The sequence below is a fragment of the Coffea eugenioides genome, chromosome 6 (genome assembly GCF_003713205.1).
Source record: "Coffea eugenioides isolate CCC68of chromosome 6, Ceug_1.0, whole genome shotgun sequence".
NCBI classification, from domain to species: Eukaryota; Viridiplantae; Streptophyta; class Magnoliopsida; order Gentianales; family Rubiaceae; genus Coffea; species Coffea eugenioides.
The window spans coordinates 42,156,330-42,300,508 of record NC_040040.1 but is presented as its reverse complement, the minus strand read 5'-3'; the positions used below and the strand labels follow the sequence as shown (position 1 = coordinate 42,300,508).

Genomic DNA, 144,179 nt, shown 5'->3' with positions numbered 1-144,179 from the left:
CAAGCTTGAGACAAAATTTATCATGATGTTTTTCCACTTCCATTCAGGTATCTCAAGGGGTTGTAACAAATCAGAGGATTTTTTATGTTCATCTTTAACTTGTTGACATATGGACAAGTTTGCACATATTAGGCAATTTTCTTCTTCATATTATCCCATCAATATAACCTTTTTAAATCCTGATACATCTTACTACTATTCGGATGGATCGTATACTTCGACCGATGAGCTTTCTTCAAAATTTCCTTTTTCAACGTTTCATCCTTTGGTACTACCACTCGGTTCCAATATTTCAAAATTCGTTCGAGACTCAAATTGAAATCAGACAATTCCCTTTTGTTCACCTTCTCAATCCATTTTTGTACCATTGGATCTTTCTTTTGGGCCTCTTTGATTCGATCTAGTAGAGTGGATGTCACCCTAATATTTCCAAAAATCACCTTCTGACGTTCAAGACGAGAATTCCACTCATTAACCGATTCTAACATGCCCCATTTTTTAACCATTAACCCAGCCACTTGAGCCTTTCGACTTAAGGCATCGATTACGACATTAACCTTCTTAAGATGGTAGTTAATTATACAATCATAGTCCTCTAAAAATTTCATCCATCGACGCTGCCTCATTTTCAACTCCTTTTGAGAAAATAGGTATTTAAAACTTTTATGGTCAGAGTAAACCTCAAACGTTACCCCATACAAATAGTGTTTCCACTTTTTCAGGGTAAAGACAACGGCTGCTAGTTCCAAATCATGGGTTGGATAGTTTTGCTCGTGAGACTTCAACTACCTAGAGGCAAAGGCAATCACATTCTTATTTTGCATTAGCACGCACCCCAATCCTTCCCTCGAGGCATCGGTATATACAGTGAAACTATTCTTTCCGTTAGGCAAAATTAGAACTGGTGTCATGGTCAACCTTTTTTTCAATTCTTGAAAACTAGCCTCACACCTAGCGTCCCACATAAAACGGTCATTCTTCTTCGTTAAATCGGTTAAATGACCAGCAAGTTTTGAGAAGTCCTTAATGAATCGACGAAAATACCCTGCCAACCTTAAAAAGTTATGAATTTCAGTGAGATTTTCTGGCCTCTTCCATTCAGTTACTGCATCTACCTTCGCCGGATCTACGACGATACCCTCTTTTGAAATCACGTGCCCTAAGAAAGAGATTTTCTTCAACCAAAATTCATACTTACTAAATTTGGCATATAACTGGTGTTCCCTTAGGGTTTGCAAGGCGATTTCCAAATGCTGTTCATGCTCCTCTCGGATTTTTGAATAGACCAAAATGTCGTCGATTAATACAATTACAAATCGATCTAAGTAGGGTTTGAAAATCTGATGTATCAAATCCATAAATACGGCACGGGTATTGGTCAATCCAAAAGGCATGACTGCGAATTCAAAATACCCATATCTAGAATTGAATGCAATTTTTGGTATATCCTCCTTCCTAATTAGCAACTGATAGTATCCCTGTCAGAGGTCTAACTTCGAAAATACTACTGCTCCTTGCAGCTGGTCAAATAATTCATCAATATGAAACAGTGGGTATATATTCTTAATTGTCACATTGTTCAACTCCCAGTAGTTTATACATAACCTTAAACTCCCATTTTTCTTCTTAATAAATAGTACACGTGCTCCCTATGGAGACTCACTTTCTCGATTGAACCCTTATTCCAATAGGTCTTGCAATTGCAACTTCAATTCCTTAATCTCAACAGGTGTCATCCGAAAGGGAGTTTTAGAGATAGGTGATGTTCCCGGTAACAAGTCAATTTTAAATTCTTTCTCTCTTTCTAGAGGTAAGGTCACTAACTCATCAGGAAACACATCGAGATATTCCTTCACCACCGGTACATCTTTTACCTTCAACTTATCGGTGGGAGTATTTATGAGAAAAGTTAGGAATCCTTGCGCTCCTTTACTCAGTAATTTTCTAATCCGAATACCCGAAATAAGTGCAGATGAGGCTAATGTACCCCTTACATCTAGCCTTAAAGTCACCTCCCCAGGTATGCAAAATTCGACCAATTTTCTCTTACAATCTAGTTGAGTATCATATCGGGCTAACCAGTCCATATCTAATATAACATCGTACCCCTTAATGGTTAAACTTATTAGATCCCTCAATATTTTTCTCTCTCCTACCCAAATTTCGCAATTCTTATACACCATACTAGTGACTAAACGTTGGTCACCCATAGGGGTACTAACTTCTAGATCATATGGTAATCTAGTAGGTTTCACATCAATTCCACACATAAAATTGGGATTGACAAAAGAATAGGTAGCACCAGAATCTATAAAAATCTTAACTAAATGGTGGAATACAGGGATCGTACTTTCTACGACCTTAGACGAATCAGGGACTTGATGTTACTCTAGAGAGTACACCCGAGTTGGCACCTTCTGTCTAGTCCCTTCCACCTTGAACTGTCCCGGGTTGGTTTTGATTGGTTGTTGGGTCCCACTCCCTTCTCGAAGTGGGACTGGACAATTGGTGATCTGATGATTGGAGCTCCCACAGCACAAACACTTTCTTTCTTTTCTTAAACAATTTTTATTCATGTGATTCGGCCTCCCACAATACCCGCAGGGACCACGGGAAATAGAAGCCGATCTTCCCTGTGAGACACCTCTCTGTTGATTTAACCCGACTTGACCACCTTTTGGTGGGGCTCCTTTTGACATCCTCGAAAGTCTCACTCCTCCAATTACCCTTCCAGACTTGGGAGGTATACTCTTTTCCTTTTGTCCCGAACTACTTCCAGGGAATCCTCGTTTCTTCGCTTGGAAGGTTCTAATTTGTAACCTCGCATTTTCAACTCGTTGGGTTTTCTCCACAGTATCACTAAAGGTGTTGATTTGAGCTATCGCTAAATCCTTTTGAATCTCTACATTCAACCCTTGAACAAAGCATCTTATTCGCCTTTGCTCGGTCACAATCAGTTCGGGAGCAAATTTAGACAATCTAATGAATTGGCTCTCATATTCAACTACAGTTTAAGCTCCCTGGTGAAACCTAATGAACTCAACCTCTTTTTTCTCCTGAATTAGAGACGGAAAATACTTTACATTGAACTCCCTCATAAAGTTTATCTACGTGCTCGGTGTTTGATCTTTCTCCCACTTCATTCTGATCACATTCCACCAAGAACAGGTTGCTCCTTCGAACTGAAAGACAGCAAAAGTCACCTGTCTCTCCTCAGTATAATGCAAAGCAGCAAAAATATTGATCATCTTCTCCAACCACCTCTCGGCCACGTCAGGGCCTGGTCCTCCAAGGAATTGTGGTGGGAAGAATTTTTGGAATCGTTCGAGAGCTCTATCCTCACCCTCTACATGATTATCAGGGTTTTCAGGTTAATTAATAGGGTTTTGGCCCTGACGTTCCACTACATGGGCCAAAAGATGGGTCATGCATTGGATAGCAGCGGCTACCTGAGTATTAGGATCGATCCCCGGTTCAGGATTTGGTTCAGGCACTGGCTCACGATTACCCTCTTCATTCAAGAGTTGCCTAGATCCGAGCCCACGATCGTGTCCACTACGTCTACCCTCCATTTGTTTTAACCAATTTAGGATCGAAGTGCGAATATAATATTAAAAAGAGATAAATGCATGAATAAATTACAAGAAGTATACACAAATCAAAAGTCAAATATATATAACACAACTTTATCATACAAATCACACAGTAGGAGTCAGATATAAACAAAAGGAATCCCATGAAAGTAGTGGGGTCATATCCAAAATACAATATACAAACTATACCAAAAGTACAAAGCAGCTAATTAAAAGCTTTCCTAACTACCCCTCACACGGGATCAAAACATGGCTCATAGGAACTCTAACCTAGTCCCCAACTGAGCCAACAGACTCTCCCTCATGGTTAGAACTAGGTACGTCTCCCCCTCTAGGGGCTCCGTCGTCCTGAACCTCTACAAGTACATCAACGCCAATCACTCCCTAGATTAGCGCCTCACACTCCTCAATAATACCTCCGAACCGGTCCCTGACCTCCCGGACCACCCGAGTGAGACGGTCATTAACTACTTGCGACTGCTATCTATGAGCATTCGTCCTCTCTTATTCCATCGCTATGTCCTCCTGGAGCTCCCGAATCCTATTCGCTTGCATCCTTATGATGCCCCTCAACCTTACCATCTCAATGTGATCCCTAGCAGTGGCACGTCTAAACCTCCTTCTCTCGTCTAGCACTGCCAATACCACATGATCGATATAGCAGTAGTTCTGGCAATGACTACAGCGCCTAGTCCTACTAGCAGTACTCCAACGCCGGATCGATCCTCCCGGCCTCTCGTCGTAGTCGATAACTCGGAAACACCTCCGAGATGGCTCACCTCCACCCTCTCCGTGGGCTCTGTCCATAACCTACAAGAATAATCACAGTTTATAACTTAGACAGGGTTAATCATACTTAATGACACCCTAACACATTACTCGAAGTTCCTGAGAATCAAATTTCTAGTTCACCCAAGTCATTTCTAACCTAGACTTTGATACCAACTGTGACAGTCCCACCTTCCCTAGGACGTATCCCAAGGGTTAGCGAACTACCTGCCCAACTTTCGCTAGGACTACTAAGCCAAAACACACGTAAACCCTACATAACACGCGATAGAACCGCAAGAAAACGAACGATTGGAGATTGATTTCCTGAAGCCATGTCACAATCCAGCTGAGAGTTGGCCGAATAGGCGAGAGCTGGGCAGGCAGTTCGTTAACCCTTAGGGTATGCTCTAGGAGAATGTGGGGTTGTTACATAAGGTCTTCCATTTAGAGCCCTATCCAGATCCCGTTGAGAAGAGAAAGGAAACTAAAATAAGTTGGTTTTGAGCTCTGTCACATTTAGGTTCTTGGGACGTTGGGATAACCCAACACATGCTAATTGAAGTTTTTAACACTGATATAGTTGGCAACTTTGTCCCCTATAATCTTTCCTACCAAACTGAGTTTACAGTCTATAATGCTTCTATCTATATCATAGAACTTAGGTCAATGCCCTCTTTTTCTTTGCTTGAAAGGTCAAATCTTTGGAAAGCACAAAAAAGTTTTTCCACCATGAATCAGTGATATTCAAGTGGAAAACTAGTTACAATAATAATCAAACCAATGCAAGAAAACTAAATCTAGAGGAAAATAATATAAATTGAGATAAACTAAAAAGAACAGCAGATAGATAAACTACCAAACTAAAGCTAAAGACAAGTAGGTTCAGAACACAAGAAGATTAGTGAGATGAGAAAGAAGACCCTAATAATAGCTGGTTTATGCTTGCTTTATGACGAATAAGACTACTATATACATGCTGACAAATTCAAGTGGAGCTTTTGTGAATCTAATGAAGGTTCTGTCATATTTGCGATAGACTCGATGTTGTGTTGTGGAATTTAGGAAAAAATCTAGATTTTTTTGGATATCATTGGGTTAGGAGTAATAACGAAAGGTGGTTGATTTTGTGAGTTTCAATATGAAAATTTAAATATTTTGAAAGTGGTTGGCTCTTACCTAGAGGAGGGAGAATTCTACATAGAGAGAGAGAGAGACTCCCATAGAGAGAGAAATATGAAAACCCACTTGTTTTATCAAACAACTAATAAATGAAAATTATATGATTAAGATGATAGTAAGAGTGTGATTAGCAAACATGGAGTGCAAATAACATTTCTGTGGACAAAGCATTTTGGAATGGAACAATTATTTATAAAACATTTGTAATTAATCTTATTGATTTGATTAATCAATTTTCACTTTTAATTATTGTGTTTGTATGTGTGTATTTGAGAAGGTATTTTTAACTTGTTTGAGTCATAAAGCTTTCAACTCACCATTCTTTTTTTTCATTTTAAAATTTTTAATTGTTAAAATCCTTTCAGTCTTTCAATTAATTACTTTCAATGATTATGAATTAAAAATTAAGAAGTGATTTCACTAATAAAGCTTAGATTTTAGGATTAATCATGCTTACTTAGAAAATAATAGTTTCATTATTAACCCTTAAATGTATGTATTTGATCAGAAGTTTATTTATAGGAGGGTAAATAAAAAGAAAATATCACCAATCCTACTATAACTAAAAAAAAAGGAAATAATAATGTTTTACCTCTCAACTAAGAAATCCTAACCAAAAGTTCAAATAATGTTTTACCTCTCAACTAAGGAATACTAACCAAAAGGTCAAGTTGTATAGGAAACAAAAAGGAAATAATACTCATTGGTCATGAATTTAAAATATAAACAATGGTACCAATCATGAATCCTATATATTGAAATCCTAAATTTTAAAAAAGTCCTAGCAGCCCTTCAATGCTGAAATTTTTATTTAAAGTATTTATTTTTTATGGTCCTATCAGAAACAAAAAAAAAAAGCAACAATATAATTTAAGGTAAAGACATAAAAATTATGATCCTAAACTATATATACTTAATTTGTATATATCTAATCCAAATTTGATTTAGATGGATTGGAAGAAGAGCGTAAAACCCAACTACTAAAAATAGACTTGTGTGTTAATATTTTTAACTATTATACTATTTACTAGTTAATATGTTCTAGAAGTTTGTAATACTCTGACACGTGTCATTTTCTAATCTCTTTTGAATGATTTTCTTCTTTAATAAATTTGATTGATGTTATTGGTTATTAGTTAGTCTTATTCAAGTTTCTAAACCATACAATTTAGGCAGAAAAAAGTTTAATTAAATTAACTTAGCAAAAAGTCTATATATATAGAAAAATTTGCTACTTTAATGCTTCCTAAAATTTTTAAAAAAATTACCCAAAATCTTTACAATTATATACAAATAATAATCATTTAGTTGCATGTAATTGTAAAAATTTTAGATAGTTTCCTATGATAATATCAATGTTAAATATTTTGTCTTAAAATTTAGATTGTTTTTAACCATTTGTAGTTCCAGTGCATAGTACAAGAGATAAACTAGTTTTGTGTATTCTTGTTCTTTTATTTACATGTAAATATGTAACACTTTATATTTCAAATCTATTTCTATTTTTTTTTTGTAATTGTTACGGGTATTATAAGATATTTCCATTTGCATGGCGTGTTTTTTGATGTTTGTGTAAAATTTTATTATAACTTATTGTAGTAATTTTATAAATACTCAAAATATCCTCTATTTTCCTAAAAACCACCTTTCCCCCTCCACCACCACCTGCCACCCACCATCAGCAACCTCCTCCACTCACCATTGATACCCCCCTCCACCACTAGTTCCCTATTTAACATATTCTTTTTTTGGTGCTTTTCTAAACTTTGTGGGTGTTTTAGAATGTTATTGTAGATGGTGTTTTGAACAAACGGCTCTGTTTGGATTCAGACTTTTTTGAAAAATAATTTTTTTATCTACAATGCTACAATAATACACAAACAAAAATAACTCCAAAAATACCATATCCATACAATATATCAAAAACAACTCCAAGTATACAAAAAAAATACACAACTACCCATCACTCTCCACCACCTTACCGCCACCACCCCCACACTCACGACCCTCTCTCCTCCTCCTCCTCCTTTTTTCCTCCCCCTCTCTCTCCTTCTCCTTCATCCTTTGTTCTTTCCCTTTCCTCGCCCCCCAATTTCCTTCCCCTCGACTGACCGCAACCTTCCTAGTCACGATCAAATCTGATTACGACCAGAAGCCGCGACCAATACGGCCATGGTTAGAGTGGTGGCTAAAGTGGCAGTCAAAACCCGCGAGGGAAAGAGGGGTTTGGGGTTGGGGGAAAGGAGGGGGAGAAGGGAGAAGGGAGAGAAAAGAGGGAGGAGGAGGAGGAGAGGAAGAGGAAGGAGAGAGGGGGAGGAAAAGGGAGGGGATAGTGGTGGGTCGTGTAAATTTTTTAAAAAAAATTCCCAAAAAAATTGTAAATTATAAAAATACTCAAAAATATATTTTAAAAATACCTCTAAAAACAATCCAAAAAACATCTACAGTAAAAGTTTTTCATATACACAGTTATAGTAAAGTTTTTGAAAAACACTTCTAAAAACAACTAATCCAAACAGAGCCTTAGTTTTCTAAAACAAGCAAAAAATAGGCCATTTAAACATTTATCAATTTTTTGTTTGTGTTTCCAAATGCCAATACTTGTGACTATTGTGATCAATTTTTTGGTTTCATATGGTTTTAATATTATGGGAGGTAAAGTTAAGTATTTTTTTAAATATTAAACCAAATTGTAGGTTATGGGATTTTTTTCTTTAGTTTTAAATTTGATCTCTTTAATTTGGAGGTTGAATACAGATTTAACTATAAATTTTTCCTTCGAAAATTTGACGCTATTCAATTCAAATATATAAAAACAAACTAAATATAGTGCTTTTATATTTTGAAAATGCAAAGTTAAAGCTAAGTATATTTTGCAAGTGTAAAGCCATATGTAATGCCTTTACTGGGCTGACCTAATAAATTTTTGAGTTGAAATCACGGATTCAACATGCCTAACCCAAAATTACTAATCGCCCAATGGGCCCGTGAATATATTTCATTCTCTTTTCTTTCCCACTTTCGATATGGGACTTGGGGGTCTCATGTTCACCCCTTTTGGATCTTTGCATCCTCGCAAAAGCCTATAACAATCCAAACTATCTACTTAATTATGCATGGACTCTAGCGGTACATTTTCTAGAGATGGCGCTAGTCCAGCATAGCATTTAGTCCTGCAAGTTCTAAAGGTGACCACCATTGACAGTAACATCCATCGAATGTGGCACTTAGCCATTCATAGGACTTAACTCCTTGCACTTTCTTAGCGGTGGCTTGTATTGGCTCTGTAGGTCGCTCTAGTCCAATGTGAATCTTTGCATCCTTGCAAAGCCCTATCACCATGTCCACTCAATTGTGCACAGACTCTAATGGTGGCTTGTACAGGTTCCAAAGCTAGCCCTAGTCCAATATGACACTTAGTCCTGTAAGTTCTAGAAGCCCCTGTCGAATGTGGCATCCATCAAACGTGGCACTTAGCCCTTCATAGGACTTAACTCCTCACTCTTCTTTAGCAGTAGTGTATGGGTTCTAGAGGTGACTCTAGTCCAATATGACACTCAGTCGTACAAGTTCTAGAGGTGACCTCCGTCGAATGTGGTGCCAATAGAACGTGGTGCTTAGCCCATCATAGTACTTAACTTCTTGCGCTTCTTTGCATAGTTGGAAGTGTAATCCAACTTGGCCCAGGCTCAAGCTCTAGAGATGGCTCTAGTTCAACGTGACACTTAATCCTACAAGTTCTAGTGGTGCCCCCTATTGAACATGGCATTTAGCCCTTCACAGTACATGCTTGCTTGCATAGTCAAAACTTTAACACGACTTGGCCTAGGCTTGCCCCACACAGAGACTATGTGAGATTCACTCTAATACCATATGTAACGCCTCGGGTTCATTAAAAATGCCTAATAACTTATTCTCTTTAATACCATTTGCATTGCCCCCGGTTCATTGGAAATGCCTAAGAACTTTTTGATCTGAAATCACAGCCACAAAATGGTTAACCCAAAGTTACTAATAGCTTAATAGATCCAAGCATATATTTCATTCTTTTTGCTTTCCCAATTTCGATGTGGGACTTGGGGGTCTCACATGATACCCCTTAAGCAAGGACTCAAATTCGAATCTTGTTGATGGAGAAAATTATGTTGGGAGAGCCAAGGGGTATGGTAGTGATTGACTCCGAATTATTCAGGGCCCAATGTGGTTATTGAACATGGAGAAGTTTACATCAATAAAAAAAGTGTAAAACCAAATTGTTGGTTATGTGAAATTTTTAGTTTGCTTCAAATTTTTCCTCTTCTGTTTAGAGGTTGAATATGGATTCAACTATAAAATTTTTCCTTGAAAATTTGAAACCATCAAGTTCTACATTAATATGAAAAATAACTAAACTTGGTGTTTTATGCTTTTGTGTAAGCCATTTTTAAATTTCAATTTCACTTACCAAATTTATTTTATGATAGTGTAAAATTGACATGTTTATATTATGTTTTAATAAAATACTTGAGAAGTCAAGACTCTAAGACCAATAGGAATGGTGGTTATGTTGATAACAATTATTACTATTTAAAAAAGATTAACACACACACACACACACATCTATGTACGTATTATTAGGAAATTGACTTAATTTATTTTAGACACGTTTCTTATTTTGTGTCCAAATAATTAGTTTTCTAATTGGTTTTATTTACTTGAAGTGGTAGCTAAGGAATTTTCAATTTGTATGAGTTTAGGAATTAGAAATTATTTACTATTTTATATGAGAATAGGAATTAGTCTTGGTTTCCTATTGTTATTTGGTTTTTGGCCAAATAATGTTATTTATAAATAAGTAAGTTAGTATATTACAAAGGGACACACAAGGGTAACATGTAACCTTATACATGGGGTGAGAGAGCATTCTTGGGAGATAAGAGATGGTAAATAGGGTTTGAAATTGGGTTTAATATGCATTCTTGTATAAGGTTTTTCTCTCATAATAAAAAACGTGTTTCTCTCCGTAGACGTAGATTTAATGATGGAGTCAAATCACTTTAAATCTTATATGTCATTTATCTTTTATGCTTGTAGCTTGTCTGTTATTAAATTATTGTATTCTTGATATCTCAATAGTCGTTTGTTCTGTGCTTGGATCCCAACAAATGGTATCAGAGTTTTTGGTTGCGAGACTGAACTACTCATTGGTAAGTGAATTTTTCTCGGAGTTGAGCCTAGTGAAAATTCTCTTTTTGTCGGTGAACTGAAGTGCCAAGAAGTTTGACTGGTGTTGGATCAGGGTTGGTGAGGGACTGAAATCTAGTTTGGATGTTGAAAAATAATGGATTCATAACTGGAAGAGAAGGTGACCTTAAGTGTTAAGGTGGATTTTGCATTGAATATTAAAGTGAGATCGAAGAAGAGCTTGTAAACTTGAGCTTAATGTGAGGAGTTACTCATGAAGGGGGAGATTGTTAGATTCATGAGTAAAGAGTTATCTTCCACATTAGATCGAGAGATGAAAAAAGAGCAGTTAATATGTACGTAAGGGCTTGAGACCTAATAGTTTAACCTTTTGGATCAGAGTTGAGTTCCTGACTTACATATTGGGTTCTTTAATAGGCTCTTTCGAGGTTTTTCTCTCCAACAAGTGGTATTAGAACTTGGCTGCGAGACTGGACTGCTCACGGATAATTGAATCCCAGCAAACTAGTATCAGAGCAGGGTTCATGGTTAGATTTTAGTTGATTATTGAAATCAAGTGGGTTGGTGGCTGTTACTAATTGAACAACTTAATAGTTGATATCCTTATTTCATTGGCTTGGCAAGAAGCATTGAAAGTGAAGAATGAGAAGTCGGAAAGTATGGAGATATTTGATAGTGTGAATCTAGGTAGGTGATTCAAGAGTCAAGAAAAAGGTGAAGTCTAATATTGATTTTAGACATGAATCGATAGAGACTTTTTCACAGCTCCATCGGTTGATAATTTATCCCAATTGGTTGTTGGATTCGGATTATGTTCTTTAGGTGGTGTGACATGTGTCCTAAAAAAATAAGAAATCTAGTTTTCAAACACCAGAAGACTCTGATAGCTAAGAGTTTTAAGTTGCAGGTGGGGTTTTGAAAACCACACATGGTAAGACAGTCCTGAGAATTGAAAAAAAAAGTATGGTGATTTTATCACTTAGTTGCCTCAATGGTTAGAAATAGAGCTCATAGAAGGGGGTCCTAAGTTACAATTAGTAGTGAAAAGAAATCCTGCGAGGGAAGAAGGTGAACTGAGGTGCTTTCTTGCAAGTCAGCAGGAAGTTGGACTCAGTGTAACTACATATATTCATTTACGATTGAATCAATTTGATGTCAGAACTGTATTGATTCGAATGTGTAGTTTGGTACCACATTATTTGATAGTTGAAAGTAAATGGTTGTTAAAAGAAATATTCGTCAAAGTGGAGATTTGTTAGGAATTAGCTTAATTTCTTTTAGACATGTTTCTTATTTTATGTGGAAATAACTAGTTTTCTAATTGGTTTTAGTGACTTGAAGTAATAGCAAAAAAATTTTCTATTTGTATGAGTGTAGGAATTATAAATTATTTACTATTCTGTATGAGAATAGGAATTAGTCTTGATTTCCTGTTGTTATTTGGTTCTTAGTCAAATAATGTTCTCTATAAATAGGTAGGTTGACCAACTACAAAGAGGCATATAAGGGTGACATGTAGCCTTATACATGTGATAAAAAAGGGATCTTGGGAGATGAGAGATAGTATACAAGAACTGAGATTGGGTTCAATATGTATTCTTGTATATGATTTTCCTCTCATAATAAACGTTAGATTTCTCTTCGTGGACGTAGACTCAATAATGGAGTTGAATCATGTTAAATCTTGTATGTTATTCATCTTTTATGCTTGTGGCTTGCTTGTCATTAAATTGTTGTATTCTTGATGTTTTAATAGTCGTTGGTTTCACGTTTGGATCCCAACACATATGTATGTACGTAATTCTTGTGAGCATATAAGAGCAAACTGCAGACGTTTGATATTATAATATATTTTACATAAAAATTTGTGATAGTACTTTATTCTAGTTGGTGGGGACAATAGAAAGAGGGAGAACAAGGAGAAAGGGCAATGGAGGAGGGCGTGAGGGATAGAGGTAGGGAGCTAACTAAGAGTTTAGAAGAATAGGAAGGGGAAATTGGGTGGCAAAGAGAGGAAGATAGGAGTGGAGGAATGGGGAGGAAGGAAAGTTGGGGAGAGGTGGGAAGGGTAAAAGAGGGAAGGTGCGCTATAAAGATTAGTAGGGAGAAGGGGAAAAAGAGAAGGAGTTTGTAAGAATGATTGGGAGAGTGGTCCTATGGTAGGAGGATGGAAGCTGATAGGAAGCAATGGTTGGCTAGCTAGCAGGAAAAGAGAGAAAGGATGTTGGTTTTGAATAACTCTTAAAACTCTAAAAAAACATCATGCAAAGATGTTTTTAAAAAATGAAATCTAAATTAAAGTTTTTCTAAACCACCTAATCCAAATACACTCAATGAGATATAACACGATGGAAGAAAGAAGTTTAAAAAAAATCAAGAGAATTGAAGACAAGCAAACTATGTACTTGTATTAGTGAATTCGAATTTCAGTTGAAAAAAAAATTATTAGGCTACAATTTTGTCAATTTTGTATTGTGGCATGTAGTTTAAGGTTTTAGCGGAAGACTCTCTCATAACCTTCAATTAATTAATTTTACTATGTTGAACCTTCTTTTGCAGCTGCAGCAATTACTTTTCATGGAGAACAAAACCTATATGATAGCCGTTAATAATTTCATATAATAGGAGAGAACTTTTATTTGCAATCGTGCATTTTTTTTAAGCACTTCACTACTTAGGTTTTCATTTTGTACAAATAATTTTGTAATAAAACTAAGCAAATGTTATTTGGATTCCCATTTTGTGTTAATCACATTCTCACTATCATTGTAATCATATAGTTTTCATTTATTATACTATATGATAAAATAAATGATGGGAGTGCAAATAACAAAAAATTGAGTGCAAATAACATATAGAAATTTGCTAGCATTTAGGGTCTACAGTTCCTTTTTTTTTTTTTTTTCCCTTTTTCATTTCTTGTCTAGTTTTGACAATGTTTTTGGGGGCCTTTAACGAGAAGAAATATCACCATTAAAAAAGAAACAATAGGTTGACAATTGACGAGAACCAATGAGTTTTAAAATTATGTGGAGTTTGTGATTGTAAGAAATCTCAAGAAAATTAAATACCATTGCCCATCAAGTCAATCACACGAGTGGGAATTAGGGACGGAGGTAAGGGAAGGGGAAAGAAAAGAAAACTAAAAAGAGGAGAAAAATATTCAACAAGTTTTTCATTAATTAACATAAATATCACGCAATTTTAAGCATAAAAAGTATAGAGTTTTGAAAACATACTATATAAATAGCTCAATGTTGTTTAGATGATTTGTGCTAAAAATAAATTGTATACTGATTTATTTATTCCTTCAATGCATAGTTATTAAACCCAATTCGGCTCGATCCGGCCCAGTGATCTAGTCATTAGACCGAACCGAATCTCTAGTTTGACTGGATAAGAAATTGACCCGATCAAATCCGGACAAACTCGATTGACCCAATGGTTCAATCAGAAACCTGTCCGATTTTTCAATTGACCTATTTTAACTTTTTTTTTTTTAAATTGTGGGTCTTTGTTTTTTAAACAAAATGTATATATGCTTTTGATAAGATTTGTATATTGGATCTTCATTTAAATATATACAGACTTTACCACTTATTTAATTTTTATTTGATAATTAAATTTTTTTAATAAACTTGTTTATTTTTTTATTACACAATTAATGTTTTAACTTTTAAACTGACAATATTTAATTAGTTAGAAAATTGCTTTGTTTTTAAATAATAAAAAAAAAATAATGCTATATTTTTTAAAACAAGCGATATAAATTTTGTTTTATACTTGACTATATTATTTATTTATTTAAAAGTATGAGAAAATAAAATTAAATCTTCTATTAATATCTATATATTTATTATATATCTTTCTAAGTATAATAATTAGTGTCGAAAAGCACTTTATTATATATTTTATGTGTATTAAAATTACTATTTATATTTATAAATATTAAATTAATACTCACCGGTTCAATCAGCGCGTCACTAATTGAACCAGTGATCTAATCCCTTTGCTAGATTCCTTATCGGATCAAGTTTAATAACTTCCATGACACTGGTTATTAATAAGTCTCAAGTGAGTTGCGATATCGAAGCAGCAACGCGTACACAAGGAATTCATCACAGCTTAACTTGATTCTACGGTGCAAATGCAAACACAATATCAGAATAACCATATATGTACAAGAAAATGAGAGCGCGTAGATGTAACTACACAAGTAATAATAATATCTGACCATCCCAAGCCAGGTTCATTCTGCCGCCTAGAATTCGACACTAGTGACCACTGACTAGTCCCAAGACATACGTTACTTGAAACTTCATCGCTGCAAAGCATTTGAACGAAGAAAGATTTATCTTTGAAAGTTGAAGCTAACAAATTCAGCATTGATCTCCTTTAGCCAAATGTTGAAATGAGGAAACCCTTGTAAATGCTCATGAACTTGGCCACAAATGCTGCAACGTGAATAAGAAAACCAATGAGAATGGTACTCATTCAAACGCCTAACGCAGTACAAAACATGCAAACGACCTACATCACAGATGTCTTACTAGCTTGCACTTGATAACATAACAAGCATAACTGGATCAGTTATGTACGCACAACAAATGGAAAACCAGTAAATTTACTTTCCAAGAAACACAAGCATAATCTCTATAACGCAGCTCTTTACGGGAAATTAGTAGCAAAAGCAAGGAGCTTTAGTTTCTGAGCCCTTTAAAAGAAAATTTTTAAAACCCTGCATAAATTTATGCTGAGAAATTAAGCTGATGCAAACAGCATGTGCATTTTGAACAATACAAGGAAGAAAACTCAAAACTTTTTCCAGTAGTAGGAAAAAGGAGAGTTCATGATTTTCTAAATAAGAATTGCTGGTCATCTTATGCCTTTAGGATGGTTTTAGTAGACAAGGCTTGGACATGAACAACAGCAAAACACCTTAAAGAGTTCCTACTGATTAACAGAAAAGACAACCACTGAGAAACCTGCTAACAACAGATAATTCTATGTTAACTCGATATGTGATAGTTAAGAAAAAGTAATTAAGCCAGAATTTCAAACTTACCAGCATGTAAAAAAGTCTCTTAGCCAAACAAAAAGGCCACAGCATGGATAGTCCACTAAATACTGATAATGTGTCTTTTAAGTCACTTAATCATAGTGACAATTTAACATACATGCAACAGGCCAACAAAACTAATCAGACAAATTAACTCATTTCCCTAGAGTGCGCATTTCAGAAAACAGGAAGTAGGACTCAATTGCATTCCAAGCAGCAAAAACAAGTATATATAAATAAATTTTTATAATGAGGCATTCCAGAGTATGTGGACTAGTGTTTTCTTATACATGCAGATGAATAGACAGATTCTGGCAAGTATTGTACCTTCAAGATGAAATATTGCCTTCTGTCCAAGGCACATCCGATGCTCCTGCCCAAAAAGAACAAAAATGAATAAATAAATCACGATAATGACAAATAAAATAAATTTGCAGAGTTTTTGAGCAAACTACAAAAGTTTCCTGAGTTTCTTTGTGAAGAACTTGTTCAATCCTTTCTAAAGCACTTCTCATTAGTCCTCTCGAGTTGTAAAATATTCTCAGCAAACAAGCACTCCTGTTAGCCTCACATAGATTGGATGTTTTTTCTAAATAAAAAGCTTGGCGAATAATAACTGGTATCAGTTCATAAATAAAAAATAGTGTTGGCTAACCAAAATTTCTAATTAGCACAAGAACATGGTGCACACAATGGCACAAGGTCATGCTGTGAAAATACTAACTTTTAACTCCCGAGGCTGGAGACCATAGAGTAATGACCAAACAGCAAAACACAGAAAGAAACAGAAAAGAAAAACTTTGTTCACTAAGAATGATAAATGTAATACATGAATAGATGTATGTACATACATAAATGTATGTGTTACATGTGTATAATAGACACAAGTGCATATACAGAAAGGGAGATAAGTTCCACATCAAGTCGGTTGGCAAATGCAAACATCTGGCGTAGACCCTACTCAAATGATTCAACAGCATTTGTCAACAAAAAATTAAAGGGAAAAAAAAACAATTTTCGACAATAAAATGCACTTACATAGTATGCCGCCCAGTACGAGACTTCATGCTTCAGTTCAGAATCTAGTTTCTTCAAGAGTTCATAAAGCAGTCTCTGAAATCAAAAACATATTAACACATTCGGTAAAAATTACTAACCAGTAAGAGGGAAATTTAGAGCATCAGGGAAAATGAGGAAGACCTTTAATATGATCTCAGGGGGGATGCAATTGGTCAGAAGCTCATACAACTTTCCTCGAACCTGGAACAATCTAGAGACAAGTGATGTCCCATTAACACAAAAGTTTCTGAACACATAGTGGCAAACAAAATCAAACCAATCTCAACAATAAACATTTCATAATCATCATGCCAGCTATAAATCCCTTTACCCTACTACCTGCAGTGGAGAAAAAGCAATGGATTTTATCCAACAGATTAGAGACTCCAAAGTTGAAGCTTTAAAGAAAGAAAATCATAAGTAGGCATAAAAGCATTCCTCATCCTTTGGTGAAAACGCATGCACTCCAAAGATCCAACAGAAGCAGGATGCTCACTTTTAGACAATTTTTTGATAGTATTTCTAATCTTTTGGTGATATTGCATGCTATTTAAAGATCCATTAGGAGCAGGATGTTCACATTGAAACATTTTTCATACTCCAAGATTTAGGAGAAGTCATCCATAGAAGCATCTCAAAGTCATGGGCACCTCAAACCCTTGTACTTTGCCTGACTGCACATTACAGCTGAAGTTCCAATATAGCAACTAGCATATATAAATGTTAAGTTGATTTTTTTGTTCATTTTTCATTTTTCATTTTTTTCAACCAAATTTAGGATCATCAATGCTAATACATAGTTCTCTTTTAGAAGCTACAAGATATACTTTTCTATTTTAAACCACAAGGAAAGAGTAATCAGAAGTCAAGTAAGTATCTAAGACATAAAAGTGTAATGCTCCAATATCCTTAGAACAGATTATGCAGTCCATAAATGGTTCTAGAGAAGTGAATACATACCACATATTAGTAATTTGGTTCAACTTCAAGCAAGTACCATGAAGACAGTTATAAATTGCTTTCTACCCCCAATTAGGATATAACTAGTCAATACTTCTAGCTGAAATCTGTTTCTATGTGTTGATTTCACAGTTGTAAAACATACATGCTTTTCAATTGTCAGGAGATCTGGAACTCCAGAAAATCAGTAAAGGGAATGGAAACATGTTTAATCTGGTTCAGATTCTAGGCAGCTGTGTTAGATGAACTCAGGTACAGATGTCCATACAGGTATGTGTCTATGGCAATGCCACAAAAGAGTCAGACGTGTGCGGTGGTGTCTTATTTTGCACACTTGCAAGTAAGGACTAACATATTTAGAAAACACAGACACCTTAATTTATTGCTCATGTTCAATAGAGAGTTATTTCTGTATGTGAAAGGACAAAGCATGAATAAGATCTTCAGTTTGATGTAGTCATTCTTTTCCCTTACAACTAATCACCTGTATTACATTTTTAGGAACAAATAGAATTAATGGTTAAGACATATATTTTATTAGGCTTCTGATCAATTTTAAAGCAAACAAAAGTGTTTATTCAATCTCCAAAACGAATTAAATGTATTGACTTTTAAAGTCAAAGTTGAAGTCAAACTTAGAAAAGACAACCTTTGACTTTTTTTTTAGTAATTCATAACCAAACAAAAAAGGTTTTCTTCTGTGCTTCAACACAAGGAGTTGCAGTCTCTCTTTCTTCTACGCTTCTGCTCATGGAAACAAATTTAAAAGTCCTTTTTATCATCTCTTGGACTTGAAAAACATGCAATTGGCCACAAGATAACCATGGACTTGCAATTAAAATCATGTTCTTTGAGGCTGAAAGGGCACATTTCAGTTCTTGGAGGCAGAAAGGGCACATTATATATGTACTCCAGTAAACAGAAAAGGAGCAGTTTGGCATAATTAGGATGAGGCACAGACTTCCAGGTCCTTTTGACCGTCTCTTTAACATGAAAAGATGGAGGACCAGAGAGGAGTTTTCAGCTCTCTTGTGTGAGCAGGTCAAGAAGGAGGAACATCTGAAGCATGTCGCAGCAAAGCGGAGAAGAAAATCACTTGGGCCTGTGGTTATATTTTTCATTATTATTTTCCTAATTACTAGAGAATTTGATAACTACAACCTTGACTTCAGTTCCCAAATGTTACAATTCAAACTTGGTCACACTATTAAAGCAATGTCGAATTTTGTATATTCAACTCTGATGACGATGATAGCAAAGTTTGACTTCCATTGAAAGCCAAATAAAAGCGGCAATAATTTTAAAAGTTTATTAAAAACTTAATATGGAGATAGTAACCCAGATACTGCCATTATAATCACAATGATTCCCCATTTACTCCTTGTGGGTAAAAGTCTAGGTAACCGTTACGCTGTAGAAAACTAAGCCTCTGGTCTACTATTATACAACTGATGCTTCATGATCTCCCCTCCTCTTGCAATTCGTGTCGTTTACCCCTTCTTCAGTTTCTGTTAAACTCTCCCCTGTTCTCTTGGTTCACCTTGTTTATCTCCATTCTCCATCAAGATCTTTAATCCTCTATGTTCCACTTTTATCTTCCATATTATCCGAAGAGATCTAAAACATATTGTTGTACCACCCAAAAATCTGAACCTCTTTTCCACCAATTTTACCTCTTCTCCACCTATTTTACCTCTTCCAATTCCAATAAATAAATGAAAATCTCTTTTCTACTCATAGGCTTACTTTTCCCTGATGTTCTTATTTCTTATTCCAACAAGATGAAAAAAATCACAACGTTCCCGCAAACAATTAATCAATCCCAGCAAAGGGAATTTAAATAAACCACACTCCAAAAAATTCAAAGAAAAAAATTCAAATAAAACATAGGCAACAATCAGGAATTTCAGCACACCTTTTAGGGCTCTGCTCCTTCATTATGTCTGATGCAATTTCTGAAACGTACTCTTCCCAATCCATGGGTGGTATTGCCTGGTTGTTTGTGAAAGGATACCTAAAGAAACAAACCACCAGAAATGACAATTGGTACAAATCCAAATCATAAGAATACATTATATATCAAAATGCTTGGTACGAATTGTAATGAATTTTCAGTATATTTTCCACAGGTGTTTGATGCAATATTTCATGAAGTTTCTTCACATTATCCAGATGTTTTTGGAGCTTAACTGTTGAACACGGCAAGTCTCAAATAACAATATTGCTCTCCTCAAACTCCTGTTTGATTTTTCAGCTATGCGTGCAGCAAATCCTGGAGGTAGTTGCAAACCTTCTTTCTTTCCAATAAATTCTAACACCCTGACCATCTGCATCCAATAAACAGTGGGTGTAAGAATTGAAATAAGAAATTCTAAAAATCACATGCATGTAACCAGATTCCAGATAAATACTATTGTACTCATAGTAGCATTCTACAGGATTAAGCCACAAAGAAAAAAATGATTGACAAATAAGATGGTTCAAGCCAGCAAGCAATGCAAGTCAATGAAAATATTACAACCTCCAGACTTAGCAATATAAAAACATCATGCTTACATGTGATATGCCATTGAAATTAGGTAAATATTCAACAAAACTTGCAGAAAATAACACAAGGCTAAAAGTAGGAATTAGTTCTTCCAATTATAATGAGCAGGCCATAGATGTAGTTTTTTTCTTTAAATATCCCAAATAATCTTGAAGATCATTTATCTCTTTGAATTATCCTGGAAGATAATTTTTTGCCAACTGGGAAAAGGGAAACTAAGTTTCTAACACGCAATCATACTTTTATAAAATTTACACCCAAAAAAAGAATGAAAGCAACAAACGGCCATTATGATTGTGCACAGAAGTGATTCATCATTCAGTTTCAAAGCTAGCTGTATTTGATTTCATTGGATATTATGATAATTGATGCACAATTATCACTATACTATTTCCACTGACAATGATTTAACCAACACAGAGTCACAAAATCAATAGTTCACGAATGCTAGGAGCAGTTCTAATTGCTTCAGCTAAAGCTGCTTGAAGATGAATGATATTTAAAAAGCTGCTTAGCATAATGAAAGCTTTACTTTGTTTCAAACTTTCTGAAAAACCAAAAACCATTTTAGGTATTAACTTGACAACCATTTATCAATGGCCAAAAATAGCATACTTGACTCTCAACTAAAGCTGTGGCCCAAAATTGCTTATAGAATACTAGCTTGTACCCTTGGCCTTTACAGTCCTTAATCTATTCTCTACTCATATCAAGCTTCTATATAAAATTTTACTTTTATGGTATCATATCATTGCTAGTACAATAAGCTGTCCTGTTTACAGCAAGGATGAAAACCAAGTTGCTTTAATATGTTAATTGCAATTTATGTATGAACAATCAGTATGAATTTATTTTTTCACAATTCTTTACATCCATCTCCCTTTGTAAAAATCACAAATCAATATGTTAAGCCAAGCCAGGGACAAAAAAACTATGATAATTTCCCAGCCAGGCCATAAATCCACTTTGACTCAGATTTATATTTTATGGGTTCTCAAAAGCAGCTTACACTTTAGAACATCTATAACTGCATACTTAAGCTATGAAACGGGCAAGCCTAGTTAATAAACAATCTACCAAAAGTAGTATGGTACAGGTATTATTTATTCACAGGGATGAACTGAAAAAAACAGAGCTGAATGGTCCAAAATTTCTACTTTACTTTCTTCAGTACACACAACCCCCCCACCACCCCGCCCCCCAACCAAAGGCCCAAAAAGAAGAAGGAAAACAGCAGTGTCACAAAAAAAGCTGTTCTGATTAAAATAGAGCAATTCATCACTAACCTCGTCTTCAGTAGGTGCACTTATTCGAACATTCAGGCAGCGAGAGCGAACTGCTTCAGAAACCTTTGAAGAACTATTACAGCACAATATCAGACGGCACGATGAACTATACTTCTCCATTGTCCTTCTAAGGGAGTGCTGGGCTTCTCTAGAAAGTCTGTCAACCTCATTAAGCACCAATACTGGAGAACAACCAAAAAAAAAGGAGAAAAGCAAAAGTTAATGTTCAGTGCTAGCAACATTACATAGAATGATCTGTGAAGCACCAAGCTATCTACCCATGTGTTTATATGTTTGACCAATACATGTCACACTCCCCAAGCTGTTTTTAAAGTGTGAAAGCAAGAGGCTAAGCATTACTTTAGAACCAGCAATACAGAGTCAGCTCCTGTGAAACTTCGCAAGAGTAATTGGACACATATAGATTCTCAATGGTCATCCACGAAAAAGTGCCCGAGCAATAATAATAGCTGACTGTGATGATAACAGATAACAGGATAACAATAAGATGATGATGATGATGATAAACAATGCAAATTTTCATTACAAGATTTTAGCTTGAGAAGATGGAAGAAAAATAAGGGACAATAAGAGAGCACACCAATGAACCAGTAACAAGAGTTGCACAAGAATTCTAGATCACCAAGGCCAAAGGTTCAGAGCCAAGATTTAGAAGTTAGTTCTTTATTCTAGCATGTGACTGGAGCAACTGAAAAAGCAAAAAAAAAAAAAAAAAAAAAAAAAAAAAAGGAGAAGAAAAAAGCTGTGAACATTGTGCTTGTTCACAGCTTGTATTTATTCTGATGGTGGTTTAATGTCAATTAGCATTTTATTTGTTGAATAACTTTAGTTGATCAAATCCCAGTAAAAGGGACAACAAAATATGCTTATACATCCTGAAATAAGAATTTGAGATATTCATATTCTACAAACAATTCAGAAACTGTTACATCACTGCCTCCTATTAGGTTTGGCTATGCCTCAAAGCGAAAGGCATGCGCCAATAACCTTTTCGATTTATTCAAGAAGGTGAGGTATGCATACTGAGAATGCACCAAGAATGCCTAAAACAGTTTTCCAATAAATTGAAAAAAAAAAACTGGAGAAAGGTAAACATTTTAAAAGAAGCTGAAGCAACGTAACATCTAAGCCACACATAAACTTAAACAATATATCCAGTCATTGCAGAAAATAAAAAGCCTGCGAAACTAATAATACAGTTCATATATATTATAATCAGTCACTGCAAAAGAAAAGAGCCTATGAAACTAATAGCAAGGTCGGCACCCCCAATCCTAATGATGATGAGCATAAAGAGATAAAAAGCCTGCGAAACTAATAATACAGTTCATATATATTATAATCAGTCACTGCAAAAGAAAAGAGCCAATGAAACTAATAGCAAGGTCGGCACCCCCAATCCTAATGATGATGAGCATAAAGAGATAAAAAGCTCATATAATCTTTCAAAGAAGAAACAGAAAGGCAGAAATTTGATTTGTTAACTATCATTAGCACATAAGATGAATTTTATGGTTTCTTTTTTCAAGCTTGGATTCATGAAAAAAGACTTGCAGACACACTCACACACAACTATCCGTGTTTCTAGGCATCACTTTCCGATTGACTGGTGTTCCTTATTTGGTCATTCTGTAAGCATACAACAAATTTATTTAGATGCCTTGGATGACCAAGCACTTCAGTATTCAGAATGCATTTACTTCCATTCTTCTTTTACATTCCTCAAATCTGTCTTCCATTAAGTTTCCTTTGTCTGGATTTTTGGTTCATAAATTATCATTATGCTATCAACTGGTCCAATATCACAAATGGGAAAAGGTTCATCACAAAATTAGTAAGTCAATCATCCGGGCTTCATAGTATTTCCTCAACATTTTAGCAACAAAAATAGTCAACGGATCAGCATGACTTCTAAACTAATTCTGAGAACTGTCCATGGATTAACGAACTTTAAAAGCCCAAACAACTATTTTACCTTTGAAACCCTTCTTTCCTTTAGCATCAAGTGGCCTATTTTTTGCCATTTCTTTGATGATTTCCTGAACAACATATCTGTCCCGAAATCCTGCATCAGCAGGATTCATTTCCACATGATGGGTGCTCAACATTGTTGTAAGCTCTATATCAAGTGTACGAGTCCCTGCCTGAAAATGTGAACCATCAAAAAGAAAACAAATGAGAACAGCTAATGCATCAAGCCACAAAATCTAAATGCCTACACAAATGTATCATCAATGGCCACTTAAGTTTGCAAGGAGTAAAATTCCACTCAACAATTCTACATGAGCCAATAAAACTCAAATGGAGTTATATTCATTGGAAGTTTTCTCATCAATCAGACAAATGCAATATTAAAAGCAAACACAAGCAACAGTAAAACTCGACTAAAACCTTCTCCTGCCAAACCAGATAATCGTATAAAATGCAAGTCTTTCTATCAAGTACCTCATCTGCCATCTTATTTTTGCTTACCTAATTCTCATCTATAATACAATCAGCTTGAGTACTGTATTCTGTTTAGTAAGAAAAACTAAAAAGCAAGTAAATTTATCACTACATAGATCTTCATTCGCTATATTAAACTAAAATGCCAAAAGTTCTGATCTTACCTATAACCTTGAACATGCCAAGAACCTAAATTTTCTAAGCTATTAAGTTTTGCTTCCCAAAAATACTAAAGAAAATATTAAAAGGCATAAGCTTTTTTTTTTATCAAACGTATATATGCAGGTGGAGAGATTTAGCAGAGAACACAAGGAAAGAAAAATGAAAAAGCAAAGCACTAAAATCTTACCTCTACTTTCCATGTCTTATTTTCTACTTTCACCTGCACTCACATTAGTCAATTAACCAATTAAAATTAGCAGAAATTAACATCTAAAAGTTTTAAAAGAAAATCTAAAAGCCCAAAAAATCACCTTATCGGTGCTAGGTCCAAACATTTGGCGGAGGAGGGCCATAATTAGGGTTTTTTTGCCTGACCCAGATGGCCCATAGAAGAGTAAATGCGGACAATCTTGCTCTGTAACCTAGAAGTATACAATAACAGTAAAACAATCCAATTTAAGAAGAAAAAACCACAGATTAATTGCCAAAAATGCTTAATCGGACAAACAAATTACCAGCTTTTTGAGATTCTCAGCGACTTCCTTATGAACTAGAACTTTGTCTAGGGTTTTTGGGCGGTACTTGTCAACCCACAACATTTTTCCTCTGGGTTTTGCAGAGAAGAGTAGATGGAGGTGACGATATTATATTTTGGGCTTTGTGCTGTTTGGTGCGTGTTATGGGTGGTTTGGGGCGCCGGGGGGGGGGGTTGTGAAAGTGGCGGGAACGGGGGATTTGGCTATGGTGGGTAAAAGTTCGGAATCCCACGTTGGTAAATTGCAAAAGAGGTCCTCACAAACAGAAGTCCTCGAAGTATGGCTCAATAATTGCGGATGTAGTGAAAATTGGCCCAGGAAAGAGTAAAAAACTTAAACAAATAGGTTCGACTATGTAAAAGTAGTTTGTAAAGTATGAAGAATCAAAGCAGTGTAGTGGTTTTATATGAACTAGTGATACGCTTCAAAGATCACAATTAGTTCTTAACATCCTTAGCATTTTACTGAGCAAGTAAATGATAAAGTTTCAATACAAAAGATCAGAATTAGTTCTTAATATCATTAGCATTTTACTTGGCAAGATAATGGCAAAATTTGAGTATGTAAAAAGATCCGGAAAAGTTGAGAATTTTGGAACATAACATCACTTTTATGAATTTATGTAGGATATTTAAACCAAATCCTTTTATTTTAGTTTATTTTATTTAGAAAACTACTTATTTCATTGTTTAGTTGTGGTTTTGATTATTAGTACGATTTGGTATGTTTAGTCCTAATAGGATTTGTTAGTTGATAGTCTATATAAAATCGCTCCTCCTTGGTTCATTGATGTAAGAGAGAAAATATAAGATTGTTAATAAAAAGCCTCCGAATTTCCATCTCTAATTTTTTTCCTATGTTTCTTTGTTTTTCTGGCCTTGGGAATTTTTTTTTGTCTTTTGGGTTTCATTCATTCACAGAATCAAGAAAGCCTTGCACCTTATTTTGTGTAGGGATGCGAACGACCTAAGTAGTTTGCGAATTGCTCGCGAGCTGATTGGTCAAACGATCAACTTGACTTGGCGTTGACCGAGTTTGAGTCGATCTCAAGTGGTTCCTTTAGCCAAACGAGTCGAGTATTAATCATTTTTACTTAAACAAGTATTAAGTTCTTGTAAATTTTCAAAATACCTCCTTTTCTAATTGAACTCGAGTTCAAGCTCGATTAGGCTTGAGGTTGGTCGAACCCAAATGCGTCAAACATGAGAAGATGCTCAAGTTTGACGCATCAAACTTGATCTCAAGCTTGATCTCAAGCTCGAGCATAGTACTGCTTGAAATGACTCGACTCATTTACACCCCTAGTCGACTCATAGCATTATTTGTGAGCTATTTGATTAATGAGCATCTCAGAAATCTTAACAAATCAAACTTGATTTGTAAAAATTTCAAGCTCGATCGAATTGAACTTGATTTCAAATAGCGCTATATCAAGTCTGTGACGCCCCCATTTCTCCCTAAGGTGAACCAAAGGGTATCCGCGGAACATCTGCCCAACTCTCGCCAGGACTCAAGACAAATCCCGTTCAATCTTAATGAAATACCAGCTATCACGATGGTATAAGTGAGAAAGGGAGGTCACTCCCATAAATAACATTCAAACTTACATCACGGATTTCAAAATACATCAAGTATCCAATCCTTACATCAAGTTCTCAAAAGTTACATCAAATTCCAAAATATACAATAATCAAGAGTCTAACCCAGTACATTGAAAACCCTAATACCAAAGTACATTCAAAAGGGATTTCTCCGAGATTCACTTCAGATCCTTTCCTGTTAAGGAAAATAAATCTACAGGGTGAGCGAAACGCTCGTGAGGCCAAGAACACACATGCAGGCACGTTGTTCAAGTAACAATCTCAATTTAACAAGTAAAGCAATAATATTGCAATAAATAATAATTTGAGCGAGAAAAGTAAACAGAAACAATTCAAGGATATTGTAGCTCTCAGGAACTAATTTTCACTTCTTTGCAAATTTCATTCGAATATCTTCCCGTGAGAACTCTCCGTCAACCGGGTCGATATTTCCAATCCGTAGAACTCCACTTACTTCTCATGTCCGTCCACCTTACAAACCCCCACCGGGCCCGAACAACGATAAAGGCGCCACTGCATGAGTAGGCCAAGCAAGATCTCTTCAATAGATCAAACTTATCATATTATTCTCATGGCTTATCGAGATTGTGAGAACCCTGAAAATAGATATATAAGCCAGTGCATATTTCATTTGCATTTCTTTTATTCCTTAATAATTTCTAGCATTACTTTTACTTGTTCGCAATTAAGTACGTAAAAATAGGTTTATGTGAAAATTAATATAATTTTCCTAAGTTATGAAATTTTGATAATTATAGTCTTATCCTTCTTTGTTTTCACAATAAGTGCGTAAAAAAAAAATAATTTTTATGTGCAAACTGACACACTTGTATTAAATTATTATTTCATTTGACTTTATATTACTAAATTGATAAATTTCGAGTTAGACTAACTCTATCTCTTGAGAATAAATAATTGGAAATTCTGATAACTAATTTAATCGCTAAATAATGTTAGGAATTACTAGGAACCTTAATATTAAATTGTTAATCGATAAATATTCGATAAAAAAAAAATGGTTTAAGTATACTAGTGTATAATTAGGCGTTCAAATCACACTTGAGGATAATTTTTGGTTTTAAGATTAGAATGGAGAATTTAAGTAGAGGTTAGGAAGCAAAGTGAAAAGACTAAAATGCCTTACAACCACAACATTTCCATGCAAAACCAAACAATCCCTCTGACAGCATTTCAATCACCGCCCCAATCGGCCAATCACATTTTCACCAATTCTATACGCAACCATTTCCTACACTCAAACCCTTCTCCAAAACCGCGGCACCATATCTCTACCTCTTCGTTCCTATATCACAAACCACCATTCCATTTCCTCTGCACAAAATTCCCTCAGACCACAACACTTTCTCTCCACAACCACATTTCCTCTTTGTCTTGTTATCATCGACAAAGAGGAACCGAGGGAAGAAGCCATGAGCTGCAAAATTTTCTGGTTCTGCCGTGAGCTGGAGTGAAACCAGGGAGAAAATCGTGAGTGAGCTTCACCATCCTGCACCTCCATCTCCACCAGCTGCAACCAGTTCTCAGCCGCAACCACTGCAACCGCAACCAACCCTCCAAGCCGTGCGTGAGAGCCGAGAGGAAGAAAGAAATTCCAGACTTCTTGTGCGTAGGCTTAGCTTGTATCTGAGGTAATTGCTGGGCTAAATTAGGTTAATTACTAATAGATAAAGACATATCAGAGCCTGCATGTGTTGCTTGTGCAATCGGTTGATGAATTCAAGACACTAAAAAATTCTGTTTTGATGAAAATGTTTTTGCCGAGGAACTGGTTTGGAAATGTAGCTTTATTTTGCTTCCCTGTGACAATCTGAACTTAAAGATGTGTCTCCCTAACTTAAGACAAGATGAATAAGTTAGTTCCAGCTTTGCATGTTGATTTTAAACCATCGGATGAGACATTAGAAAAAGAAAAAATCTGACTGGATGGCTAAATGGTTCAGCCGAGAGATTAACAAGGTAATGCAGTTTCTAATCTGTCCAATTTTGATAACCTGAGGTTGAGATTATGATTAGTTAACTAAAAAGTGAAAGATTAAGTTGATTAGGGTGTTGCATGTGGAATCTAGACTCGGATGATGATGTTAAGGCATAAGAAAATTCTGTTTTGAAAAGAAAATGGTTGACCGAGAATTGATTAAGAATTTCATGATGTAATCTGCTTTGTTGTGATGATCAAAACCTGAGATTATGATTAGTTAACTTAAACTTGGATGATTAATACGATTAAGGCTTTGCATGTTGAATTTGAGTTCCTAAAATGCTGTTTTAGCCAAGGAAAAAGCTAGATTAAGAACATACAATTTCTGGATTTTTGGGATGTTTGAAGCTGTTATTCGAATTCGATTTTGAACCAGACATGTTAATTAGCTAGCCAAAGGTTCACATGACGAATTTGAGAATCTAAAACCATGTTTTAGCCAAGGAAAAGTTGGATATATTGAAAGATTGAACCAAAAATGTTGGCATATAAATGCTGGAATTTCTTTTGTGATAGCCGAAGGTTGAGTTGGAACCTCAGCTTGGTTTTGAAATTTTTCTTTGAAACATAATGGTTGGATGTGATTGATGGTCGTCAAGGGCTAATGATTGATGAAGCCCTTGGCCATTTGAATGATTTTATAAGTATTAAAGGGTGATGAAATTTAATTGCTGGAATTTCTTGGAGGCCTTACCTTCATTTTTATTTAGTTAAGATGTGAGATGAGCTTGCCAAAACCAAGTGCTAATGATTGACGAAGCCTTGGTCATTCATTTTATTCTTGATCAGAAATGCATCTATTGAAATCTAGGGCTAATGATTGAAGAAGCCCTAGTGATTTGCTATGTGATTTTGCCATGTCGACAAATTTGATCCACAATATGATTTCAAAATGGAATCGAAACTATGAAAGTCGTTTCGACCTTGCAAACTCGAGTAATTTTGATCAAGCTAAAAAAAAAATATATATATATATATATATATATATTTTTCCGCTAGTATTAGATGATAAAACTCAGTATTTAGTGTTTTGCCTAAATTTTTCCAACCCGACAATTTTCCTTTAGCTTAAACTAGCCTTAATAGTTATAGAAAATAATTTCTCTAGCTTTTGAAAACCCTAAGTCTTATTTTGATTCCTTTTCTTTCTTTAAGATTTACCCTTGGATAGTTGTCGGTAGGAAAAGTTCCAAAATAAGAGTTTTAATAACTTTAATTAAAAACGTAGAAACTTGCTCGACAAGAAACTTTATTTTAGGTAAAATAGTTTTTAGTGATAACTTTTGCAAGAACCGTAGCTTTAAAGAAATTTTCAAAGTATCTTTCTAACTTTGATATTAAGTGGTTTGTCGACTTATTTCAAGAAAATAATACTAGTTATCCTTTTATAAGGATAAGTATCTCAAGGAAAACTATAAGAAACGTTTCTACTACTTTTGTCAAGTTTCAACCTAAGTAGACTCTTGAAATTACTATGGGAAGGTAAACTAGTAATATATTAGATAAACCTCGATGTGCATAAGCTTAAAAACTGAATAGAAACTTATAGTTTCAAAATTTGGTATTCTAGGATATTGCGAGGACGCGGAATTCGATTCCCAATTTGACATCTGAACTTCACTCTTGGTGAGTGTCCCTGCTTGTTCTATGCCTACTTGAATAAAGTGCTTCCTTGACTTGATATGTGGTAATTGCAAAAATGGTTTCTGATCCATCGAAGCGAGCAGTGTGTACTTTATCACACTAGCCGTTCGAGTGGTGATTTGCGTGAAATGTTTTAGTGAATCCATGTGTTGTGACGTCGCTGGGTGAATCTCTCGACCAAAGTTCTGAGGGTATACGCAAGTATACTGCTCCTAATTTCCTGAGGGTATATCTCGAGTATACTACTCCCTTAGTTGATGTGCGGGCCCGGGACAGGGGTATGAACGGTGACGGGTTAGGAAACAAAATGAGATACTCTACATGGATCATAAGTAGTGAGAGTTGACGGAGGGTCAACTACGGTGGTTTCAGATCAAGCGAGGAATTTGGCTCCTGAGAGCCCTGTATCCTACTTTGTGCTGTTATACGCTTTCTTAATTATTGAATTTCATACTCGTTACTTGCTTTATGTGATTGCATGCTTTGGGGCACCACTGAGCTTTAGCTCACCCCACGTTTATTTGTTTTTCTTGACAGGTTCTGGATATTGAAAGCTTTGAAACTTATCCATGTTCCGTTTTGGGATGTGTTTGAATATTATGATTACTTGTATGAGCTGTAATGTGTTTAATTTGGATAATGTACTTTTTATTTTGGTTTGCCACTTGAAGCTGGAAAATGTGTAAATCCTAATTCGAGCGTTTGGCTTGTCAGTTTGTATTAGTGATGTATCTAATTATCTATCCGGTTTCGTACGATTTTATGCCTTGGTATGTAGCACGTGGGACTTTTAAGAGCTTCGATTGGCTATTTTAAATCACCGCTATCTCTGAATTTAATGTGGTTTTAGTGACGGTCTTCTTCTGAAAAATTGTTTTGTAATAGATTAGGTTATTTTTTCGAAAGGATGTGGGTTAGAATGCTTGCGTGAGTCCTGGCGAGAGTTGGGCAGGCGGCCCGCCAACCCTTTGGTTCGCCTTAGGGGGAAGTGGGGTCGCCACAGAGATTCCCGACCAAACACATACCGGTTCGAGTTTCAAGGTTGGCCTATGAGTTTGGGTGTCTCCCATGTACATTTGAGAGTCGAAGAGATTCGCTCCAACGACGTATGCAGCCATAGCACACAATTTCATTTCATTCAAGCATTTAATCATTTCATTCCATTCAATCAAGTTATTAATAATTCATTCATTTCATGTCAATCATGAGTCATTCTTTTCAAATAAGAACGAGTGCGGTAAAGTACACACTCGCCTTCATTTTCAAAATCTCCAATCAATTATAACAATTAAGCATGTATCAAGTATTCATACACTTGACACTCACCAAGTAAACAAGGAAGAAATGTCACTTGAAATTCAGGCGTTCACCGTGGGATCCTCTTGAATGTCCTCGTGCGAGCCTGAGCAATTAATAGTGAACTATCATTTATAAACCCCAATTATCACGAATGATTGTACACTTGTACAATCTAAGAAAATTTCACGAAAGTGAGACTAAATTACTCGCGAATCAAGGCTCAAAAGTGGGGTTTTTAAAGCACAAAAGAAATCGAGTTTTCATCTTTGAAATCAAGTGTAAAACGTTCAAGTGATATCGAGGGGAAAAGGAGAATTCGAAAAACTCAATTTCCTTAAGTTTCGAAAATTTCAGCTTTGATACGAGATTTTTGAAAAATCGTATCTCACTCATTACAAGTCTAAAATTAGAAAACTTGGTACCGTTGGAAACTTCTTCTAAAGTACTAAAAGTTTTTAGAATATACTTTCCCATGATTCCCAACGGAAGGCATTCAAAATTGGCTCAAAGTTACTGTTTTAGGCTTGCGAGACAGTTTTGAGATTGGTTTTTCGCCAACTTTGGAAATTCGGCAAAATTCACAGAATTTGAACTAACCTCTTAGATTTGAAATTCAACTAGAGTTACAATCAATGTTTAAAACAAAATAAGTGGAACAAGAATCAGAGTTTTGAGCACCAAGATATAGTGGCTCAAAGTTGCTGAAAAATTGAGATGGTTAGGCAAATTTTCAGGTTCAATTTACAAACTTTGGGACTTTGTTTGAGTATCGAAATGAACTCCGAATGGAACCAAATTTGGTAGTATCATACTACCATTTGAAAGCTATTCCTCTATCAATTCCCATGGAAAAATGCGCACTGAAAGTTGGTTAACCAGATCACCAAAGTTTCCAAATTCCCAAGGCAAATCTGCCATGTACATGAGTTTTCCATTTTCAAAACGTTTGGCCAGCAAAAATGTCTCAAACATGGTCCCTTTGTGTAGGTAATGTCTTCCAAGATGCATTTGGTAGGTGATTAATATCAAGAATTTCAAAACAACAAGTCCCAATCAAGATTTAGACATTTACTTGCCAAAAAGTGGGTTTCAAATCATTGAGTCAGTTTCGGATTTCGGCCACAACTCACTCAATTCAACTTGGAATCGAGTGTGGTCAATGGCGTTAAAAACTAGATTCATAAAGCTACAATTTCTTAGAAAAAATTATTTTCAAAATCTGTCCACAGCTATCTCATATTTGAGCATCAATTCGCTGCTCAAAACAAAGCTCCGAGTGTAGATGTGAAATAGGACAATCATGTTCAAATGATTGGTATGGACTACTCAGGTGGAATTAGAATGTTCATTTTATACTGTTGGAAAGCTGGGAATGTCTAGTTTCCAGTGCCACAAACGGCACTCGATTTCAACATCGGAGCAAAAAGTTATAGCCATTTGAAAAACACTGCCAGAGCAGTTTCTGGAAAATTCCAGTTTTACTAGACTTTCGAAAACTGAACATCTACCCATCCAAATCCCGAAATTTGTTGATGAAACTTTCTACACAACCCGTAAAACATGTATACATCATAAACAAGTCATTAGAACCACAAAAATTTACTCTAAGGGCCACGGCATGTACAAGGGTAGAAATGGAAAAATTCCCTCATCACTTCCTTTGAGTTTTCCTTCAACAATACAACCTATTTCCACTAGATTAAATACTAATCCAACATTATTAACATCAAAACACAACAAATCAGTCTATCAAGCCATAGTGGGAGTTCATAGAACCCACACACCAACTTTCCAACATAAATAAAGCTACCCACATGATTATATAAACTTATAAGTGCAAGATAGTCTTCATAAACTAAGATTCTTGTAGTTGATCGTGGTTTACCTCTCTTGATGAACAAAGCAGAAATTTTCGGCCTCTTGAAACTCAACAAAACCGTGGAAAGCAAGCTCTCTTCCTAACTTGAGGTGGTCTCCAAGTGGTTAGCTAAGTATAGGTGAAATTTGAGATGAAATGGTGAAGATTTGATGAAGGAAAAGTTGAAGAACTTGGCTATTTTCTTCTTGAGGGTGGCTGGCCAGAAGAGAGCAAGAGAGAGAGAGGTTTTGGTCTGAAATGAAGCTTCCAAAAGAAGCTTTAATGTGTGGCTACGATTCGTTCAAAAGTCAACCCTCTCCCCGAGCGCGCACGCGCGCGTTTTGTGCTCGATTCCTCTCTAACTTGTTTCACTTGTGCATTATACCTCTAATGCACTTATTTTCATACTATTATTATTCACTCTCAATGGTTTAAAAATAATGGTCTTATATCCCTCAATTAATCACGCGCGTAAAAACGCGTACTTCCGATTTATGCGCAATAAAGTGAAATTTTCAAGAAATTCTTATAACGATAGTATAACTAACTAACACTTGAACATTTAAACATAAAAATACCTATTTTAAGTCTAATGTACAAGTCTCCAATTTTCCAAATTTATTGTATTCTCGAATCGATTATTGACTCCAATCGCGTATTCACTATTTTCACTTAACGAGTTTTCAAAAATTAAATTTGGAAACAAGTCACTTTAAAAATATAACTAAGCTATAGATCCATATAATTATGTCTAAAAAGGTTAGAAAATAATATTCGGGGCAATTGGCCAAATAAATAATTAAATGACCTAGAATTAGGAGTTTAAAATAGATAAATTTTGTGAGTCTTCACATACTCTTCCCCTTAAGAAAATTTCGTCCTCGAAATTTACCTTGATTTGGGAACAGGTCTGGAAACTTTTCTCGAATTGCTTTTTCAACTTCCTAGGTCGCTTCCTCTAACCCGTGGTTCTTCCAAAAAACTTTTGCCAAAGGTATCCGTTTATTTCTCAATTCTTTCACCTTCCTATCCAGAAGTTTTACCGGTTTCTCCTCATAGGTCAAAGTCTCATCAATCTCTATACTTTCCGGTTGTAAAATATGTGAAGGGTCTGGATGATACTTTTTAAGCATGGACACGTGGAAAACATTATAAATTTGAGACAGACTCAGTGGCAATTCCAAATTATACGCTACCTTTCCCACGCGTTGGATAACCTTATAAGTTCTTACAAATCTCGGTTGTAACTTCTTTCCCTTCCCTGATATTTAACTTGCTTTCAGAGATGTAATTTTAAGAAATACTATATCTCCAACCGCAAATTCTAAGTCCTTCCTCCGATTATCTGCATAACTCTTTTGACGACTTTGAGCGGTTTGAATCCTCTGGCGTACCAACTTTACTTTCTCATTAGCCTCCTCGATCCAAAGCACTGTAGTTGGGTCTAAAATCTTTCATTCACCTATTTCATCCCAACAAATCGGAGACCTACACTTCCGACCATAAAGTGCTTCATACGGAGCCATTTGAATAGAAGAGTGGAAGCTATTGTTATAGACAAATTCCGCCAATGTCAAAAACTTACTCCAACTTTTCCCAAAATTCAGAATACAAGTTCTTAACATGTCCTCAAGGGTTTGAATTGTCCTTTCAGATTGCCCATCGGTTTGAAGATGATAAGTGGTACTAAAATTCAGTTTAGTCCCCAACACCTCTTGCATCTTTTACCAGAACCTTAAAACAAATCTTGGATCTCTATCGGACACAATACTTACAGATATTCCATGTAACCTGATAATCTCATCCAAGTACATTTTGCTAACTTCTCCAATGGATATTTCATATTAATCGGCAGAAAATGAGCCGATTTGATCAATCTATCCACTATCACCCAAATAACATCATGGTCTCTTTGTGCCCTGGGTAGTTCTGATACAAAATCCATAGTGATGTTCTCCCATTTCCACTCAGGTATCTCCAAAGGTTGTAAAAGTCTCGATGATTTCTGATGTTCGGCTTTTACTTGTTGACAAGTCAAACAAGTCTGGACAAATTGAGCAATTTTCTTCTTCATGCTTTCCCACCAATACAGACTCTTCAAGTTTTGGTACATTTTATTCCCTCCAGGGTGTACCGTAAACTTCGATCGATGTGCCTCTTCTAAGATTTTCTTCTTAAGTCCCTCATCTTTTGACACCACTATCTGATTTTGAAACTTCAAAATACCATTTGATCCTAAGATAAAATCCAACTTTTCTCCCTTTTTGACTTTCTCCACCCACTTTTGCACTTCGGGGTTCTTTTCCTGAGTTTCTTTAATACGTTTCAACAAAGTGGAATTCACTACAATATTTTCAAGAATTACTTTTCTCGGCTCAAGTCTAGGGTTCCAATAACTAACTTACTCTAACAAGTGCAATTCCTTGATCATCAATCCGGCCACTTGTACTTGGCGACTTAGAGCATCGGCCACTACATTGGCCTTCCCTGGATGGTACTTTATCGTGCAATCGTAATCTTCCAAAAATTTCATCAATCTATGTTGCCTCAAATTCAGCTCTTTTTGAGAAAACAAATATTTAAGACTTTTGTTGTCAGTAAAAATCTCGAATGTCACTCCATACAGATAATGTCTCCACTTCTTTAAAGCAAACACTACCGCCGCTAACTCCAAATCATGAGTTGGGTAGTTTCTTTCATGAGATTTCAATTTTCTAGAGGCATATGCTATCACTTGTCATTTTGCATTAAAATACATCCCAATCCTTCCTTAGAAGCATCTGTGTAGACCACAAAACTGTCTTTCCCATTTGGTAGAGTTAGTACAGGCGCTTGTGTCAAGCGTCTCTTCAATTTTTGAAAACTCTCTTCACACTTGAAACTCCAAATAAACTTTCCATTTTTCTTGGTCAACTCAGTCATGAATCCAGTAATTCTAGAAAAATTTTGGATAAATCTCCGGTAATACCCTATTAACCCTATAAAACTTCGAACCTTAGTAGGATTTTCCGGTCGTTTCCACTTTGAAACAGTTTCAACTCTATTTGGATCTACTTTAATCCCATCCTTAGAAATTATGTGTCCCAAAAAAGTCACTTCTTTTAACCAAAACTCACACTTGCTAAACTTAGCATACAATTGGTGTTCCCTCAAAGTTTGCAAAATAATTTTCAATTGTTTCTCGTGATCCTCCACATTCTTAGAGTACACCAGAATATCATCAATAAACACCACCACAAATTGGTCCAGATAAGGTTTAAAGACTCTGTGCATCAAATCCATAAAAGCAGCGGTGTATTGGTCAATTCAAATGGCATTACTGCAAACTCAAAGTGTCCATACCTTGAGTTAAAAACAGTTTTGGGTGTATCTTTTTCCAAAATCCTCAATTGATAGTAACTCTGTCTCAAATCCAATTTCGAGAATACTACCGCCCCTTGCAATTAGTCAAACAATTCATCAATGTGGGGCAACGGGTATTTATTTTTAATAGTAACATCATTCAAGTCTCGGTAATCTATACATAGTCTCAAACTCCCATCCTTCTTCTTAACAAACAAAATCGGGGCTCCCCACGGAGACTCACTCTCTTTTATAAAGCTCCGTTCCAACAAATCCTGTAGTTGCAATTTCAATTCCTTCAATTCGGCTGGAGCTATCCGATATGGCGTCTTAGAGATAGACGCTACTCTCAGAGTCACATCAATCTTAAAACTTATGTCCTTTTTCGGGGGTAAGAACTCTAACTCTTCGGAAAAAACATCCGAATAATCTTTCATTACAGGCATATCCTCCAATCTCACTTTATCACTAGGAGTGTTGATTAGAAAAGTCAAATATCCCTGAACTCCTTACTTAATATTTTCCTAACTCGGATTCCTGAGATAAATGCAGATGAGGCTAATCTACCCCTTACATCCAATTTCAGGGTTATCTCTCCCGGAATACACAATTCTACTATTTTTGTCTTACAATTCAACTGAGCATTGAAACGGGCTAACCAATCCATTTCTAAGATCACATCATACCCTTTAATTATTAAACCTATCAAATCGGCCAGTAATTTACGTTCTCTAACTCAGATCTCACAATTTCTATATACCAAATTAGCGATTGAACTTTGGTCCCAAGTAGGCGTTCTAACCTCCAAGTCATAAGGTAACTTAATTGGTTTCAAGTCTATTCCACTCATGAAATTAGGGTTTACAAAAGAATGTGTCGTACCCGAATCAATTAAAATCTTAGCTAAACGGTGGAAGACAGGAACCGTACCTTCAACACCTCAGTCGCATCAGGTATCTGTTGATGATCCAGTGCATAAATCCTAGCAGGTACTTTTGATCGGCTTCCTCCAACACTAATCTGTTTAGAGGTTGACTTTTTGGTTCTTTGAGTGCTACCTCCCACCTTCAGCTTATTTGGACAAGTCGCGAGTTGGTGCTCAGTACTGCGACAAACCAAATACTTCCCAGACTTTCTCCAACAATCGTTCTCAAAGTGGTTGGGTTTTTCGCAATACCCACAAGTGACTTGAGGGATCACAGCCGAACCAGTAGAAGGCACTCCCCTCGCTCGAACAGGTCCATTACGTCCTCCTCTGGATAAAGCTCCCCTAGAAACTCCAGCAGTCCTTATTCCTCCCATACCTCTTCCAATTTTGGAAGACTGTGAACTCTTACTAGTCTGTCCAAAAGTACGACTAGAAAAATTTCCCTTCCTATTCTGAAAGTCCTTAACTTGCATTCTCGCACTTTCGACTCGTTGCACTTTCTCTAAAGTCTCAATAATTGTAGAGATTTGGGCTGCAGCCAAACCCTCATGGATTTCCACATTAAGCCCCTGTACAAACCGTCTGATTTTCCTTCGTTCATTGATCACTAATTCAGGAGCGTACTTGGAAAGCTTGGTAAACTTTCCCTCATACTCCGCTACACTAAAGTTTTCTTGTTTCAACTTGATAAATTCATCCTCCCTCTTTTCTTGGATTAAGGGGGGAAGAAACTTTTCATTAAACTCCCTCGAAAAATTCTCCCAAATTCAAAGAGTTTGGTCTCTCTCCCATTTTTCCTTTATCACATCCCACCAGACACGCGCCACTCCCTCAAATTGGAATGCAGCGAAATTCACTCGCCTATCTTCAGAATAGTTTAAAGCGACAAATATATTGGTCATTCTCTCCAACCAATTCTCCGCTACTTCAGAGTCGAGTTCACCAGTAAACTTAGGCGGGTTGAACTTTAAGAACCTTTCTAAGATTCTATCCTCTCTTCTATCCTGTCCCCCAAGTTGGTTAAGCGGTCCAGAACCTTACCTATCAACTAAGCGTTCTAGAATGTCAGTCATCCTATTGATGGCAGTAGTCACTTGATTTTTCTCTACATTTTTCTGTCCCTGGGTCGGTCCAGTTGCTGATCCCTGGTTATCCCCATGGGGTTGGACCTGTCTAGTCTCTCGCCCACGGCTTCGGCCATTTCTTAGTCCTTTAATTATTTTAGACGTGCCTAGTGCAAGAAATAAATTAATTATGCAAGAAAAGTCGAAAACAAGAACCAATCAAGAAAATATTAGAAATACAATGATTTACATTCATTAGCATATCAAGATCCATACAATTAGCAAGTCATGGAGAAATCACAAAAATATAGCACACAGGTGCCACAAGAGTACTTTTAGCCACAGAAAACTAAAGTAAAAGCAAGTGCCTCAAAAGAAGACTACACAGTCATGCAAAATACAATGACCTCAGCACTCACGTCACCCCAACTAATTGTAATTGTACCAGTCAAAAGGGTCAAAAGAGTCAAAACAGGGTCAATCACTAAGGGCCTAGTCCACAGTAGGACTACCCGGGGGATCTCCTCCTCAGGATCCTCTTCCTGATCGGGGCTCTGGACTATATCCATCACCTCATCTACCAGCCTAGTAGCATCAGCCAGAATCCCGGAAGCTCGATCACTGATCTCCTCTCCTAATCTAGTAAGTCGAGCCCTAGTACTCTGGAGCTCCTCACGAACAACTGCAACTGTAGCCACATCGCCCCCTACTACCTCCTCAAGCTCAGCGATCCTCTCGCCCTGAGCACTAACCATCTGTCTCAACTCATCTACCTCTGCCTGTAAATTTTGATTAAAATTCACCAACTGACGACGCTCGTCGTCCAAGGCAAGTACTAGGTGGTTCGGGTGGGTAAAGGTCAACCTACACGGACACCGAATATACCTATTAGCAAGCGAGTAGCGTACACGAGTTCCCTCACCTAGAGCTCGATAGTAAATAGGTTTAGGAGACTCTACATGACCATTAGCGTGGCCATTCCCATTCGCCGCGGGGGTCCTATCTCCATTTTCCATCCCTACAAAACAATTACACTTTTCGGGTTAGAAACTTAATCGCTAACTCGCACGGATGTCTCTTACGGCATGCCTAACTTAGTCACTAACTTGCCCAAGTATCACTTAAAGTATGACTTAGTCATTCTATCTCAAATGCTAAAAATAAGGTTTCTAGTATAACTCCCATATAGATCTCGAACCTAGCGCTCTGATACCAATTGTGACACCCCCACTTCTCCCTAAGGCGAACCAAAGGGTATCCGCGGAACGCCTGTCCAACTCTTGCCAGGACTCAAGATAAATCCCGTTCAACCTTAATGAAATATCAGCTATAACGATGGTATAAGTAAGAAAGGGAGGTCACTCCCATAAATAACATTCAAACTTACATCACGGATTCCAAAATACGTCAAGTATCCAATCCTTACATCAAATTCTCAAAAGTTACATCAAATCCCAAAATATACAATAATCAAGAGTCTAACCCAGTATATTGAAAACCCTAATACCAAAGTATATTCAAAAGGGGTTTCTCCGAAATTCACTCTAGATCCTTCCCTGTTAAGGAAAACAAATCTACAGGGTGAGCGAAACGCTCGTGAGACCAAGAACACACATGCAGGCACGTTGTTCAAGTAACAATCCTAATTTAACAAGTAGAGCAATAATATTGCAATAAATAATAATTCGATCGAAAAAAGTAAACAGAAACAATTCAAGAATATTGTAACTCTCAGGAGCTAATTTTCACTTGCTTTGCAAATTTCATTTGTATATCTTTCCGTGAGAACTCTCCGTCAACCGGGTCGATATTTTCAATCCGTAGAACTCCACTTACTTCTCATGTCCGTCCACATTACAAACCCCCACCGGGCCCAAACAACGATAAAGGCGCCACTGCACGAGTAGGCCAAGCAAGATCTCTTCAATAGATCAAACTTATCATGTTATTCTCATGGCTTATCGAGATTCCCGACCAAACCCATACCGGTCGAAGAGATTCGCTCCAACGACGTATGCAGCCATAGCACACAATTTCATTTCATTCAAACATTTAATCATTTCATTCCATTTAATCAAGTCATTAATAATTCATTCATTTCATGTCAATCATGAGTCATTCTTTTCAAATAAGAACGAGTGCGGTAAAGTACATACTCGCCTTCATTTTCAAAATTTTCAATCAATTATAACAATTAAGCATGTATCAAGTATTCATATACTTGACATTCATCAAGTAAACAAGGAAGAAATGTCACTTAAAATTCAGGCGTTCACCGTGGGATCCTCTTGAAGGTCTTCGTGCAAGCCCGAACAATTAATATTGAACTATCATGTATAAACCCCAATTATCACGAATGATTGTACACTTGTACAATCTAAGAAAATTTCATGAAAGCGAGTCTAAATTACTCGCGAATGAAGGTTCAAAAGTTTTTAAAGCACAAGAGAAATCGAGTTCTCATCTTTGAAATCAAGTGTAAAACGTTCAAGTGATATCGAGGGAAAAAGGAGTATTCGAAAATATCCATTTCCTTAAGTTTCGAAAATTTCAGTTTTGATACGAGATTTTTGAAAAATCGTATCTCAGTCATTACAAGTCCAAAATTGGAAAACTTGGTACCGTTGGAAACTTGTTCCAAAGTACTAAAAGTTCCTAGAATACACTTTCCCATTATTCCCAACGGAAGGCATTCAAAAATTGGCTCAAAGTTACTATTTTAGACTTGCGAGACAGTTTTTAGGTTGGTTTTTTGCCAACTTTGGAAATTCGGCAAAATTCACAAAATTTGAACTAGCCTCTCAGATTTGAAACTCAATTAGAGTTACAATCAAAGTTTAGAACAAAATAAGCGAAACAAGAATCGGAGTTTTGAGCACCAAGATATAGTGGTTCAAAGTTGCTGAAAAATTGAGACGGTTAGGCAAATTTCCAGGTTCAATTTACAAATTTTGGGACTTTGTTTGAGCATCGAAATGAACTCCGAATGGCACCAAATTTGGCAGTATTATACTACCATATGAGGGCTATTGCTCTATCAATTTTCATGGAACAATACGGACGGAAAGTTGGTTAACCAGATCACCAAAGTTTCCAAATTTCCAAGGCAAATCTGCCATGTACATGAGTTTTCCGTTTTCAAAACGTTTGGCCAATAAAAATGTCTCAAACACGGTCCCTTTATATAGTTAATGTCTAAGAAACATCCAAGATGCATTTGGTAGGTGATTAACACCAAGAATTTAAAAACAATAAGTCCCAATCAAGATTTAGACATTTACTAGCCAAAAAGAGGGTTTCAAATCATTGAATCAGTTTCAAATTTTGGCCACAACTCACTCAATTCAACTTGGAATTGAGCATGGTTAGTGGCGTTGAAAACTAGATTCATAAAGCTACAATTTATTAGAAGAAATTATTTTCAAAATCTGTCCACAGCTAACTCATATTTGAGCATCAATTCGCTGCTTAAAACAGAGTTCCCAGTGTAGACGCCAAACAGGACAGTCATGTTCAAACAATTTGTATGGACTACTCAAGTAGAATTAGAATGTACATTTTATACCTTTGGAAAGCTGGGAATGTCTAGTTTCCAGTGCCACAAACGGCACTCAATTTCAACATCGGACCAAAATGTTATAGCCGTTTGAAAAACACTGCCAGAGCAATTTCGGGAAAATTCCAGTTTTACTAGACTTTCAAAAACTCAACATCTACCCATCCAAATCCCGAAAATTTTTTATGAAACTTTCTACACAACCCACACAACATGTATACATCATAAACAAGTCATTAGAACCACAAAAATTTGCTCTAAGGGCCATGGCATGTACAGGGGCAGAAATGAAAAAATTCCCTCATCACTTCCTTTGAGTTTTCCTTCAACAATACAACCTATTTTCACTAGATTAAACACTAATCCAACATTATTAACATCAAAACACAACAAATCAGTCTATCAAGCCATAGTATGAGTTCATAGAGCCCACACACCAACTTTCCAACATAAATAAAGCTACCCGCATGATTATATAAACTTATAAGTGCAAGATAGTCTTCATAAACTAAGATTCTTGTAGTTGATCATGGTTTACCTCTCTTGATGAACAAAGCAGAAATTTTTGGCCTCTTGAAGCTCAACAAAATCGTGGAAAGCAGGCTCTCTTCCTAGCTTGAGATGGTCTCCAAGTGGTTAGCTAAGTGTAGGTGAAATTTGAGATGAAATGGTGAAGATTTGATGAAGGAAAAGTTGAAGAACTTGGTTGTTTTCTTCTTGAGGGTGGCCGGCCAGAGGAGAGCAAGAGAGAGAGAGGTTTTGGTCTGAAATGAAGCTTCCAAGAGAAGCTTTAATGTGTGGCTACGATTCGTTCAAAAGTCAACCCTCTCCCTGCGCGCGCACGCACGCGTTTCGTGCTCGATTCCTCTCGAGTTTGTTTCACTTGTGCACTATACCTCTAATGCACTTATTTTCGTACTATTATTATTCACTTTCAATGATCTAAAAATAATGATCTTAAGTATCTCAATTAATCACGCGCGTAAAAATGCGTACTTCTGATTTGTGCGCGATAAAGTGAAATTTTCAAGAAATTCTTATAACGATAGTATAACTAACTAACACTTGAACACTTAAACATAAAAATACCTATTTTAAGGCTAATGTACAAGTCTCCAATTTTCCAAGTTTATTGTATCCTCGAATCGATTATTGACTCCAATCGCGTATTCACTATTTTCACTTAACGAGCTTTCAAAAATTAAATTTTGAAACAAGTCACTTTAAAAATATAACTAATCTATAGATCCATATAATTAGGTCTAAAAAGGTTAGCAAATAATATTCGGGGCAATTGACCAAATGAATAATTAAATGAGCTAGAATTAGGAGTTTAAAATAGAAAAATTTTGTGAGTCTTCACAAAGTTGATTTCAAGCGCGAGTATAGCACTGCTTGAAATGACTCGACTCATTTACACCCCTAGTCGACTCATAGCACTATTTGTGAGTTATTCGATTAAATATTATTTTGAGGGCTCACATCTTGGTATCAGAGAAAGAAAAGATGGAAAGAGGATTACAAGTGGAGACAAATAAATCCAAAGAGAAAGGTGATATTTCGAATTAGCGGAACTAAAATTTCAGAGAAAGAGGATAAGGTCCTGGTAGAGGCAATATTTGCTAGTAGAGAGGTAACAATAATTCCAATAGTGAGCTAGAAAATAATAATAATTCTCGCAAACGTAATATTCAGTATCATAATTGTAAAAAAAATGGTCACTATAAAATTGAGTATTGATGCAATTCCGACAATAAAGTGGGCATGCTAATATAATAGAGAATAATAGTAAAAAAAGAAGAGGCTATTTTATTATTGGATTATGGCTGCAGTAACCAGATACGTCGTGATAAAAATATGTTTGCTGATTTGAATGAGTCTTTTAGATCTTTCATTAAATTTGGTAATAATGAAAGGATGCATGTGCTTGGAAAAGGAAAAATTGGTATTACTTTGAAGAATGGTAAATCTAATTTTATCTCTAATGTGTTTTATGTGTCGAACCTTTATCATAATTTGCTGAGTTTTGGGCAGCAATCTGAGAAAAGATATAATTTGCGATTTAAGTATGGCATTGGTACTATTACTAATGATCGTCTAGAACTAATAGTAAAGGTATATATGAACCTAGTCATTTATGGCCTATATTACTTAATTGTCATGATTTGCCTTGTTTTAATTCTATTGTATTTAATGATACTTGGTTGTGACACATGGCATTTTGGCCACTTGAATTTTGAGAGTTTGAGTTATCTTGCTAGGAAAAATATGGTGTATGGGTTGCCTTCAATTGATTTTCTACTAAACACCACGAGTCTTGTATTTTGAGGGGATTCTTTTTCTAAAGGCAAGGTTTGGATGGCTAGTTAACCGTTGGAGTTAATACATTCTGACTTATGCTCTGTTGAGATACCTTTCAATGGTAGTAGTAAATATTTTATTACCTCCATTAATGATTTTAGCAGGAAGACTTGGGCATATTTTTTGAAAAACAAATATGATACTTGTGATATTTTTAAGAGTATCAAAGTGTATATTGAGGAGTAAAATGGCCATTTTATTAAAATTTTGAGAACTGATGGTGGAATTGAATTTACTATCTGTGATGATTTTTTTGGACAAATATGAGATTAAGCACCAGTTGATAGCCAGATACACTCCTCAACAGAATGAAGTGGCAAAGAGAAAAAATCAAACTCTAATGGACATAATGAGGTTGATGATACATGTCAAGAATATACCTAAAGCGTTTTAGGTAGAAGCTATTGGTTGTGCTATATATGTTTCTAATAGATCTCCTATACAATGCAATTTTGGGAAGACACCACAGGAATTATGGACTGGTAAAAAATCAAATATTTCTCATTTGCAAGTATTTGATTGTCTTGCCTATTCCAATATCACAAATGTTATCAAAAAGTTGGATGATAAGGTAGAAAGTGTATCTTCTTGGCTATAGTCATGAAACCAAAGGGTATAGGTTGTTCAATTCAGACATAAGAGAGGTGATTAGTAGCAAGGATGTCATATTTGACGAGCAAGGAGCTTGAGATTGGTATAAGAAAATGTCAAATTCTACACCAAAATATCCATCAATATTATCATATTTGGAGGAAGAGAATTCATTTGATAAACTAGTAGAGTAGTTTAGACAACGTATTGATGATTCTTCATCTTCTAGAGTGTAATCAAATTCTATACAATTATTCAGTCATCCATAATGAGAACGTCACATGCCAACTCGTTTGAATGAGTATGTTGTTAGTGATGATAATTATTTATCTGATGAAAATATTATAAACTTTGTTTTATTTGCAGATTGTGATCCAGTTAGGCTTGATGAGACTATCAAAGATGATCATTGGAATCAAGCAATGGACGAAAAGATGCACGCAAATAAGAAAAACAAAATTTGTGAGCTAACTTCTCTAACACTTAGGAAAAAGCCAATTGATATCAAATGGGACTACACGACCAAGTATAAGCCAACTGAAGAAGTGGATCATTCCAGAACGAGATTAGTTGTTAAGGATACAATGAAAAGGTAGGCATTGATTACTTTGAAATTTTTGCTCCTATTCTCAAACTTAATACTGTTCGTATGATTATATCTATTGTTACCAATAATTCTTGGAAGATTTGTTAAATAGATGTGAAGTTTGCTTTCTTAAATGGTATTCTTAAGAAATAAATATATGTTAAGCAATATGCAAGCTATATGAGGAAAGGCCAAAAAAATAAAGTTTACAAGTTAAAGACAATTTTATATGATTTGAAGCAAACACCTTAAGTTTGGTATATTCGTATCGACTCTTATCTTGTTGGGAATGGATTTCATACTTTGTATATCAAATTCAATTTTGATGGTGATATTCTTATTGTACGTTTATATTTGGATAATCTAATTTTTACTGACAATAATCCCAAGGTGATTTCAGAGTTCAAGGAGGCTATGATTAATCACTTTGAGATGACTGATTTAGGATTAATATTGTATTTTCTTGACATTAAAGTTTCTCAAACAAATGATAGCATATTTATTACACAGACGAAGTATGTATGTGACATATTGAAAAAGTTTAAAATAAAAATATTGCCAAGCCTATATTGACTCCAGTTGAAAAGAAGTTGAAGTTGGTGAAACATTACCGTAGTGATAAATTTTGTTGACGTCACTAATTTTAGGAGATTGGTAGGAAGTCTTAGATATTTGATTTCAACAAGACTTGACATTACTTTTGGTGTTGGGTTAATTAGCAGGTTTATGGAGTTTCATGCCAATCACATTGACAAGAAGTCAAGAGGATTTTGAGATATATTAGAGATACACAATCTGATGATAGCTTTTATCCATGTGCTGATAATTTTAGTTTTATTAACTTTACATATAGTGATTGGGTTGGTGACATAATTCAAAGGATAAGTAATTCAGATTATGCCTTGTTATTTAGGTAGGGGTATATTTTCATAATTTTCAAAGAAACAACAAGTGGTGACATTATCCATAGTCTAAGCGAAATATATGACAATTTTACATAGTGCTATTCAAGCATTATGGTTGAGAAAAATGCTTAGTATAGTGAAATTTGAATACATTGGTTTGAGGCAATCTTATTAGTACAAAAAATCACGCAACTGAAGTATTTATGCAATGTATGAAAATTTGGGTAAATAACCACTCAAAAAATATATTTGATACGAATATACTAAGCCACAAGACTCTAATTGGTCACTCAAAAGATAAAGGGACACTGTATCACCTAGAAGGCAAAGCAACAACGTAAAATATTAAGTGGACAAGACTCTTAGATGAAAAGAACAATAAAAACAATACTCAAGGAATAAGATAGTTTGGAGGGACTAAGAATTTTATTTCACGGATGACTTCCTCAACCTACAAACGTAGATTTCAAGTCCTTAAATAGAAAAATAAAATTATGAAACCTATTCTAATTGTAATACTAAAACATCACTTGACTGCATTTCCTAAACCAATTTTGATACCAATTCTAATCTAGTTATCAAATAACAAATCAATTTCTAAAATTATTAAAATTCTAAATAGCTTGATTAAATTTTTTTGTCAACATTGCTTCCCTTAAACCAAACTCCGTATAATCCAATATCATCTCTAACTTGAATCATCATTTCAAGTTTCGCCATAGTGTAGACAATGAGAAATTGTTCCCCATTTTTATTTTTACACATGGGAGTAGATTAAACTTGTACTTTGTACACAAATGTGTTGCTAATTCTGCCTTGTCAAAGAATTCCTCCATATTGACCTATTCACCAATGAAACTACCACGATTTCTCAAATGATCATTATTGACACAATGGTAAAAAAAAATAACAAATCATATCTTTTCTTTTAATAATTGTCTTTGACAAAATCCCTATCCATGACAACTCACAAACAAACTTACGTAATTTCACAAAATTTAAATGTCTTCCTTGCTTGAATTTCTTGGTTTTCTTAATTTTGTTATTATGTGATTAATATATTATTGTTAGTATCATTTCTTTTCTCCCACACATATTCTTATGTATGTAAAATTGCCTCCCCAAATATATTATTTTTATGAAATTTATCTCCTATATCTTTTTAATGAATTTTTTGAGTTCTATAATTTAAGAATTGTTGTGGTTAACCTGTTTGCTCAACTTTTTTAGGAGAGGAACATTCATTAATTAGTTCACTTGGCAATAAAATGAGAAAAATTTGAATATGCAAAAAGAAAAGAAAATTGAGAACTAGAAGTAATTTTTTATTTAAAAAGTTGTCAGTTACATTAAAAAAATGCCATTAAGTACAATATTTATTGAATTCTAATATAAAATAATGAAACTATTTCTACATAAATACATAAAATTCATAATTGTTCTCAATGAGTGCTTATGTTTTGAAAACGCTGAATTATATCTTCATTGTCAATACTATTGAAAATATCTCTCTCAATGTATGTCATCAAGTAGTCATTCATCCAACAATCTCCCATTCGATTATGCCACCAACTCTTTACAATCTTCATTGTTGAAAATGTTCTTTCTACAGTAGCAGTAGTAGCAGTAGCAACAGGTAAAATCAATGCCAATTTTATAAGTAAATAAACCATTGGATGAACAATGTTTCTTTCTGTCTCAACTAATTTCTTAGCTAGACTTCCAATCTCTTTTAAGTTTGTAAAATCCTTTCTTAACCATAAATGTACAGCTGGTTATCCAACGCCATTAAATCCATTAGAGAAAACTCCAAGGGATAAAATTGAGAAAAATGCATCACCTTTTCCTTGTTAAAATATGAGAAACAATTATCACGATTAAGGCATTCCATGCTAAGAAGCAATTCAGTAGTTGTCTCTGAAAATCAATCACTAACCTCCAAAAGTTGCATATCTACAACACTGTTGAATAAATCAACTTTGTAGACATGTAAATTTATGACTTGGAATTTTACGCCGTGACCTCTCTTTAAGAACATGAATATCACCTATATTCAGAATTTCAATCTTGTAGTTATTTCAAAATAGTCTAACTTGCTTCAATAAATCATTCTAACCACTGATGAATTGTAGGCCCTATTTGTAAGTATGCTCTTCCAACTTTATTTCTATCATTTGGATCATAATTCACAATTTTGACACGTAACCTAGGATCTGATGGAAAATCATATAAATTTATCTCAACTCGATGTTTTGTAGAGCTTTGCCCTAAATCACTGGATCTATTTTTTTCATCAACTTGTTTGTCTTCAACTGATTTTCTTGCATAATATTTTTCCATCACCTATTTAAAAGAATAAATCATGACAAAAGTTAAAATTATGCAAATATTAGGCATACTACAATTAATTACATATACTAAGAACTCAATTATGAGCAGTTAAAATATATTTTCTCTATGTTAGATAAAAATAAATCGATAGATAAAATTAACGCTATAAGGATAAAATTATAAGTGTTATACAACAAGGAATAATAGTAGTTATAATATCAAAAAATCAAATAAATATGAAGAGATATGTTGAGTTATTCAACTGACCTGTGTGAATTGTGAAAAAATTTTTGCAAGAAATAATTCTTGTTAATTTTGTAAGACTTAACTACACTGTTTAGAGAATTATTGTTTTGATGAAATGTTTTAGGAGATTTTCTTCTTCTAGATGTAAAGACGTGGTAGAAGATGTTTTAACAACATTTGATTTTGTGAAATTTGTTCCTAAAGTTGAAAGTCAATTTAGTTACTTTTAACTTTTTTTGCTATAAATTAGAAACAAATTCACGATACCTTTATTTCGTATCTAGACTATTTAGTTGTTTCTTTAATTTTTACTAAAAATGAAATAGGAATTCATGTATAATAGACATTAATTGTTTAGTTATTCTATAATTTTTTCCCTAAAAATTAGGAATAGATTGATCATTGAAAACTTCCCATGTATGGAAACTTGAGAGATATAGTTAATATATGTGGAATTTTTCTAATAGGTACCCTTAGGGAACTTATTAACACAAATGGTATTCACCTAACCTATCATATATATATATATATATATATACACACACACACACACATACTAACAATTATTATTCTTTCTTGTATTTATATACTTTTCCTATTTAATCTTACCTACCTTCCCTTGTATTTATTTACTTTCCTTGATTAATCTTATATGTCCAAAAATATAACACTTGAAATATATCTTAACGATATATGTGTTTTATTTTAAAAAATATAACACTTAAAATATATCTTATATTTTCCTAATTAATTTTATATTTCCAAAAATATAGGGCATTCGTTAGACAAACCGATACATGTGTTTATTGTTTACCTATTCCATAAATGTCTCCTCGTTTTAAGGGAATAAATGTCTCCTAATTTTTGAGAATGAATTTAGTCAAGAATCCACTATATACAAGTACAAAATATGGTTCCTACATTATCTCTCTCATAATAAATAATGGTGGGCCATCATACTTTTGCTTCACAACTTTGCCCCTCATTCCTTTTATTTTAGGGGGAGGGGCAAATAATGAAACTTACGTGAAATTTTACCTTATATCAAGAATATTTTTTTAAAGTTGAGGAGGGAGCAATTGCCCACCCTTAACACTAAATAGCTCCGTCCCTGTTGAGATTATAATTTACTTATATCAATTCAATAGATTCAGCAAAGGATTTTAAATTGCCTTGACGATTTTGATTGAATCATCTCATGCTAGGGATACTATATGCTAACTATTGCCTTTTGAATTGTTCTATTTAATTTTTATGTGTTATAGTTTCCTCCTATTAATTTGTTCCCTATTCATATTCTGGTGCATGTGTCAAATACTCACAGCTAGTCACAATACAAATACTTGAGTTGATTAGTAGAGGAGAACGTGATTATTGGATTGAAATAGTTATTTTGTAAGCAGTGTTTGAGCAGCAGTGGAACACTTGTAGTGAGGGTAAACTTGAAATATAAAAAGTGATAGGAAAATTTATATGATTCAAAACTACATACAATAGCTTTATTATTGTAGAGATAATGCAAGTGAATCCCTAATTTTTAGGGTATCTGAACTATGCTTTATTCAATGCGGTCTAACAAGAGAAATGGTGTATGATATATAGAGAAATACACTTTTCATCTCTAATGTGTGGGTTGTTGATCAATTTCATCTCTGAAATTGCACCGAAAACATATTTCATCCTCAAAGTTTTTCAGTTTTAGTCAATTGAGGATAATTGGCAGAAACACAAACAATTTGGTTAAAAATGTATCACGTGAGAAGTATGCCTTATTAGTGGATAGTTCAACATAAGACGTGGGCACATCTTCTGGAGCAAAGTCTTTTAGATGAAAGTTAAGGCTGGTTATGTCATTTCAAAATAAAGCACGCCTGTAATTTAAAGAATATTGTGATTGAGTCGTGGGATTATATGTCATTAATCATTTTTCTTGTTCTTTCTTTTTCGCTAATAAATCTTGTTATTTGTAAAAGGCAAAACCTAGGTTATTTTCAGGCATTTTCTATTCAACCTTAACAAAATATTGTTGGTTACTCCAATATTTGAGAGATTTCCTAGAATCTCTAATTCTAATCAGGACTTGTTCGTGTAACTTTTTCATTTGATTTATACTTTCGTGTCACAAGGACCCTTTAATACAAAATTGGGACGAGATATTTGAGAACAATAATAATGTAAAATTGAGACTACTTTCTTATAAATAAAACATGCCCATTTCTTCATAAAAAATATATACCTCATACATTTTCAATCATAAATTCTACTTTCTACATCAATTTTGTAGACTTGATTTAGACATTTTTAGAAACAAAAAAGTCCATTTTTCTGCAATTTTTCTCTCACAAAATGCAATTTCCATTTGATAATAAAATAAGGACACTTTCAAATTTTCTTTTGCAAATTTAGCAAAGCATCATTCTAGATTTTATAGTAACTTGCTTCTCTTTCCCTTTTCTCCTCCAACTCAGAATCAACAAGACAACTAACACTATAATTATATGATAATAAAAAAAATTTCTATGTCTTCTACATTTTTTCAATATTTTCTTCGATCTTATTCACCTTTTTTCAGTAAATCAGGTATAAGAATTCTTCCTATTGGGCATTTTGGCTCATCAACCCAATCAAAATACTTGCACTTGTTGGACTGGTGGGATGAGTTGGACCAACGCATGGAGCTGCTTGACAAGGATGCATTGTGTGAGGAGCTGTGAGAGGACATGCAAGGGCCACTCAACAAGGCCATTGATCAGCTTTTCAAGGAGGATGATGTCATTAGACTTTTAGTCGAGCCTCTCTATGATGAAGTTGTCCAACTCAAGAATGAGCTCGAGATGCGTAGAGCCCAACTAGCAAAGGTAGCTAGTGTGTCCACAGAGGAGCCGTCATTCGTTCAGGAGGAGGTTGCAAATTTGATGGTCGACGTTGATGTGATAAGGACACAAGAGGCATGTGGTGCTGCGGTGGCTGCATTAAGTGTCGAGGTTCCACATCCAGAGGCGTATGTTGGGGTAAGGAAAGTGCATGACATAGAGAATTTTCTCTTTGGTTTGGAAAGTTATTTTGATATGCTTGGCATTCTTGGGGATGATGCTAGGCTCCATACCGTTTTACTATATCTCAAGAATTCTGCATTGATATGGCAGAGGAGAAGCTGTGATAATGGACGTAGTTGAGAAAATGCCATTACCATGTGGGGCATATTCAAAGTAGAGTTAAAGGTGAAGTGTGAACCAATTAACGCTAAATGAAGTTAGGGCCAAGTTCTGCCGTCTCAAGCATAAGGACTACTGTATGAAAGAGTACGTGGATGAGTTCTCCAACTTGTTGCTGAAGATTCCTAACATGTTTTCCAAAAATGCGCTCTTTACATTCTTTTATGGCTTAAAGCCATGGGCAAGGCAGCGGGTTAAGGATAAGGATCCGCCTCCCAAGCAATGAGAGCTGCTCAAAAGTTGCTCAAGTTCTAGAAGGACTCAACCTAGGACAAAAGCAAGAAGCCGCCTAGTAATGGAAAGAGTGGAGAAGACAAATCTAAACAAATCACGCGATCAGGTGACATCCATGAGAGCAAGACGGCAAAGGACAAGAATAGTCAAAACGAAAAGTCAGACAAAAATTTTGATGTGTGCATCCTATGCAAAAGCAAGGAGTATTAAGCGCAAGATTGCCTACAACATGGCTATTTGGACGCAATCACTCAAAAGTCTAGCCCAGTTGGGGAACGAAGGTTAGCATGCACACAACTCATCAAGCCCATCCAATCCGTGGTAGTCGGGCAAGATTGAGGCTGCATGTATTGAGGCTGCATGTATTGAGGCTGCATGTATGTTAATGTAACTATCGATAAGCACCAAGTCATGACCTTAGTGGTTATCAAAACGGCTGACTTGTCCTTTTTGCCTTTGCCATGAGCAGCCCTCTTCAACTATCTTGTAGCGTGCTCCTCTTAAGCATCCTTAGTTGAGATCCTTATTAACACAATGCATATGCAGCACTAGCAAGATTCAAGGCTTAAACTATGAATAGTTGCTTATTCAACCTAACTTTCAAATGCGGAATTATTCAGAAGCGAAGGAAGTAAACAAAAAGAGAAAGGTTAGAGGGTAAGAAAAGCTCTTGTATTGCACTCACAGGATTAGTGTGAGAACCCTCATTTTTAAAATACAATTTCCCCAAACTACATGCCTTGCACCGAGATTTAAACCACCTCTTATATGCCCTAGCATTATATTTCACAATGTGTTACAACAAATCCCTTGTATTGACCCTCACTTTAAAACACAATTTTCTTACTTACATGCCTTATTATAAAATCTAGACCATTTAATATATGCCCTTACAAATTATTTTCTATGTGTTATAATAATTTCCATGCATTTCATTTCAATTCATTTTACTTGAAGTAAAATATTTCCTTGAGCTAGGTTGTAAATAATTCACCACTTGTAATTGTCCAAGTGTTCTTTATTAGTGGTAGAGACATTATGTGAGAGATTAGAGGTGTTGAATAATTATTGGTGCATTTGGAAAGGTAAGAATGGCATTAGTCAAAGGTTAAGAAAGGTTAGGACAATAATGGAGCCATGTGGCAAAACCCTAGCCATGTATCTTGTTTGACCAAAGGATTAGAGGAATTTTAAACCAACTTTGCTTCATTTTCCTCCAAAATTTCATCCACCTTAAGGGCTTCCAAGGGAAGGAAGAAAACTCCATCTTCTTGCTATGACAACCTTAGTTTGATCTTGAACAAAAACCGAAAAGAGAAAGATCTAGAGTTTGTGAGAAAATTTCCTTCAATCTTTGAGGTTGTTTCAAGCCTAAAGCTTCTATTGTGGTGGTTTGTTTGGTGACCAAAGCAACTTGTAAGTAAGGTATGTAATCTTTAAAATTTGGGTTTATGATGTTATATCATCTACTTGAGGTTGAAATGGTAAAAACAACTTGTTATGGTTGAATTTGGGGTTAGTTTCTTGAGTTAATCAAGTAATGGTTAGGTTTACTAATATGCATACCAAGTGTTTGATGAAATGTCTAACCCTTATTCATGTGTGTTTATGAAGTATTGATATGTTTTAAACCCCTATTTAGTTGGATCTAATACTTGTTATGTGCAAGGAATGAAAATAACAAGAAGAGTAGAAGTTAGAAATTTTTAAAGTGTGCTGACCGAAACTTTTTAAGCTTGCTGCCCGGTTTTTCCATGATATTTTCATGCACATTTTGGCTACAAATGTGAGTGTTATATGTTGGGTTATGTGTGTGGAGGTTGTCTACAAAAAAATAGCCAATTTGGTTGAATAAATTTTGAGTTATAAACAAAGGAGGAAAACTGGACTAGGTCCAGAAATTTTCTGTCCAGCAATCTTGTTAAGGTCATAACGTGTTACTCACTGATCGGAATTGAGTGCCGTTTGTGGCAATTGAAAGTAGACTCTTAGAGCTTTAAAACGGTACAAAGTTCATTTTCTGGTTCATCCCGAGCGATCTGTGGCGAGTCTGGAAACTTGGCTGTCCGGGCGGTACTGTTCATCCGAGACAGTCCAGAAAGTTCATTTGGTTTCTTAATTTTGAGCCACTTATGTTGGGATTTTGGAAATGGTTTCTTCTAGACAAATTTAACCTTATGAACCTAGTTTCCAATGCAACTGACGGAACCTAATTCCGACTTTCCCACAATGAGCAATGATCTTTTTCTCGAGGCTGGCCGGGCGAGACAGTTTAACCCGTAATGAAGCCTTTGAGCTTTAGTGAAACTTTTCTTTTGCCAAACTTTCATGTACATACTAGACTTGTTTTCCATGAACTTTCACCATGGTTTAGACCCTATTTGAATGCCGGATTAAGTAGTTTAAGCTACTCACTTGGCCTCTTAATGAACCTATACTTTAGTAGGGAACGAATCCAATTATTAATGTTTTCACTCGTTGACCTAGGTTTGGGCAACGACGGTGATCGTAACTGAGACGTTTGACGTCGATTATTACTTTTGCTTGACAGGTGAGTGTTCCACTACCTGCTACTTGTTATGTGAAATATTTGTGTACTTGAAAGTATTGAATTGTTATTGTTTGAGCCAAACACTGTTTTAATTAAAATTGAGGCGAGTGTGTACTATATCGCACTCGACCTTCCTTATTTTTTCTTTTCACTGAGGCTCTACTTACTGAATGAATTAACATGAAATGAGATATTACTATACATGACTGTGCTTAAGTTGCGTGGATGACATTCCACCAACTACTATTACTGTTTGGGTACCCAACCTCATAGGTGAGTCGATTGTATCGAGCCAGCAAGGGCTTGGTCGAGAAGGCCGATAAACCTTGAGGACTGTTTACTGTTCACTGGAAATTGAATCTTGCTTGGAGGTCCCTGGTGAAGCATAGCCGTTGTGCTTGCTTGTTGTGTTGTCCAGCACCACCAGTGATAAAATCCTCGGCTTGATACTGTTTCATTGGAATCCTTGAGCATTGGAAACTCGGATTCCTGGTATACTCGAATATTACCAAACTACTGTTTATGGAGTGCGGGCCCGGTGGGGGGTTGTTTGGTGGACGGAGACTGGTGAAAGTGGTGTTCTACGGACCTATATACTGTTACAAGTGTTGACGGAGTGTCAACAGGAGGCAATTATGATCAAGCTCAAGTGGACCTTTGGCTTTTGAAAGCCACTCGTATCCTTGAATTGAACTGTGATTAAACTGTTATTTTACTGTACGGTGTTTAGTTGGCTATTTTGTGATTTTATGTGGCTATGTGTTTACTTGTTTACCTGGAACCTCACTGGGCTTTAGCTCACCCCATTCCCTTTGTTTTTCTTAACAGATCGGGAAGGGATTTGATCGAGGGCTTTCTTAGCTTTATTTTGCCGTTCTTGCGTTTGGAGGTTGTAACTTTCGTTTAAGCAGACTTGTAAGTTTAAATTCTTAAGGGTGATTTATATTATGTAATTTTGAGTGAAGCGTGGTAAGTTGGCATGCGATGATATATGTACTAAGCTGAATTGTTGAATTAGTGATTATGTTTGAGTTAGTGTTTCAATCCCCTGCATTGTCAAATGTTACATTCGTTTCATTGATGATATTAGTACTTTGAACGACTGAGTCCTGGCGAGAGCTGGGCAGGCAGTCCGTTGATACCCTAGGGTTTGCCCTAGGGAGAGGTGGGGCTGTCACAGTTGGTATCAGAGCTTAGGTTTTCGATCTCTGTAGTGTATCCTAGGTTTCAAGTTTAGGATGCCGGACTGTGGGATTGGTTTGAAAGTTGAGTGACCGCTGGTAGGGATAAAAATTAGAGCCTTGGTTTGAATTGGCTTGAGTGAATTAGAAATTTTTGACTTGAGGATTATATTTGACTATTTTCCTTTAAGAGTGCTTAAGTTACCTCTACGTCTTGTGTATGATGGACGGATCTAGTGGCCCTAGCAATAGACCAGTTGGTGAGTTGTTCCATGGGGATTTACAGATGATTAAGTATCAAATCAGGCTCGAAAACGATAGAGGCTATTAAAGCCGATCTAACCGCTACAGGCATTTCGAGTGCCATTATACTTATACCTACCCTAATGAAGTAGTTCTGGCCATAGTGAAGGAGTGGAAGGTCCTAGCGAGGGATAATACTAGGCTTGGATTTGAAATGAGTTACCTGAAGAAAACTATTGAAATGCAAGCGGAGCGGATTAAGGAACTTGAGTATGATGTGGTTAAGAGCCAGGAAAGTGAGGATTAGAGCAGAGTCCATTCGGAATATTTGTGATGATCTGCTGGGAGAAGTGAGTGACGAGGTTTCTTACATAGGAGGCGAGATTAGAGACGAACCCGCCCAGTTTGGGAGAGGGTCAACTAGTCCTACAACGGATTAAGCCTCTACTCCTAGGCTACTACCTTGGATGATTTTGACTATTGCACATAGAAAGGATAGGAGAGGTTGTGGCTCGGTGGTTGTACAGTTTTCTTTTGACACTTGTGCTAGGTTTTGTTTGATATGACTGTACGACTATATCTGTACTCTTGAGGCTCGTACTTGCTACTTTTGGTCATGTTATTTTATAAATGACTGTTAGGAGCCTTTATGTACAGTGTTTTGACTGTTAACTTGGATCTTTGACTTTTGACTTTGACCTTATTTCGGCATTGGCCTTTAACTGCTTTTCAATTTCACTCGTTTATCGTGACTCCGATTCCATTTCTTATATGACCTTTAAATATGAATAAGCATATTGTATACCCCTATTTGCTTACCTTGTCAGTTATAATACTTGGGCCTCAGACTAGTGAGTAATCATGGAGACTAGACGATAATATGGTTGGGGCCATGGGTGTGGATCTAGGTAGGTCCAAGACTAAGAGGAGGAATAAAGGTCTGTAGTCAATTAGAACCAAGGACCCGAATGTGGAGAAGGAGACCAGGTAGCTACAGCTATCAATCGTATGACTGATCTATTGTTTACTGGCCTGTTTGGTTGACCATCGAGGTCAAGTACCGGGTAACAAGTAAAGGAACCTTGAAATAAGTGAAGATAGGGCCCTAAAATGGTTCCAAAGTTCACTCCCCCTAAATTTCTTAGAGGACCAGATCCCAAAGCCGCCGAGAACTGGTTTGAAAGAATGGAAGATATTTTTGCTGCTTCGCGTGGTCCCTACGCGGAGTGAGTTTGGGGTCAAGTGGTGTTATTGTCCGATTATGTGGGTAAGTGGTAAGGACTAGGTGCTCTTCTGGGGTGTAAGTAATGAATCATGACTGTTATAAGCATAAACCCTTTATCAGGATACTTGGGAGGAATAGATATGTACGTCGGGTAGGAATCTGTAATATGGGTGATTTACTCTTAGGACCGGCCAGCTCGAGTTGTGAATTACCTTATTGTGGATTCTTGTACTTGAGTACCAAAAAGAGGAGAGCACTAGAATAAGGGTCTGTATCTTGATGGTACTTGAGATAAGTTTTAATGGCAAAAGTCAAGGCGCGGAAGATTCTAACACTTGACCTAGTTGTTGGACTGATTGAGGGGATATATCTCGGAAGTTATCATGGATTAATCTTGAAATAGTTTGTTAGCGTTTCTGTAGACGGTGGCTAGACTGTAGTGTACGTTGAGAAATTTGCACTGAAGACCTATTTCCTTCTCCTACGACTGTGAAGATTTGATAAGTGTTTATTTCGAATGTGAGGCGGTTTGATTACAACTACATTGATAATTCTACTCCCCTTGTGACATTCTTTCCTATACTCCCTTGACACCTATCCACTAATATCAAAGTATGGGTTTGTTTTGATTATTATAGTGTTGAGATCAAGAGTTTTGGAATTTTGTATGGGGATTGGAGAAAAGAATTGGGTTCTATACCTGTACGCAAAAGCTTGAGATAAGGTGTGGAACTTTAGATATATAAAATACGCTTTAGCGTTTCACTATGTACATAAGTGGCAATGGTGCTTCTTGTGTTAAGACACCATACTAGAAATAAGTGTCATAGTATCTTGAAGTATTGCCCCACTTGTGTCCTGCTTTCTCGTCTATCTCAATTGAGAATAGCTAAGTTTAATTTCTCGTGGTCGGATTGGAAATGAATGAACTTAAAAGTTATATGACTAGACCTTCTACGAAGCCAATCATAATTAGAGTTGCCTGGCAAGCTACTATCGATAAGTGAATCGGTGAGATGACAAAGGTGATTGATCTGCATGAGAAAATAGAGACTGTTCAAAAAGAAATAGAGTTTCAAAAGAGATGAACTGAGTACTGGGAAAGATGATGGGAACCAAAATACCTAGAGAACATTGAATTATCGTATCAGGACATACAATTGAAAGGAAATATGAAGGGGATTCCAGAAGAGGTACAGAATAAGTTTGCATCAGTACATTTGCCTAGTTGAATAGCCATTAATGAGGTTTTGCCCGGATAAGTTATAATCATTGGACTATGTATAGTGACATTTTTTTTTATATAGCAAGATGTATTCCCTTAGGAACAGTGGACTTGGTACCTACTGTTTTAATAAGTACTATGAAATATTGGTGGTTGTGCAGTATTGGATCCTTAACCCCGAGTTTATTGCCTTACTTTGGTCTTTGAGTTAAAAATTTATTGTTTGTCGCTCGAAGGGAAGAAATGATTTAATATACAGTGCATGGATTAAAGAGCCAGTAAGAATAGTAACCATGTTGTAACTCTTCTTTTATCGAGATTAAGGTTTGCGTCACATTTTTCACCTTGACTAAATCAACAATTTGACTGAATTGTCTTCATCTTCCCTCTTACTTGGCCGAACCAAAAGAGAAGAGAAACCAAAGAGAGACCTCCAACTCCAACCTCAATTTTGTACTTAAATCTGAAGTTACTCCATGGAAATATTAACTAAGAAAGATTTCAAGGTATTGGTGGAGCGATTTTTGAGGAAGAAGCCCTGGATTTCCATCTTTCTTGAGGTTACAAGGTAACTTTAGCTAGCAATTTTCCTCTACTACCAATATAGGTAAACTAGTGGATTAAGGTAGTACTTTTGGCAGCTTTATGAAAAATTTCATGGGTTGAACTAGTTTTGTGGTAATTTATAGTTTTATGGTGAATTTTCTACCACACGTCATGCTTAAGTAATGACCATGGTCTTATAGTTTTGTTATGACTTGTCTAAAGAAAATTCTAGCTTGTGATTAAGAATTTCAGCTTCGAGTTTCATTTTGCTAAACTTGAGTAGAGACGGTTATATGCTTGATGTAGTGATTTGTGGGCTTGATATTTATATGCTTGAGTTGAAGCTATTTCATGGGAAGAATGAAGCCTTGAATGGGCTAGGAAAAGTTAGTAAACACAAGGATGTGCCGCTGAAAATTTTTTCGCAGGGAACCTTGGAAGGTTTTACAGAATTTGTTATATCTTGATGTAGAAAAGTCAAAATTGAGTTTCATTTATTATGTTTGAAACTAGGTTCAGAGTATCAGTATTGTTCTCAATTCCCATGAATATTTATGATTTTTCAATGTTGACTGAAACTGTATACCTGTTCTGTCTGTTACTGGGTGAAGCAGCAACTTTAGGTTGGAATTTTGACCGACTCGTGGATTGGATCTTACAATGGTACCTTCTAGAAAGTTGTAACAATTTGAATCCATATTCCGACGGTATAAAGTTTTTAAGTTTTGGACATAAGAAGCTCGAGATAAGATTTTCAAATGAGATCATGCAAAACTAAAAAAAATTTCTATTTTTCCTAGGATTATTCCTACTTACATTCCCAACTTTAGGATTGGAGTTGGTAAACTATTTTGAGGTTGGTTTATGAGTGGAAATGAGACTCAAATGAAAGGAAAATGAGTTCTTCAAACCACCTTAGGTCGGACAGTTTACAACTTTGCATTTTGAACGTCTTTTCTACTTTCTCTAAACATTTGGCTATAAGTGATACTTTTCTGCTCTAAATGACTTTTGCAACATTGATTAGTAAGGACATAAGGATTATTTTTCGATGGGAACAAGCTAGTATTATATTTCGATAGGTTATACAACTATGAAACTTGTAAATTGATACACGTTCTAAAGAAAGATTTGTAGCTTCAATTCCAACATAATATGGCTTTGCATTGCTGGTCTTACTAAAGCATGCGCTCACAGGACTTGAGAGAGTTAAAAAGGATATTCATCGAAAATATTTTGAACTACTCAGTAATCAAGCTGAGAATTTCGAGGGCGAAATTCTTTAAGGGGGAGAGAGTGTGAGAACCCTCATTTTTAAAATACAATTTCCCCAAACTACATGCCTTGCACCGAGATTTAAATCACCTCTTATATGCCCTAGCATTATATTTCACAATGTGTTACAACAAATCCCTTGTATTGACTCTCACTTTAAAACACAATTTTCTTACTTACATGCCTTATTATAAAATCTAGACCATTTAATATATGCCCTTACAAATTATTTTCTATGTGTTATAATAATTTCCATGCATTTCATTTCAATTCATTTTACTTGAAGTAAAATATTTCCTTGAGCTAGGTTGTAAATAATTCACCACTTGTAATTGTCCAAGTGTTCTTTATTAGTGGTAGAGACTTTATGTGAGAGATTAGAGGTGTTGAATAATTATTGGTGCATTTGGAAAGGTAAGAATGGCATTAGTCAAAGGTTAAGAAAAGGTTAGGACAATAATGGAGCCATGTGGCAAAACCCTAGCCATGTATCTTGTTTGACCAAAGGATTAGAGGAATTTTAAACCAACTTTGCTTCATTTTCCTCCAAAATTTCATCCACCTTAAGGGCTTCCAAGAGAAGGAAGAAAACTCCATCTTCTTGCTATGACAACCTTAGTTTGATCTTGAACAAAAACCAAAAAGAGAAAGATCTAAAGTTTGTGAGAAAATTTCCTTCAATCTTTGAGGTTGTTTCAAGCCTAAAGCTTCTATTGTGGTGGTTTGTTTGGTGACCAAAGCAACTTGTAAGTAAGGTATGTAATCTTTAAAATTTGGGTTTATGATGTTATATCATCTACTTGAGGTTGAAATGGTGAAAACAACTTGTTATGGTTGAATTTGGGGTTAGTTTCTTGAGTTAATCAAGTAATGGTTAGGTTTACTAATATGCATACCAAGTGTTTGATGAAATGTCTAACCCTTATTCATGTGTGTTTATGAAGTATTGATATGTTTTAAACCCCTATTTAGTTGGATCTAATACTTGTTATGTGCAAGGAATGAAAATAACAAGAAGAGTAGAAGTTAGAAATTTTTAAAGTGTGCTGACCGAAACTTTTTAAGCTTGCTGCCCGGTTTTTCCATGATATTTTCATGCACATTTTGGCTACAAATGTGAGTGTTATATGTTGGGTTATGTGTGTGGAGGTTGTCTACAAAAAATTAGCCAATTTGGTTGAATAAATTTTGAGTTATAAACAAAGGAGGAAAACTGGACTAGGTCCAGAAATTTTCTGTCCAGCAATCTTGTTAAGGTCATAACGTGTTACTCACTGATCGGAATTGAGTGCCGTTTGTGGCAATTGAAAGTAGACTCTTAGAGCTTTAAAACGGTACAAAGTTCATTTTCTGGTTCATCCCGAGCGATCTGTGGCGAGTCTGGAAACTTGGCTGTCCGGGCGGTACTGTTCATCCGAGACAGTCCAGAAAGTTCATTTGGTTTCTTAATTTTGAGCCACTTATGTTGGGATTTTGGAAATGGTTTCTTCTAGACAAATTTAACCTTATGAACCTAGTTTCCAATGCAACTGACGGAACCTAATTCCGACTTTCCCACAATGAGCAATGATCTTTTTCTCGAGGCTGGCCGGGCGAGACAGTTTAACCCGTAATGAAGCCTTTGAGCTTTAGTGAAACTTTTCTTTTGCCAAACTTTCATGTACATACTAGACTTGTTTTCCATGAACTTTCACCATGGTTTAGACCCTATTTGAATGCCGGATTAAGTAGTTTAAGCTACTCACTTGGCCTCTTAATGAACCTATACTTTAGTAGGGAACGAATCCAATTATTAATGTTTTCACTCGTTGACCTAGGTTTGGGCAACGACGGTGATCGTAACTGAGACGTTTGACGTCGATTATTACTTTTGCTTGACAGGTGAGTGTTTCACTACCTGCTACTTGTTATGTGAAATATTTGTGTATTTGAAAGTATTGAATTGTTATTGTTTGAACCAAACACTGTTTTAATTAAAATTGAGGCGAGTGTGTACTATATCGCACTCGACCTTCCTTATTTTTTCTTTTCACTGAGGCTCTACTTACTGAATGAATTAACATGAAATGAGATATTACTATACATGACTGTGCTTAAGTTGCATGGATGATATTCCACCAACTACTGTTACTGTTTGGGTACCCAACCTCATAGGTGAGTCGATTGTATCGAGCCAGCAAGGGCTTGGTCAAGAAGCCGATAAATCTTGAGGACTGTTTACTGTTCCCTGGAAATTGAATCTTGCTTGGAGGTCCCTGGTGAAACATAGCCATTGTGCTTGCTTGTTTTGTTGTCCAGCACCACCAGTGATAAAATCCCCGGCTTGATACTGTTTCATTGGAATCCTTGAGCATTGGAAACTCGGATTCCTGGTATACTCGAGTATTACCAAACTACTGTTTATGGAGTGCGGGCCCGGTGGAGGGTTGTTTGGTGGACGGAGACCGGTGAAAGTGGTGTTCTACGGACCTATATACTGTTACAAGTGTTGACGGAGTGTTAACAAGAGGCAATTATGATCAAGCTCAAGTGGACCTTTGGCTTTTGAAAGCCACCCGTATCCTTGAATTGAACTGTGATTAAACTGTTATTTTACTGTACGGTGTTTAGTTGGCTATTTTATGATTTTATGTGGCTATGTGTTTACTTGTTTACCTGGAACCTCACTGGGCTTTAGCTCACCCCATTCCCTTTGTTTTTCTTAACAGATCGGGAAGGGATTTGATCGAGGGCTTTCTTAGCTTTATTTTGCCGTTCTTGCGTTTGAAGGTTGTAACTTTCGTTTAAGCAGACTTGTAAGCTTAAATTCTTAAGGGTGATTTATATTATGTAATTTTGAGTGAAGCGTGGTAAGTTGGCATGCGATGATATATGTACTAAGCTGAATTGTTGAATTAGTGATTATGTTTGAGTTAGTGTTTCAATCCCCTGCATTGTCAAATGTTACATTCGTTTCATTGATGATATTAGTACTTTGAACGACTGAGTCCTGGCGAGAGTTGGGCAGGCAGTCCGCTGATACCCTAGGGTTTGCCCTAGGGAGAGGTGGGGCTGTCACAGTTACGCCATGTGTTTACAAATGAAGGGGTTCGACCTATTCATAGGCAAGTCAAGAAGTCTTTACAATAATCTAGAAACTTCCACACACTAGTTCTTTACACTTAGTTTCTAGATTGTTCTATATAAGGCAAGACTCTTATATACAAGTTCTAGACTATTGCCCAAGACTCTTAAACAGTCTAAAACACTCCAAAATATTACTAAAACGTTTCAAGAAACATCTAAGTATTGGCCCTAACCTCCATGGCTTTCCATTTATTCATTGAATTAGACTATGCATCTACTTCAATGAACAAATGGGAAGCCATAGAGGTTAGGGCCAATGCTTAGATGCTTCTTGAAATATTTTAGTAATATTTCAGAGTGTTCTAAGCCTTTCAAGAGTCTTGAGGAATAACCAAGAACTTGCACATAAGAATCTTGCCTTATACAGAACATTCTAAAGACTAATTTTATAGGGCAATTGTGTAGAAGTTTCAAGAGTATTGTAAAAATTTCTTGGCTTGCCTATAAATAGGCCAAACCCTTTCATTTGTAAACACATGGTGTAATTTTTTGAATGCAATACAATAGCTTTCCTTAGCCTTCAACCTTTCTTTTCTTTCTTTGCTTCCCTTGCATCTGCACAACTGTGCATTTCAGAGTTAGGTTGAACTAGCAAACATTAATAGTTTAAGCCTTGAAACCTGCTAGTGCCGCATGGGTATTGCATTAATAGGGATTTTAACCACCCCGTAATAGGAAGAACCTCATTCTAAAGAAAAACTTGATAGTCATCTATTGGGGCAAGAGAGAAATTAACTGTATCTATCCATGAATCCATGTGAACTAGCACCTCCTTGGCCTCTCCCATGAGCAGCCTCCACTTGCCATTCATGCCCTTGTATCCCCTAGTAGCTGACACCCATGTAACTGTCATCCTTCGTGCGGTGTCTTCGCTCATATAGTTCACGTCGGCTTTAGTATCCACCAAGATCATAATTTGGTGCGCGTTGATAGTTGTGTCAGTCTCGATTTTGTTTGACTATCTCGGATTGGAAGGGCTTGAGGAGTCATGTGCATGCCACCCTTCATTCTCCTTGCTGTTTTTCGTTGTGGCTGTTCTTCCCTTTGCTGTCTTACTCCCGCTGGCATCACCCAATCAAGTGATTTGGTTGGACTTGTCTCCCCTACTCTTGTCCCTGGTTAAGTCTTTTTTCTGGAACTGGAGCAACTTCTAGGCAGCCTTTATTACTTGGGAGACATTTTGCCGATTCTTATCCTCAGCATGCTACCTTGCCCACAGCTTCAAGCCATCAAGAAATTAATCGGGTAGTATTTAGTTTTAAAAATTAAAATGCGTTCAACACATGAATTTACTCATCATATCCTAAATAGTTAAGTTACATCCTAACAAATCATAGGAAATGACAATTAAAGTCAAATATAGTACAAGTAGTTCAAACATACATAACAGTAAGTAGTTCAATAGTACAGTGCAATTAACATAACAAACATGCCAGGTAGCTCTACCATTAGTTGTTAAGTTCAATTTAAAATTCCATTAGTCTAATCCAAAATAGTCCCAGCCGATCTCACATTTTCTTCTAGTTTTGCTTGCTCGGGTTCCTTCTTCTCTGGATCCTCCTCAAAATCTTTCTCTATTTCATTCTCGAGTACCTCTCCTGCAGATTGCTCTTGATCTAGGTGCACGTCTCCATGTAGAGTCTCCTTGACTACAATCTCCCTTAACACCTTGCACCCTACCAAGAATTTCTCAATTCGATCTCTAACCTGCCTTAGCATTTAGGTGAGGCGCCTGTTTATTTCCTACAATTGCTATCTCATTGTATTAGTTCGGTAATGTTCATCTATAACCTCAGTCTCCAACTCCCGAATTTGAGCACCTTGGGCCCTCATAGTATCCCTTATTCCCTGCATTAGTTCATAGGCCTGGGTGTTTTCCCTTACTAGCCTTTGGTGCTGATCAACCACTGCTAAGACCACATAATCAGGATGAGAATACCTCCTCCAGCAGTCACACCGACTAGTCATTCACCATGTTGGGACATATCGGCGAAAGGGCTATCTAGTCCTTCCTAGAACATTATAGTTCTACATGGCCTCTAAGGACTCTCGTTTCCACCATTTCCTTTCATACAAGTTTCGATTAAGGTTAAAGTCTTATTAAATATCACATAAAGTTTTACTCTTGACGTTACACTCTATTAGTCTTAAATCTTTATAGTTACCTATTTCTTTCATTTTCCCCCCAGTTCATTTCAAACATTGACTCTAACACCACCTGTGATAACCCACCTCCCCCTAAGGTGTACTCTAAGGGTTAGCGGACCGCTTGCCTGACTATCATTTGAATTTACTCACTCACATTAATTAGAGACTCACATTTTTCATTAAACATCAACATTCATTCTTAAGTACATCACCAACTAGATTAAAAATAAATTTGTCCATTAAAAGAAACAAAATACAAGTTTTTAACATTGAGATACAAATTGGACCTCCCAAAACCATCTATCTCTACGCAATGCTTCTTCCAACCTCAACTCCTGTAAGGAAAACAAAACTAAAGGGTTAAGTTAGAGCTCAGTAAGGTTCAAAAGGGACAAGTGACCAATTACCAATATAAAACATTCACTAAACGTAGCAATTCAAGATATCAATTTCATTAAGGGTATGTTTGGTTCCCTATGGAATTGGGGTTTAGAATTGGAATTGGGGCCCCAATTCCAAATCTGTTGTTTGGATACTACTTCACTCAAAGAATTAGAATTGAATCTGAATTCCATGGGGGTCCAATTCCATGAGTTAATTCTTTACTGGACCAAAAGAATTCTAGTTCCAATTCCACAACTAAATCCTGAGAAACGGGTCTACACGCGGATCTTGTGGGTAAAAAATTAAAATTGGGTCAACTATGTAAGCAGCTCTCTCTCCCGATCTAATTAATCATTTTTCCTCAACCGCAAGTGCTTCTGCTCTCGCCCTAACATTTGCCTCTTCCACCACCGTCTCCCGCATCTCTTTTTGCTTCTCCAGCCATCCCTCTACCCTTTGCCACTCTTGCCACTCCTGCCACGCATCTACCCATCACCTCACCAATTGCAAGACTGCTTTGAGTGCTCTCTACTTACCCGTGCCTAATTTTCTCGAACAGGGTTCTTCCGTCCGGAAGGTAACAACTAAAGGCTCACTCTTTTTTTTCTTCCTTGCCTTCGATTTTTAACTTTGCAGCATTGAATATTGAATTCTGAATTTCTTTGACTGGCAAAATCTTTGTACAAGAGAGTGATTTGATGTCTTTCTTCAAGAGAGTTTGGTTAATTAATAGGCTCTAGTGCTTAATTACAAACCATTGGTTGAAACTGTCTTGACTCTCCACAAACGGTAGGCCTCATCGTACTTAACTAATTGCACACACTCATTGAATTGAGGGTTGATATCAAAGTGGGTGGCATATGATTCTAGGTAGTCAATGAACTGTTTCTTGGTGGTGTACTCAGGGTAATGATCAGGGAAGGGGAACTTATTAGTTGTCCCCAGCAGCAAGACAGAAACGAAACCATATCCATTTTATCTTTCATATCCATTTCTGTTCAGGTGGACTTGTTCAAGTTTTGTTTGGCCCATTTCTTATCTTGTTCATCAGATGTCTAATGACAAAAGAAGTTCCTTTGCACCTGTTTCTCTGGCTCAGTATATCTGATGTTGTCTTCCATACAAACAAAAACTTGGTCCTTAAATTAATCCATCAATCGAATCTTCCCTTATACTACTATTATATATCATTTGTCTGAATTATACTATTACTTCATATGGATTGCTGGTGGTAGTATTTTAACTTCACTCTGATGGATTTTCTGAAAAAGTTATTACTACTGCTAAAAGAGGTTGCACTTTTTCTCTTTACATGCAACAGATGGAAATGCTTTTTGCACTTTTTTAAAACAGTGTTCAAAAACAAATATCATTAAAGTAGAGTAATTTTTCACTAAATGTTGGATAATACGAATGTGAGATGATTTTAAAATGAATTGGTTACGTTCTTTTTGAATCATTTATTTTCTTGGGAAGACTACATATCTATCCAGATTCATGGTTAAACTTTTGCTTTTCCATTACTAATACCACTTCAAATTAATAGCAATAATGAAGTTTTAAGTGCTGATATTACAATTTTGAAGTTTTGAAGTTGTACTAATGTCTGTTTCTGAAGAACATGTCATATGATGATGTTGGGGTTTTCATTTAGGTTGCGATTGGCTGTTTGATATCCTACTCTGATGTAGGTTGCATTCTAAAATCCTCTTACTTGGGTCCTGAGACCTCTTCTCTCCAAACCTGCGGTTGATACCTTGCCTTTCATGAAGACTATTAGTCTAGATAGATTCTTACTAGAAGTCCTTTGAATTGATAATGGGTACATGGCTACCATGACATCATTGTCATGATTTTGAATTGCAGAATTTGGATATTGACATGGATAAAGAAGAAGACGAGCAAAATCCAAAAAAGAGAAAAGTGGTAGTTGCAAATTATATGGTAACAGTAGCCACATTAGTAGTCTGATGGCATGAGAAACACATAGTAAAGGAGCCTTATTTTGACTTTAAAGTAGCACGTGAAATATATCTAAGGCGTCTTTACTATGGAAACAACAGAGTTTGTGTAGAGCAACTTCGACTCAATAAACATTGTTTTACTGTTTTATGTACAAATTTAAGAGAGCATTGTTGGTTGAGGGATACTATAAATATTACTGAGATGCAAATAGCCCCGATTTCTCCATATAAGGGAGTTAGATATCATCTTAGTGAGTGGTCTGCTACTGGGAACAAGCCTCAAAATTTTAAAGAGTTATTGAACCTTCGACATTCAATTGCTCGAAATGTGATTGAAAGGACATTTGGTTTGTTCAAGAAGCGATGGGCCATTTTGAGAGATGCATATTTTTTTGATGTTAAGACTCATGTCATGACAATTAATGCATGTGCCATCCTTCATAATCTTATTCGAGTAGAACAACCAAATGATCCTTACTTGGATGAAGTTGATGCTGAGATGCAAAGAGTACAACATGAGGTTGATGATGAAGATGAAATGGAAGATGAAGATGAGGAAGATGGAATGGAAGGTGATGGTCCAAATAATGATGGCGGCATAAATGCTATTAATGAGAATCAAATTTGAACAATACAACCAACCAGGGAGTGGACACAATTTAGGAATGCTTTAGCACGAGCAATGTTTATTGACTATCAAATTAGACAAGGCCATCATGGAAGTCGAAATTTGATAGGAACTTATTCGGACTTAATTTAATATTAGAATGGCCATTTATTGAAGAATTAGCTTTGTATAATTGTGCTTTTCTTTCTCTCTCTCTCTCTCTCTCTCTCTCTTTTTGTTGCTAAAATCACTTTGTTTGCATATTCATCTATTGGAATTTCTTGTAAGATACAAAACTCAAACATTTATAATAGGCACAAGCTATGACTTTCCTCCCCAATTCATATCATAGAGTAGGCTTTTGATTTTCAAAAATTTAAAGTTCTTAACTTTAAAAAAATATCAAGGTTTTAACTTGATAAATATTAACTACTTTTTAAGTTAGAATATACAGTTATTTTTTATTTAATATAATTTAATTAAGAAAAAAAGAAACAAGAATAATATTTTTTTGTAGAAAAAGTAACTAATTTTTTTCTTTAAAGCTTTAGTAACAATTAGTTAAATGCAAGAAAAAATAAATTATTTAAGGCACTAATTGCTTTTTTCCTTAAAGCTTTAGTAACAATCAGCTAAATATTAAAAAATTATTATATAGTAAAAAAAAAGAAAATTTTTATGTCAGCAAATGTTAGTTGGAAACAATTCTAATTTTTAATGAATTCTTCTCCCATCCAAACAAAGAATTTGGAATTCCAAATGAATTCTGTATCAATTCTATGCATTTTCCAAACAAAAGAATTTCAATGTTTTGGAATTCCAATTCATGGAATTCTAATTCTATAGAATTCCAATTCCAATTCAATTCCAATTCTGTTGAACCAAACGCACCCTAAAAGTAATCAATCAATTTAAAGGATACATATTCTGCTCACTCTGCCATTCCTTCCCCTTATAACCTTTAAAATAATAAACAATCTCCAACATTAATTAAACAGTTCAATAATCTCCAAACTTTAGGGTAAAACACAAGTTTACCATAAAATTGCCCAAGGTGGCTGATCTAATCGACCAAGTCCACTATTGGCTTAGTTAGGTCAACTTGCTAAGGGCTTAGGGCCCAATTCGACCAATATGATAAAGTACACAACGGCCTACAGTCAGTCATGCACATTCCATTCAATAATCACAGTGGTAAGTAACTATTTTAGTTCCATAAGGCAAGCGGCGATAAAGTACACCCTAACATTTTAACAGTAATTTCAATATCAAAACAATAACCTTATCTCTCTTTCATTCATATCATTCACCAATATGCAAACAAACCAGTAAAACCAAACAACCAAATAAACAAGTATTAGTAACTTAAGAATACTCACTCAAATCAAGTGGGTTACACCTCAGTTTCGAGGTTGCTTTCACACCCACTAGTAGTTCCTGAGACAAATTACAAGCACTATAGTTATGGTATAATTCTAAAAATAATTAGTAATGCAATTACTTCCATTTCCCAAACCCGATTCTAAATTGATTATACCAAATTCGACAAAATTCTTGGCAAGAAAATCAAAAATTTCCAGCTTTAGTGTTTCCTCCCAAAATCAATCTTCTCTAACTTTTAACTCAACACGTACTACATGCATGTCTAGTTTTAGATGTTAAGAGGTATATGAAGCAAAGATATATTTATTAATAACTAAAGTTATGGAGTTAAAGTTGAAAATTTCCAGCTCTCTCTTTTCTTGGCCCTCATCAAAATTTCCAGCAATTTCCTTAAGTTTTCTCTTAAAACAACCAACTTTTCACTAGAACCAAAAGTGAAACACATGATACGACGACATTTATACAATAAAGAGTAAGCACATAACAGGAATTCTCCTAGCCAGACTCCTAAAAATTTGAATATAAGTTTGGGAAACCAAACTCCCTTTCCTCTCAGCCAAAGCTAGAAAATTTCAGCAAGTAAACAGTTTGAAAATAAATTTTCTCGAATAAAACTCTTTATTTTACACGCAAATCCAACATACATGTTAAGATTTATGTGGTATAAGGTGTATTGAACCACAATATAAAAGTTTGTAGCCACAATTCATAGAGGAAAACTGGAAAAATTCTTCCTCTCTCTCTCGGCCATCTCAACAGAATTCCAGCAAGGTCCTTCAACATTTTCAGCTAAGTTCACCAAATTTTCACTAATTTCAAAGATGAATATCATATAAGATGAGATAAAACATATATCAATCATTCATAGTGAAATTTCTTCCAAAATTTCGAATGAAAAGCTGTGAGGCTCAAGCTTTCTTCCTCTCGACCAACATAGAAAATTTCCAGCAAGTAATCAGTTTTTAAGCAGAGTTTTCCTTGCTCAAACTTTCTTCCTCTCGACCAACATAGAAATTTTCCAGCAAGTAATCAGTTTTTAAGCAGAGTTTTCCTTCAAGTTTTACACTGATCCTTCTTTGCTTCAAGTGAAATTCTGCATGCATAACAAGATAGAAGAGGCAGGGTGTGTGTGTGTTGCATACAAATACAACTTAACAGATTTTTGAGTGAAACAACCACAACTTTGCAAACGGACAACATGCAATAGGTTTAGCAGAATATTTCTAGCTTTGAGGCATTTTTCCTTAGTTAAGTTTCTCTTTTCTTGATGGCAGTTCAAGTTAAGACATTATAGAACCAAAGTAGAAAGGAAATAAGGGAAATTTATCAGTTTTACCTCTTGTTTCCTCACAAATTAAAGCTGGAAAAATTGGAAACTCTTTTGCCTTTCTTCTCCCTCGGTTTCTCAAAGACAAATGTTCCAATTTTCTCCCTCAATGCGGCTGGTTTGGATATCAAGAAGCTGCAATCTCTTCCTCACTCTCAACTCTCTTTCTTGTGTTGGAGTAATAAAAGGAAAATGGTTTAACTCTCTCCCTTACTCTCTCGGTTGCAGGTTGGAAAAATATGGAACTAGAAATATGTTTGGATTTGTTTGGATTATAAGTATTCTAATGAATAATTTTTTGTTATTCGGTCAAATGTATTAACCATTTTAGAATAACTCATCTCGTATGGATAGTCAATTCTGTGAGAATACAATATAGGATTCACATTTGGATAGTGTATTCTATACTTCCAAGTATTAATTTATTTATTTGACCACCATAATTTAGTTATATCACCTTTTCATAGAATAGCAACCTCATGCAACCTAATCTACACTTAAGTGCATTTAAAGTTGCATATACTTTTTTTAGTTATTCATAAAAATAGGGGAATTCATTAAGGTAGACTAGACTACATTCAATACAAAAATGTGGTCACACACTTATAGAGCAAGCATGGACCAATTAGGCACATCCACACATGACAGAAACAAGCAAATTGGTTCAATTTAAAATGAAACTTCACTGAATACATTAACCTTATTCGCATCACACTAGTATTAAAAACAACAGTCATAAATTTCTTCCCCATCACCTTCGTCTCACACTCTGATACGCATTCCACATCCCATTTGGCAGTTCATCTTTCATTTCATGCCATTCATTGACCTCTTCTTGTGAGGCAGTTAGAGGTTGAATTTCTGGCATTAATGGGACCCTACATTCTCACTCAACGTCCATCTCTTGATCATGATCATTGAATATGTCATCCCCCGGCAATTCATCCAATATGAAATTATGTAGAGTGTTGCAAGTTATGACCACATTTATGTATATACTCATATAAAAATTAGGTACAGAACTACATAAGATGGTGAATCTCCTTTTAAGCACCCCAAAGCATCTCTCAATTAGGTTTTAAGTGATAAATGCCGAGTATTGAACAGTTGCTATGGGGAGGGAAACCCACATTGACCCTGTGCAGAGTTGTCGAGTTGTTCCACGATAAGATGCAAGAAATCCAGGAATATTTCTGTATGCTAAGTTCCTTAGAAACACAAGAATTGCCGGAATAAAATTAAGAAAAAACACACAATTTCTTTAGACCTCACTTACTTACATACTACATTTGCACAGAAAAATTATTTAGAAAAAAATCGAGTGCACTTGATGGGGGCATTGGAAAATGTATAGGTCCTGTTAGTGTTCCATCTAAGACACATGCATCATGGGCACTTCCTTTCCAACCAGTATAAATATATGAAAATTGCATATCAAAATCACAAATCGATAGTACATTTTGAGTTGCTTGGTTATGCCTATTCATGTACGTCACTTGCTCTCCAAGTGGAGGATGTATTGGAACATGTGTACCATCCATTGCACCTACAGCATTCTATAGATTTGAAATACGAGTTAATTGCTAAGTGCATAAGTGTATACATGTGATTGTTTCTACCTAAAATATATTCTTACTTTATCCAATAGTAATATTGTATATTACTATTATAAATGAATATAAAATTAAACTACCATAAACCATTGGGTGAATCTCCGATCCGTGTAAATCTTTGGATGAATCTCGTTCTGACGTCTTGGACAAATGAGATTTTTCCCCAACTCACAAAGCCCCCATAAAACCTCATGAATGTTCCTACATATGGTCTCCGGAAAATGCTGGAATCACTAAGCAAGACAACGCATTTGATGATTGTGGCTTAACATAATTAAGGTCATGCACACTACGTCGTCTATGAGAACTCTTTTCTGGGGATTTTGTGGGACATATTCCCTGCTCACAAGAATGTCATATAAGTGCATGAAAGAATCTATAGTGAGTTCTCAAGAACTCTTGCTGGATGGCCATGAATATGTGACGACCCCACCTCCTCTTAGGGCATACTTAAGGGTTTGGCGGATCGCCTGTCCAACTCTTGTCAGAATTCACTCATTCATTTCAATCAACTCTCAAGATTTAACCATTCAAGCCTCCAAAAATAAAATTTAAAATCTACAATTCAAACAAAATTCAAACTTATTTATAACTCAAAAGCTAAATGTAAGATATAACATCTAATGTCAAAATACATTCTATCTACCAAAAGTATAGTACAAGAGGGTTGTACACACTAGTTCCCACTTAATTGCTCTGAACCTGCACTCCTGTAAGAAAAATAAAACTAAAAGAATGAACTTAAAATCCAGTGAGATTCCCAAACAAGCATTCAGGTAGATAAAACATAGAAGTATCACATTTAACAATTTACACACTTTGCACAGTAATAAGCAGTCATTCAAGAAACAAACATTTAATCATTGGAAGGATACGTGCTCACTTGGAACCATTTATTCAGTCATTCAGTCGCCGACCATTTCCTTTATTCCTCCGACATGTGAAAATATTTAGAAGTAAAAACTCCTTCAGTATTCATTTCGTTCATTCATTCATTCAAATCATTGCATCGCGTTCACTGGCCAGTACTCCACCAGACTTCGAGGTCATATTCGAGTATACCAAATATTGTCCCAGGGTCACCAACTGCCTGACCGAATCCGCTTTTGGCTCAAGTCAACTGGCAACGAAGGCCAAGGGCCCAGTTCAGCCAAACGCTTACATTCATGCAGAAGTAATATTCCATCATTTGATTCTTGAAAATTCACATTCATGTAGATCGAATGTGATAAAGTACACACTCGCCCATTGAAAATCCATCAAGCAATCATTGAAAATGTTTAATATTCAAACAAACATTCACAACATTCTTCATAGTCATTGGAAGCACAACATGCAAGGAACACTCACCAATCAATAGTAATATTTCACTTCAACCCTAGTTCGTCCGCCTGAACTCTCGCGAGTCCTGTGGTCATATACTACATTAAAAGATTAGCAATACAAAACCAAATTATATGAAGAAATTGAGGTTTTAAAACTTCTTGCTCAAATCGAGGAGAAAACCTCATGTGCATACTAAATCAATGTTGCAAAAGTCATTTGGAGCATAAGAGCATCAATTATAGTCAAACGTTTGAAGAAATAAGGTTAAGACTTTCAAAGTGCAAAGTTGGAAGTTGTCCGACTTGAAAATGATTTAAAGAAACTCATTTCCTTTCCTTTAAACCTTTTGTCTTGACTCAAAACTAACACACATGCAAAGAAATAGATTGTAACAAATGTTTTGAGTAAAATCATATGCAAGAGGAAAACAAAAATGCTCTAAATGTACACATCAATCCTCGCTTGTTAATATCAAAGGAAGATCATGTAAATAGAACTTATATAAATAAATCTCATGGTTTAATAACCCTATGCAAGATACATGCACGCTCCTCTTTGTTTTTTGGGAAGAAAACGAGTAGACTATTTTAAGTTTAAAACTTGACATATGCAACTAACCATCATGTGTAAAATAGTCATCACGTTCGCCATGCACAATGTATGAATGTTAGCAAAATTTCAACTCATATACAGCTGCTAGAGTAGACTCAAGCATCCCTAAGTAACAGAAGTCCAAATTATCAAAAATCACATTCCCACTATCACTTTCACTCACTTATACTACAAGAAAATAAACGGACAGCATCTCCCCCGTTTTCCCCTACATTTTCCTTCAATTTCAAGCTATAATCTCATAGCAAAATAGCCCCAAACAAGTTCACAAATTATAAGTTACAAAGGGTCCTTATTTCAGCTACAAAACTAGCTATATTAGGCCATTACCTAGCATATATTCGACATATATCTAAGTTGGAAATTTAAACCCTAACCTGGATTTTAACACCAAAAGCTAGAAATCCTTCAAGTGAAGCCAAAAATACATGTACAAGTTGGAAAATTCTCATGACAGCCCAAAGTTTCATAGCAAGCTGGAAAATAATAATTCATGGCCGGAAAATTTCGAATGAAAGTTGGAAATTAACATTAAAACTGGAAATTCGAATATAGAATCTAGAAAACCTCATCTCAAAGCTTAAAAGTTCATCCAACCTCATATCAAAACTAAACCATTCATATCAAGGCTAACCAACACATTCCAAAGCTGAAAATTTCAACCTACTAAGAAAAATCATGAATCTTCTATGAAATCCATCACAATCAAGTCATATGTTACCTAAATGGCAAAGTAAGAAGAAAAAAGAGAAGTTCTTAGTATAATATCTCAAACCCCCAAAATAAGTTGCAAGACAAGAACTTTCTTCCTCCCAAAAACTCCACCACGCTCCCCTCCAAGCTTAGCTCAAGATTAATCAGTGTGGATTAGGGTTGGTGTTTGGATTTCTTATGGATTGAACAAGAAATCAAGGCTAGAAGTTGGTTTCTTTTCTCTCCCATTCTCCCTTAATATTTCGGCCAGCCAAACCAAGAATGAAGAGAAATAATAGTGAAATAGAAGCTTAATGGTGAAAGAAAGTTGTCTTGGTCTTGGTCAAAATTCCATGGATAATTGACACTTGGAAAGGTAAGGATTAATATCTAGTTAATGACTTAAATATCTCTCTTTGCTTTCTTCAAAAATTTCGACCAAGACAAGCAAGAAAAGAAGGAAAAATGGTGATGGAATGATAGTTTGGTTGGATAGGAAGGAAACTTGGTCTTGGTCAAGGTGCTCTAGAGAATTGACAAGTGGCATCACATGCTTCAAGCCTATCTCTTTGTCTCTCTTGTTTGTCTCTAATCTCCAAGACAACTAGGGTTTCTCTAATACACTTTTAACATTTCTAATCACATAATCCCTCTAGTACCACACTCGTTCTTGTCCATCAAATATAATAAATACATCTCACTAGTCGGTCAAACTATCTTAGTACTCTATAAAAATTAACATGCTTTAAAATATAAAAAAAAAGAAAAATTTTAACTTAACCTTTAAAATCACTATCAAATTAAGACTAGCAAAGTAAAATAAAATAAAATTAAAATTAAAATTTTCAAAGTAAGAGAAAATATAAAATAAATTTTTTCGGGTCCTCACAGAATCACTTCTTGTACATAATCTTTGCTAGTTAGCATGCTATTTTTGCACAGTAGAGGCAATATATATCCAGCTGCTCATTCAGCCATAGGATTAAATAGAAAAAGCGTTGCCCATTAGATGAGTTGGCAGTCTTCGTCGTCATCATCATGATAATTTGAAGATGATTCCCAAGTATTCCAATTGTCATCCATACTTCTATTTTTTTTTTTTATATGGAACCTACTATATAATTTATTGAAGCCTATTTAGCTAATTTCTTCCACAATGACTCCACAATTTTTTAAAATCAAATACTTAGTCTGCACCAAGATTATATATGTGAATCTAACATGTATTACCAAGTATAACCCATCAAAAAAAAAGAAGAAGATTAACAACTACAACATACCCAACAGCCATACAAAAGGAGTAGAAGATATACCCAATATGTTAACCAATAGGGCTACTGTATCTTTATATATATATATATATATATATATTTGATGTTTGTAACCCTCAAACAATAAAGAATTACAACTACACTTATATTTGTCCCATCCAACTTATAGGATGCCTATAAGCGCACAAGGAGTCTCAGCCTAAGATTTACAATCCTTAAACAAAGAAGTACCGCATGTGGTAGATCATTGATTTAACCAATTATGCCAACATGCCAGCTATTTTCATGTTACAGATTACGTATCTCCAAGTAATTCTCTAGAGTTTAATATTATTTATTAGGCTATGTACATAAAAGAAGAGTGGACTAAAAGCATGTAAATTTGGGATCCATGTCAATGTTTATTGATTTTCGTGACCATACGTGAGTTAACAAGAAGTATTTGATGCAATTCAGAATTTTTTGATTATTGTTAACATTTTATTATTGGGATGAATTATAATTATGATACATGTCCAGTAATAGTCATGTTTTAGCATTCATGTGCAGCATTTTCCTTTTTCTGTTTATTGTTGCCTAAAATTAGAAATTTGTTTACTAGTATCCAAATGAGTTAATGGTGAAGAATCTAATTTAAAACTGAGCTAAAATTACGCAAATACCTGTCTCCTTTTAACTGCATTAGTAGGTCAAAACCTCATTTGAGTTTTTTCCAATTCTTTAAATTAATTTGTTTATATCTTTTTTTAGAATGTTTTTACAGAGGAATTTAAGGTAGAGAATTTTTAAAACCCCTCATTAAGTGAGTATTTTTCAGAAAACCACAAAATTGGTCCTTAAACTATAAATTGCTAAAAAATTACTACTATGCGTGAGAATTTTCCTACGTATATTACTGATAAAAAGGATATACTCAAAATAATAAATAACATCAAGGAAACAAAAAGTTGGGCGTTGTAAAAGCTTGGGCATTTACAACGATTTAAAGAATGTTCAAAATTTCTGTTAAAAAAATGATTTTGGAGAAATACGACAAAAATTAGTACAACAATATTTATCAAATTATTTACCTGCGCTAGGATATGGAAGTAGCCACGGAGAGGCCTGCTGCCTGCTGACGATGCAAATTCCTATAGTTTCAACTTTGCCTAGGTTTGTTTAGGTAAGAGCATATAAAAAAAACTACCTACACTTCTTAAAAATTATGATTTTACAGTAACATTTGTGGAACTTGTTTTATAAGAATTTCATGCTACCGACACTGTGCATAGGCTCCCACTTTGAATGACCACAACAGGCTGTCTAACAAAGAGTTATTTGCCTAAATAACTCCCTTCACAAAAAATATTCCTAAAATGATTCAATTTCATACTTTATTCCCATAACAACTTTTTCTGTTATCCATCTGATCAAATTCAAATGGAAATGAGAAAAAGGGTAAAACCCTTCATGAGCCATTAATATAGTCCAAAAATCCCCTACATGATTATAATATTCTATTCTGAATCTATCTTTTCCTTTTTGACTATAATACTATACTCTGATTTTACTTGTCACTTTACTGTCCAAAAAAGTCTTGAATACTTAACATAAATCTAACGATATTTCTATACATGAGAGCAAAAGTCTCGAATATTTAAATAAACCTGACAATATTTTCAAAAATGAGAGCAAAATTTAAAATTTGACCATTCATCTTCGGTCCAGTTACAGTATTTTTTTCTTTGTGATGCTTTCCTGCTTATTAAAAAAAAATAAAAAATGAAAGAAAAACTCACTACAAATCTAGGGAAACTGGAATTATCACTAAACATGAAAGCAAAATCTAGAATTTTGATTGTTCACCTCCATTTTAGTTGCAGTAATTTTCTGTTTCTGATGCTCTCTTTCCTATTAAAAATAAAAAAGAAAAAAAGGAAAAACTCACTACAAATCTAGCAAAATTGGAATTATTTGTTTGGATTGCAAGATTTTCAAATAAAAATTTCAGATTTTGTTTTGCTTGCATCATACACACAATTTTCAACCATTTTTTTTTATCTCACATACATCAAATCACAAAAAGTGCTACAGTAATTATTTCAAATAAATATTTCAAATAACTTCCTATCCAAACAAATGTCATGTTTATACAAAATTTTCCGTCACTTGTTAATTCAAAATTTTCCGTCACTCTCTCCATTCAATCAATTGTACAAAAATTAGTTTTGATTTTGTCATACTACATTGAACGGGAACTCATTGTGCATGTGGCTATATGGGAGGAATGGCATGTGGGGCTGAGGAAAACAGTCTTATGCTTTTATTTGGAATGGATACTCGTCAGTCTGGAACCTCCTATGTTAATAATGGTGGTAACGAGAATTTGATTGAGTTTGAAGAATTTGATTTAGAAAGCATGGAGGAGGCTGCTCCTTATTAGCGGATAAGGTCAGAAGATTAGATTAGTAATAAAATTCGGAGTTGAATCATTGTAGGGATATTTTTTGAAAAAAAAAAGGTTATTTTGGCAAAAAACTCATCTAACAAAAGTTGTTGCCAAATAGCACATTGCGTGTCGGTAGCCTAATACTGATTGACAGATGAATGTTGCTCGGACAAATTTGCCAACCCAAGCAGCAGTGAAATAAAAGTTAGGAGGCCTCACAAAAGGCTTATCTGTGTTCAATTCCTCATCCAGAGACTTATGTGTATTTCCTGCATTACTATTATGCCAACTATTACTAGTACACTTGAATCTCGAAGGTGCAACAGAATCTACCTTATTTTTTAAAGTCACATGCAAACTTGTTTATGAAAACCATATTCATATTCACGAAGTTGAGTAGCCACCGCTAGTAGTAATATATCAACCAATAGCAAAAGCTTATGCGAAGCGTCCTTGGGTTCCAACTAGTAAGAGTAGTTATAGAGCAAAGCATGCCCAAAAGTGTACATATATTTATATATATATATATATATTCACAAGTTTACATATAAATATATTTATATATATGTATGTAATACATGTACTACACCTAGAAATTGAATTTAATATTTGTATATTCAAATACATATACAACTACAACATATGCCAATTTATATATATTTTGAAACAAAATTATGTATATATATGTAAGTGTATATATATATATACACATACTACATTATATATAATATAGTTAATATGATATATGCACAATATTGAATTATATATATGTATACCTGTTACATATATATACAAATCCAATTATGCTAATGATGGTGTTATAAAATTGAAAAGAAAATTGTCCTCAACCTTTAATTGTAGCACAACGACGGGAGTACTCAGCAGCTAATCGATAAATTAATTGCTACTACTATCAAATTCATAAGAGGAAGAGATTAAAAGTTGTTCCAGACACAGGAAAAGTCTATCTGAAATGCCACACTAATTAGAAATAACAGCTGGAGGAATGTGAAAGCTTTTTGTTGAGACTAACAATCCAAAATTGGTCACCAAAAGTCTGAGGTAAGTTCATCTACCTTTGCCTTCCTCTTGAGTCTTGATGCAGAAGCGGTGGTCTTTTCAGCAGACCACAAAGAGTGGTGGACATCACTCTGAGTAGATGATTGGGCATGTTTTCTTGTGGTTGTTCAACCCTCAAGAATGTCTGTCAATTCATAGAAGCAACCGCAGTTGTAGCCTTCTTTGAACCTTGCATAGTGCTTGTTTTCCTGCAAGCCATGTGAAATGTCGGCTAATTCAAAACGACAAGAAGATACTGCCAAAGGTACAAGCAAAGAAATGTACTTACGAACTATAACTTGCACTCACAAAAGTAGAACCAACCTAATGCAGTAATGTCAATGATAAACAGGGCAACAATATTTAAATAAATATTGAGGGCAGCAAAGCATAATAGCAATTTGAGTAACAATTTTAATTGACCTACAATGACAATCTGTTCCCTATATAGTTAAACTCAGAAGCACTACTTCATATTATTAAACTCAAAAGTAGTACTCATAAGCGATACCGCATATAGTGAAACGTCAGCAAAGCAAAAATTGTGGTTCTTAGTTTTACCATCTCTGTGGCTCTACTAAAATTATGCAATTGCACTAAAATTTCAACATACTGGTCAATTGTTCTAGGGAAAAATGGAGATGAAGAAGAAGTTTACCTACTTAAGAGCGCTCCATTTTTTCTTTGTAGCGTGCAAGCACAGAAGTTCCGAGTTAAACCCAACTCCCGTCTCTGCTGTTGACGGAGACATCCCATTTAGGCAAACAAAACACTTCCACTCAACTTCCAGCCTATAGAATTTAGAGTGATATTGCTCCCATCTCAAATTGACGTGGCACTTGTCATTCATGTATAGGCTCAGGTGATGCCAGTTTAACCTGTGCTTTTGGTGGCTTGTCCCAAGCACCATTCATGTGCCACTCTATAAGTGTCGCAACGAAGAATGCCTCAAACGTTGGGTGATTTTTCCAATCTGCCACTTCGGAATCATCATTCATCTAATGCAATAAATGTATATTATTGACAAATCATAGGCAGATTGTAAAAGGAAAGCCACAGTCGTAAGTAGGTGCCGATACTTCAAAGATGGAGCCATTTCAAACCTTACGAAGTAATTTCTTGCACAAGCACCCAAATCGTTTGAACTGGTCTAGCAATGTGCTTGCTGGACTGCATCGAAATGAATTACAAACAACAGGACACAAGTTAGGGGCTGAGTAAGACCTCTGAACCATTCGTATGTGTCATAATTCATCAGATTTTTTGTGTCAAAATAGTTACACAATTACGGAGTGCACAAGTAATATAAACTAGTAGCAATGCAACCAGAAATTTATTAGGACGAGGGTCTCACCGATGCTTTTACAGACTCGACAGCGCTTATGTGGCAGATAAACGTGGGTAAAACAAAGATTGGAGGAACCTTACAGTTCCGTACTCAGTGGCTACAAAAAAATTAAGCAAAAAACGAGTGCAATAGGACGTTGGAATGGTAAGTAGTAAAGCCTTTTCCCCCAAACCTATCTCCCTTGCCTTTAATTGGATAGAGACACCATGTGCAAGTGTGAGAACCCGTAAATTTTCTCATTTTCTAGGTTTTATTCTATTTAATGGCATGTTTTTCTTCATTTTCTTTATTAGGAAAATTTTTCGGATAATTTTTATGAGTAAATATAGTTTTTAGATGATTTTTCTAGTATCGGTTAGTTTTTGAGAAATTAAGAACGTATATCGGACGTGGGACCCGCTAGTGCAGAAAGTTCGGTAAAATTCGATCAATTGGGTTAAGTTTTGTATACAGGGTTTATTTTACTAGGTGCTAAGAGATAATTAGAGGATACCATATGGATGAGAGTTGAGGAAACAAAGGGATATGCATGCATTAAATAGGGTGACAAGTGTCACCATATGATTAAATCTTGCATTTTTTACCACTATTCATTACTTTACCAAATTAATACCAAAATTGACCAAAAATTCACCATTTTCTTCCTCTTCTTGGCCGGCTCTCTCCAAGCAAAAAAGAAAAGAAAACTCTCTACCATCTTGCCCAATCTCTCAATTAAACCGTTTAATCTTCAAATTTCTCCATAAAACCTCTTAGTTTAGTGAAGTTAAGCTTGGTTGTGGAGTTGTTTGGAAGGCTAAGGTGGTTAGTTGCTTCCTTTCTTGCATTTTAAGGTGAGTATCTAAGGAACTCCTCTTTTGTTCTTGATGATGTTTAATTAATAGCTTGTGATAGCCTAAGAGGTGTTTTGTGGGTTATTTCATGATTTTAGTTAGATTGATGACACTTTTCTATTTATTCATGATTTTTCTGTTTTAAGATGATTACTATTGTGTGGCCATGTATGATGGTTGGAAATGATCTAGAATGAAGCTAGAATGCGTAAATTGTGGTTGTTTGCGGAAAATTTCCGCATTGAACGGAAAAATTCGGAATTAGGGTTGCAATTGAACCCATTCTGTCCGGTACTGTTTCACCTAGTTAGAGGCTAAATTAGCCTTGGGTTAAAACATAAAAGTTTTAGGGAATAATATTTTATAGTTGCCTACAAAATTTCAGGCCAATCGGAGCAACGTAGCCTGTGAAAAGACTGAAATACCCCTGCTGCCCTGTTTCTGTCCGAACTTGGTAATCAGCTTTGGTAATTGGTTAATTTGATTGGGAATACAATTGATTTGGTTGTTGATGTCTTCTTAAGAAATATATCCTGGTATCTTAGCTTTCGGATGGCTTTGGAATCACTTGAATTGGACTTAGGTAGCCTGACTTATGATGATTTAACCAGAATGCGGTTTATTAACCTATTTATGCGGTTCTGGTTTGGTATATTGATCTTTTGACCTAGTTGCACTACAAACTGGACTGAGTGGCCTTCTTCAACATTGTAGCCCTATCTTTTAGCTTCGAAACGGTGTATAGTGTACATCCATCCGATACTCGTAGTGCCAGTTGTGTCCAATACGCTTAATGGCGTCAAAACTGTTTTTAGGTCTTAGAGCTTAACTTTCATTTCCGGACTTTCCTTAGCTTACTTTAGTACTTATACGTGCTAATGAAGCCTTATTTTTGGTAGTATGTGGAAATTGGTTTATAACTTGTAATCGAGTCTTATTGTGCCTATTTGAATATTTTAGGGCGTGACGGTGATTAAAGACGCTCGTGGGGCGGAAGTTTATGAAATTTCACTTGCTTACTTGGTGAGTGTACTACTCACTTGTTTGTTACTATGTGGCTTTGTTACACTTGAAATCGATGATTTGATGGCTTAATTGCATTGTTGACCTTGATTGAGGTGAGAGGGTACTTGGTCACTCTACCCTTTTATCTTATATGACTGTTTACTGTATAATTGAGTGACACATGTAAATACTTGATTTGGTGTCGTTGGACGAGTTTCCAACGGCCATTACTGTTACTGCTGAACTCAACCCCATTGGTAGTCGATTGAATCGAGCCGGCGAGGGCTTGGTCGTGAAAATTGACGAGCCATGGGGATTGTTATATGGAATCGTGTAGTATGAGACTTTCGATTCCGGTATACTCGAGTATTACCAAATTTATACTGTTTGGAGTTCGGGCCCGGTAGGGGTATGTTGGGTGGAAGGAATGGAAGTAAAGTGGAGCCTACGGTTGGTTACTTTGTAAACATTGACGGAGGGTCAATGAAATCCGATCAAGTATACAAGCGAGGAAAGGGGCTCTTGAGAGCCGTCCGTATCCTTTTAACCATGTTGTGAATGTGTGATCTTGGTTTACTTCTTTATTGAACGTTTTATGCCTATATGAACTTGGTTGCTTGAGTGATAGTATCTCACTGGGCGTAAGCTCACTCTATTCCTTTTGTTTTCCTTATAGGAATATAAACACTTTTGGAATGGCTTTTGATAGTTGGATGCCGAGTTGAGCTTGTTGTAACTATCTTTTGAATAGCTCCTTTTGGGCAAAATCCTAAGTGCATTTTGATCCAACCAAGTCGTTGAGTTGTAATTTGCAAACCGTACATGTACAAACTTGTTGGATAACTTTTGTATGCTACTTTGGATTGTAAATGCTTAATTTCAAGGTGTATATGTTTGATGGATGTTTGGTGAGATTCCGGCCGGATTCTGACGTGTCAGTTACTATTCATGTCGGCTCCGATTTTCGTTTTTTTTATTTTGTGATTTTGACTTGTTTAAGCGCGCTTGTATGTTCCGGAACGTTTAGACCGTATTGAATTGTCCCGTTAGTCCTGGCGAGAGTTGGGCAAGCAGTCTGCTAACCCCTTTGGTTCGCCTTAGGGGAAGGTGGGGCTGTCACAACAAGTGTATAACCGTGGCAATTTAATGCACAAATTTTAGGTATAAACACACATATGGAATTTTTAGAAGACATAACTAAGGTTTTTCACCCTCAACTACACTAATAATTTGAGTAAACTAATATTACAGGAATCAAAGTATTAAAAAATGTAAAGTAATAGGACACACATAGCTAATTTTGCAATCTAGCCAAATATGCAAACAGGGAACAAAAAAAATGAAGTCAGCATCATCTTAACGCTTGAATTCTTGCAACTAAAGCAGAAGCAGAAGCATCAGCGTTCCCTCCCTCAACCATCACTATTTTCTTTCATCGCACCTCTTCTTCCTTCTCTAACCACCACCCTCCCCTAAACTGACTGTGCCATGCAATGTCTTCCTTGCGGCCACCGACAACCCCAGCTCTTCTTACCTATTTCCTCTCTGCCTACAAGGAACCTAACATACCCCCATTCAAATACCCTATTCCCAAAAGCACACCATCACAGACTACGCACCCTAATAATCATTCAGATACTAACCAAATGAAATGCAATCATTTAATCATTTAGATGGATATTACAAGAATGAGGCCTGCTGCAATTGAAAACATTAGGTGCTATTTCCATTTACGAAGCACATCTTAATTACATCAACAGCCATACACAATATCCATTGTAACCATAACAACCAACTCCAGAAACAATAGAAAAACATAAGAAGCCACAGTCGAGAAAGCGAATACCTACAATATAGTCAGTTACGAACTAAAGAACAATTGAATCATTGGCAATAGGTTTGAATTGGTGAAAATAGGGGAATTGCAATTTGGTGCAGTGGGTTAGTCAAAACATCCTAAACACAGCATTTACATTTTTGCTAGTGTAAACAATGTTGGTTCCATATTAGAGATGTGTGCAAGTCATTCAAACTGAGTGCATTTATTTTTATCAAAATCGCAAATAGCCCAAATAAAAAATGAGCTTACTACTAGACCATGAAGCAAATTGGATCACTACAAGTGCTAATTAAAATGCAACGATCATGCATTTGTTTCAGGGAGACAAATTTTATAGAATAATTACCGAACCCTAATTTTGAACAACAGCAGCACTTGGGCACTATACAATACATATGTTTTTTAGCATAAAGACGAAGCTTCGTGAATTCCAGCCAAGGAAACATACCTAATTTAGAAACATGTGGCACGTAGAGCCAAGGAAACGAGGTTGACAAAGAAGGTCGGCAGCGGAAAAAGGCGTTGAGCTAACAAAGATGGTGAACCTTGATCGAAGTCAAACTTGATGGAAACTATTAGATCCATGTAATCGTAAGTTGTTGGTTTTTCCAAAAAATTGCTGGTTGCTTCATTTTTTTACAAAACAGCAGCTTCATTTTTTACAAAACAACATATGTCATCTAAGATAATGCTATGACATTTGGAGGTTAGGGATGATGAAGAGGGGGAGTAAGAGGAAGAAAGAAAAAGACTTCAGCTACGGTTATGTTGGTTTGTGAAACTCAGTACAATGATCAGAAAATTGTATTGTCTTTTTATTGTTTTTGAAGCAAAAGTTGGGGATGAATTATTTGGGTCAAGAAAAGAAGTTGGTCAAATATTTTTATTATTCCGAAATTACAAGAATGAAATACTTATAATCCAAACAAAGCCTTTGCTTTCTTGGTCAAAATTGCTTTTGTATGTCAAGAAACAAATGAGCTGGCGTAGACTTGGTTTAGTGGTTTGACAAGTGTCAAACTCACGCCAAGTGTCTAATGCATGGACAAATAAAAATTTAGACCTTGCACTTTCATTCCATCTCACTATTACCCTACTAGTTTCTTGTTAAATTCGTATTAAATTTCCATGAATGTGAATCATGCATGAATTTAAAATATTCTAATACACTTTAAGTATAAGGCAATCAATTAAACACTCCCAGTAATCGATAATCCAACAAGATTGCACGATCAAAATTTCGAATGGTAGTGTATGCAATTAGACTTAAAATTTCGAGCTCTTACATTTTAGTTCATTCATAATGATAAAACGACAAAAGCAAATAAGCATGCTAATTAGGAGCAATGAAAAGCAATTGGCATGTGGTTCACATAAACTTCATAAATTGTCAAAAGAAAATTTGGGATAGAAGGAAGAAAGACCTTTACAATACTATTTTGATGATGGTTCAGCATGTGTGGATGATTTTAGTGGCGATAGAGGCATCGGCAACTCTTACACTTCCACTTTCTTCTTTCCTCTTTTACTTATTTTATTTTTGATTTTTTTCTAGTTTTTCTTTTCTTGATATTTTCTTTTTGAATTTGGATGAAATTTAAGAGGTTAAAGTTGAGATTTGGAGGACTTTTGGAGGTTGGTTTTAGAGAAAAGTTGAAAAGATGAAAATGGGCAATGGATTTTTGTGACTAAAATTTAAGGGACGATGCAAAATGGAAGTTGAGGTTTGTGGTTAGAGTGATTAAGGCTTTTGATGATGAAGTTATATGATGATGATTCTTAAGGATAAGGGAAAATAAGATAGTGGTTGGATTTTTGGTAAAGAATTGGTGGTTTTCTTGTTCTTGATGCTTGGATGATGATTAATGTGAAAGTTGAATGAATATCTCCTGTGCAAACAAACCCTTGCTTGTCCCCGGTGGTGCTGTTTTAAGTTGATGAAAGGGTTACAAGTATACGTTTTACTTAGTCTGAGGGCTAAATTATTCAACTAATAATTGTAGGGCTAAAAGTTAAAAATTGTAATAGTTTGAGAGCTATTTGGGCATTTTACCTAAACAAATAAATTGGATATATAATAATTAGGGATAATTTCATGAACCTCCCCTGAGGTTTCTCACAATTGCAAAAAGCACAAATCTCAGGTTTTAAAAATTACATATATTTCCCCTACTTTTACTATTTAGTAATAATATAGGTCCAAGAATTTAGATTTTCTTTCAAAAATCCTAAATTGTTCTTTTGTACAAAACTAAGAAAGAAAAATATAATATACTCAATCATTTTCTTCCACACTTTACATAAATCAACAAGCCAAATCCCTAATAACTATCCAAGCATAAGTTTTAAAATCAAGTAACTATTCAAAAGATCCCAAATTGCATATACAATATCAATACTTGCCACGATAAAAAAAATACACAAAACCCCATTGACAACCGATTTTGTACCCTCAAATTAAATATCAATACTTAAATAACTTTTCAATATAAGTTAATTTGACCTAGAACCACTATTACAATTCTCCTATGACCTTAAAAATATTAATATCTCAAAAGTTGAGAATAAATTCTACCTCCACAATAAAATCATAATAAAAAATTTCTAATCTAATGAAAGAAATCATTATGTAATTATTGGCATTTTATAAAAGTTTTTCTTAACAATAAACAAAATATGACAAATTCCACATCTTTAGTTCTTTTTCTTATTCAATCATTAATTTCATTATTTATTTCTCTATCACTGCGAGTCTCTTCATTTCGTTCTAATTTGACACATAATCTATTCCCTTTGTAGATTTTGTAATTTCAATTTGCTAATATCCGCAAAATTGAAGATAATAAAAAGAGGTTATATTAACTAGAAAATAGACAAGAAATAGAAAAATAGATTTTTTTTAGGTTTTGTAAATTTATTGCCTTAAATTTAAAATTTTCTTCTCAGTGAAGGGTATTATAGGTTTTTACTATGTCAAGGGAGGTAAGTGTAATTTCTTAAACCTGAGAGGAGCCGAGTGCAATTGTCAGAAAACCTCAAGGGAGGTTTCTGAAATTATCCCAAATAATTACCCGCCAAATTCCCATCATAGTGGGCGATGAGCCCGCTCCTTCAGTAGAGCCTCCTGTTCCAACGCCGCCAAAAAGGAAAAAAAAAATATTGCTCAGGAAAAAAGAGTTGATGTTTTCGTATCAGATCTCAAGAAAGACTCTTGTTCTCCCTTTGTATTTATAGAAAGCACCAACAGAAATAATGGAATAAAATTGCGGGTTTGTTTTTTTCTTTATTTAGATGTCTTTTATGGTTCATCTGTTTTTGTCTTGTAATCTTCTTGAATCTAATTAAACCCCCGTTTTCTTGGCTCCCATTTCATCCTATTCCTTTTGGGATCTTGTTGTTTCCTTCCTATTTTAACCCATCTATCTTTCATACATATGTATCTATTGACAAATGTAGGTAGGATTTAATATCGATTATTATTAGGTTTCTCTTTTGTCTTATTCCTCTGTTTGTTATGGTTTCCTTGATTCTACATTATTGTTCTCAGTATTCTGCATTCCTTCTGTCCCATTTCAGTATTCTACATTATTGTTCTCAGTATTCTGCATTCCTTCTGTCCCATTTCTTCTGTCCCATTTGATATATTTTTTCCATCATAACGTTCAAGATTAAACCTTTAGCCCATGTTCGTTCTTTTAAATGAGAAAAGGGTTGTTCTTGGAATAGGAAATGGGATTAATTTAGGCAAGTTTTAGTGATTCTTTGGGAGTTGTGGCTTGTAAATGGCAGAAGAGAGAAGTAGTATTAGTAGTCTGCAGCAGAAAGTGTTGTTAGCTGTATTCTTGAATTGAAATGGGGCTAATATCTCAGAAATCATTTTTTTGTTTGTTCTTGATAACTTCTGTGCTGTTCATATTATCTTGGTTCTCTGTCTTGCGCTTGAGTGGACGGACTCATTCTTTAGACCTTAGTATATGGCAAAGCCCCAGTGATCTTGCTGTGCCAGATGATAATGACGAGAATTCGGAATCCCGATATGGTGATAATTTTGAAGAAGTCAGCAGTTCTAACAAGGATGTCATAAAATGCAGTTCTAACAGGGAAGAAGTCTTGAAGGTTTTTATGTATGATTTACCTTCGGAGTTTCATTTTGACCTTTTGGGTTGGAAAGATAAAGGCAACAAAAGTGTTTGGCCAGATATTAGGATTAATATACCTGAATACCCTGGAGGATTGAACTTGCAACATAGTATAGAGTATTGGTTGACATTAGATCTTTTATATTCTGAATTTGTAAGCAAAGATTTGAGTGGCAGAAGTGCAGTAAGAGTCAGAAATTCTAGTGAAGCTGATGTTGTGTTTGTTCCATTTTTTTCATCTATCTGCTACAACCGGTTTTCAAGGTTGAAACCACATGAAAAGAAGACTCGCAATACCTTGCTTCAGCAAAAATTGGTTACCTATGTAACGTCTCAGAAGGAATGGCAAAAATCTGGGGGTATTGACCATATAGTTGTTGCACACCATCCTAATAGCCTTTTGGACGCCAGATCACAGCTTTGGCCAGCAATGTTCATCCTTTCAGATTTCGGAAGGTATCCACCAACCATTGCAAATGTTGACAAAGATGTAATTGCACCTTACAAACATGTAATTAGAAGTTTTGTCAATGACTCATCTGAATTTGATACCCGTCCAACTTTGCTCTACTTCCAGGGAGCTATATACAGAAAAGATGTAAGTTACTTTTACTCCATCATTATTGTGATGACTTAACTATCTGTTATTACTTAAAATTTTCAACTTTTACTGCTGGATTAATCATTTGAAAGTTGACCACTGTCATCTGGCAATTAGATTAGTGTTGTTAGCTGTTAGTTTTTTCATCATTTTGTACCTGTGTTTGTTCATTTGCTACTCCTGTTTAGAATTCAGGCCACCACAAATGTTAGTTTAGTACTTGTGCTGTAACACTACTACTTAGTTCATCCATAAAAATGCACAATGAAGTTTGCATCAACATAAAATGCTACTGAGAAGGATAGATTCCATGTCCGAATTACATTAACTTCCTCTTGTGACTTTCAGCTGCATGAGTTTTATTTGAAGAGAAGAAATATCTAGAAATGTGTGTCTCTCTCTCTTTCTCTCTCTCTCTCTCCATGTTTTGTCCAGCAGATATACACTATTTGCATTTTATTGAATATATATCGAAATATTAGTATCTTTTTGAAGGCAAACAAAAGAAAGAGGGGAGGGACTGGTGAATAAATTCTTCGAATTTTCATGTGAATTTTGCGAGCATGCAATGAAGTTCAGTCATTTATTATCTTTGTTGCCAATCAAGATTGTAGCTGATATGTATGGTTCAATTTGATCTCCCTGAAATGAAAGCTGATAGGCAGTAAGTACGGCTTAAGCCTTGCCATTTTGCTGTAGAAGGCCATTTGGTAAATCTGACTGTAAAAGATAGTCTAGAATGGTAGGATTGTTGTACTATGCATCCAAGGAAGGACAGATTGGTAAGGGAAGCAAGTGGACAAGGATCCTAGTGTAGAAAAAAGTAACGACTACATGAAAGTTGCATTAACCATGAGGGAAGTTTGTGGAGGAAAAGCAACAATAATGATTTGAAATCATTTAACTTCTTAAGGTTTTGTATCAGATGAAGTAGAGATTGAAATTTTAGCTTTACAGGGGCTTGTTGTACTTAGCTGTCTTATCTTTCGACTCAAAACGAGTAGTAGAAAGGGGAAGAATTAGATGGTTCTGCCAAAAAAAAAAGGAGACGAAGAAGAGTTAGATGGTTATTTTCTGTTATAAAGTTCCTCACGTTTTCAATTTCAGTCCCCGCCGGGGGGGGGGGGGGGGGGGGGGGGGGGCTGGTGAAGTTGCGTCCTGAACCATTTAAAATTGTGAAAGTCTAATTTGTTAACTTGTTAACTTCATGTAACTGGTCAACCAAGATTCTTTGCTTTGGTTCCATGCAATTTACTATTCATCTTGATGCTTCACTTTGGTTCCAACTATCAGCCACATCACTCTCAGTTCCCCTCACTTTTGCTCCATCAAATGGTACTTTAAAGCTACACTTTCTCAGTGTGAAGTTCACAATGACATACCCACAAATTTGGTAGACAGTGACTGCGGCTTCTAAGATAAGCAGACATTTTGAGTTGTGATACTCGCTCAGCCAGATATTCAACTTTGACTTTGCCTTCCCTCGAATAAAAAGTTTCACCAGTATGACCAGTAGATTACTTTGTTACTTTACTGCCAAAATTAAGGCTTGCATATTTTGAAACAAGGTTCACTGTTATGAGTAATAAAAAATAAAAAACTCTTAGCCTGTACTAAAAGAAACATAGTTCTTTTTACGTGCTTGAAATGAAATGTGGATTACAGTTCCTAGTTGTCTGACAAATACTTTCACACTTTGATCTACATTAAATTAATTTTTACAGGCATGTCTGCTAACTGGCCAATGATTTTTTTGGTAATATTGGTTTTCCATGTTTCAGGGTGGAATTGTTCGTCAAGAGTTATTTTACATGCTGAAAGATGAGAAAGATGTGCATTTCTCATTTGGAAGTGTCCAGAAAGATGGTATCAAGAGTGCTACCCAGGGTATGCACTCCTCTAAATTCTGCCTCAATATAGCAGGTGACACTCCCTCATCAAACCGTCTCTTTGATGCTATTGCTAGTCACTGTGTTCCAGTGATCATTAGTGATGATATAGAGCTTCCTTATGAAGACGTTTTGGACTATTCAGAGTTCTCTATCTTCATTCGGACATCAGATGCTCTCAAGGAAAAATTTGTTATAAATCTTACAAGGAGCATCAGAAAAGATGAGTGGACCAGAATGTGGAAAAGGCTTAAAGAGGTTGAGAGTTTCTTTGAGTATCAGTTCCCATCTAGGGCGAATGATGCAGTCCAAATGATATGGCAGGCCATTGCAAGAAAGGTTCCTGCTATCAAGATGAAGTTGCACAAAGGCAAAAGATATTCTCGAACTCATGCACCTCGAGAAGGATGGCTTAATTCAATAAATTTACCAAATAATTTTTGGTGAGGATTCACTGTTTCAAATTTGCTGTATGGCCTCGCTTGCTGCAAAAAGCATATTTGGGATTGGAAGCGCATCAATGTTGCAAATTTCAAGATAGAAGGCCTTTTGTGGGCGATAGTGTAGCATAGCAATGGGATTGTTCTTGGGGGATAACACACACACACACACACACAGAGGATAACCATATTAAAAATTATCATAGATTAGACAGACCTTGTGAATTAGTTCATTATGTATTATTTGTTTGGATCCTGAGAGAATTGCAATTCTTGTTCTGAATCTTCATTTAAAGAAATACCAATAGAAAAGGAGTAAATGAAGATTCTCTCAACTTAAATGTGTTCCTATTTGCTTTGACCAACCGAGCATGTCACTCTCAATGTACAACAGAACAGCCAGACCAGGTAAAATCATCTGAGAAGAATATTACAATATTTTGAAAAGGAAAATTGACAGAACAAATTTAGTAATAAAGGCTTTCATATTATAGAAACCTTCTTATCCAGGAAAACTCGCCAAGGTCGAATTTGGTCCATCAGTACATCTCTAGTCTGCAAATTTATCGTTCAATAGATCTTTTCAATGATATGGAGGGACTAAAGTTTCTGGTGTGAAATCTAAAAGGAGTTGAAACTTGTTAAATCTAATTGGAAACTTACAACTAAGAATGCAATACTGGCCAACCCCGATCTTCTCTATGAATAACTTTTGTTCTACAGGTTCTAGCAAAACTTCAGTGTCAACTCAGATATCAGGAGCAGCATAAAAAAAAATGAACTATCCCCATAAAATAAGCAGGAGTTTCTTTAGATTCATATTCTCCTTCCAGTGGATAAATTTGTAGTGTGTGTGGTTCATGAGAAATTTGCAAGCATACGAAGACATGATATTTTTTCTTCTCTTTCATGCTGACGGAAGGATGTAGCATGATTTATTTTTTGCAGCAAAAATTGAAAGTATCATACAGTAACTTTTTCTCATTTCCCCTTCTCTAAAAGCAGCTTTATCACCAAATTTGGCAGTTCTGAAAATGAAAAAAATTAGAAGTCACGCTGCTGCAAAAGAATATGCAAGTCTATGCTGTTAAACCAGTGCCAAACCTAATAAACATTTTCAGTAAAAGATGTAAAACAATAGCATTGTTGAATTGCATCATGACTTTGAAAAATTAAATTATGTTTAAAGGCTTTATAGTTGCAATTGTTAACGATGAGCAATGATCAAGACTTACTATGCTTAAATACTTGAAAATTTGTGCTGTATATTGAGGAACTGGCAGTTTAAGAATCGATTATAATATCAGCATGCTTGCTCCCAGCAAGTAGTCCCAAAGCATTCCTGTGAGTTTGCCTTTCCTTCTTGTACCAATTGTGTCAACACAAGTAAATCAAGAAGCCAACCACTTTTACCACGAAGGTAATTTCTTCCGGGATCTGTTTGATAACTTAATTCAGCACTTAAATTTAATAGATTCAGATCTTAACGTATTCAGATACGTTTGATAATTAAAATTAGAACATCTGAATTTATGAAGTGGTACCGAATTTTTCAAGTAAAAATTAATCCCAAAAATAAGTGATAAGTTATTCACTTATCATTTAATGTGATATACATTCAAATATATCAAATTTAATACTTAACAATTCACTAATTTAATAGATTCCAATTTTATATTTTATATTTCAATTTTATCAAATGCGCCTTGAGTCTCCGAGACTCACCTTAGCTATAGCAGTTGTTGGAGCTAACTAATGGAGTAGTTGTTGGACGTGTAGAAATTGTCGGTGGAAAAGTATTAGGTGACGTCGATGGTGGAGAATTTGCTAGTGGATTTGTCATAGGATTATTTGTTAGGGGCATAGTTAGTTGGTGAAAAAGCTGTTGAGGGACTAGTGGTTGCAGGGGTAACTGTACGAGGGATGAAATTGTTATGAAATTTTTGCTTACTTGCATGGCATGGTAATAAAAGACACTAATATAAAATTTAGGATACATAACTATAAACTTGTAGCAAAATGAAAAATTAATTTTAAGTAGAGATGAAGTAGAAAGAATTTAACTTTTGCAACATATGCCAAATTGTGACAGCAATTGGAAATGTACAATAGGTTAATGTTAATCAAATTGCAGAAAACAAGGAAAAATACCTGGAAAAAGTAAAAAATATTCTAAGATTTGATGAGATTGTAGTAGCTGATGCCATGAACAAAACAGGTGGTATGGCTCTTCTATGGAAAGAGGAAGTGACAATAAAAGAGATTTTGATATCTGCCTTTACTATCGAGGCACATGTGGAGGACCAAGAAGCTAATCTAGATTGGTGGTTCATCGGTATTTATGCGAGCTGTGACAATCAGGTGAGAGGACAGCAATGGAAAGTGATTCAGAAAAGGAAAAGATTGTGGGGGGAAAGGTGGATAATAGCAGGGGACTTTAATGACATAGTTTCTAATGATGAAAAGTGGGGAGGAAACTGGAGGGAGGATAGAAGCTTTAAGGACTTTAAAGAGTTCATCAATGGAAATCAGATGATGGATATTGGATTCGAGGGACACCCGTGGACATGGTGTAATAATTGGGAATCTGGAGGTGAAATTAAACAAAGACTGGACAGGGGGCTATGCAGCTACTCATGGTACCAGATTTTCGACCAAGTCAAGTGTAGACATCTGGATACTTATGCTTCTGACCACAGCATGATCATGATCGACACAAGACCAAGGTCAGATAGGAGGAAGAAGCGATTCTATTTTGAAAAGAGATGGTTAAGAAGAGAGGACATAGGAGAGGTTATCAAGACTGCTTGGGAGCTGGACACGGAGGATCAAGGATGTTTCAAGTGGTAAAAAAGATCAAGAATTGCAGAATTGCTCTACTAAAATGGAAAAATACTTTCCAAGCGAACTCTAGAGGGAAGATAGATCGGATCAAAAGACAAATGAGTGAGCTAAAGGAAATGGACACAAGCAATAGGAATGGTAGTATGAACATTCTGAAGGGGAAACTTAAGGATGCATACAAGGAAGAAGAATTGTATTGGGCACAGAAATCAAGGCTTCAATGGCTCAGGGTGGGAGATAAAAACACAAAATTCTTCCATGCAACTGTGAAAGGAAGGAGGAGGAGAAATCGAATGAACAAGTTGCAAAGAGAAGATGGATCATGGACTGAAAGTGAGGAGGAGCTAAGTTCGGAGATTGTTGAATACTATAGGAAACTCCTTACTAGCAGTGGAGATGGGGACTTAACTGAGGTACTAGAGGGTATTCCAAACAATATCACCGTGGAAATGAATGAAAACCTCATAAAACCTGTGGAGGAAATGGAGATTAAATCTGCTTTATTCTCCATGAGTCCTGATAAGGCCCCTGGGGCTGATGGAATGTCGCCAATTTTCTTCCAAAAATTCTGGAACATTATTAAGAATGATATGGTAAAGGCAGTCCAATCTTTTTTTCATAGTGGCCATCTCCTTAAAAATGTCAATCACACAGTGATCACCCTCATTCCTAAGGTTCTAAATCCCACATCTCTGAAACTCTATAGGCCTATAAGTCTTTGTAACACTATGTACAAAATCATTGCTAAGATCTTAGCGAATAGGCTTAAAAGTGTCTTGCATTGCTGCATTTGCAAAAATCAATCCGCATTCATCCCTGGTAGGCAAATTTTGGATAACATCATGCTTTCTCATGAATAGTTGCACTATCTCAAAAACAAAAGGCAAGGTAAGGAGGGGTTCATGGCCGTGAAGCTGGACATGTCCAAAGCATACGACAGAGTTGAATGGAGCTTCTTGGATGCAATGATGGCAAAACTGGGATTCCACTATAAATGGAGAAACTGGATCATGGAATGCTTAAGAACAGTAACATACTCTTTCTCTATAAATGGAGAAGTTAAAGAATATGTCACTCCAGGAAGAGGCATTAGACAAGGGGATCCCCTATCCCCCTATCCATTCCTCCTCTGTTCAGAAGGGTTCTCAAATCTCCTCAGACGAGCTGCAGAAAGCAAGAAGATTTCAGGGATGAGAATTTGCAGACGGGGACCAAGCATTACGCACTTATTCTTTGCAGATGATTCACTAATCTTCTGCAAAGCAAACCAGCAACAAGCAACAGAGCTTATGAGGGTGCTGCAAGTGTATGCCACTGGATCAGGTCAACTGATAAATCTCGACAAGTCCTCCATCCTGTTCAGCAAAAATGTGAGTCCAGTAGAGAAGCAAGAGATCTGCCAGATCATGGGGAACATGCAACATGTCAGTCAAGGCAAGTACCTGGGCCTGCCAATGGTGGTCACAAGAACAAAGGAACAGATTTTTGGCTTCATACGAACTAACATACAACAAAGGCTCCTCAAGTGGCAGAACAGACTTCTTAGTGCAGCTGGAAAGGAGATAATGCTCAAGTCGGTGTCCATGGCTATGCCCACATATACCATGTCGTGCTTCAAAGTACCAAAAAGATTGTGCAAAGATATCAGCACCATTATGTCTAACTACTGGAGAAGTAAATGGTAAGAATAAGGTTCACTGGTGCTCTTGGAAGAAGCTCACTCAAGTCAAGGAAAAGGGCGGCTTGGGATTCAAGGAGCTGGAAGCTTTCAATACTGCATTGCTAGGCAAACAGGTGTGGAGGATACTTACACAACCAAATCTCCTAGTCAGTCAAGTACTAAAGGCCAAATATTTCCCCATGAGCTCCATATTCAAGTGCAAAGTTCCAAACAATGCATCTTGGATGTGGAGGGGTCTGATGGAAGCAAGGGAATTAGTGGAACAAGGAGTTAGAAGGAGAATAGGCAATGGAAGGAGTACACAAATTTGGAATGACAAATGGATTCCAGACGCAACCAATGGGAGGGTGACAACCAAGAGACAATTGGATAGCAGTCCTCACAAGGTGGACGAACTGATAATTCAGAAAAGATGGAATAGGATCTTGGTATTCCAGCTTTTTAATGAAGTGGATGCAGAATGAATCCTGAGCATTCCAATTAGTTTATCAGGAAGAGAGGACAGTTACTTCTGGATGCATGGTGCTGATGGTAAGTACGCAGTCACTTCTGGGTACAAGGCATTGATATCCAGTAGAGAAAGGTCACAAAAAGATATTCAGGAGGAGGTGTCCACGAGCTGGGAGCAACAAAATAATAAGATGTGGAAAGTAATGTGGAGACTCAAAATCAAACACAAGCTAAAGATATTCCTGTGGAAATGCTTGAATAATGCACTGCCAGTGAGAGAGATCATCCATGGAAGAACCAAAGTAGGTGATCCCTTTTGCAGAAGGTGTGGGGAAGGAAGGGAGACAGTAGAGCATACGCTACTGAATTGCAGAGAAGCTAAACAAATTTGGCAGTTTGCACCTATCCAATGGGAAGGCACGCAAGAATATCATGGATGTTTCAAAAGATGGTGGACAGCAATCACCGAGGCAAGGTATAGAGCATTAGGATCACAACATCTGGCCCTAACTGTCAACATTCTGTGGCAGATATGGAAGGCCAGAAATGATTGGGAATTCAAGGGGGAATATCATCAGCCGTGGAGGACAATTAAGAAGGCTCAGGAGGAATGGCTAGAATTTGAAGAAGCAACAAACAAGGAAACTAGGATGAGCACAGGAGAAACATCACTTGACAACCATGATGACCAGCAATTAGAGCCGGAAGGAGGAACAGTGATCATGAGAGTTGCGGCAACAAGTTACACAGACAAACCTGTCTTAGGCATTGGAATCACTTTAGCTGAGGGGAACCAAGAGCCAAAGATAGGATGGGCATTAAGAGAAAGAAGTTCAGGGGTGCAGCTAGTGGACGAAGCAGTAGCACTTAAGCTGGCTATGTGCAAAGCAACCACCTTGCAACAAAGGAAGGTACAATTCCAGGTTCTGAACAAGCAACTCCTCAATCACATACGATCTCAAAAGGCAAGTGATATTAGAATAGCTACTCTGGTGGAGGATATTGTACAATTGAAAGGGCTGTTTCATATGTGCTCCTTTTGTCTAGTTAATAGTGGTAACAATCATCTAAGTTCTAGGATTAGTCTATATGCCTTAGGCATCACAATCGATGAGGAACTTTTGTTTCCTCAGTGTTAAACACACTGATTGTAAAGTTATCTCGAGCCTTTGCTCGCACTTGTACATGTTTTGGAAGTAATATAATCAAATATCGTTTCGAAAAAAAAAAAAATCAAATTGCAGAAACAGGTGTTTTATTGAGAATTTAGCAATACAAAAAAGAAAAATAAAAAACGCTAATGGGTGGAGTGAAAACGTGACCAAGTGAAGGTAAAGTTGCCGTTGTAGTAATATTACTGTTATTAAGACCCATACTAGCAACGTTTTATAGGCCTTCATACACTAGTTCGAGTTTAGCATCTAAAACGGTTTAAAACCCCGTACAGCATGAAAAGGAAGGTTTCAGATTAGATGGATGTTGATGCAAGTAGTACAAATGCACTTTTAAGAGTGCAGAAAATTCTCTTACAAAGTTACTAAAGAAGTAGGAGGAATTTAATAAGTTCTTGAGACGTGATTAAACACTATTCTTAAGATGTTTATTGCCCCACTACATTCAATGGTTTGCTATCAGGCTAAGGATAGAACAAAAAGAAAGAACCATTGTTAGTAAAAACAGGAGTTCTATACTAAGAAATGATCAAATAACAAAATTAGTTTAATTTTTTGAGACTTGTTTATTTTTATAAGAAAATGGTGTTTTCACTTGTTTCTAACATTCAAAAACAATGTAAGTGTCTTCCAAAAACAACCTTTGGTACCAAATATAACCACCATTTGAAATGAAAATATGCCTAAAAACTTCTGACCGTTACCATAATCTGGCTTCGAATTGCTATTTATCTAGACTAGACTCATGGCCAGATTCTAGATAGAAAATTATAAACTATTTAAACAGAATCCAAGCGAGGAATCCATGGCAGGATTCGAGATCCGCGAGTGGATCCACTTGGACTGGTGATCCGTCTGCTGATCCTTGGTTCTGAATTTTCACAAGTCACATTTCGTTTCATTTTGATAAACTAATCCTACAATCCCCACTTAATTTGTAAAACGAAATAACAAACTAACACATATAATACCATGCATAAAAAAGAGTATCATTTGATTTAAACTTTTCTTTTAGTGTTGATATATCAATAAAACTAATCAAATCTAGGTTGCTTATAGCATTAAACTGAGATCTGTAATTTAGTCAAGAAATAGTACACATATAGCATTAAGTATATTGATCAATTCACAAAGAATTTAACACTGTTACTAGCCATGTGCTCCATCCTAGTTTCGTGATCAGTGACAAAAGTAAACCAAACTTTTGCTAGAAGCAGTACCACTTCCATGATCATATAAGTGAAAACACTCTCAAACTTTATATAACAAAGTACTTAGAGAACAATTATTTTTCATTGAAAATATAATTTATCATATATTCAACCTCCCATTTTTATGCAATAGTGGAGTAACTTCATATAGAAAATTCTATGCTCACAACTAATTAGATAAAGAGTTTCAACCCCATAATCAATGACGTCGCATTCACTAAATCCCTTGGCAAGGATGTAGTCAACAGATCCACTAAATTATTGTATGTTCTTATAAATACAATCTCCACGATGTGATCTTGTAACATTTGTCTAAGATACTTATGTCTTAAACTAATACGTCTAGATTTATCATTTTACACCTTATTTAAGACTTTAGACATAGTGGCTTCACTACCACAATATAAAGAGATCAGAAGCATAGATTGTGGCCGCAACTTGGTATCAAGTGACAAGTCCCTAAACCAGTCTGCCTCTTTACACGTAGCAGCCAAATCTATAAATTCAGCTTCCATTGTGGAATGAGGGCAATCATGGTTTACTTCTTAAAAGCCCATGAGATTGCACCACCATCCAAATTAAATATCTACCTAGTTGTGGAATTCTTATTACTCACATTAGTGAACCAACTAGCATATGAGAAACCTTCAAGTAGTGCTGAAAATTTATTATTAAAGAGTTCTAGACTCTTGGTTCTTTTAAGATAACCAAAAATTCTTTCAATAGACTTCCAATGATCTATACCTGGATTATTAATATATCTAGCAAGCTTACAAACTGCATATGATATATTCAGTCTTATGCAATTCGTTGCATACACCATGCTTCCAATTGCACTAGTATATTCAAGTTGAGCAATAGAATTTTAGAATTCTCATAACACTTCAAGTTAGGATCAAAGGGAGTACTCACTTCTTTGATTTTAAGATACTAAAACTTGTTCAATATCTTCTTGTCAATATAGTGAAATTAACATAGAACATAACCCCCACTATATTGTTTCCTAACTTTAATACCTAAGATGGTATCCACCTGGCCAAGGTCTTTCATTTTGAACCTTGAAAAAAGATACTTCTTAGTGTTTTCAACACATTTCATGGTATTACTAACAATTATTGTGTCATCTATATAGAGACAAATTATCACACTATACTCTTGAGTGAGTTTAGAATAAACACACTTGTTAGTATTATTGTACCTAAATTCACCTGAAAGTAATACATATTCAAATTTTTTTATACCATTATTTAGGTGCTTGTTTCAAGCCACATAATGACTTAACTGTAGGAACAAATGCTTAACAATGCTAACACTAGTAACTAAATGAGGAACACGAACACGCTTGAGTTGTGCTAAATAGTACTGTTCTAAGAACTATTTTAGGGATACTGAAATATTTCTCCAGGATTAAACAAGCCATCTTCTTAAATCAAGAAGGAACAAGAACAGCAAGTTGCACTATATCCAACAGAGAGTAGGAGAAGTAAAATAAAGACCAGAGAGCAAGAGAAAGAGAGAATGACTTTTGGAAAGTTTGGTGATGTACTTGGAGAAACAAGAATGCCTAGTATTTATAGGTCTAGAAAAAGTAACGTGCAAAGGGATCAAAAGTCACGTTTGTTGACTGTTAAGAGAATCATGGATTTTATCCATGTGATGCAAATGTTTAGGAACCAACAGAACTGTTGTGGTCAAAGCTATTAGATTGTAGGTAAAGTTTTATCCTTTAGAGTGCACATGCTAAAGTTTTGAAATAGTTGTGCAGATAAAACTTTGAAAGGGTCAAACTTTTATCCAAGATAACTTCCTCTAGTTTACAACATGGGCCAAGAATCTTTTGAAATACATTTATTTACAACAATCTCCTTCCTATTTCAAAAGATTTTGGTCAAAAGATAAGAAAATAATCCGCTGGATTTATTTGGGTGAAATGTAATTAGTGTGGTGTCTTTTGGACTATGAACCAAACTTAAATTGACAAAACATGACCTACAGAATTATTGGTGAAATATAAATTTCTATGAACCAATAACTCTTGATGTATGATAGAGATTTTATCAATCACATTGCAACCCATAATTTGCTGTTAACGCGGTTTTGCGCTATTAGGCCATGCGCCTATCTGGTTATTCATGAGAGCTATAAAGATTCGGCCAATAAATCTTATAGGAGCGGCCCCACTCCACTCTCATATAGGTGAATTCATCGAGTGTATATTACTTTAAATACACCTCCCTAAAGAGATATGAATTTATTAAGAATTTTAAACTCATCCTCACAATTACTAGCAATCAAAGCACTTATCTCCGGAGAGACTTAGATTTGAAGTATTTTACGGTCAATATTGACTTGTTATTATCCATATAAACCTATTTCATGGGATCACCAATCACATAGGTTAGGTTACTATCTCTATTGACAATTTGTTGGCCTCAATCCCATTTCCCTTGTAGTTTGAAGAATTAATTTTCTTCCTACAGGTTTAGTCAGAGGATCGGCCAAGTTCAACTCTGACTTCAAAAAATCAATGGAAATAATTCCATCTCTAAGCAGCTACTTTACGACATCATGTCTTAGTTTCATATGTCGACTTTTACAATTATATGATTTATTTTTTGCAATAGCAATTGCCGCTTGACAATCACAATGTATGAATATAGGAGGCAACAGATCCTTAGTCGGAGGAATATTGGCTAAGAAGTTTCTTAACCAATCAGCCTCAGAACCAGTCAACTCTAGAACTACAAACTTTGATTCCATAGTTAACCTAATAATGATTGTCTGCCTAGCTGACTTCCGTACTACTGCACCACTACCAAGGGTAACTACATAACCACTAGTGGATTTTGTCTCATTTGAATCCGAAATCCAATTAGAATCACTGTACCCTTCTAATACAGTGAAAAATCCACAATATAAGATACCATAATTTATGGTACCTCTCAAATATTTCATTAGTCTGATTAATGCAAACCAATGCTCACTTTTAGAATTGTGAGTATATCTACTCAGTCTACACATAGCATAAGCTATGTCAGATCTTGTGAAATTCATCATATGCATCAGACTCTCAATAATCTGAGCATATTTAGACTGAGCAATTAGGTCATCATTATTTTTCTTTAATTGAATGTTAGCATCATAAGGAGTACTTATAGGTGTCACATCATAATTTTCAAACTTGCTAAGAAGTCTTTCTATATAATGTTCTTATGACAAAATTATACCATCATTTTCCTTATGATTTTAACACCCAATATCATTTTAGTTTCACCCAAATCTTTCATATCAAAATTAGAAGAAAAGAAATATTTAGTACTATTAACAATATCTATACTTGTACCAAATATAAACATGTCATCCACATATAGGTTAATTATCACATATTGATTATTCACAAATTTAGTATATACACATTTATCCATTTCTACAAACGAAAATCCGTCTTTTATCAATACTTGATCAAATTTCTCATGCCACTACTTAGGAGCTTGTTTTAGGCCATAAAGAGATTTAATTAATTTACATACTTTATTTTCTTGTCCAGATACAACACATCCTTCAGATTGAAACATACAAAATTTCTTCTTCTAAATCACCATTTAAAAAAACTGTTTTGACATCTATTTGATAAACAACAAGTTTATGGATAGAAACTAAGACAAATGATACACGAATAGAAGAAATTCTTATTACTGGTGCAAATGTGTCAAAATAGTCAATATTTTGTTTCTGAGAAAATCCTTTTCCTACTAAACGAGTTTTGTATTTTTCTATAGAACCATCAGAATTATATTTTCTTTTAAAAATTCATTTGCAACCAATAGATTTTGCACCAGGGGGTAAATCTACCAAAGTCCACTTTTTATTTTTCAAAATAGAATCAATTTCAGATTTAATTGCTTCTTTCCAAAACTTGCAATCAGAAGAAGAAATTGCATCAGAATAAGTTAAAGGATCATTGTCAATAAGAAATGTTTGAAAATCATTTCTATAGGAAAATTCTTTTCTCGGTCTTTTACTTCTTCTCAATTCCTCAGTAGAGGTTATTTCTTTATTTCTTTCAACAGGTACATGAGAAATTCTATTGGACAATGGAAAAATATGTTCAAAAAACTCAGCATTCTTTGTCTCAATAATTGTATTACAATCAAGTAAATCGCTTCTTAAAACAAGAAACCTATATGCAGCACTATGTTCAGCATATCCAATAAACATACAATCAGAAGTTTTAGAACTTAATTTTCTTTTCTTAGGTTCAGGTAATAACACTTTAATAAGACACCCCCATACTTTTAAATATTTTAAATTTGGTTTATAATTTTTTCATAACTCATAAGGTGTTTTGCCAATTTTTTATGTGAAATTCTATTTTGCAGATGACATGCAGATAATATAGCTTTTCCCAATAAGTTATCTGGAGTATGAGAACTAATTAACATAGAGTTCATCATTTCTTTTAGTGTTCTATTTTTTCTTTCTGCTACTCCATTAGATTCTGGTGAGTAAGAAGGTGTTAGTTCATGTATTATACCTTCATGTTCACAAAACTTATCTAAAACTGAATATTCACCTCCTCTATCTGATCTAGTTCTTTTTATCTTCTTATTAAGTTGATTTTCTACCTCAGACTTATAAGATAAAAAAGCATTATGAGTATCATTTTTATTTCTAAGTAAATAAACTATTATATCTAGAATAATCATTTATAAAAGTAACATAATATCTTTTTTCGTCTCTAATCATAGTTTGTTTTAAATCACCTAAATCTGTGTAAATTAAATTTAATAATTCAATTTCTCTTTGAACAGTTATACAACTTTTCTTAGTTATTTTAGTTTATGCACATAATTCAAATTTGTCCATGTCATTATTATTAACACTAGAAAGTAATCCAAGTGATTGCATTTTCTTTATGTACTTAACATTAGCATGTCCTAATCTAGTATACCATAAGAAATTGAATCAGCAATATAAACAGAAGAAGATGTATTTCCATTGATCACATTTAAAATGTTGAGTACAAAGAATCCCTAATTACAGTAGCCCTTACCCACAAATACATTATTTTTTGTCATTACAATCTTGTCAGATTCAAATGACACTTCACCCCAACTTTTCCTAACAATACTATAGAAACCAGATTTTCCTGAATATTTGGCACATGCAGCACATCATTGAGGGCCAAAGTTTTTCCAGATGTAAGTTTCAGGAGATTTTGCCCTTACCCAGAACTTTAGCAGTTCGTGAGTCTCCAAAGTAGATCACCTCTTCATCATCCCCTATTGGAGTATAGGAGGAAAATGCTTCTCGATTTGCACATGTCGCGCCTCATTTTTAAATGAAAAATAAATTGTTTATAGAAAATGGATTTTTGATTTATTTTGAATAAAAATGAGTTTTGGATTTTAGAAAGTAAATAAATAAAATGGGCCTAAATGGGGTTTAAAAGTACGACGATTTTTGGCCCAAAATATAGTTTAAAAAGGATTTTTAATAAAAAATAAAAGTCGCCACTTAGTAATCCATAAACAAAAGTTGGAAAAGTTTATTGTGGAATGGACAACAAGCTGCTGTTTTACTGCTTTAATTGCAAAATTTGTTTTATTTTTTTAAGTATGGTTATTTCTTGACAATTGACATTGCATGTTGAAGACATTCACTTGAATGTTGACACTTTGTCTTTGTTTTTTCTATTTGTGTGACTTGGTGGATGTTGGTTGTTTGACCTATCTCTGAATTTGGATGCTAATTTTGATGTTAAAATATGGATGGATGAATTTGGATATTGGTTGGCATAACGATTGCAAAATTTTTTACAGTTTGATGCTTTGGACTTTAAATTGTTACTTAAAACTGGCTTGTCTCATACTCTCAATCATATGGATGAATTTGGATTTTGAAATTTTTTATTTTGTAGATTTCTGTGGGAATTCTTGAATTTTCAAATGCAAATGGCAGATAAAAGACTGAATGAAAGAGCAAATTCTGCTTACTAAGAATAGTAGACTGTTTGGTTCAATAGGCTTTTTAAACGAGCACAATATTTAATGGCTCGAGCTTGAACTCGAGTTCGAACGCAATTCGAGCAATTTTGAACATGAGCTCGAAGCTCACGATTTTCTTACAAATCGAATTCGAGCATGTAAAACTAATATTTGTCGATCTCGAGCCTTAAACACTTTGTCAAACTCGAACTTGATCAAACTAGTATTCGAGCTCGATTCGATTCATTGACACCCCTAACTGTCAATTTTTGGCATCGTTCTCGGGGCCTGGTGCCTGATTAGTTTGTTTCTTTTTGAATTCATCTTGTTTTTGTTTTTATTTTTTTCTTCTTTTTTACTAGTTAATGGCTGCTAATATTCCGTATTTTGGTGATAAACTGGATTTTATTTCTAGAAGGGGTAATGAGGCTCGTGTTTTTCTAATGGTCAATTGGCTGTTGCAACTTTTAGAACTTATTATGTCTGAAATCATTCAACGAACATATGCCCCATATTTCAAAATGATCTGAGTGCTCCAATCAATACTTTTGGAGATTTTTCACCCTAATCTCAAACGTGATATGACCCTTATTCAAACGAGTGTGATCAAGAATGGTGGGACAACTTCAACTTTGATTATGCAACAGAGCCAATAGATTTTCAACAACAGCCATCACCCACGTCAGGTATATCTCTTGAAAAAATGATAAAATCACTAGTCGTTAACACATATCGATTTCAACAGGAAACAGAAATGAACATTCGTAACATAAGGAATCAACTGTGTTTGATGGCATCTAGAGTGATGCAATTGGCTTCTCAAATGTGTGAAGAATTGCCCTCACAGACCATCATCGACTTTAACGAAGATGAGAATACAATTATCCTGACAAGTGACATGGACTTGTAAAAGTCTCAAGAAAAAAGATCTAAAGATGCAAATGAAAAGGGAATTTGTGACGCTCCACTTCTCCCAAGGGCGAATCCAAGGGTATCGGCGGAACGCCTGCCCAACTCTCGCCAGAACTCGATACTAATTCAATTTACACTCAATAATAACCAATCGATACTAAAAATCGAAGAGATAAAGGAAGGTCAATACCTCCATAACCGTTCAAGTCTTACATCATAATCTAACCAATTACTTTACATTCCCAAAATATATATCTTCCAAAATCAAATTCTAAACAAATACATTCACAATTCTAATCAAGTGAAGTATCAATTAAGCTTCTCCAAAATTCCTCCCATTTCAGCTCCTGTTAAGAAAAAACAAATCTAACGGGGTGAGCGGATGTTCGTGAGACCAAGAAAACATGCAAGACAAGTAATTCAATAGCAATAGCACTTGAACAATAGTGAAAACTATAACATTCAAGAAATTCACAAATTTATAATAAACCCTCTTGAGTAGGGTGTAGGAGCTCTCAGGAGCTAAATCTTTGTTTACTTTGCTCCAAGTTCAATTCAATACATTCTCGTGACGACACCCCGTCACCCGGGTAAATAATTAAATTCATAGCACTTTACATATTTCATTTATGTTTCTGAGACGACTCGAGAGGTACCTCCCACCCAAATCGGTGTGGTACTTACTATCGTTCAGTTTATAGTTCTGAGACGATTCGAGAGGTACCTCCCACCCGGATCGGTGTGGTGCTTACTATCGTCCAGAGGTCGATGAGACATCGCTCCAATCGACTTAGAATGTTTTAGGGTTCTGAGACGATTTGAGAGGTACCTCCCACCCGAATCAGTGTGGTACTTGCTATCGTTCAGAGGTCTAGGGTACTGAGACGATTCGAGAGGTACCTCTCACATGAATTGGTGTGGTACTTACAATCGTTCAATTAATAGGTTTGAGACGATTCGAGAGGTACCTCCCACCAAATCAGTGTGATACTTGCTATCGTTCAGAGGTCAATGAGACATCGCTCCAATCGACTTATGCAGCCGTAGCATATTTTTCAAGTCAAGTCACGTCAGGTCAAGCAAGTCAAGTCAGGTCAAGTATGAGTCTTTTATTTCAAATGAGAACGAGTGTGATAAAGTACACACTCGACTTGGCAAGTTTACGCATCATGTATAACACTTGTACAACTAATATCTCAATCACATAAGCATTTAACACATACTTGACACTCACCAAGTAAACAAGGAAGAAATATCACTTGAAGGTCAGGCGTTCACCGTGGGATCCTCTTGAAGGTTCTCGTGCGAGTCTGAGCAATTAATAGTGAACTATCATGTATAAATCCCAATTATCACGAATGATTGTACACTTGTACAATCTAAGAAAATTTCACGAAAGCGAGCCTAAATTACTCGCGAATCAAGGCTCAAAAGTGGGGTTTTTAAAGCACAAGAGAAATCTAGTTTTCATCTTCGAAATCAAGTATACAACGTTCAAGTAATATCGAAGGAATAAGAAGAATTCGAAAACTCCATTTCCTTATGATTTGGAAATTTCAGTTTTGATATGAGATCTTTGAAAAATCGTAACTCACTCTTTACAAGTCCAAAATTGGAAAACTTGGTACCGTTGGAAACCTCTTAGAAAGTACTAAAAGTTCTTAGAAGAAAATTTTCCCTGATTCCAAATGCAAGGTATCCAAAAATTAGCTCAAAGTTGCTGTTCTGGGGCATTGAAGACAGGTTTAGGTTGGTTTTTGGCCAATTTTGAAAATTCGGTAAAATTCACTTGATCCGAACTAACCTCTGAAATTTGGAACTTTATTAGAGTTACAATCTAAGTTTAAAACAAAACAAACAGAATGAGATTTGGAGTTTTGAGCACCAAGATATGGTAGCTCAAAGTTACTAAGATTTCCTTGTTAATCAAGGGTTTTCCAAACTCAAATCATGAACTTTGGTAGTTTAGTTGAGCAGCAAAATGGACTCGAAATGGTACCAAATTTAGTAGTATAATACTACCATATAGGGACTATTTTTCTGTAAAATTTCGTAGAAAAATATGTACGGAAAGATGGTTAACAAAACCACTAAAGTTCCAAGGAGTTCCAAGACAAATCTGCCTTGGACTTCCGTTTTGCCATTTCCAAACATTTGGTCAAGGGACATCTCAAACATGGTTCATTCCAGTAGGAAATGTCCAAAATGTGTTCAAGGTACATTTGATAGATGATTTACACTAAGAAGCTTCAGATAACAAGTCCCAAACCATAGTTAGTTTCAAATCAGTCCAAAACACTGTTTTCGTTCACAAAGTCAGTTTTGAATTTCGATCATAAATCACTCAATTCAACTCGGAATTGAGCATGGTTTATGGCATTAGAAAATAGACTCATAAGGCTATATTTTCTTAGAAGAAACCATTTTCAAAATCTGTCCATAACCAGCTCATACATGAGCATCAAATCGCAGTTCATAATCTGCCTCCCAGTGACAAACGAAACAGGACAGCAATTTTTAAACAAATGGTTTGGCTCACTCGAGAGGAACCAGAATGTGCATTTTATACCAAATGAAATCTGGGAATGTCTAGTTTCCAGTGCCGCAAACGGCACTCAATTCTGACATCGGAGCGATGAATTATAGCCGAAACAAGATGACTGTCTGGGTAGTGACGGGAATCATTTTCCAGTTTTCTAAACTTTGGAAATCACTTCATTTAACCAACCAAATCATATTATTTTTCCATGAAACTTTTTACACAATCAATATAACATGTAAACAACATAAACAAGCCATTAGAACCTCAAAATTTTGCACAAAAGTGGTCGAACAAACCAGGGGCAAAATGGTCACTTTTTCCCATTGCACCTCATTTGAGTTTTTACTCATAGCATCACTCATTTCTAGTATAATAAGCACTAAACCAACATTATTTTCATCATCAATCACCAAATCAGTCCTTCCATCAAAGGTGGGAGTTCATAGAGCCTACCAAACAAAAATCCATCATAAACAAGACTACCCACATGCATGCAAGAGTTTATACGCGTAATTCTACTTCCATAAACCAAAATTTGATGGTCGGATTGTTACCTACTTGTGTGATGAACAAAGGCAGAATTTTCGGTCCCCTCTTGGCCAAGAAAAACCGTGAAAAGCAGCCCCCTTTTGTAGCTTAATGTGGTCTCCAAGTGATTAACTAAGTGTGGTGTGAATTTGAGTTGATTTGTGTAAGAAATGAAGCAAGATTTGATGAAGAAAATGGAAGTGTTTCTTGGTTCCTTTTTGTTCTTGATGGCCGGCTGTTTTGGAGCAGGAAAAGAAGAGCTAATGCTGATAGTAAGCTTCCGTGAGAAGCTTTAGAATTTGACCAAAAGTTATTTCAAAAGTCAACTAGGAATAGTGCGCGTACGCGTGCGTTTTGTGCTCGATTCCTCTCGGGTTTGTTTCACTTGTGCACTAAACCTCTAATGCACTTATATTTATACTATTATTATTCACTCTTAATGGTCAAAAAAATAAAGGCCTTAAGTCCCTTAATTGATCGCGCGCGTAAAAACGCGTACTTCCGATTTAAGCGCGATAAAGTGAATTTTTCAAGAAATTCTTATAACGATAGTATAACTAACTATCACTTGAGCACTTAAACATAAAAATACCTATTTCAAGGCTAATGTACAAGTCTCCAATTTTTCAAGCTTATTGTACTCTCAAATCGGTCATTATCTCCAAACGCATATTCACTATTCTTACTTAACGAGCTTTCAAAAATTAAATTTTGAAACGAATCATTTTAAAAATACATGTAAGTCACAGATCCATGTAATTAGGTCTAAAAAGATTGAAATAAAATATTCGGAGCAAACGGCAATTAAATATTTTAAATAAGCTAGCAATAGGAATTGAAAATAAGGAGAATTTCATTCACCTTTAATTCCTCAATTAACTTTTCTTAATCTACTATTGATCATTCTTAATTTTCCCAAGATAATTACACTCTCAAATAGAATATCACCTCGAAACACATGTACTCATTATTTCTCACTTAAACGAACCTTCGAAAATTAAATTTACTAACGGAATGTTTTAAAAACATAAGGAAGACATTGTTCCATATGAATGGACTTAAAATGGTTGAAATAAATTATTTGGAGAAAACGGGTGGATAAATAATTAATTAAGCCATTAAAATAAGATTAAAATAAGTAAAAATTCGGGTCCTCACAGAATTCAAGTGCAAGAAATGAGACTCCAACACCAAATCGTTCAAGTGAATGAATCCAGCGAACAATCTCCAAATGTGGTGACACCTCCTCTATTCCTTAATCAACATTCTCCTGACTATTATTCTTTAATTTCTATTAGCGATATTGACATTATTATACCAGAAAATTTTGAGTTTCATAACAATAATAAGTTAAGAGTGGCGATGGCAAAATATCTTGAACCAATAAGTGCGTGTGATGGAGGAGTGGTTGAAAAATTAAGATTATTGTTGACTTGTTTGGCGCCATCTACTAGTCCATGGAAGACCATAGCTCATGTGCTTAAGGATTACTTTATTTACGAGAGCTATCAGGATTATATAGAGGATGAAGAGCTGAAACGAGTCACAAGATTTTATCCTCCCTGAACAAACAGAGTAATATCTAGCCAAAGACATTAAAAAAATGCACTTATTGGAAGGCAACCCAATTCAATTTTTTGTTTATTTTTATTAGTTTATATTTATCTTAGATTTTTCATATTTGGTGTATTTCATTTTCATTTTTGATGTTTCAATGGTCAGAAAACTTCCTCTTGACATGACGTGCCTGCGCCTTGAGGGCACGTGATAATGCACAAATAGTTTACTCCACCATCAGAAGCGCTTCCACTAACATGACACACTCACGTCTTGAGGGCGCGTGGTAATGCGCAAATTCTCAAGTTCTTCGTCAGAAGCGTTTGGACCATTATAACATGCCCACGCCAACTCGCATATTCAACGAGTCATTGTCAGAAGGGTTCATACCATCATGACGTGCCCACGTTGTGTCCTAGGGAAGGGTAACAAGAAAAAATTTCACCGAAACTCTTTCCTATTTCTGCTTTTCTTTTTCCTTTTTCTTTCTTTCTTTTTCTTTTCTTTTTCTTCTTTTTCTTCTTTCTTTCTTTCTTTTCTTTCCTTTCTTTGTTTCTTTCTTCTTTTCCTTTTCTTTCTTCTCCCCAAACTGCAGCCCACATATCGCGCCGCCGTCTCTCTCTCTCCGCTCGTCCACTACCACCGCACACCGTCCATCTCTCTCTTTCTCATCGCGCAAGCTGTCATCCTGCAAGAAGAAAACAAAACTCGCTGTTCTACCATTTGCCTCAACTTCGATTAACTTTTGAAGGATTTATGTTGCTGATTAGATGGATTGAAGTTATCTCGGTTAGACTAAATTGCTATTGCTGATTGCTTGTTGGGTAAGATCACTTTGCCTTTTGCCTGCCATTGGAAGTTCGCTGTGCTATTTTTCAACGGGTTTCTGTCTCACAACATCGACAGGGAGCTACTCTGTCTTGGCACTTTGCTTTGCTGTAGCCAAAACAATCCCAAATACTGCGTGTAAATGGCTAAGACAAAGGCACCCCCATGTCTAAGACTACTACATGGGCTGCCGAGTTGAAACATCTGCATGAGCGAGTTCACTAAATAAATAGTTGGTTGGCCAACGTCGAGCTCCACATGTCATTTGCCTCTCACCCGTAGCTATCCACGATCCCCCCAGTTATCAGGGAAGTTTCGTTATCCCCATTAATTTTATTTTATTTTTTATTTTACATTGGGGACAATGTAATATTTAGGTGTGGGGGGGGGAGAGTAGTATATTGGCAGTATATTAAAAAAATGCAAGTATAGGCATTTTTGTTGGAATTTTTTGTTCGCCTTTGTTGAATTTTATCCAATTTTTGTCACTTTTTGTATATTTCTGTGGTTATTCTTGATCAACGATGGCTAAATTTTTAAATTTGACTATTGCTAAGGTTTTATATTGAGACAGCCCCACCTCCTCCTAAGGCGAATCAAAGGGTTCGGCGGACCGCCTGCCCAGCTCTCGCCGGGACTCACTCACTCACTACAGTCCTCAAATATAATACAATGTAAATCTCAAATATACATCAATTCCTCCATGAATATACATATCAAAACAAAGCAAATACTAGTTCCAAGCGTGGAACGTACACATACATCCGTTCAATTCCAAACATTCATACAATCCCAACTATTACACAAGATGAATTCCAAATTCAAACTATACACGAGATAATCCATCCAGCCACACGAAGAACTTAATACAAGCGCTTCCTTTGCCTCGAGCCCTGTGGGGAGAAAAATATTTTTGGGGTGAGTTAGAAGCTCAGCGAGTGTCCAGTAAAGTCATTAAGCAAATAAGCGTCACAATAATGCATTTAAATGATATCATGAATCAATGATCAAATGTACGTATATTGCTCTTGTGAACCAGTGAAATTATTGTACTTAAACATCCAACGCTCAAATAGATCAATTAACAATCCAACAGTAATAGAGAGCCATTGTGCTCCAGGTAAACAGTAATGGAGACGTTGGTTTTAAGCACAAGACTTCCTAAGAACTCATTGGAGCCAAAATTTCATGGCACACACACAAGCACGCATGATATGCAATCGAGTATGTAATGCAATAAATAGTTCGAAAAGTAACTTTGCAAATAGTTGTGGAATCACTCACCAACCACAGCTCATGAATCTCATCCACCATAACTCATTGCCTTGCTCAAGTCCAAACCCTAGATCACAAATATCATGTCAAACAAAAGGAATTCTAAAAGCATCAAGTTCCTATCACCTTTTGGCATTTTAATCACAATTGAAGCTACACTTATCGGATTGAAACAAATCTTAAGGCGTTTCGAAGCCAAGACATAAACCAACATTTCTTATGAAGACCTCCAAAGCCAAATCATACATTTTCATGGTCAAAAAATCGAAATCTTAGAGAAAAATGGAAACTGTCCGCGAAACAGGGTTTAAGGGCAGTCAAGGGTAATTTGGTCATTTCACAAGCTACAGTACTCCAATCGATCTGAAAGTTTTCAGGTAGATAGCTAACTCATATATCTACAACTTTCATGTTTTGTCCAAAAGCTGGTTCGGTCTAAAACATGGAGAATTGTGCAGTCCAAGTTGAGGCCAGAAACAAGGCAAAAACTGAAATTACTCTTCTAAACTAACCTTTGCATATAACCACAATTACACATACGAATCATAAGATATACCACACATCTAATTAGGCCATAATACCCCTTCAATTTGAGCCAATTGATAGCTCCAAAACCAATCACATTTAAGCCCCAAATTCGAAACCCTAGAACTAAAATTGATGCACAAAAGCTGGAATCTCTTTAGGCAAAATATACTAGCCTATCAACCTTCAATATTTCTCATAATAAAACTATCAAAACATGGACAATCCTCAAAACATCACATGAGAGCAAAAATTTCATCATAAAACTGAAATTCACCATAGAACTACTTCAACCCCTGAAATATTCTCATAAAGCTACCTATTTACAACTCTAAATCACAAATATGCTAGTATTACTAGTAGAGAAGGATTTCTAGCAAAGATTACCTTGAAACCTCAAGAAAATGGTAGCTTAGAGGTTGCCTTTCCAAAATCACTCCACCAACTCCTTCCAACTTCCTTAGACAACAACTGCTATGGAGTATTTTGCAAGACCATCGGTGAAATCTCAAGATTTGAAGCAAGAATGGAGAATGAAGTTGAAGCTTACTTTCTCTCTTTTCCCCTCAAGGAGTTCGGCCAAGCCAAGGAAAGAAATGAAGGAAATATCAGCCAAGAAACAAGATAAGAACGTTGGAAAACAGCCGATCAAACCTGGCTGCTGAGGTGCCACGTCACAATCCGGCCGGATTTGGGGCAGTGGCGAAATCCATTTTTTTCAAAACCCCAAGCCAATCCGGCCAAGAACTGGCCGGATTTTCGGCCGGATTCTCACTGTTCATCAGAAATTTCCTTTTCTTCTTCTTTCGGGCGTCACATATATGCTAATGGATCAAGCATGACAAGATTAAGTTTAAGGGTATCTCTTTGGTAAATATTTGAGATTTTGTGACTTTTGCACTTTTTGGTTAACTTCTCTAAGTATTGTAAATATTTGTCTAGCATTTTTTGTGCAAATTGGTTCAACTATTAATTTTAATTCTCCATGTTTAAGAAATGAAGCGGGTTTGTGTGATTTTTAATTTTAATTTGGTGCTTATTTATGAATAGTATTCAGTTATACTCCACTAGTATCGTTACCTAGTAATCGGAGGTTTTCACCACAAGTGTCGACTTTCGCGTCAAAAAGTGACGATAATTATAAGTATGTAGTCTTTTAGCAATAAAAATAGAGTAACCGGGTTTCTTCATTTGGTAGATGATAGAGTTCGTGTCAAAAGGTTTGAATGGCTAAGGACTAAGCCTTTTTTCTTTAAAAAAGAAAAAGAAAAATGAGAGATCAAATATGGAGATATTTAAAAAGGGGGAGGGATGAGCTAGTAGTGAAAAATGTGCAAGTGTGTGAATAATTGTGTTAGCCTGCTGATTCATGAAGATTAATGTTGGGATTTTGCTTAACAGTTGAACCGTTTGCTGAAAAATGCTGGTTGAATATTTTATATTTTTAGATTAGTTAGTTAAGAATTGGAAAAGTCTTTTGATTTTAAAAACCAATTGGAGAGATATTTCTAGGGGACTAGCCACTAATACTTGACATGTGTTTTAATTGTATATTGACAATAGATGATTTGAATAATAGCCATTATTTGAACTTGATTGTTTGATTTGTTGTTTCTCATGTTTGAGGACAAGCATGATTTAGGTGTGAGAAAAATTGATAGGTTGTAATTTTTTGCTAAATTTATAATTATTTTTTCCTTGATTTTAGCCAAATATTGTATTAATTGATAGATTTTACTTATATTTGGTTAATGGTACTAATTGTAGGGAAGTGAAACAAAAAGTGGTTAAAAGGGCGATTTCTCAGAAAATTATAGACTAGTTTGACATGGATGCGGTCGAGATATGCTATCAAGTCCGAAAACATAGGATTCCAAATGACAAAGAAAGTTTCCTATCCGAATCCAACTTCTAATTGGGCAATTAGTTGAGATTGGCAGAGTCCAATCATTATTAGTACCGATATTTAGTTAGGAAAGTATTATATACTTTTCCTAAAGTGAGTAGGACTCAATTTCTTTGGAAGAGATTTATAACTAGCAACAAAAAAGGAGAGAAAAGGCGGGAATTCCGCTTGATTAATACTTCGGCCAGGAGTACGATTGATGGACTCTTTGCTTTGCAAAGAGGAAGGACGGCTGCTTAGCTAGTCTCTTCATTTTCTTTCTTTCATTATTTCCTATTGTCAAATACTCGTGCGAATTGTTTCAAGAGAATTCATGGTTTATTCTCAATGATGAGTAGCTAAATCTCTTTTTTAGTCAAAGGTAGGGGTGAGCAAATTCGGTTCTTACCGAATTCATAACCGATTTCAAATTCAATTCGGTAATTTGAAATCGGGTATTTGGTAATTTGGTACAAATTCGGTACATGCCGAATTCACCGAATTCTAATATGGTATGAAATAGGTAATGAGATTATGAATTTGGTAATAATCGATTTCGCATTCAAATTCGGTAATTGAAATCGGGTACCGCATTACCACATTCGAATTACCAAATTGATATATAAAATTATATAATATATAGATAAATGCTATTTAGTATTAGTATATACTACTAATACTTTATTATATTATATAAGTAAATGCTATTAATAATAATTAGTATATGGTATTATTATCATATCATGTACTTATAATAATAATAATAATATATAATAATGTACAATATATTCTTTTAGTATTTGTTAATTGTTATATGACTATAATAATACAAATATATAGTAATACATAACAATATAAGATAACTATAATACTTATTATTTTATACATGAGTAACATGACTAGAATTAGATAATAATTAATACATATATGTATAATACTAAATATTAAACAATAAACATAATTCATAATTAGAATTTAGATATTGGTAATTTGATATATCATTCATGTTTGAATTATTAAATATTTGAATGCGTAATCTATAACTTGCAAGTATTAGTGTACTCTACATATTTAACATAAAAATTCATATTATCTATTCACTAATCTTAATTCTTAAGGCTTTAGCGTTTAAGTATAGATAAGACAACTAAGCAGTTAGCAGTGTAAGTGAATGCATATGAATTGCAAATCAATGTATTAGTGTATTGACTTTCACAATAACATATGTAAGTAAATAAGTTTTATTTTGATTTGAAATAAATTATAAGTTTGTAACTAATATAACTTATCACTAATCATTGTAATTTGTAAGTTTGTAACTAATATTACTTATTATTAATCATTGTAAATTATGAATTCATAAATTATCACTAATCATTGTGTTCCTTAAATCATAGACTAAGGATTCTAGGTATAAGTTATCAAATAAGTTAAAATTCATATTATCTATTTACTAATCTCAAGATTTTAAGTATAGACAAGACAACTAAGCAGTGTAAGTGAATGCATGTGAATTGCAAATCAATGTATTAGTGTATTGACTTTCACAATAACATGTGTAAGTAAATAAGTTTTTTATTTTGATTTGAAATAAATTTTAAGTTTGTAACTTATATAACTTATCACTAATTATTGTAATTTGTAAGTTTGTAACTAATATTATTTATTATTAATCACTGTAAATTATAAATTCATTGTAACTACTAACTAATATTACTTATTAGTAATCATTGTAAATTATAAATTCATAAATTATCACCAATCATTGTATAGTCTAAGGTTTATTCTTGTTTAAATTAATAGATAAATTATTACTTTTTTTTAATAGATGAATTCGGTTTAACCAAATTCATTACCGTTTTCGAATTTGAAATCGGTTGCGGTATGAATTCGGTTATGGCTAATTCGGAATTGAAAACGGTTTAGATTTCTATAGGTAGAATAACTGAATTCACCGAATGCAGTGCACCGAATTACTGATTTTGCACCGAATGCACACCCCTAGTCAAAGGTCAACTTGAAGACGCAGTGCCAAATATTTGTGAGATCGAATTATTTTACTTATTTCTTTTATTTATTAGTATTTGTACATTTCTGGTTTAACTTCTTATGATTGTTGTGTTATTTGAATATCGCGGGCCCGATATTTAAAGTAACCTAATAATCTACTATTAAATTAACCGGTTAAATCCGTAATTATTTGATTGGTTAATACCAGTGGCGACTAGCATGATTGGTCCCATGTTAGGGACACATATGATCTAATTTAAACAAATCCTTGTAACGTGTTTGTTGGTTAGGGTTGGGTTTTTCTAATTCTTAATGCAATTCAGGAATTGAATCTTACGATCGTACCTAGTGTTATTTTTTAGTTAGGAAAATAGTTAACGGTCATACCTTGGCTATCGAAAAAGTAAGAAAAAGTTGGTTGTTTATCCTGTGTATGACAACTATAACCAATCTATTAATGAGTAATTGAATTATCTTTGTATCGATGATCAGTTGAATGGACCGTGTCTGAAAAGTTGCACCTTCGGCAATAGTCATATCTATTGTTGATTAATTCCTATTTATTTTCGTGAGTTGCTTTTATTTAATTAATTAGTTATTTTTATAGACCCCCCCATCTGTGGACTCTAAAAGAAATAAATTATTTCCAGTCCCTGAAGATTCGACCCTACTCATCGCTATATATAAAATTTATATTTTTCTTGAGTAAGTAATTATTATTGCACAGGCTCAACTCCTATCATTTGTGTACAATTCACTTTCAACTAAACCGTTGATCTTTTCACAAAGAAACGGAAGAAAGCCTTCAGTACGATATACCCTTTTCCCAAGAAAATATGAAAAATTTTCGTAACAAATGAGCTAAATCAAAGATATACTCAATGCATATCTATCATCATTGAAACGGAATATACTACATAACAATGGGCCGATGCTATAATGAAAAGGGGGTAATACACAGATTGTTCACTTTGGAAATGGGACATGTACATGTGACAAGTGAATAGAATTTCGATTCCCATGTTTGCATGTTATTGCGTCTTGTTATCGATCGGGAACAAATTCATACTATCTAATTGATTCCACACACACATTTTCAGTATGGTAGGCATCTCTGTAAGGGTAATTTTTTTCTTTGTGGGACACAATTTACTAGATCACTACGGAGTTATAGTTTAATTACAATTCTATCAAGGTTAAGCAAAAGCAACCGGGCTCTAAGGCCATAGGCAGAATACATAACCAAATGGATCGTCAATGATCGGATACATCTCATCGCTGCAGCCATTGTTCATAGACGAGACACAACGCCTGCAATTGCCCTTACTCGAGCCATTTAATAAGTAGTTGAGAATTTATAGATCATTTATAATGTTATTATTGTGGTTATCTATTTATTGTAATGTTATTTGTTTTACATCAAGCGATAAAAAATATTTGGATTGTATTTTACTTCTATCTGTGCATTGAATTTACCAACATTTTTTTTACAAATGTAATTAATTATAAGCTTATATTGTAATTTTTTATTATTTACAGACTTTTGTAGACATGGATCATTGGTCCAGGAGTACGATCGACTCCATCTAGGGCCCACACAATAAGCGCTGTGATTAGGCCATGATCAAGGTCAAAATGACCTGCCTGTACTCTACCCAAAAATCTGACTGTCTTAGATAATGTGCTATTTGTAAATTTAGGTCATTGTGTACTAGATCCGAAAAAAAATTGTTGACTTGTTTAATATCGAACTGTACATCGTGGTCGAAAAAAATACTATGTATGGATTGCAAGGCAATGGAGGCAGAAGATCCACACTTTTCATCTTTCTATCGATGAAACTACTATCACTTTACATGATATGGAGGTATTATGGGGTCTATGTGTAGATGAATTATCATTCACACTTGTCGATCAAAATTAGTCTGTTGTTTAGAAAAAATACTTGATCGAAGAACTTTTAGGACTTGATCGCCACTTTAAGGATGGTAGGTTGAAATTTATACCAATAATAGAGTTTTTATATGAGTCTCTTTCAGATAATGCATTTGAAGAATTAGTTCATCAATATGTTCGGCATAGTTATTAAACCCGGCTCGGGAAGGAACTCCGTGGAAGAAGTGGGTCAATAGGTCACTGGTTCAACCAATGGATGAGTGGTTGAACTGGTGGGTCACTAAATATATTTAAATATTATGTTTGCATAATTTTTGATATAAGATATATGATATAAATTGTAATAAATAATACCATAGCAAATGTTCATTTAATTTAATTCACTATAGAATAATTAATTCATATAAGAATCAATAAAATATAAATTTATTTAGTAATCAACTAAACTTTAAGTGTAAAATTTTATCTATATTTAGTATAATTATCTAGCTTATTTACGAATTTTAAGTGCAAAAAATTATTAAAAACAATATATTGTCTTTAAAATAATTTATGTAATATGTTATTTTTGAAATCCATTTTATAACTTATAGAGTTTGGGGGTCATATGTTTTTATTAAAATATTCCAAATAAATTTGTTTTAGAGAAATAAAAAAATAAAGATAGAATTGATAAAACATTCATATATTATAAGAAAGTTACTTTACTAACATCTTATAAGTGGCTTGGTGGTAACGATGCTCTGGTGATATGCTTTAGTCCAAGTTTGAATCCTACCTAAAGCAATCTAAAATTTTTTCTCCAAAACCTAGTTTGTGGACAAAATCGAAAAAATCGGCCGGATTTCCAGTTTAATCCGGTTGAACTGTCGGATCATTGACCAGTCAACAGTTCTTATGCTTAAATGATCTAAATGAAAACCCGGCCTGGTCCAATGACCGGTTCACCAGGTTGACCGGTCCGACCGCCGGGCCAGGCCGAGTTTAATAACTATGATGTTCGGTGCTACATTTTGATTTTATTTAGGGGATAGTTGTTTGCTGACACATGCGGCAACCTTGTCAACTGTCATTGGTTAGATTTTATTTTAGACATTAAGGGTATGAGCGATATAGTTGGGACAGTGCAACGCTTGCATTTTTACATTTTCGTATGTGCAAAGTATCTCAGGCAGTAATGAGCTGTACTGCTGGATCGTACATATTTCTACAAGTGAGCATATATACACCATTTGAATGTGTGAGTATATTTATTTCACTACTTTCTGTAAATATTATAATTTGGCAAAATTTTTCATTATTACTAGTTATGGGTATGGAAGAGGATTCCCAAGATTCGACCAACCGTGTTGGATCCTACCGCACAACAAAATGACTTTTCGAGAGGCGGTTAATGTGCTAGGAGCCGTACAACCAAGTACGTGCCCTCGCATGTTGTATCTGCATTTCGTGATCAGCTTACAGTTATGGACGTCGACGAGGTGTTGCAAATGGTAACTGTTTCTATTCTTGACTATGTTTGTAATTACTATCGCGACTAACTATACATTTTTAAATGGTAATAGGTCATTTGGGAGTCTTGTCCTGACGAGTTTATTCCACATCTTTCCGTCTATTGCTCGGCTAGACAATATATATGGCTTCAGTCATTCTGCTGATACATTGAGAAGTAATTGAATTTCACCTTTCAAATTAGGCACTAAAATAGTTTGGGATGCATTTGCCCATATCAGTTAGAGTTGACACAAATGGTGATAAAAAATTGCATTCTCTATGTTGATCAGAACAGGTCAGAAAGGATTGAACTCGGTAGCCTAGTCATTGGATTGAATATTGGGAGTGTCGTGCTAAAGCATATGTTCGAGGCTATCATCCTGATCCCAACAAATTTATGGATGGCTACATGACATAGTACCATAATTGGACAATCCGCTACATATCACTTCCTATTTTGCAATTGCCCCAACGTGATGGTCATCAAGGAGATAGGAGACGATTCGATTACTTGGTAAATAATTACCTTTTTAGCTTTACTTCTTAGCACGTATTTATTTTTTCTTAAATAACATATGTAATAACTACAATAAACAATTTCTACTTTCAACAGATTGATACCATATTTCAAATCGGATCCATTTGCAATAGATACTTTGCTCCGATAAACCCTGCCCAGTGTGCTCATCCCAGGCTCTCTTTGATACGGGAAGAGACATTCGGAAAGTTACAATAATTGAATCAGGGAATTCGGATTGCATTGGATCCTTTGATCATCAGGATGTTGGTCTATCGATCTCTCAAGTTGCACCTTTCGAGATGCCTGTTGAGCATCCACCTAGCCTGGTGCATGGTAAGAATCAGGGAGGCAGGTTTTGTTGGAGGGTCACCTCATTACGTGATGATGATGTTCCTGTTAGACAACATCCTCATGCTTCATCACATGTCAGATACAACTTTATAGTTATCATTTAATTTTTCTATTCTAGAGCATTCTCCACACCTCCATGTGTTCCTGATATAATTCTCAATATGCCAAGGTGAATCAAGAATGTGAACCACAAGTTTGGACCTAGATTAAGGATCAACGTTTGGGGATGGATGTTTATGATCGATCTTGGACCGCTTAAGAAAGGCCAAAATGGTAAAACAAAACTACAATTAAGGTGAATACTTAATTGATATGTTGACGCATCATCTTAGACCTATTCTAAGATGTTTAATGGCGGCTTTCACAAGTCAAAAGAAACTCTCTCACACAAGGAAGACTTTTTGAAAATTTTCTCAAATTTATTCAACGTATGACAAACGTAAAACTAAGGCTTTTTATAACTTTTACAAGACTTAATACACCTAACCATACTAGAATTCACTTAACGAATCCTTAACTACCTAGAAGTAACTAATCCTTACTATGGTCAACATGACCTTAGTCTTTTATTCTTCTAAAAGTAACGACTCAATTAAATATGAAACCAACTAACATTACTCGACCAATCTCAACCAATTGGCTAGAAAATTGGATAAAATAAACAACTTCTACATCTAATAACTCAATCATCCACTAAAATACAACTTGATGACCATTCTTGAAGCAAACAACTTTGATAAGTTTCAAAGCTAACAAGATTTTGTATCATTCCCCTCCTATTGAAAGTGATTAGACTACAAATCGATGCATAAAGAGACACAAGAAGAGTTACATGCCGTCGAGATGATGAAGACAATTAAGAATTGCATCCAACACAAGGACCACCATGTGCAATGGTAAAAATGATCGATTGCATCACCTTGAAGCTCACGGATCGGCTTCAATGCTTGTGTATCAATAAGATATGGATTTTCAAATTGGTACGTAGCATCTTCTATGAAACTGGCCCTTCCACCTCATTGAAGCTGGCAAAGTGCAAAATCTGATTTGGTGATGTTGAAACTTCACTTGGACTATCTACAAGTAGAAAATAGTAGTTGTAATGCTCATTGAGGAACACACTCTTTAAACGAATTCTTGGTACACAATTAGCCCCAATGTCTACGAAAATGAGATAACAAAGGTTAGTAGACAGCTCACAAAAATGAGACAAATGTGTAAAAGAAATATAGACATGTTAGAAAGTTAGTTTAATTTCTTTTAGGTAGGTTTCTTGTTTTGTGTGGAAATAACTAGTTTCCTAATTAGTTTTAATTATTTGAAATAGTAGCTAAGGAATTTTCTATTTTATTTAGAATTAGAAGTTATTTCCTATTCTGTACAAGTACAGGAATTAGAATTGATTTCCTGTTGTTATTTGGGTTACTGGCCAAATAATATTCTCATAGGTGGGTTAGCATACTACAAACAAACACACAATGGCACACAAGAGTGACATGTAGCCTTATACATGGAGTAGTGAAAGAGACTCATTGGGAGATGAGAGATGGTATACAAGGGTTGGATTTGGATTAAGTTATATTCTTGTATAGGGTTTTTTTCTCATAGTAAAGAACGAATTTTTTCTCTGTGGATGTAAACTCAATGGTGGAGCCGAATCACGTTAAATATTGTGTGTTGTTTATCTTTCATGCTCTGTCATTAAATTATTGTGTATTTGATATCTCAATAGTTGTGTGTTTCGCGCTTGAATCCTAATAAGTGGTATCAGAACTTGGTTGTGAGATTGGGCTGCTCACAAGCATTTGGATCCCAACAAATTGAATGGTTGGATCAATAGTTTGGTTGTTCATGGTTGGATCTTGGTTAACTATTGAGATCAAGTAGGTTGGTGGTTGTTACCAATTGAACAATTTAATGAGTGGAATCCCTGTTTCAATGGCTTGGCAAACAGCATTGATGGTGAAGGATGGGAAGCCGAAAAACATAAAGATATTTGATGGTGAATTTAGGCAGAAGATTCAAGAGTCAAGAAAAAAGTGGAGTCCAATGTTGATTTTGGACGTGAATCGGTGGAGACTTTCTCACACCTCTAACAGTTGATATTTTATCCCGGTGACTTTTAGATTTCAATTATATTTTTTGAGTGGTGTGGCATATGTCCCAAAGAAACAAAGAGATATAAATTTCATACACCAGAAGACTCTGATAGTTACGAGTTTTTCGTTTTAGGTGGAGTCTTAGAAACCACACATGGCGAGATAGTCCTGAAGATGAAAAGAACTATGGTGATTTTACCACTTGGTTGCCTCAATGTTTAGGGTTAGAGTTCACAGAAAGGGATCTCAAGTTGCAAGTGATTGTGAGAAGAAATCCTGCAAAGGGAGACGATGAATTGATGCACCTTCTCATGAGTCAACTGGAGGTTGGACTCGGGGTAATTACACATATTCATTTGTCGATTGAATCAATTTGGTGTCAGGACTGTGTTAATTCGGGTGTGTAGTTCGGTATCATATTATTTAGTAGTTGAAAGCAAATGGTTGCTAAAAGAAATTTTTACCAAAGTGGAGATTTGTTAGAAAATTGGCTTAATTTCTTTTAGGTAGGTTTCTTGTTTTGTGTGGAAGTAACTAGTTTCCTAATTGGTTTTATTTACTTGAAGTGATAGTCAAGAAATTTTCTATTTTATTTACGATTAGAAGTTATTTTCTATTCTGTACAAGTTTAGGAATTAGAATTGGTTTCCTGTTGTTATTTGGGTTATTGGCCAAATAATGTTATTTATAAATAGGTAGGTTGGCATACTACAAAGAGACACACAAGGGCGACATGTAGCCTTATACATGGGGTAGTGAGAGAGGGTTCTTGGGAGATAAGAGATAATATACAAGAGTCGGGTTTGGGTTCAAGTTGTATTTTGGTATAGGGTTTTCCTCTCATAATAAAGAACGAATTTTCTCTCCGTGGACGTAGGCTTAGTGATGGAGCTGAATCACGTTAAATATTGTGTGTTGTTTATCTTTTATACTTGTGACTTGTTTGTCATTAAATTGTTGTGTACTGGATATTTCAATAGTTATTTGTTCTGTGTTTGGATCCTAACAAGACATGATAAGAAGGAAGAACGAAGGCAATAAGATATAAATTTCTGAAATTGTATCGTTGATATTTTCACAAAAAGGAATGGTAGCAAGGTTGGTTGAAATTGGATAGCAATCATGCAATTCCATGTCCTCTCACTTAACCTGCAAAAAGGAAGAAAAACTAATAGCAAACAAGTTAGTAAAGTTATAAGAAAAAACCTCATCATGCTCAACTTGTACTAACAAACTATGGCCCTGTTTGGAACGTAGGTTTTTAAGCAAGTTTGTTTGCTACTAGTTTTTTAACAACTTTTGCTACAGGAATCCCAAAAAACTCTACAAAACTTTCTTGGAATGGTCTGAAACTTTTAATGAAACTGCGTCGTTTTGGGCAAAAACTCAAAAACTCAAAAAAAAGTCTGCCCGTCCTCGCGTCTTCGTCAACTCAAAGAGTGCTAGGTTCTTCCTCAGCTCAACGCACAGAAGGCAGGCTTCCTGTTGCTGAATCGCAGGTGAACAAGCTAGATCGTGTCGCTGGTAGGCTGATAAACCCAAACACAAGCTACGGACGAGGTTGTTCTACACTTCTGTACTGGTGTAGCAGTCTCGCTGGTGCCGACCTTGGAGTAGCATTTTCATTTTCATCGGTCGACACTTGCTGAAGTCCGGCAAGAGCCTTGGGTGGCTGATAGTAGTGTCGTCCACCACGGTGAGCTCTGCAACAGCTACCCTTCTCCGGCCGCTACAAAAGCCCTCTACTTTCAGGTGCATAACTGGTAGAACTGAACTCTGAGATTAGCTCGGATGCTTGATTTTTCTTTTTTTTTTTGGAGCGGCAGCTTGCTAAAATGACTGAGCAGTCGCTTGTCCTAGTACATTTCTTTCCATGTGGGTAATTTTTTTTTAATTGGTGGGATTGTTGCTAATTTTTATGGCCTTTGCGGTACATTTGTAATGTTGTGGTCAACTACTTGTGAATAATTTCAGTTGAAGCCAAGAGAACTCTGTGTGTAATTATTTGTAAAAAAATTGCTACTGGTCAGATCTTATACTTAAATTAGATGCTTTTTAATGGAAATTATCTTATGACACGGGATTTAAGTATGAATCATGAAGACAAAAATAGTTCCGGTTTGGCCATGATTTGGTGTTTTTCCTGATTACTTGAGTTTTTTGTAATCTGTTGGATGGACCATCATAATTGACTCTTGTAATGGAAAAAAGGCGAAAGCAAATCTGGTATTTTAGTTAGGAATATGTGTTGGTTTAGAGTGGTTGAATGGCCATTATTTCCCTGTAAGATCATTTTCCAATATTTGGAATTCATTTCTGGTTTAGAGTGGTTGAGGCTTGTGTAAGTCGCACCTCCTAGATGTTGTGTGTATGAAATGGGCATGTTGTGTGTATGGAACTTCCAAGTTTTCGAACTTTGCACTATTTCTTGGTTTTTCTATTGCATTTTGTTCACGGAATTCATACTAGAGGTTGGTCTATTAGACATCATATTATTATTTATTGGCCCTGTAGCATGCAATTAATTTCATCAGGATGAATCTGCTATTGTATATACTGGTACTTTGAGAGTAATTTCCTTTTTGCAGCCTATAAATAGCTTTTAAATTTTCTGGAGTTACTTGAGTATTTGTTGCTTGTTGCCTGTTTAGTTGGTTGCTTTTTCTTGGGCCAGCAATGGTACAAATTTCTGCAGCTTAAACTAGCGAATAAGATGGACTTGCATGACAAAATGAGATTTAATCATGTCAATAAGTTGTTTTTTATCGCCAATATCTGGTCTTAAATGTTTGTTTTCCAGATGAAGATGTCAATATCTGTTTACATATGAGTACAGTTTGTGTTGTTTGACCATTTCTTTTAGCTGTAAAAACACTGGTTCTGGATATTAAGATGCTTTTTTCTTCTATGCACAACCCTATCGGTTCGGTCCAAGCAATGCCAAATGCTAATGTGTCTTCACCGTGATTATATACCATGCCAAATGCTAATGTGTGTGCTGAATTGATTCGTTATATACTATGGCAGTTTGACATGGAATTGACTGGAAATAGCTATCTTGGTTGAATGTGGAATTTTTCGTTTCTTTCTTTAGCTCATTTTTCTGTTTTTTATAGCGCAGTGGTAATTTGGTGCTTATTTCCAACATGACTTATCATAGCCATACATTCTTCTGTCCACAGGTTTATGCCGCCGCGCACTAGATCCATTTCTAGAGGTTTGTTTTGTGGTTTTTTTTTTTCAACTTGCATGTCGGATAGTTAAGAAATGGACTAGCTAATTTTCACTTTCGCTAACAGTAGCAAAACTCTTACTTCCTGATCCTGTTACTACTGTTTGGTCCGAGTGTGGAGAGAACAACTTACAGCTTTGTATCACCAATTACTTCAAGGTATTCTATAACCAGTCTCTTTTGCTTTTCGGATATATAAGAGTTAACTATTTTGTGTGTCCTGAGTTGGGATTGGCTGTCCTAGTTGTTCTTTGCTATTATTTACACGTGATTCACCGGTGTTAATACTCCTATTGCTATATATGCAATAAGAGAATCCATACATAAATATCTGTATAAGATTTCTATTTACTTGCATTGGGGCTATAGATAAATTACTGTTTATTTTTTCTTGGGCTATACATATAAACTACTTGCATTGGATGCTATAGATGCCTTTCAATTTCTGTTTAGCTTAATTGCCAAGTTTCGCTAATCTATTTTCCCTGCATAAAGTGTAAAAAATCAATGGCTGGTAAGGTTGGTTCATCAAGGCAAGGTCGCGCCCAATTTCCAATGGAGCGAGAACTTGAATTTGCGGAGTACTTGGTTGAAATTAAACGGGATAATAGAATGAACAAGGGCAACTTAAAGAGCGAGGTCTTCCCGGCAATTGTTGATAAATTTGCCAAAAAAGGATGCCACTTTGACAAAAATCAAATCAAGGCGAAGTATTATGCATTAAGGCATCTGACACAAGAATACAATCGCATGCGATTGAGGGTGACTGGGGCCGGATGGGATCCCCTCCTCCAGACTGTAACCATGGACGAAAGCAAATGGCAAGCTATTATTAAGGTAGAAAATTAATTTTTTGTATTTCATTACATAAAGTGAAATGGCAAGCTATTATTAAAATGGCAAGCTTATAAAGTGAAAAAACTATTTTTTTAACATCCTCTAATGGTACATTTTTGGTGTTAAATGTGTAGGAGAACCCATCTTTTGAGACTTTCCATAACAAAGATTGCCGTGTCTTCTACATGTTATCGGAGGTGTTTGACAAAATGGATGCCCAAGGCCGATATGCAAGGGACTCAAATCAGCCACCAGTTGACATCAATGATGAGATAAGGGTGAGGCAAAGTCAAGCATTGAACAATATGGGTGGCCAGAGCATGGAGCACGTGGACCTGACTGATGAAATGATCTCTCCTATGGCTCCAACTGGAAAATCAGATGCCAAACATTCAAAAAGCAAAGGCAAAGGGAAAAGGAAGACTCCGGAATCTTCATCCGGCAGGGACACCGACCTCCCGCCTGGTCTAAGTCGCACCTCCTACAATAATGCCATATCTTGGATGGATGCGACATTTGCTTCCGATCGGAACACCTCCCAGACCGTAGATGCCCCAGCACCCCCACCTGCTGCTACTCCAGCTCCTCCTTCTCCGATTTACGTGGATGATGACCCTTTCAGCCCTCTAAAGGCAGATGCAGCCTTAACCAAAATAGAAGGCTTGCCCGAGAAAGTATACATTAAAGCAGCTGTGAAGTTGGCTGATTCCGCTGACCATCGGAAGATGTTTTTGAGTCAAAAGAGTGAAGCTAGGATGCGGTTATATGCAATGACTATTGGGGGGGGCGAAATAGATGATTAAGACCTGCATGTGCCTCGAGGTTCATCACCAGTTGGAAGGCCATAAGTTTGCATGTTTTAATGTAAAATATTTGTATTCGTGGTTGTACGATGCAGGTTTTCCCTGTTGGGAAACGAACTTGCACTGTGGTTGTCTTATTTCATAGTTTGGATAATTTTAAGACGATTTGAGAAACTTTCAGTATTTCGGATATGCATTTTTTAGAAAATTAATAATAAATAGGATTTCTACTTTAATATAAGCGTTGCTTCACTAGTTCACATATTCTTAGCTTTTCAGCCATGAAAGGCCTTATCCTGTACTCTATTTCCCCATGCAGGTGTTTTGTCTATACAGAGGATAAATGGCTAGCGCTCCGCCCAATTTTGGAGTAAATTTAGATGACCCAGAGGATGCAAGGAGAGCCGTAACAGCTGTGTTGATTCTACAGTGGCACTTTCAAACCCATCGAGTTCCAAGGACAAGGCAGCTAGTCCATACGAGTGCTATGACTGGTCAGGGTTGGGTTGAGGACCTACTGGGGGGAAAGTGCATTAGGATGCTTAACAACATGCGCATGGATGTGGCCACATTTATTCAACTATGTCGGATAATGCGAGAAGGTGGATACATTATTGAGGGTCCCTATGATAAAGTGACAGTAGAGGAAAGCGTAGCAATTGGGTTATATGGGTTGAGCCATGATTTGACACAAAGAGTGCTAGGTGAACGATTCCAGCATTCCACTGAGACAATTCATCGACATGTTCGCCGTCTATGCCAGGCCTTAGTCCAATTAGCACCTATTGCACTCCGACATAGGAATACAGATACTACTCATCCTCGGATTCGGAATAATAGACGATTGTATCCTTGGTTTAAGGTACGTGGCCGAATCTTAAAACTCATAAGTTATATTAGATAGATAATTTACATTCAAATGCAATATGTAGGATTGCATTGGCGCTATAGATGGAACACATGTATCGGCAAGCGTGCCAAGAGGGGAACAGGATGCCTTTCGTAACAGAAAAGGCACGCTTTCACAGAATGTTTTAGCTGCATGTGACCACGATATGAGGTTCGTATATGTCAGAGCTGGCTGGGAAGGAAGTGCCCATGATAGCCGCGTCTTATTGGATGCTCTTTCCAATCCGGATGCAGCATTTCCCGTACCACCGGCTGGAAAATATTACGCGGTTGATGCAGCCTACAGACACATGCCAGGATTCATGGCGCCTTTCAAGAGTGGTCCAGGAGGGAGATCACAGACTGCACAGAAAGGATTATTTAATCGCCGTCATTCTTCGGTTCGGAACATAATAGAGAGGACGTTTGGGGTATGGAAAATGAGATTCAAGATTTTGGATGGACCAATGAAAAACTATCCTATTGAGGCACAGAGGAACATTGTAGTGGCATGCTGTGTACTGCACAATTTCATTAGGGAGATGCAGCCATACGACGTCTACTTGACCGATGAAGCGAATATGGAAGGCGCAGATACCGAAGGAGCTCAAATGCAACAATTCCATGTTACTCCAGAAGCAATCCATGATTGGAAGGAATTACGCAATGCAATGGCTGATCACATGTACTTTCATCGAAATGAGTAGTATATGGTTGCCACGCTTGATTTCCACGTAGCCCTAACTAATTTCAATTGTATAATATGACTCTTTTTTAATATTTGGGATGAATATTTGGTACTTTAAAAATTTAAGCCATCTGGTCAAGGTTGGGTTAACGGATTCCTTTTCCACTTGAGTGAATGTAATATTTTCACAACTTGTCCAAATTATTTTGTTATAACAAATTATTTGCATACAGGTGTGAGAATTTATATTACTGTGAAATATAAGAAAAGTTCCATGTGTATTTTTTAAAAAAAAAATTTAGAACAAAATCACCATAAATTCTCACAAAATCTAAGGTCCGGCAAAATTGCTTTAAGGTGACAATTAAAAAATGAAAATAAAAAATTGATCTCAATACGATCCTAAATCACGTCTACAAAAGGGGTTATGGATAAACTTAAAAATCGATCGGGAAGGACGTCCAAAATTTAGACAATATGATTCATTTATTACTACAATCAATCTAGTTCATTCTCCTGATAAGTTCATTGATATAGTCTTCACGGTTGCCAGCATCGCCTAGTGATTTCTCTTCTTCTTCAAGCCACTAAGAGGTGCCATAAGTTTGAATGGCCAGAGAAAATTGTTTGTTACTAGTTAAACTGAGGTCTAACTGTCAGGATCTCATGGGCAAGGTCAAATGCAGCTAATACCATGTTTTTAATAAGCCCGTTCAATGATTGAGTTGTCAATTAATGCAATTCTCTGCTTGTTTACCTTGTCATAGCCTCTCTTGTAAATCAATTCCTTAACACTCTTCAAGTTGGGTATCCATAAGCAACATAAGGCTCAAGTCGGTGTAGCATATTCAGCATTGCCTTGTTAACCTTTAAGAATACACCATTAAATATCTGTCTCAGGTGCAGAAGCTGCAAAATCTTCTTAGTCATTGGATGCATAGCATTGATACCTCGAATGCGAACAATGAAAAGCAACTTGGCTTCCGGGTTGAAAAAAATGTAATCCTAATTTTGATACAGTAAGAGCACAATTTTTGGAAAAAGGAACAAAAAAATGTAGGGAGGAGTTTTTTTTATAAAAAAAAAATTTGTAAAAAAATTGCTACACTTTTTGTAATTTGTAAAAAAAATAAAAAATTGCTACAGTAAAGTTTTTAAAAAACTTTATACAATAGTAAGTTTTTTCTACTACTTCTACAGTGATCTACAGTAAAGTTTTAGACAAACTCCCAAAAAACTCAGGTTCCAAACGGGCCCTATGTTTCCTATCTTTATACACCCCTTTGGCCGAACTAACTAATGCCTTTCTCTCATTACCACTCTCGGTCTCACTCTTTTTCTTTTTGCTCAACTCATACCTAGCTCATATTTCTCATGTAATCTTACTTGATCCTCTTGAACCGGTCTAGGGGTAAGGGGAACAAGAGTAACCTTTCTATCACCATGCATGAAGGAATACTTATTAGCTCGTTCGTTGAAGTGAACAGCTTTATCGAATTGCCAAGGATGACTTAAGATCAAATGGCTTGCTTGCATTGGTACCACGTCACATACCACTTCGACTTCATACTTACCAATGCAGAATAGTACCTGCACTTGCCTATATACTCGTTCATCATCATCATTATTTAGCCATTGGAGTCGATATGACTTAGGGTGCTTGGTAGTTGGACGAGCCAATTTCTCAATCATGAACAAACTCGCCATATTTGTGTAACTTCCACCATCAATTATTAGACCACACAACTTGTCCTTGATATGATAACGAGTGTAGAATAAGTTGTTCCATTGTATATCTTCATCCTTTAAAACTCGGGCTACAAGCACTTTTCTTACAACTAAGACTCCAACGTTCCCTTCAAAAGGCAATTTTTCTTCCGAGTTGTCACTTTCCTCCACTAAAGGTGGCATACCTTCACAATCGTTCTCATTATCCGACACAACTTCTCCATTAGGTAGGATGAGCATGGTCCTTTGGTTGGGATATTGAGATGCTATGTATCCAAATCCTTGACACTTGAAACATTTAGCATCCCTACTTCGAGGTTTTGGAGTGCGTGTGCCAACCTCAACCTCAATTTTAGTTGCGGGTTTAGCTTTCATTGGCCTCGATTTTGGTGGTTCAGAAGGGTCCATATACTTATTTTCTTGTCTTGAAGAAAAATTTCATCAATTTTCAGTTTGATAGTTAGAATTAGGGCGAGTGTTACCCCTCCTCTTGAGGCGCCTTTCCACCTTCACCGCTTTATCCAACAACTCATTCATACCTAGATAGTATTGGAGCTCAACTATTTCTGACCATTTAAAAACCTAGACATTGTAGCTTCTAGATCTTATTGCATGTCGACCCTCATCATAGCCATCTCCATCTTCTTGCAATAATCTTCCACGGACATATTGCCTTGAGTAAGAGTTTGTAACCTATTATGCAAGTCTCGATGATAATAGTTAGGCACAATCTCTTTCGCATCAATTCTCGCAACTCCTCTCAAGTCTTCCCACCTTGCTCACGATTCCTTCTACGACTAAGGTATAGTTGATCCTACCATACCGATGTATAGTCAATGAACTCCACGGCTGCAAGTTTTACTTTTTGCTCATCCGTGTAACTATTGCATTCAAATATCATCTCAATCTTCCTCTTCCATTCCAAATAAGCTTCAGGGTCAGATTTTCTTTGGAAAGATGGAATTTTCAGCTTGATACCCTTGATTTCATCATCACTTCTATTATTGATGTTTCGGACAGCCCTTGTTCGACCTTCATCCTCCTCATATTCGTCATTAGAAGCTCCATTTTCTACTCTATTACTCCTTCCTTGGCTTGTTCCACTTCGGTTTTAGAAATTTTCAAGACAATCCATCCATTCATGTAAGGAGTCAAATTCCAATCTCATCTTACGTTGGAATTCACTCATCATACCCTCCATGGCAAGTTTAGAGTCAGCAATGCATGATTCCTCTCCATTTGACATGTTAAGGTAACCTATAAAAAGAGTAAGCAAGAAACAAGTGTATGTTGCCTCACACACTCCCTTACGTGTTTGCACTCAACACTCCAATGAACTCACAATCAAGCTCTAATGGATGTTACTTGCTTGCCTTGAATAAATTAGAGCTATGCTTGAGATGAAACTCCACTTATCAAGTAATATGCACTTGCTTGTAGCACGGACAGATTTAACAAGCAAAAGCAAGGATTAAACACAAACAAAGGTGCTGGAAATTTACAGAAATTAGACCTCAAGAATGCTGGAAAAACGGTACATAACAAAGCTGGAAATTTGTAAATTTATTGGTGCAAAGATGAACCCTAACAAGACTAAAGAAACTCTAGACGATTATAGGCAAAAATCAAACAGGTTTGGTGTTGAATTTTGGCAGATTTTGGACCAAGAATTGGACACACTTGGACACTTTAATTATTGCTGGAAATCTACCCTACAAAACCAAATTTGACTTGGACAAAATTACAAAAAAATCTAGAAAGTAATGGACTTGGACAAGACAACTAGAATTAAGAAACTCTTGACTCTTATAGTCCAAGACCGATTTGGACTTGTTTTTGACTACTAAAACTTGAATATAAACTGAAAAAATAACTCAAGATAGAACTATACAATGCTGGACAATTTAGTTTATTCAGTTGGAATAAGGAACAAGTTGGCAAAATTTCTGGATCCTAGAAATAGGCACTCTACCTGATTGTAGCTTGGCTGGAAATTGGAATCTAATCTGGATGGTTCTTGGATTCAAATATAGGAAACGAGATGCTATTTAGGTAGTTTCCTAAGTGTATGTTCAGATTTTATAGCTGGAAAAAGTAAACCAAAACCAATAAAGATTCTTTGTCCAACTTTTGGAAACAAGAGTCCAAGTTGATTTCAGTTGCCAATTCCAATTTGGCTTCTTGTTTCTAAACTCAATGCTAATGATCTGATTAAGACTTGTTCTTTTTTTTTTCCCACGGATCAAATTCAGAATTTTGTCTCTCTTTTTTTTCACTTCAGTTCACCCAATCAAGAAACAAAGGCAGCCTCTATTCATAAACTCAAAAATATGAACTAGGATTTCCAAGTACTTCAAGATTTGGAAACTTTGGTTCAAGATTTTCAAGAAACCCTATTATGCAACCCAAGAACTTCAAGATTTTCAAGAATTTGTTCAAGAAACTTCAAGAAATTCAATACTTTTGCCCAGAAATTTCAAGAACTATAAAGCTTTTCAAGAAATCAAGGAAAACAGCCACGGACTTGCAACAAGGACAAGGGCAGCCACGGATTCTCACAATAAACTCAAGGAACAGAATTGTTTTTTTGTTTTTTGGACGCTAAGTGACACAAGACTTGAAGAACAAGACAACAGGACACAAAATCAAGACTCAAACACAATTTGGACCAAGGAACAACAATGGACAGCAATGAACAAATGTGGACAGCTATGGAGGCTCAAGAAACCCTAGCGTTTCAACAAGGACAATTTCAGACTGGTTTGCTAACGCACAAAACAAGAATCAACAAAGAGAAAATACACAAAACAAGACACAATTGATGAAGGAAAACACCAAGATAAGTCACGAATTGGACTGCACAATTTGGACAGCAAGGTTGAGACAAATGAAATCCTAGAAACTAAACAAAACAAAAAAGGATATAGCGATGATACCTTTAACCTAGCTCTTGATATCAACTGATACGATTCTCGATATGCCAAGATGAATCAAGAGCGTGAACCACAAGCTTGGACCTAGATTAAGGATCAACATTTGGGGTTGGATGTTTATGATCGATTTTGGACTGCTCAAGAAAGAACAAAATGGTAGAACAACGCCACAATCAAGGTGAATACTTGATTGATAAGTTGACGAATCACCTTAGGCCTATTCTAAGATGTTCACTGGCAGCTTTCATAAGCTAAAAGAAGCTCTCTCACACAAGGAAGAATTTTTGGAAAATTTTTCAAATTTATTCAACATATGACAAACATAAAACTAAGGCTTTTTATAGTCTTTACAAGACTCAATACTCCTAACCATACTAGAACTCATTTAACTAATCCTTAACTACCTACAAGTAACTAATCCTTACAATGGTCAACATGACCTTAACCTTTTATTCTTCTAAAAGTAACGACTCAACTTAATATGAAACCAACTAACATTACTCGAACCAACCTCAACCAATTGGCCGGAAAATTGGATAGCATAAACGACTACTACAATTAATAATTCAATCATCCACTAAAACACAACTTGATGACCATTCTTGATGCAAACGACTTTGACAAGCTTCAAAGCTAACAAGATTCTGTATCAGTTCTTGCTTTCAGAGGCCATTTTTATATGACACCTACTCCCTTAACTGGATTCGACTTTACAGCAGGTGTTGGCTCCTTTTCTATTAGGCCACATAGGTCATTTGGGATGAATAATGAGTTCGGTGAAAACCTTAATAGTATCTATGATTTCTTAGGATCCTCGATGGGTTTTTTCACTAGTTTTTCAGACAAACTCAGACACCGCTTCTCATCAAGGCCCTTCCACCACATCTATAAATCTTTCCTATTAGAGATGCGGTTAGACTCCTGTGGTGGACCCCTCCGACGATGATAAGGATAAACAAATGCCTGAGACACTATATAGGAGGTCTGAATGGCTACAGCTGCAACACGATTTGCCACACTAGAGAGTGCATTGGAGATGCGATTGTTTTATTACCACACGCAATAGGGGCAAGGGGCACGATGGATGATTATGATTTGTACCGTTCATCTGTGATTTGTAGCTTTAAACAATGACAATATTTTTTACTTTGCTATATTAGACATTTACAGTTGATGCTATATTATTTATGGTACGTTAAATTATGGGTTAATTCCACTTGTCCCCTCAAACTATATGTGAAATCTCACTTCAGTACCTAAACTTTAAAATGGGACACTTAAGTCCCTAAACTACAAGATCCATCCCAATTAAGTAAAATCGTTGATGAACCGTTAGTGTTCTTAGGGCATGAGAAATACGCACCTGTAGTGCGGTTTTGTTAGTGTTGAAAATCAAAATAACGAGGATATAAATGTAATTTCACCCTAAACATTTAACAAACAAATAAAAAAATGATTCATCATTGTTTATTTCATTTGGAACCCAAGCTGTCACTCTAGCCCTTTCCCCCCGGTCAAAACACAAATTTAATGAATCCTCCCTCCTACTCTTGTTTTCTTAAATTATTGTTTAATGCAATTAAACAATCAAAACCCATATTAGCGAATCAGTTAGAGGCAGTCACAGTTTCCATTTGCATTTCCATGTTCCTCTTAATTTTGATGTTGCCATCACCTTCCTCATCTGTCAATTTTCATTCTTCTTCTTTTTTATACCATTAATCACTATAATATTCAAATCAACAACAAAAGCAATTCTCCACTAAACCAAAAAAAATTCCATTAATTAATCAAATCCTGACGCAACCCCTTCAGTGAATCTATCTATTTGTTACATAAAAAATTACAACCACTCTGTCCATCAGCCCCCTTACCACTTCCCCCCAAGCTAGCTTCCTCTCTATTTCTATTTGTCTCCTAAAACTTAAGCATCTTTTCAAGAACTAGTGCAATAGAAAAAAGACCAAATTTTTCCTCATCCATTTTTTTTTGTTATACCAAAATTCTTTCTTATCCAATAAATCTTGAAGCGGTTGGAGAAACTTATGCACATCGTACGGTGACTCAAATGAAGGGCAAAAAGCATTAGGGGTGGGCAAAATTATCCGCTAACCCGAAAACCCGTCATATCCGATCCGATCCGATCCGAAAATTAGGATATTCGATTTTTATTATTTGATCGGGTCAAAAAAGGGTCGGGTACCCGCTAAGATGCTTGGCGGGTTAGGGTCACATAATTAAAAACTCGCGAGTACCCAATCCGCCCCGCATATATATATTTTTTTATTTTTATTTTTATTTTTATACACACACTATAAAATAATAAGAACTAAATAAGTAATTTTATTAAACAAATTGCATTACAAATATGAGCGACTATATTTATTTACAAGATTCATTTGTAGAGGCCATGATCTTATATTTTATAGAAAAAAGTTTAATTAATGTGGAACATATATATTAAAAATTGTGCTACTTATTTCAAACTTTTATTGATTTTGAATTCTTTTAATTTTTTTCCTTTATCTTATATTTTCTTCAAATGCTTGTTTCTTGGTAGGAAATCTTTTTTTAGAAAAAAAATATTTCTTAAATCTTAGATGAATGTGTAAAATATAAAATTAAATTGGTATAAATCATTTTTTTTAAAAATTAAATGATAAATGGGGCGGGGGCGGGTACCCATTGACCCGACCCTATCTCAGTAGGTACCCGATTATAGGGTACTCGCTGGTATGCGGGGCAGGTAAGGGTCAAAAAATGGCTGACCCGCAAGGTACGGGTCGGGTCAGCCAAATGGTGAATGGGACGGGTACCCGACCCGCGCCCACCCCTAAAAAGCATGTGACCAACTTAAGAAATGCTATCGGCGTTTGCGCTACCATTGCCGTCGACGTTGCTGCCCAAGAAGATCGTCAAAAATTAGAAGCTAACCCGCCTCCCTTAGTCTTCCTTGTTCTGTTCCCCTATATATTTCTTGCTAAAAATCTGAAGAATAGGCCCAGGCGAACCTTCATAACCCTTAATAGCTGCTGATTGTTGTAGTAAGAAAAAGTGAAATCTGGTTTTATTTGATGGTGTCAGATCAAAATCTGAGAAAATGGACTCGGATTTGCATTTTTTTCTTCGTTCTTCCCCTGAAGATTCAACAACTTAGTTTCTACATGTACAAGGCATGTGGAATGCACTTCTAGGACTTGGATCAGTTAAATAAATGACTCAAATCAAATGTGATGGTTAGATGGAAGGAAACACTTTTCTAATTTATTCTCCTTAATTTCCTTACTTTTTATATTTTTGTGAAATTCCCTCAATGACCTCAGTTAACGGTGCGTGTTTCTCACACTTTAAGAACACTAACGATGTTCAAGATTCTGTTAATGAATTTATTAAACTGAGACGGAGCTTGTAGTTTAGGGATTTAAGTGTCCGATTTTAAAGTTTAGGTAATGAAGTGGGATTTCGCGTATAGTTTAAGGGGACAAAATGGAAAAGTATTCATAAAATTAAAAAACTTTCATAATTAGGATGCAGCGTCATTAATTTAAATCAATTTTTGTATTTGAATTTGGAATCTCAACCTTGCTTTTACCCATTCATCGGTATTTGATCACCGAATGATGGCGAAAACAAATTAGCATGTTTTTAACGTAATTTTTGCTTAAAAGCATAACACATTCTAAGATCATTTTTGAGTTTAGCATTAATTAATTAGGATGTAGGGTTTATAAATTAGGGTTCAAAATTTACGAATTAGGGTTTAGGGTTTCGTTAAAAAAAAATTTAAAAATTTTGGGTCATCATCACATGCACTATTGCATGCGGCGAAGCATCTTAATAAAAAAAGTCCAGTTGCGGAACAGAAAAAGAAAAAGAAGAAAAATTTTATTACCGATAATTTCAAATGTGGTGACCCTTCTACCATCACGAATCCTGAAACAACACCACTTCTCCGACTTTTTCTCTTATTAACATTATTTATAGAAATTCGCCCCTACTCCAGGAAGCCTTACTATAGTCTAATTTAGAAAATTTTAGGAGTTGGGAAAGTATATGATGCATATCTTTTCCACTACTATAGAAAAAAGATATGAAATGATGAAAAATCATCTAGAAGAAAAATTTCTCAAAGCACAAGTTTATACATGTTATATGAACCAATTGTAATTACTAATACCACTTCTTCAAAGTTTTGATTATAATGCAAGCATGCCTATTATATGACTTGTGTTAGTAGTTTAATAGCATGATATCATTAAAATTTCTACTGCTAAAACAAAGCGAGTCAATCACTCATATTGATTACCAGGAAGAAACCGCATTAAAAAATTGTGGATAAATTTTTTTTGAAGTAAACTATTCCAATTCTCTCATCCATGGATTCATCTAAATCATTTAGCTTCACACCTATTACTAATATTTAAAATTGTAACTATACAAAATCAATTAAAACTCTCTATGTAGTGGGTTTTGTTAAAGTGTTTCCCAATTAGGAGGCATCGACCCTAACCAATTTAAGTTAGTGAGTTAACCCTACTAATTTTGCCCAACTTCATTTTTATTTTTCTTTTATTTCTATATGCTTCATTTAGTTTTTAGAAAGTCCAATCATGAGATTGAGTTTACGAAAAATAAGTATACACAAGGCTTGCAGTCTCCTCATTCCTCCTTCTTTATAAAGTTTGGAGTCTCTCATTGAACCAAAACAAAAATATGAATATGTGTGAACCAAATAAAGGTACTTGAGAGTACCTTCTAAGTATATTCTTGAATTATTAAATAGTTGAAACTGAAAATTCTATTCACAAGTTGGCAGTAGGGGTTATAAAAGAATACATTTCTTCTTGCTTCTTATTTTCCTAGACTATCTTTTGTTCATTTTTTTTAATCCTCTAACCTCCCATCCCTTCATATATTCTTCCCATCCCCAATTGTTAAGTATAAGATTTGAACCTTAAACTTGACAAGGGGAAGACTCTAAAACCCCTTCCCCAACCATTGGGCTATTTTTTGTTCATTGAATTAGCCATTACATCAGTAAACATCATTGAGATTATAGTGAACAATAGGCTGTAGTTTCTTTTCATTTACTACATGGGCAACATTCAAAAATTGCATTGATAGATATGCTATAAATATTCTGAAATTGTTTCAATAGATACGCTATAATTACTTAGGCAATATGCTAAAGACAATGCCCTCTCTAATCCTATTTAAATTTCAATGTGTTTGTATCTATCGAGTTTGTATTTACCAAATAATTATTAATTTTTTTGACAACTCCCATACACAAAGAAGGAGTGTCAGCCCTATGATTTTATTATGAAAAATAATAAATTATTGAAGGAGGAGGACATTGACCTAAGATCCTGCACATGATAAAGATTGAATAAGTGAACATAAGGCATGCTAATATTATCTAAATGAACGAGTGCCTTAAGCTGAGAAGGAAACTTTGTATTTGATGAAAAATAAACTCTCCCTTAAAGGGAGGAGATGCTACTAAATAATTATTCCTTATCAAGAACGACATTTTCATGTGTAGATCGTTATTTTCAATCTCTACAGTTTGAGTTCACTATTTTTTGACTTCCATAAGCTTAAATTATTGATGATTGAACAAAAATTGTCCTTTTCCTTTAAAACCAATGGGTGGTGATACTCGATTAGAAATAAATTTTCTTTTTGCATGAAAGAAATAAGATTAAGTTCAATTGTTATGTATTCTAACAATTATTCTATTGTCTAACATTTTTTTGTTGTTCTACATTGGATTTGAAAACAATGTTTGTTCAGAATTTACTATTTCATTTTCTAGTTTTTTTGGAGAGAAAATTGTACCTTGCAGTTGGAAACATAGCTTACGCGTGTCTTGAATCAAAACACTTTAAGGATTTAAATAATATGTTAAGGCTCAACATATAAAAAGGGAAATCTCAATTGAAGCAATCATTACTTATATGTCCTCAAAAAATCTATAGTTCAATTCACAATACTTTTAAAAGTTTTGAGACTAATCAAGCCACAACTATATAAAAGATAATTTACAAGGAAAAAAACTACAAGAAAAGAAAATAGATCATCTAGATGAGTTGAAAATTTTTAATTTAGAAACTTTCTTAGATAATAATATCTGAAAGTTTTAGGTTTGATGCTCAAAAAAAAAAAAGGACATCTTAATAGAAGTAGTGAAGGCTTCCTCTAGTCCAATTTAGAAAAGTATATGATGTTTATCTTTTTCACTACTATAGAAAAAAGATATGAAAGGATGAAAAGGAAAAAGATCATCTAGAGGAAAAAATTATCTCAAACTACAGGTTTAAATATGTTATGCGAATCAATACTAATTACTAAAACCACTTTTTCAAAACCTAGGTTATAATGCAAGCACAGCTAATTATGGGACCTATGTTGATAGTTTAATAACATGATATCATTCAATTTTTTACTGCCAAAATAGAGTGGGTCAACCACTATTTGTGATTATTAGGAAAAACCGTATTTAAAAAAGTCATGGATAAAAGTTTTTATTGAAGGAATTTGAAGTGAACCATTCCAATTCTCTCATTAATAATTCATCCAAATCATTCAGCTTCATACCTATTAGTAATATATAAAATTTTGATTATGCAAAATTAATTAAAACTCCTTGTATAGTAGGCTTTGTTAAAGTGTTCCCCAATTAGGAGACATTGATTTAAACCAATTCAAAGTAGATATGTTAACCCTACAGATTTTTCTCAAATTCATTTTGGTTTTTGTTTTATTTCTATATGCTTCCTTTAGTTTTTAGATTGGCCATTCACAATATTGAGTTTTAAAAAAATTATACGGACATACAAGGCTTGGACTTGAAGTCTCCTCTTTCCTCCTCCTCCCTCGAACCATATAAAGGTACTTGAGGGTACTTTCTAAGTTTATTCTTGATTTTTTTAATCATATAAGTGGGAAAACTTGAATCCGGAATCTCTCACTTTCATTTCCTCCCTCCGAACTGCTCAACCCATCCCTCATCCCAAATTTATTCTTGAATTATTAAATGGTTGGAACTTGAAATACTTTATTCACTAAGTCATCATGGCAATAGACTTTGTAGCTTGTCGAGTACTAAATGGATAGTTCTTTATTTTAAAAATACATCATAATAGCGGGAGAAGCAACAATCCTTTTTGGATTTGACCCTTACATATTAACTATACGAATCACTATTATCACTGAGAGATACAATTCGAGGAAATGGTTCCCTAAAGGGACCATAAAATTTTCTCATAATAACGAATACAACATAAAATATATTTCAATTAAAACACAAATATATATGCACATATAACCAAAAAGTACTGTACTGTGAAACTGCCGTGCACGTCAACATTGCAAATTAAGCTTGTAAGTAACAATCTGGACAGGGTATGCTAGATGGAGGAATGATATCATCCTTCTTCATGCTTCATTTTTCTCCCCTTTAATATTGTTGACATCATTCCCTCCTATTTGATTTTCATTCCAATTAATAAAGCTCCCTGATTGACACCTTTTAATATTAAATAGTGATATATTTCTTTAGTTAAAAGTTATACCAATCCGTACTTTGGCTTGGTGATGAGGATAATGCTTAATTAGACAGAGCTTGCTTAAAGTTAATGATTGACTCACTTGGACTAGATTTAGACATGACGACTCATTCAATTTTAAGATAGGACTCTAACTAATGGAAATGGTTTCCAATAAAAAGAATTGCATAGTTGAAGAATAGTTAATTGAGTATTCTTAGAGAGAGGTAGAAGTTATTGGTGTTTTAGGCATTGCACTACGTTTGAACTTAAATATTGCAGATCATCACCTGGATAAATTACACAGGGGACATAAACAACAGAAATTTTTGGTGAGGATTCAGTGTTCCAGATGTGTTATATAACCTATTCTTTTTGTGGAAGGCATATTTGTGATTAGGGGTGCACTGAATACTGGAGATTTCAAGATGTAAGGCCATGTTATGGACCATAATATAGCTCACAAAGGGATTGTTCTTGGAGAACAACAATTAGGATATTCAGGGGCGGAGCTAAGACAATAATTAGGATGGGCAACAATCCCTTGAATCAATAACATATGACTTAAGTTTTAATTCTTGTTATACAAAAGAAAAATTAGACAAAGGTTATTCTGTTATGAAATAATTAAATATTGTAGATGTCTATTACTTTTATCTCATTCCCTAAATGATGACAAGTCTTTCATGTTTTTCGAGATGACAAACTATCACCACTTTTGACGTGATAAAGATGGCACAACTTTTAATAAAGCTGCACGACTGTCGATAAAGTTATTACGTCTTACGAGAAGATTGTATCACCATCTTAAAGAAGTTAGTTGTTGCACTCTCCCTTATAAATAGGGGTTACCCACTTTGTATCAAAGTGATAGAAAATTGAGATTTTATTTGAGTGAATGAAAGAAT

The 144,179-nt window shown here is 35.4% G+C and overlaps 6 protein-coding genes and 2 long non-coding RNA genes across 10 annotated transcripts; 7 read left to right on the top strand and 1 right to left on the bottom strand.

Annotated features, from left to right (window-relative positions):
- Nucleotides 1-14,787: 14,787 nt before the first annotated feature.
- LOC113775189 (replication factor C subunit 3) lies at nucleotides 14,788-24,957 on the bottom strand. The gene is made up of 11 exons (XM_027319959.1): nucleotides 24,783-24,957; nucleotides 24,579-24,689; nucleotides 24,455-24,487; nucleotides 23,636-23,804; nucleotides 21,640-21,821; nucleotides 19,996-20,132; nucleotides 19,721-19,819; nucleotides 16,987-17,056; nucleotides 16,825-16,899; nucleotides 16,114-16,159; nucleotides 14,788-15,181 (listed from the first exon to the last, which is right to left on the bottom strand). Exons 1-11 carry the CDS (start codon nucleotides 24,864-24,866, stop codon nucleotides 15,123-15,125), a joined length of 1,065 nt encoding a protein of 354 aa, XP_027175760.1. The 5' UTR covers nucleotides 24,867-24,957; the 3' UTR covers nucleotides 14,788-15,122.
- Nucleotides 24,958-53,903: 28,946 nt separating this feature from the next.
- Nucleotides 53,904-55,997, top strand: LOC113773360. Its single transcript, XR_003468814.1, has 3 exons — nucleotides 53,904-53,988; nucleotides 55,051-55,114; nucleotides 55,943-55,997. It is a non-coding gene; the product is annotated as an uncharacterized LOC113773360 (long non-coding RNA).
- Nucleotides 55,998-61,479: 5,482 nt separating this feature from the next.
- On the top strand, nucleotides 61,480-63,572 carry LOC113773366. The gene is made up of 3 exons (XR_003468816.1): nucleotides 61,480-61,564; nucleotides 62,627-62,690; nucleotides 63,518-63,572. It is a non-coding gene; the product is annotated as an uncharacterized LOC113773366 (long non-coding RNA).
- A 5,061-nt stretch (nucleotides 63,573-68,633) lies between these two features.
- On the top strand, nucleotides 68,634-69,059 carry LOC113774183. The gene has a single exon (XM_027318749.1). It carries the CDS (start codon nucleotides 68,634-68,636, stop codon nucleotides 69,057-69,059), a length of 426 nt encoding a protein of 141 aa, XP_027174550.1.
- Nucleotides 69,060-89,312: 20,253 nt separating this feature from the next.
- Nucleotides 89,313-93,010, top strand: LOC113776233 (probable arabinosyltransferase ARAD1). 3 transcript variants are annotated; one of them, XM_027321348.1, is made up of 3 exons: nucleotides 89,313-89,764; nucleotides 89,831-90,513; nucleotides 92,298-93,010. In XM_027321348.1, the coding sequence occupies exons 1-3, from the start codon at nucleotides 89,629-89,631 to the stop codon at nucleotides 92,850-92,852; spliced, it is 1,374 nt and encodes a 457-aa protein (XP_027177149.1). In that variant the 5' UTR covers nucleotides 89,313-89,628; the 3' UTR covers nucleotides 92,853-93,010. The 3 variants fall into 3 exon arrangements, with proteins under 3 accessions (XP_027177149.1, XP_027177150.1, XP_027177148.1); XM_027321349.1 differs by having other exon boundaries at nucleotides 89,313-89,775; nucleotides 89,851-90,513; XM_027321347.1 differs by having other exon boundaries at nucleotides 89,313-90,513.
- Nucleotides 93,011-96,591: 3,581 nt separating this feature from the next.
- On the top strand, nucleotides 96,592-97,834 carry LOC113774182. Its single transcript, XM_027318748.1, has 2 exons — nucleotides 96,592-97,308; nucleotides 97,403-97,834. Exons 1-2 carry the CDS (start codon nucleotides 96,592-96,594, stop codon nucleotides 97,832-97,834), a joined length of 1,149 nt encoding a protein of 382 aa, XP_027174549.1.
- Nucleotides 97,835-97,885: 51 nt separating this feature from the next.
- LOC113774181 lies at nucleotides 97,886-98,959 on the top strand. The gene has a single exon (XM_027318747.1). The coding sequence runs from the start codon at nucleotides 97,886-97,888 to the stop codon at nucleotides 98,957-98,959; it is 1,074 nt and encodes a 357-aa protein (XP_027174548.1).
- Nucleotides 98,960-129,827: 30,868 nt separating this feature from the next.
- On the top strand, nucleotides 129,828-131,079 carry LOC113774180 (putative nuclease HARBI1). The gene is made up of 2 exons (XM_027318746.1): nucleotides 129,828-130,346; nucleotides 130,417-131,079. Exons 1-2 carry the CDS (start codon nucleotides 129,828-129,830, stop codon nucleotides 131,077-131,079), a joined length of 1,182 nt encoding a protein of 393 aa, XP_027174547.1.
- Nucleotides 131,080-144,179: the final 13,100 nt, after the last annotated feature.

What these genes read in the sequence shown, in the direction of transcription:
- LOC113775189 (XM_027319959.1), bottom strand. Translation starts at nt 24,866, where the DNA reads ATGTTGTGGGTTGACAAGTACCGCCCAAAAACCCTAGACAAAGTTCTA. An exon ending in AAGGAGCAGAGCCCTAAAAG is followed by an intron (nt 17,057 to 19,720) that starts GTGTGCTGAAAT and finishes ACTTGTCTCTAG; the next exon opens with ATTGTTCCAGGTTCGAGGAA. An exon ending in CCCCTGAGATCATATTAAAG is followed by an intron (nt 16,900 to 16,986) that starts GTCTTCCTCATT and finishes TTTTGATTTCAG; the next exon opens with AGACTGCTTTATGAACTCTT.
- LOC113774183 (XM_027318749.1), top strand. Translation starts at nt 68,634, where the DNA reads ATGCAAATAGCCCCGATTTCTCCATATAAGGGAGTTAGATATCATCTT.
- LOC113776233 (XM_027321347.1), top strand. Translation starts at nt 89,629, where the DNA reads ATGGGGCTAATATCTCAGAAATCATTTTTTTGTTTGTTCTTGATAACT. An exon ending in GAGCTATATACAGAAAAGAT is followed by an intron (nt 90,514 to 92,297) that starts GTAAGTTACTTT and finishes TCCATGTTTCAG; the next exon opens with GGTGGAATTGTTCGTCAAGA.
- LOC113774182 (XM_027318748.1), top strand. Translation starts at nt 96,592, where the DNA reads ATGGCCGTGAAGCTGGACATGTCCAAAGCATACGACAGAGTTGAATGG. An exon ending in ATACCATGTCGTGCTTCAAA is followed by an intron (nt 97,309 to 97,402) that starts GTACCAAAAAGA and finishes TGCTCTTGGAAG; the next exon opens with AAGCTCACTCAAGTCAAGGA.
- LOC113774181 (XM_027318747.1), top strand. Translation starts at nt 97,886, where the DNA reads ATGCATGGTGCTGATGGTAAGTACGCAGTCACTTCTGGGTACAAGGCA.
- LOC113774180 (XM_027318746.1), top strand. Translation starts at nt 129,828, where the DNA reads ATGGCTAGCGCTCCGCCCAATTTTGGAGTAAATTTAGATGACCCAGAG. An exon ending in GATTGTATCCTTGGTTTAAG is followed by an intron (nt 130,347 to 130,416) that starts GTACGTGGCCGA and finishes TGCAATATGTAG; the next exon opens with GATTGCATTGGCGCTATAGA.